This window comes from Grampus griseus, assembly GCF_964374135.1.
Source record: "Grampus griseus genome assembly, chromosome: 19".
Classification (NCBI taxonomy): Eukaryota; Metazoa; Chordata; class Mammalia; order Artiodactyla; family Delphinidae; genus Grampus; species Grampus griseus.
Window position 1 is genome coordinate 21,924,289 of NC_139013.1, and position 121,896 is coordinate 22,046,184.

The 121,896-nt window shown below is 42.0% G+C and overlaps 1 protein-coding gene across 3 annotated transcripts; it reads right to left on the bottom strand.

Moving 5' to 3' along the window:
• Positions 1-84,496: 84,496 nt before the first annotated feature.
• On the bottom strand, positions 84,497-121,051 carry SHCBP1 (SHC binding and spindle associated 1; the record flags this gene model as incomplete). Of its 3 annotated transcripts, none has more annotated exons than XM_082676359.1 (13): positions 84,497-84,822; positions 86,382-86,523; positions 86,891-86,977; positions 100,946-101,064; positions 101,740-101,871; positions 106,556-106,676; positions 107,019-107,187; positions 107,279-107,512; positions 111,182-111,274; positions 115,829-116,037; positions 117,447-117,562; positions 117,852-117,905; positions 120,943-121,051. In XM_082676359.1, the coding sequence occupies 13 exons, from the start codon at positions 121,049-121,051 to the stop codon at positions 84,497-84,499; spliced, it is 1,911 nt and encodes a 636-aa protein (XP_082532485.1). The 3 variants fall into 3 exon arrangements, with proteins under 3 accessions (XP_082532485.1, XP_082532484.1, XP_082532486.1); XM_082676358.1 differs by having other exon boundaries at positions 117,738-117,905; XM_082676360.1 differs by lacking the exon at positions 107,279-107,512 and having other exon boundaries at positions 117,738-117,905.
• Between the last annotated feature and the right edge of the window lie 845 nt (positions 121,052-121,896).

Sequence of the window (121,896 nt, forward strand, 5' to 3'; positions counted from 1 at the left end):
TGAGACTAGATGTGGACTCCCTGACCTTTGACCTTACACTTCTCTCACTTCCTGCAGCCCATTTTCCCCTTTCCTATCACGTGTGCTATGTCTGCCTCTGTACTGGCACCCACTCTATTTTATTTCTTTTTTTTTTGCAGTCCAGATGATTTTATTTTTATTTTTTTAATTTATTTTATTGATGCATAGTTGATTTACAATGTTGTGTTAATCTATGGTGTACAGCACAGTGATTCAGTTATACATATATATACATTCTTTTTCATATTCTTTTCCATTATAGTTTATCACAAGATATTGAACATAGTTCCCAGTGTCAGTTACCCCATATTATACATGACCAGTAACTCTTCTTTCAGTGCCACCTGCAACATGGCCATTTATTTCCAGTTAAAGTTGTATCTGTGCAGTTTCCTTAATTCATGCTTTCCTCAAATTTTCACCTTGTCTTTAATGTCTATCAAATATGAAGTTCATCTCTGCATCTAAGCTCTTTATTATTTTGTGCTCTGTCTATCCAGGCAATAGACACTTTCATTTTGTTTCATCTCAGGTTAACATCTATTCCATGAAATGGTCCTTACCTACTCCAAAGTAATTGCTCTTCATCAGTAACCCAGAGAAGCAACATACTTGAGAATAAGGAACAGACCTAAAGAACTGTGATGGGGTCCCTACTTTGTCTCTTGCTGTGTGACCTTGTGCAGAGCAGCCAACCTTTCTGAGCCTCCATTTGTTCATCTATAAAGTGCAAAGAGAGTGTGAAGTTACCTCCTCAAACTTGCCTTACAACAGGATTTCCCAACCATGACACTATTGCTATTTGGAGCCAAGTAATTCTTCTCTGTGTGGGGCTGTCTTGTGCACTTGTTGTTTAGCAGAATCGTCAGCGTCTACCTTCTGGATGCCAGGAGCATCCCTTAAGTTGTAACAACCCAAAATGTCACCAGGTACTGCTAAATGTCCCCTACGGACAAAATCACCCCTAACTGAGAACAACTATCTTAAAGGCACCTTGTGAGCTGGGTGGCATAGAGGGGGAAACAATGTCTAGGTTTTGTAGGACAGACATTTGAAGATCAGGGAGGAATGATCTGGAAGTGGTGACATCCTGCTCCAGAGGGCAAAGCAGAGGGTCCCTTTCTAATAAAAGCAGGTCCAGGAAAAGGAGAATGTGGGAGATAAGTGTTTTGAAAAGTGTTAAGATTCTCCTTAGGAGAGAAGACAAAAGTTAATTTCTGAAATACCTCAGGGAAAACCTTCGCTATCATGAATATTAACCTTCTTCCAAACACTGTAGTCTAGTCTCACCAGAGAAACAGAAATTCCTTCTGTTAACCAGACTTTGGCCCTGCTTATTGCAAAACAACAACTGTAGCACAAAAAAGAAAAAGAGGGTCTTGCCTCAGATCATATGCCTGTTAGGTATAAACTATTGAGGAATCAGTATTTCTATGTAATACCATATTGTTGTGTTAAAACATAATTTTTAAAAAGATAAAATCTTGACTCTCATACAAACGTAAAATAAACATGTGTCAAAGATTTTATTCAACTCGTTAATCAAGAGAACGCCAGTAAGGGCTTCCCTTGTGGCACAGTGGTTAAGAATCCGCCTGCCAATGCAGGGGACACCGGTTCGAGCCCTGGTCCAGGAAGATCCCACATGCCGCGGAGCAACAAAGCCCTTGTGCCACAACTACCGAGCCTGTGCTCGAGAGCCCGTGAGCCACAACTACTGAGCCCGCGTGCCACAACTACTGAAGCCCACGCGCCTAGGGCCTGTGCTCCACAACAAGAGAAGCCACTGCAATGAGAAGCCTGCGCACCACAACGAAGAGTAGCCCCCGCTCGCCACAACTAGAGAAAGCTGCACAGCAACAAATACCCAATGCAGCCAAAAATAAATAATAAATTAATTTTTAAAAGGAAGAAAAAGCCAGTAAGACCTTAAAGCCATATCAAATGAGAAATTGATGGCAAGGGTATTTTAGGCAACTTTATAAAAGAGCACTAGGATATTAAGGGTTCTGCACCCAATTACAATGTGTGGGGCTTTTCACCCATCTCCAACACCAGCTGGGTGTCCTATAATTCAACTCAATCCTGACACCACCTATCTGGAGACAGCGTTAGAGCCCACAGGTTAAGGGCTTGCTGGGGCTCAGGGTGGACTGCCCCCAAAATATGCCAAAATGGCACATTTGTTAGCTTAAATTAAAGTTACATAAGATATAGCAGGTGCAAGAAGGACGCTGTGACCCTCCTCCGTCCTCCTAAAAGCAGGAAATAAATCTCCCATGTGAAAGGTGCCCTTCCTGTACCAGGAGGTAGAGGCAACATCCTTGTCACCAGAGAGGGGATTCAGGGCTGAGAAGGCTGTGCAAACAAATCTTGTTACTTCTTTACTAATTTACTACCCCTAGCCTAAACTTCTTTGTCTTGGTCAGTTCTTAATAAATTTATTGCTTCTTTGTCTACAAAGTATAAAAGCTGCCTGCTTTGATCATTTCTTTAGGTCCTATATCTTTGAGATCTCCATACATACAATTCAGTTTGATTTTCTCCTGTTAATCTGTCTTGTGCCAATTTAATTAGAGCAGCCAAAAGAACCCAAAAGGGTAGGGGGAGATTTTCCCCTCCCAGACAGGCTCAGTGTCACAAGACTATCCCCCATCCCCACACTTCAGATGCCAATCACAAGGCCAGGTTCAGACAAGACCTCTGCTTCTGACAGGTTATAGATTGGAGGTTCCAACGACCGCTCCTTGGGTTCAATTAGTTTGCTAGAGCTGATCACAGAACTCAAAGAAACATTTGACTTACTAGATCACTGGTTTATTATAAAAGGATATAACTCAGGAACAGCCAGGTGAAAGAGGCGTGTGGGGCAAGGTACGGAGAAGGGCAAGGAGCTTCCACACTCTCTGAGCACGCCAATCTCCCCAAATCTGCACGTGTTCACCAACCCAGAAGCTCTCAGTACCCCATCATTTATGTTTTTATGGAGGCTTCATCACACAGGCATGCTGGATTAAATCATTGGCCACTGGTGATTTTTTTTAATTTATTTTTCATTTAAGTATATTTGAATTACAATGTTGTGTTAATTACTGCTGTACAGCAAAGTGACTCAGTTATACATACATATATATTCTTTTTCATATTCTTTTTCATTATGCTATACAGTAGGACCTTCTTGTTTATCCATTCTATATACACCAGTTTGCATCTGCTAATCCCAAACTACCACTCCTACCCTCTCCTACCCCCTTCCCCCTTGGCAACCACCAGTCTGTTCTCTATGTCCCTGATACTGTTTCTGTTTCATAAATAGGTTCATTTGTGTCATATTTTAGATTCCACATATAAGTGATATCATATGCTATTTGTATTTTTCTTTCTGACTTACTTCACTTAGTATGGTAATCTCTAGTTGCATCCATGTTGCTGCAAATGGCATTATTTTGTTCTTTTTATGGCTGAGTAGTATTCCATTGTATATATTACCACATCTTCTTTATCCACTCATCTGTCAATGGACATATAGGTTGTTTCCATGTCTTGGTTATTGTAAATAGTCCTGCTATGAACATAGGAGTGCATGTATCTTATTTTTTTTGAATTTTATTTATTTTTTTATACAGCAAGTTCTTTTTACTTATCTGTTTTATACATATTAGTGTATATATGTCAATCCCAATCTCCCAGTTCATCCCACCACCACCCCTCCACCCCCGCGTTCCCCCCTTGGTGTCCATACATTTGTTCTCTACTTCTGTGTCTCTATTTCTGCCTTGCAAACCAGTTCATCTGTACCATTTTCCTAGATTCCACATACATATGTTAATATACAATATTTGTTTTTCTCTTTCTGACTTACCTCACTCTGTATGACAGTCTCTAGGTTCATCCAGGTCTCTACAAATGACCCAATTTCGTTCCTTTTCATGCCTGAGTAATATTCCATTGTAAATATGTACCACATCTTCTTTATCCATTCATCTGTCAATGGGTATCTGTCAATCAGTCATCTGCTTCCATGACCTGGCTATTGTAAATAGTGCTGCAATGGACATGGGGGTGCATGTGTCTTTTTGAATTATGGTTTTCTCTGGGTATATGTTCAGTAGTGGGATTGCTGAGTCATATGGTAATTCTATTTTTGGTTTTTTAAGGAACCTCCATACTGTTCTCCATAGTGGTTGTATCAATTGATATTCCCACCAACAGTGCAAGAGGGTTCCCTTTTCTCCACACCCTCTCCAGCATTTGTTATTTGTAGATTTTCTGACAATGCCCATTCTAACTGGTGTGAGGTGATACCTCATTGTAGTTTTGATTTGTTTGTTTGTTTGTTTTTTCGGTACGTGGGCCTCTCACTGTTGTGGCCTCTCCTGTTGCGGAGCACAGGCTCCGGACACGCAGGCTCAGCGGCCACAGCTCACGGGCACAGCCACTCCGCGGCACGCAGGATCCTCCTGGACCAGGGCACGAGCCCATGTCCCCTGCATTGGCAGGCGGACTCTCAACCACTGCACCACCAGGGAAGCCCTGTAGTTTTGATTTGCATTTCTCTAATAATTAGTGATGTTGAGCAGCTTTTCACGTGCCTCTTGGCCATCTATATGTCTTCTTTGGAGAAATGTCTATTTAGGTCTTCTGCCCATTTTTTAATTGGGCTCTTTGTTTTTTAATATTGAGCTGCATGAGCTGTTTATATATTTTTGAGATTAATCCTTTGTCCATTGATTCATTTGCAAATATTCTCTCCCATTCTGAGGGTTGTCTTTTCATCTTGTTTGTAGTTTCCTTTGCTGTGCAAAAGCTTTTAAGTTTCATTAGGTCCCATTTGTTTATTTTTGTTTTTATTTCCATTACTGTAGGAGGTGGATCAAAAAGATCTTGCTGTGATTTATGTCAAAGAGTGTTCTTTCTATGTTTTCCTCTAAGAGTTTTATAGTGTCCAGTCCTACATTTAGGTCTTTAATCCATTTTGAGTTTATTTTTCTGTATGGGGTTAGAGAATGTTCTAATTTCATTCTTTTACATGTACCTGTCCAGTTTTCCCAGTGAGGGGTACATGTATCTTTTTGAATTATAGTTTTATCTGGATATATGTCCAGGAGTGTGGGATTACTAGATCATATGGTAATTCTATTTTTAGTTTTCTGAGGAACCTCCATACTGTTTTCCACAGTGGCTGCACCAACTTACATTCCCACCAACAGTATAGGAGGATTCCCTTTTCTCCACACCCTCTCCAGCATTTGTTATCTGTAGACTTTTAAATAATGGCCATTCTGACTGGCATAAGGTGGTACCTCATTGTAATTTTGATTTGCATTTTTCTAATAATAAGCGATGTTGAGCATCTCTTCATGTGCTTTTTGGCCATCTGTATTTCTTCTTTGGAGAAATGTCTCTTTAGGTCTTCTGCCCATTTTTTGGTTGGGTTGTTTGTTTTTTTGCTGCTGAGTTGTATGAGCTGTTTGTATGTTTTGGAAATTGAGCCCTTGTCAGTCTCGTTTGCAAATATTTTCTCCCATTCTGTAGGTTGTCTTTTCATTTTGTTTATGGTTTCCTTTGCTGTGCAGAAGCTTGTAAGTTTGATTAGATCCCATTTGTTTATTTTCATTTTTATTTCTGTTGCCTTGGGAGACTGACCCAGAAAATATTGGTACTATTTATGTCAGAGAATGTTTTGCCTATGTTCTCTTCTAGGAGTTTTATGGTGTCATGTTTTTTGTTTAAGTAAGTCTTTAAGCCTTTTTGAGTTTTTTTTGTGTATGGTGAGAGGGCATGTTCTAAATTCATTGATTTACATGCAGCTGTCCAACTTTCCCAGAACCACTTGCTGAAGAGACTTTTTCCCATTTTGTATTCTTGCCTCCCTTGTCAAAGATGAATTGACCATAGGACTGTGTGTTTATTTCTGGGCTCTCTATTCTGTTCCATTGATCCATGTGTCTGTTTTTGTGCTAATATCATGCAGTTTGTTTGTTTTTTTAAATAAATAAATAAATTTATTTATTTGTTTGTTTACTTATGGCTGCATTGGATCTTCGTTGCTGTGTGCAGGCTTTCTCTAGTTGTGGCGAGTGAGGGTTACTCTTCATTGTGGTGTGCAGGCTTCTCATTTTGATGGCTTCTCTTTGTTGTGGAGCATGGCCTCTAGGCACATGGGCTTCAGTAGTTGTGGCTTGCGGGCTCTAGAGTGCAGACTCAGTAGTTGTGGCACACGGGCTTAGTTGCTCCACAGCATGTGGGATCTTCCCAGACCAGGGCTTGAACCCGTGGCCCCTGCATTGGCAGGCAGATTCTTAACCACTGTGCCACTAGGGAAGTCCCTACCATGCAGTTTTGATTACTGTAGCTTTGCAGTATTGTCTGAAGTCTGAGATGGTTATGCCTCTTGCTTTGTTCTTTCTCTTTAGGATTGCTTTGGCAATTCTGGGTCTTTTATGGTTCCATATAAATTTTAGGATACTTTCTTATAGTTCTCTGAAAAAGGTCATGGGTAATTTGATAGGGATCACACTGAATCTGTAGATTGCTTTGGGTAGTATTTCCATTGGTTATTGAACTCAGCTGCCAGCCCCTCTCCCCTCTCTGGGGCGTGGGGGTGATGGTTTAAAGTTCCAGCCCTCTCATCACAAGATTGGCTCCACTGGCAACCAGCCTCCATCTTTAGGAGCTTTCCAATTCACTGAATTAACATAACAAAAGAGACCTTTATTACTCTGATTGCTTAGGAAATTCCAAGGGTTTGAGGAGCTCTGTGCCAGAAATGGGGACTAAGACCAAAGATACATTTATTATAAATCACAATATCATAGATATTATTGCTAAGTTAGATACAAAACAAGTTGCTGCCCTCAGGAGCAAAAACCATAACCTTTGGAGTTATCCTTTCCACTAATTAGAAATTATTTGCACCTCAGTCAGACCAAAATCTACAAGTTCACCTCAGATCAATGGGAACTGTAAAATAGCCCCTTCAGGAGATAGTCAAAGGTGCCAGCCCAGCACTGCACTGAAAGAGCACTCAAAAATTTCTTGGACCTATTTCTAAGGCTTATTTTTCTAAGAGCTGAATGAATGAATGCTGCCCTCCTAGGCCCTGGGCTGCAGCAATGAACCACCTCTGCCACTGCCTTCAAGGATTAAAGTCTAGGAAGGCAGCAGACACACAAAAGTTAATCACAATCAGGTTACAGGAGAAATAAATGTAAACTATCCCATCTGGAATTTTTACACATTGGTGGTGGGGGTCTACACTGGCACAACTCTTTTAGAGAACAAGGTGTGACACTTAATAGAGGGCAGGGCCCTGACCCTCACCTTATAGTGTGGAGTCAAACACAAGTCTGTCAAAATTGGTGCATCAAGAAATATAGAGATTTACTTATATAAAGGTATTCAAATATAAGAGCTAAACATAATAATATAAATATCAAACATTGAAAGGAGGAGAAAAGTATTTAAAATGTCATTTTTTCACATTGGGGTAGCGATAGTTGTCTAAAATGAAATAATCATGAAATCGAGTATACTATCTTATATTTTGGTGATGACCATCAGTAATCAAAATAGAAACGGCTAAACGAGGCTGTTTCCAGGGTGAGCTTTAAGAAAAGGGGAAGGTGACCTGTGACACCGTGACAGTAGGGAGCACAAGAAGAGCACTCACAGCTGCCTGCACGCGTCTGGGAAGGCTCCAGGGAGCAAGCTGCATTTGAGATAAGGCTCAGTGACAAGTGGGGGATTGCTAATTTGTCAACTGGACAGTTGGGGAAAAGCATTCAAGATAGAAGGAACAGGATGGCAGCTGCTCAGAAGTAAGAAAGAGCGGGGTGCATTTATTGGAGCAGGATGTTCAAGGCTGGGATACAAGGCCAGGCAGGCATGGGCTGGACGAGACAGCCCTGTGAGACAGACAACAACGTTTAAATTTAACGTGTAGACACTGAGGACCCAATACAAAGCAGTTATTGCTGTCGTTTGTCTCAATCTGCAGGAATGGACATGACGTCAGAACAATGAGACCCAGTGTCATGGAGGAGACAGAGCATAAACATCTTATGAATGCATTCCTTTTCCTCAGTACTTATCACACCCTATGCTAGACTGGGATCAAAAGCTGAATAAAATATAGTCCTTGCTTTTCAGAGACTCACATTCTAGTAAAAAATAATTTTTAATGATAGATTTAATAGCAGTTCTGGACGATGAGATAAAGACCTCCACAAGGCAACTCACAATGAGGAGCAGAGACACATGGCAGGTGCCCAAGCCATTGGACCTAAGACTCAGGGTAGGAGTGACACAGGGTGCCTGGATGCAGGGAAGGCTTCCTGGAAGAAGGAAGCCTTACAAGATGGTCAAACGTGGCTGAGTGCAGACAGCACCGGGTCTTCCTGGCAAAAGCCATGGCAGAAGCGAGGCACAGGTGCACAGGACAAGAATTCTGTCCTCCCTCCCCACTTCTCCTTCCACCTTTTGGATGTGGCTTTTATAACGAGGCACAATGGGGCCAAGTGCTGAGATTTAACCAAGGCTTCTTCCACCCCAGCCCCCAGCTTCCTTGAACATTCTCTCTGAATCATTTCTACCCTGAGGACTGTACAAAGAATCTGTTCCTAGTTTCTGAGCTTCTAGAACACCTTTTGTGTCTCAATGGCATAGGGAAAATCTTTGAGAGAAAGGTTTCTTGAGACTCCAGAAGTAAGGTATTAGGGAATTCCCTGGCAGTCCAGTGGTTAGGACTCTGTGCTTTCACTGCCAAGGACACGGTTTTGATCTCTGGTCAGGGAACTAAGATCCCGCGAGCTGCATGGCCAAAAAAAAAGAAGTAAGGTATAAGAGCAACAATGGATTTGGAAGAATGTATGCCTTGCCAAATTCTCCTGCCACAGAGAGAGGAGATTAAAAATACATACATACATATGTACATACATACATACATATCTTCCTGAAGGCTGAAGAAGGGATTTTACCCAGAGTTAAAATAGAAGAGCTTTAGGATGAGTTGTCAGCCTGGGTCCCTGAGAATGAGCCAGATCTCTTCTCCTTCCTGAGATCAAAACTCTGGGTAGACTTGATCTTAAAAAGGAGCAAGCATGGAGACCTCAGAGAAGTTTAGGGGACCTGAGAGCATAACAGACCTGAGCCACTTCTAGGGTAACAGGTACCAGTGAGAGCAAGGCCCTCCCACCCTTGCAGAGGCTTGTCTGTGAAGTTGGCTGGGCAGGGGCGGGGGGATGTCTAGGCAGGTGTACCTGAGGGCCCCCCAGCTGAAGCTTGCTCCCTCCAGCAGGCCCCAGGAGGGACACAGAAGAGTGGCAAGCAGGTCAGGGCACCCAGAAAGAGGACACAGGGCCGGTGGACCCAACAAACCGAGGCCATCACCAGAGATGTTGCCCATGAGTACCAGAAGACCAGTCACCCCTCAGAGGTGCACAGTGCCACACAGTCCCTCCCCACCTCACCCCCTCTACATCCCCAACCTGTGCCATGGTGATTCCCTGAAGGGAGGCATAGAGTTCCAAAAGGAGGAAAGTTTAAACTTCAAGATTCCCTGAGTTCACCTTGAATGTGTACAATTAAATCTTAAGTGGAAATGTAAGGAGGGAAAGCTAATTTTAGTTATAGAGAAAAAGTTACATTTTTTGCACACCCAAATTCTAAGCCCATAGAATCCTCACCAGTTAGGCAAGAAGACATCTTAAATTGTGCCTTCACAGCTCAGCCTTGAGCCCAGGGGCAGCAATCAGCTGCACATTCGGATCTCCTGGGTGCTTTTAAAAGATGGACCGATGCTAGGGCGACTCCAGACCAATTATGTCAGAATTTCTGGGAACATGGCTCAGGGAATCTGTACTTTTTTCTTAAAGCCCCCAAGTTGATTATAATGCACAACCAAAACTGAGAACCAATCTCCCACCCAAATCCAAAACCAAAACTCAGCGAAGTCCATAAACCAAGCAGGCCACTCTGGAGGCCAATGGCCTGGCGCCCTCCATTTGTGGGATTTATGGCTCCATCCTCAAGAAAACTTTGGGGCATAAGGTGGCCCTGGAGTTGCCGCTTTTCCACTTTATTTCCATCATTTCCCAGCTCGCTTCCCAGGTGTGCTGATAATTACAGCAGGGCCCTCCAAGCAGGCATCTTCCTGCACACCAATGGCTCTCTTGTGGAACTTTTCAAATTCGTGTACCTTCCTGACCCCCAATTTTACTGTCTATTGATTGCATAGGATTCATTACTTTCTATTGACTGCTCGTACTGCTGGTATTATATAGAAATGCTAATTCCTCAGTAATTTATACCATATGTGGATCAGCCAAGGCAAAAAAAAAGCTCTTTCTCCCTTTTATAGATTTTGTTCATTTCCTTTTGGGGAACATCATGATCCACGTGAAATCCCGAAAATGAATGTGTCAAATTACTTTGATTTGCAGCCAGGCTTACAGCGCGGCCTTGCCTCCCCTCCTTGAGGCTGCTTTCAGATGGTAACTATGGAGGGGAAATGGGGCCTTAGGGAGGTGAGGCAAGACATGGGGGTGCTGCCCCGGGTAGGGGGGTGTCAGGCAGGTTTTAGATAGCCCTCCACAGCTCCTCAAGGTCTGGCCTGAGTCTCCCACAGAGACCCCGGCCCTCTAGGCAGTCTTGCATTCTAGCCCCGCCAGCCCAGTTTTCTCTCTGCCAGAAATTAAAAGAGGAGTGAATCCAGAGAATGTTCCCCTGCCCTAAGAAAAGATCTCCCTGCCTGTGCTCTCCTGCTTGGAATCCCATTCCATCGACTAAGCCTCAAGAACATATTTCTTTTTAAATACAGAATTGAGGTTAGAGTGCAGGCTCTTAAAAAAGGCCTAGGGTATAGAGCAGAAACTAACACACCATTGTAAAGCAATTATACCCCAATAAAGATGTTTAAAAAAAGAGAAAAAAAGGCCTAGGGCTTCCCTGGTGGTGCAGTGGTTGGGAATCTGCCTGCCAATGCAGGGGACTCAGGTTCGGGCCCTGGTCCAGGAGGATCCCACATGCCACAGAGCAACTAAGCCCATGCTCCACAACTACCAAGCCCGCATGCCACAACTACTGAAGCCTGCACGCTTAGAGCCTGTGCTCTGCAACAAGAGAAGCCACTGCAATGAGAAGCCCACGCACCGCAACGAAGAGTGGCCCACGCTCACCGCTACTGGAGAAAGCCTGTGTGCAGTAACGAAGACCCAATGCAGCTAAAAATAAAATTAAATAAATTTATTTTAAAAATTTTTTTTAAATAATTTTTTAAAAAAGCCCTAAAAAAAAGTCAGCCTGGGTTCAAATCCTGGCTCCTACGTGACAAGTTACTTGATCTTTCTGCCTCAGTGCCCCCAACTACCAATCAGGGATGATATACATGCAGAAAATGTTCTGCTGAGCACAGCTTGCCTAGGGGACGGCCAAACTGAACTCTTTTCCTGCCACTTCAGTTGTTTAAGAATGAAGCACCTGAGGACGCATCACCCCAAACTATGCCATGTTGGTATATTGATTATTTTGAGCTGAAGGCACTTGACAAACAGCATTCGCAGGGAGGAGTTTTTCTGAACTCCCTTTATCTGCCTAAAGACAGACCCTCCGAAAAGAACTCAATGGTCTTCAATCTCCTTTCCCCAAGTTTCATCAACCAGGGAGGTTGACTCATCTCTGCAGAGACTAGAAGTTGACACCACACCCAAACAAACTTTGTCACAAACTGTCATTTCTCCCACCCATTCTTCTAAGGACCCATTCATCTTTCCTAAAAATTATTTCCTTTCCTCTTAATAGCCTTTATTTCACCCTGCCCCTTCTCCGATTAAGATGGTATGTAAGCTCTCTAATCTGGCTGAGTTTTTTAGGTACTCTTTTTTTCCCTGTGGTGCTGCACTGCACATAATACTAAAAATTAATTTTCTCCTGTTAATCTGCTTATTATCATTTTATTTCATAGACCCAGTTACCAAACCTTGGAGGGTAGAGGGAAAATCTTTCCTCCCCTACAAGGACCATGAACTTTGAGTGTTCAATAGAGCCAGACCTTGTACTGGACCTATCTGAAGTTTCCTTCCTGCATAATAAACATGGGTTTTGTTTAAACTAATCATGCTCAGACATATGGGCTTATTCCATCCTATCCAGAGCACTGGTTTTCAGTCCTTAATCAACATAACCAGTACAAACCATGTGCCCTCTTCTCCAGGCATTTCAAAACCCCTGGCTTTGGTGAATTTTTTCGTTGGTGTGCATTCCCTTCCTAACCCCCAGAGTTCATAAATCAGCTTTATTTTTAAATTTCTGATGGTTTTTGTTTTCGTCTTTGACATTAAGTAGCAGTATTTTTGCACAGAGTGCTGAAAGGATTAAATAAAATAATGTGTATGAAGCTCTTAGCGCAGTGCCTCAAACAAGGTAGGTCTTCATAAATGTTAGCAATGAGCCTGGCACAGAGTAGGATCTCAAAAAATATTTATTGAATAAATGAAAGCACTCTTTTATGAATTTCACATACACTACCTCATTGAGTCTCCCTCCAAAAATTAATAATATAAACAGGTTTAATAAATAATAAAACTGAGGTTCAAAGAGCAAAGTGGCTTGCCCATGATTGCACATCTATTAGGCGCTAATCCAGGATTCAAACATGCATCTCCAGGCTCCAGTTAATTTTAGAGGTGATCCCAAGAATCACAGTGGAGGAATGGGGAAGTGAGATGGGGAAGGGGGAAAACTACTGAGTGTGTGACAGTGAGTGGTTACCACTGTGGTGAAAGGGACTCAGTCCTGCCCAAGGACCCTCTGAAGGGTTCCAAAGAACAAACCTCAGAATTATCCTACTAAGGGTCAAGGAATCTGGGGAATTCATCCTCCCCTTTCCTATCCCTGGATTACTGAAAGTTGCTCTGTTAACGTCTCAGCCCTCTTGGCTTCCCTATCCACGGGCTGAGTCCCATGGCCTGAGAAAGTGCGCAGAGAGAGTTAAGTGTTCCCAAAAGGAAGCTCTCTGTATGTATGGAAATTGCCCACCAACCTTGCAGATGCCTCTTTTGTGGGCCAAGGGGATATGGGTGGGGCACTGGCAGCATCTGGTAAAATGTGAGCTCCTGAGGGCAGGTCCTATATCCACTCCAGCATCAGCACAGGTGTATCACCAAGTACTGTGTGGATGTTTGGATGGATGGATAGAAGGAGTGTAGTAGAAACCTGGATGAGCAGCAGGTGTCTGGAGTGGAGGAAGTTCAAAATGGAGACTCAGCCCCAAACAGACAAATTTCACTTTCTTTATAGTTCTGAGACAATTTTGCTACACACACACACACACACACACACACACACACACACACACACACACACACACATACATGTATATATACCTCCTTAGGTGAAGGGAAAACTAAGCCTCAAACAGATGCCAAAAGCCCCATTGCCAACTCCCAAGGCCATATTTTGGTCAGAACATTTTGTGGAATTGCTTGAATAAATTGTATTAAATATATTCTTTGCTCAATGGCAGGTGTACGCCAGGGCAGCCAGCTGTGCCAAGACAGCTGCTAAATTAGAATGGTCTTAAATCAGCCTCAGATGTCTATAGGTTTATAGCCCTGCAATCCTCCAGCAACACCTTCCCTTCCTCTTCCACCAGCCTGATCTTTATCCTGCTTTTCAAACCAGCTTTGGGGCATAGGGACTTTTTGGAATTCAGAGCACAGAGACAGAGGGCAGACGTGTGTATATAGGGTGGCCGCATGTCCAAAATGAGTCAGGCCCCAGCCTGAGAAGGTGACAGGAAAATGAGCGAAAGGGTTCTTCTCACGGAGTAGACTCATGGAGTGTCACAGCAGCAGGGGCCCCGGGGGTCCATCCAGACCTTCAGTTTTCCAGTTTCTTCTCACCTCAGGGCCCTGAGCTCAAACACAACTTAGGCAGAACAGAAACAAATACACCACCATGATAAAATGAAAAAGGTTGTGTTTGTTCTCAAAAGAAGCTGGCAGCCAGCTCTTCTCAGGCTAGGATGAGAGAACCATCTTTCTGTTTCTGAGAAGAGTCACTTGGGTGGGAAGATGAGGCCCCTGGGGAGAGGGGTGACAGGACATTTGGTGGTACATCGCCTTCAGGTGAAGGGGGCTGGGGAGGGGGAGGGTAAATCTGCAAAGGGACCACAGAGAAGAAAAGCAGGAAGACTGACCCTCCATACAGAGCTGGGACAGGCTGAGGACACCCGGGGTGAGGGGCGTGGTGGTTAAAATGGCCCTAACTGAGCCTGTGGGTGAGAAAAGGCCCTCAGGACCCCAGACAGGAATGTCCCACGAGGTCAGCTGAGTCCAGATTGGTGGCTGGGGAAAGAGGAGAAGGAGGCCAGGGTCAGCTCTGAGGCAGCGGGTAGTGAAGGGCCACCCAGCTCAGGTCTGCTCTGGGGGCAGGAGGCAGTGACCGCTGTCTCCCTAGCCCTTGAACTCCTGAGCCCTGGGCTCTACCTGAGTTAGAATGTAATCAAGCAGAAGGGGGCGAAAGGGCTGCACCTGTACCTCGGGCTGGTGGGTGAGCTGATTAAACTGGTACAAGGCCGGGGGCTCCAGAAGCAGCAGACTTGCCCAGGTTAGAGTTAGTGGTGGACTCCCTGGATCTAAAGCTCAGTCAGTGTCCGCTCACTGGCACTGTTAGATCCCCCAAAAGTACAGACATTTTGTAGGAAAAGGCTCTCCCTCTGGATGCCCTCCCCTACGCCCGTGGGGACTGTTCAATGGCTCATACTTTTCTTCCTTGCCGTGTCTATCTCTGCACTTGGGCAGAAGGTAATTCCCAACCTGGACTCTCGGCCCTGTGACCTGTTTTAGCCAATGAGTTGTTGGCAAACATGAACCACAGGAAAAGCACTTGCCAGACAGGGATTCTCAGTCCTGGGCTTCTACCACCCACTGGGCCAGCCAGGGAGGAAGGAGAGACATGAGGAGGAAACTGTCCAGCCTGAGCACAGACTGGCAGCTAGAGCTACAGTAACAAATGGCTGTTGGTTTAAGCTACTGACTTTTGGGGTGCTTCATTATGTAGTATTTTCCTAGCAATAGCTGATACAAAAATTCAAGAAAGAATCAGTCAGCACTCCACAGAGAGCCTGCCACCTCTCTCAGGCTGAAATAATGGACCATCTTTCCAGCAGCTGACAACACAGGAACTAGGTTGAAGGTGCAACCGCTTCCTCAGGGACATCAGAGCAGGGAAAAAATGCAAAAGATCCTGCTCAAGAGTGTGATTCCCTTGATTGTGGGTGTGTTAGTAGTTTTCCTGAAGGCAGAGCTGAGGCAAGGACTGGGTACGGTGGGTTTCTTTAGGATTCAATCTCAGGAAGCTGGAGTGAGGGAGCAGAGAGTGAGACAGGGAGAACAGCCACTTGTAGGGGTGTCAGGGTGGTTACCACTTTGGGCAGCTGGGGCTGGATCCTGCTGGGGACTGTCTGGGGAGCTGTAGAGCGTGCACCTCAGAGTCACCCTCCAAAGGTTGGGGGCTGGGATTTATCCACACACCCCATCCCCACAGAGGGCAGGTGTCCCTGGTGCATTAACTCCCTCCCCCCACCCATTTCCACCCTGCAGGGCCCTCAAGGGATGAGTGAGCCACAGTTCAGAGAAAGCCCTGAGGCAGAACAGCTGAGACATTAGATGAGGTAAGAAGCTTGCAACCTGCAGCAGAAGGCAGAGGCAGGGAAGGACACACAGGCTGGGCACCAACTGCATCTGCTATGCCAAGGCCCTATGAACCAGGTGGATCCTCACAGCAAACCTGAGAGGGGGCAGTGGTCATGAACCCTGGCTTACAGCCAAGCCAAGAAGCAAGTGGCAACTTCAGGATTCAAACTCCAGTTGGCCATATTCTGAACCCATTGATCTTACTCTGGTTCCAGACCAACTTTCCCATTAACTAGTTAATTCATTCAACAAGTATTTATTATATTCCAGGCACAGTGGTAGGTGATGGAAAGCATCGTCAAGTATAGTTGCACAGTTTGCGCACTGTGCAAGAACACCATATCTAAGGGGACGCCAGTCACATCATAAATAGCATAGACTAGTATATTTACTATGATAGTTTTCCAGCAGATGGTAACAGTGTGCCTTGTCCTAACAAAATCAGTGCACTAAAACAATTTTCCAGTAGATACATCAAGCATCCTGAATAAAGGGTCCACTTTGCACCATCTGGGCTCCTGGCAGCCCTGGGCTCGGGGGAGTACAGTGAGGAGCAAAACAGACATAGTTTCTGCTCTCCTGGAACTTACAGATAACCAGAGAGTTGGTGTTAAACAAATAAAGACACTATAGTTTGTAGCAATATTTATGCGTATATTTGTAAAAGCTGTGAATGAAAAGAGTATACTGGCTGGCCTTGCTCAGAAAGGCTTTTCCAGAAGTCCGTCTCTGGATAGAAGGAGAATGAGAAGGAACAACTGGGGCAAAAAGTGGGGGAAGAGTGTTCCTGGCAGAGGGAACAGCAAGGGCTCAGGCAGGACGGAACTCAGCAGGTCTAAGGAGTTTGGGAAGCAGCCAAGAGGGTAGCAAGTGTGAAAGGGGTTGACAAGAGGGGTGGAGGAGAAGTCAACAGAGGCGGCCGCCAGGAGCAGATCACCAAGGCTGGTGGACCAAGGGAAGTGAATTGGGTTTTATTCTAAGGGCCTGGAAAGCTGCTGGAGGATTACAAGCAGGCACGTGGCACTGGCATCAGTGCTTGCTTATTTTAAGCAGCTTGATGTGCTAATTCGCAGAACTGGGGGAGGCTGGAAAAGGCAAATTAATGAATAGGAAGAGGTCCCCGCCTTCCCTTGGGTGAGATAAGGCCCTGCCTCCGAGTTCCATGCCTTCCACCAGCTCTGCAGACAGTTGGCAGTGCTGGACAAAGTGGCAGTGGTCACAGATAAGCAGTCTGGGAGAAGTTTGGAATGAAGGCATGGGTGGGCTTGGCTAACGTGTACGGGAGAAGAGACAGAGGAAGCTAACTAGGTGGTGGGAGAACTTGCCAACTGCAATTTCAGCAATTCCAGAGCACCCTGAAGGCTGCAAAGTCACTGAATCATGACCACTCAACGAAGGGGACCCCAGGGCAGAACTCACACCCTCAGGTACTAAATCTACTTCCAGCCCTGGATTTTTTAGATTTTGAGAACCACCGTATGCAGAGCTGAGTCTGGAAAGCTCACCTTGCAATGCTGAGATGCGCTGCACACCTACGTAACAATAGCAGCCACTCAACCTTGCTCAATCATTATGGCCAATGCCTCGGCACCTCACCCCATACAAGTTCAGAACCGAGGAGAGAACAGAGGCTTTGGGAGGTTGGGTAGTTTCTGTGCACCTCGTAAGCTCACGCAGGTAAGCTCTCAGGTAAGCACTGAATTGCCTCCTGCCTCCCCCCAAGTTCAGGAACCGTCGTACCCCAGGCTCCCATCTCTGTGTTCTCTCTGTTGTAGCCTAAGTCCTTTCTAATGTCACCTATGATGGCTTTTTCATCTCATCACATGCACATAAAAATAGCCTCCCCCTCTTCTCGAGCAATTTTTTGTGTTTTTTTCTTTTTTGTTTTTTTTTGCAGTACGCGGGCCTCTCACTGTTGTGGCCTCTCCCGTTGCGGAGCACAGGCTCCGGACGCGCAGGCTCAGTGGCCATGGCTCACGGGCCCAGCCGCTCCGTGGCATGTAGGATCTTCCTGGACCAGGGCACGAACCCATGTCCCCTGCATCGGCAGGCGGACTTTCAACCACTGCGCCACCAGGGAAGCCCGCAATTTGTTTGTTTGTTTGTTTTTTTGGCTGCGTCAGGTCTTAGTTGCAGCACGCAGGCTCTTCGTTGTGGCATGCGGGCTTCTCTCTAGTTGTGGCGCGCAGGCTCCAGGGCATGTAGGCTCCGTAGTTGTGGTGCGCGGGGTCCAGAGTGCATGGGCTCTGTAGTTTGCGGCAGGTGGGTTCTCTCGTTGAGGCACGTGAGCTCAGTAGTTGTGGCGCACAGGCTTAGTTGCCTGCGGCCATGTGGGACCTTAGTTCCCTGACCAGGGATCAAACCCTCATCCCCTGCATTGGAAGGCGGAATCTTTACCACCAGACCACCAGGGAAGTCCCGAGGTTTCCCAGGTTAACAAGAGTAAAGACGCTGGAGCTAGATTGCCTGTGTTTGAACCCTGCTCCACCACAGATGAGCTGTGTGACCTTCAGGAATCACTCAACCTCTCTGTGCCTCAGTTTCCTCATCTCTTAAAATGGGAATAATAATTGTGCCTGCCTCATGGTCTTTATGAGAATTAAATAAGGTAATAAAATTACTTAAATAGTCATGAACATAGAAAATGTTCTGTACATGCTTCATGTGCCAATGCATTTCATTTCATTCTTACATCAGCCTATGAGGTTGATATTCTTATTATTAGTCTCTCAGTTTCCTCATCTCCAGAATAGGAATAAGAAGGACTTTACAAGTGGTAGAGCTGGGATTTGAACCTAGGTCACATCACACCTGTCCCTAGAGCCAATGTTTGCTGGGCCTTATTGAATTGATAGATTTTTGGCTTGCTTTCCTAAAGTTGACCCTTCACCATCACAGTGTGTGTGTGTGTGTGTGTGTGTGTGTGTGTGTGTGTGCGCGCGCGTGTGCGCGCGCACAGGCTATTCACTTCACTTCCTTCAACAAGCGTTTGCTGAACACCTACTATTTAACACTGTTCTAGGTGCTTGGGTTATACCAGTGAACAAAATAAACAAAGAATCCTGTCTTCGTGGTGTTTACACTATAGCAGGGGAAACATCAATAAGTATAATAAATTAGTAAGTTAGAAAAGTATAGCGTTGGGGAATTGGCAATGAGACTCCCCTTCACAAGTTGCCACCTCTCAAGATCAAAATGACCCCCAACAGTGTGTGCTGGACCTGGGGAGTTGTTTTAAGTCTGTCCATGACAGGGTGGGGAATGTCAACTGAGCCGGCCGAGGGTGACAGCAGATGGTGTATGGGGAGGCAGCTTGGTGGTGTGGCAGAAAATCCTCCTTCCCATTCCCTCCCTGCCCTCATTTCTAAAATCAATGCCATTCTGATGCTCCATGAGGCTTTCATCGGGGAAGTACACGTTACTCTTCCAGAAGAATAACGGCTTCTATCTAAGTGCGTTCTGTGCGCAGATGCCTAGCTGAATGCTGTGTGGTGGTGCACAACGCTCTCACCTTAGACCCTAACCCAGTGTAGAAGATGCAATCCCACTGTCTTGTTTGATCTTGACACCAAGAAACAAGTCTATCTTCAGAAATTAACATTCAGGGCCTTATTATTTAAACTGAATGGGGTAAATAAACCCCACAAGGGTAAACACCCATCTCCCGGCCCCCTTCGAGCCACCTGACGCCTCACAAAGGGGAGTGGCCACATCTTGGCTTTCCCGGGTTCCTTCAGCACAGCCAGCACAGGAAGCACCCCACAGTGCTGCGCTCACCAAGCCCCACCTGCTCTACTGGGTGGGGTTTTAAGGGGTTTTGCAAGGCCAGCTTTAACAACAGGCATCATGCCATTGTTTGCACTTCACACCGGATCAGGGTCCGCAAACACCCTCCTGTGCACCCAGGGCGTGGCCCAGTGGTCGATCTGGAGAGCACAGCTCTGACCAGACATGTCGTGCAGGAGGACACCACTCCCCAGGCTGCGCCCTCACATGCACGTAGGCACACGTGCATGCACACAACTTCCTCGAGAGAAACTGTTCTCAGCAGATCCCTACCACCTCCGGCCCTCACAACGAAGCGTTAAGGAAACCCAGCACGATGTGGGGCGGGTGGCGGGAAAGTGTAGGAATTTAATATTATTGTGGCATGTAATTTAGAATGATCTTATGACTCATTAAGCCTTCAAAACTTAGAGTTGTTTATTTTAAACCCCATCTAAAAATCAAGTAGGTAACACACCCGTCAACCACCCTTCCTCATGGGCTGGATGGCACAGCTAATCAGTGCACTTAGCCCTCACCTCTGGGGTGAATTAAATCTGTCATCAGTCATAACAAACCTAAGCTTAATGGCTTCGATCTAGTCATTGCAGGGAGGGACCTCTGGGGCTGGCTTCGAGCCCTCAGGCGGCCTTGATCTGCACTGGACAGCCACTCTTCCCGGCACCCAGGACGAGAAAGTGCAGAAAAGCACGGAAATCAAAGACTCAGTCAAAATGAAACTCAAAAATTTCGGATTCTGAATGTGAAGAATTTTGAGAAATATTTTAATCAACTTATTTTGCTTGTATTTTTCTATTTATGTGTGTGAAAAATAATACAGGATGAAAAATAACTATGTCTAAATAAGTCTCTTTTCAATAATGTAAGAACTCTTCCAAATGCGTGCACAAGAAAACTTCCAAGTGATAGCAAAGCACGTGTCACGGCTTAAATGTCTGCTTTCTTACACAAAATAATGGTGTCCTACAGTCTCTGGAGCCATTTGAGGAGAGCTTTAGGTTCCAACGCTCCTAAGCTGCTCTGAGGGGAACCGCAGTGAGCACTGGCGGTCCTCTTCTTCCCATCCCCCACTGCTTCTGGAGACAAAGGAAGCCCCTGAAGTATTTCCTGGAATAAAGCAATGTCATTTAATTCCTCTGGGGAGAGGAAGAGGGGAGTTTGAAAGTGATACCTTTGCCAGAGTTTTTCCTTGGGTCTTCCTCCAGGGACAGACTGAGACCGTCTCAGTCTCAGAGAAGAAAAAAGTAGAAAATGCACCTGACCCTCTGCTACAGAGAGATCACTGGTGGAGGAGGGCCCGTCTGCCCCCAGCCTGACAGCCCATTGCTGGGGATGAGCTGGACTCGGCCTGCCGTGGAGGCCCGTGCCGCAGACGTGTTCAGATGTGTCTCTGGTAACTAGTGTCACAAGCAGGCAGGGATGTGAGCACCTCTGAGGAGGGGAGACTCTGGCGTGATCACACTTTTGTGCCACATGGAGGAGCAGCTGGACTCCAGCTCCAGCGAAATGAACCCAGTGCTCGCGTGTGGGAGGCACCATGGGCCAGTTAGACTCGAGGCTCTTCCAGCTGGAGAATGTCACCGATTCTGTACCCTAACTTCAGACAAGTAAGGTGCAGGGGGAGGCTTGCTGAGGGTCCTGCAGGGGCAGGGCCAAGAGTAGTACTCAAGCCTCCCCTGCCCTTTAAATAGCACTTCACCCCAGGCCTTCACCCCACAGTGTTAGAAAAGCCCAGTGTTGGAAAAGGGGGCCCAGAGGAGACAGCATCCTGGAGCTGGAGCCCCACGTTCATGGGAGGCCACGGGCACACCTCAGGTAACTGTACCACACCCCCCTCCAGGGAACACAGTTAACTCCAGGGCCAGATAAACAGAAACCAGTGTCATTAGAGAGGTACAAGGGGGAAGAAACACCCACTTTCACTTGGGGTGGTCAGGGAAGGCTTCAAGGAGGAATTTCAACATGCAGAGAACAGGATGAAGAGAGAGGATCTTCCCCGTGGAGTACTGGGCACAGCCAAAGTCCCCCAGTAGACTTGTTCCCAGCAGTTCCCACCACCCCTGTGCCATCTGGGGGATGTCTACAGGTGAACTAGGTCTTTGGGGAAATGGCAAGATGGGTGACCAAATGGAGACCACTTGCTGGGCAGCTAAAGCCCATCCCAAAGCCTCTGCTGGGACACTTCCCATGACACTCATCAGCCTGCCAGGAAGTTCTCCCTCATGTCCATCAGCAAAAGTATTAAGCTTTGCCCTCAGAGCTTGTCAGGGATGTACAGCCAACTTCCTGTAATAAAAATTGAATACAAAACATAGTGGTATATTTGTTTATTTTATTTTAATCCTTTATATGAAGTGTTTTCAAAGACACGTAAATATCAAATGGTAAAATGAACCCGTGTACCTGTGACTTGGCTTCAAGAATTATCAACATTCTGCCAACCTTATTTCACTCAGTCTTCCCACTGCACTACCTTGAGGTATATTTAAAATACTTACAGCCAACAAAGAGATTTTTTAAGACCAAAAACGGTAATATGGCCGGTGCTCACAAGCTAATTACAAAATGTGTTAAAATGTGTACTAATTCACGGTCCGCCAGAGGCAGTACAACCTGAGAATGGGACACAGATTTGAATTGCTGGATAAACATCACACACACACCAGAGTGTGTGGAGCCACAGCTGGAGGGACGTTCCCAGTCTGCACGGGAAGCGCTTCAGGGATGTGGCCCTCCTGGGGCTCGGGACGGCAGCCAGGGCAGCCCCCCAGGCCTGGGAAAGGGCAGCCAGAGCGGGGCCAGGGCCTCAAGCACAGCCAGGACAACGCGGGGCAGGAAGGGCAGTAATGTGCCCCGATGGCAATGGCAGCAGCAGGGGCTGGAGGAGCAGCGCTTGTCACAACAGGGTGGCGCCTCCTGCACCTGCACTGCAGAGCCTCTCCCCGGTGCTCACTGTCCCCAGCCGCACCTCGTCCCTTAGAAGGTACAGCTTGGCTATGAGAATGATTCTTGCAATATATCAGTGGAGCCCTTTCATCCCAGGCCTGCGGACACTGGTGTGGCAACAAAAGGAAGGACTGTAACAACCTCAGTAGATTTGTCTTCCTTCTGTTTTGAAGGGAACTTTTTTCTAGCACTGCTTATTACCACCTTAGTGAAATAGCTTCTTTAATCGTAAGATCTGAAAAGCTCCTGCAGGTGGGTATTTTCAACATTCTCTGTCTTTGGCTGGCTGGTTTCTTACCTTGTAAATCTTGGCTGTCACCCTGTGATATTGTGATTTATAATAAGAAATATATATATGGTCTTTGTCCCTGTTTCTGGTACAGAGTTCCTAAAACCTTTGGAATTTCCTAAGTGGTGAAAGCCACAAAAATCTTTTGTATGTTACTTTTTGTATGAGGTGATTTTTGGAAAGTGCCTAAGGATAGGGGCAGGTTGTCAGGGGACCCAAGATGAGATTAGAGGATTGGAACTTTCAGTCCCAACCCCTGACCTCTGGGTAGGGGAGAGAGGCTGGAGGTTGAATCATTGCCAATGGCCAATGATGTAATCACTCGTGCCTACGTGACGAAGCCTCCATAAAAACCGAAAAGGATGGGTTCAGAGAACTTCTGGGCTGGTGAACACATAGAGACTTGGGGAGTGACATGCTCAGAGAGCCTGGAAGCCCCACACTCTTTTCCCACACCTTGCCCTGTGCATCTCTTTTATCTGGCTGTTCCTGGGTTATATCCTCCTGTAATCAACTGGTAATCTAATAAGTAAAATGTTTCTCTGAGTTCTGTGAGCCATTCTAGCAAATTAATCAAATCCAAAGAGGGGTCCTGGGCACCTCCAAACTGTAGCCAGTCAGTCAGAAGCACAGTGACGTCCTGGACTTGTGACTGGCATCTGAAATGAGGGGAGGGGGCAGTCTTGTGGGACTGAGCCCTTAACATGTGGGGTCTGATGCTGTCCCCAGGCAGGTAGTGTCAGAACTGAGTTAGACTGAAGGACATCCAGCTGGTATCAGAGAACTGCTGGGATGTGAGGACCCTCCCAACACACACGCACACACACGTCAGAACTGGGTCCAGAGCATACAGTCCCTCGAGTAGGCCTCCTGCCACATAACCCAGATCACCTCCCTCTTCCGTCCTGTCTCCCCCATGTTTTCTTCACAGCACTCACCCCCATCTGTGTTTCACCTGTCTGTTCACACCTGTTCTGTGTGTCTCCCCTGCTAGAAATGGAAGCTCCATGAGAGAAGGGACCCTACCAATCTCATGGTCTGAGCTCCAGCACCTAACTGAGTGCCTGTCCAGAGAAGGCACTCGATGAATGTGTGTTGACTGACTGAGTGAACGAGAAGGACTAACAGGCAACCACATCCTGCCCGCTGTTGTGGCCAGCACCTCCCAGGCGCCCCGATTCCTCTTGTTTCTCTCAATACACTGTCCCTTTCGTTGTATCAGCAACCCCTCCAGCTCTAGCTTTAAAAGTCATGCGGTGTGACTACATTTGTCCCTCCAGAGCTGCCACCCTGGGCCAGGCCCCTGGATGAAATTACGTCTCATCGATTACGTTGATGAGAGACGTAATTTCAACAGAGCCCGACTTGTCTCAGTACAGCAATTACAGGGCAGCTTCTGGCACACAGAGGAGGTCAGGTCACTCCCTGCTCTCAACCACAGGCTTCCTTTCTCACTTACAAGGAAATCCAAACTCCTTAGCAAGGCCCAAAGGCCCTTTGTGAGCTGTCCCCTGCCTGCCGCTTGGACTCACTTCCTCCTTGGCTCCCTGGCTCTGCTCTAGCCACGCTAGGGGCCCCCTGCTCCCTAGTGTGCAGCACCTGCCCTTCCTTCTGCCCCTCACAGCCTTTTCCAAGATAGCTACACACCTCGATTCCTTCCTTCCAGCTTCTGCTGCCTTATGTAAAAAGCAACGTCCCAAGCACTGATCCTCAGTCAACTCATTCTGCCTCATCTTACACCATCTGACATATTCTACACTTACTTGTTTATTTGTAGCACCACCCCCAATAGAATGTGAGCTCTGTGAGAGCAGAGACTCTGTCTTGGTCACTGCTGAATCCCCAGTGCCTAGACCAGTACACAGTAGGCACTCAATAAACATGTGTTGATGACAAAGCCTATTTGCTTTGTATACCTTAATCGACTACAACCTCCACAAGGCCATCAGCCAACACCATCACAGCACACCTCCAGGCTGCCTAAGGGAAGACCCCACCCAGAGGAGCATATCCTCTCCAGTAACATAGCAATTCTGTTCCCACCTATCCCCATAGGGGTCAGCAGGAGGGAAGTCTTCTGGGGTAGTCTTTCTGGAGTCTGATCTATCTTTCTGATCCCCCCACCCCCAATTTATAACACTGTCATTAATTCTGGACATGATCAATTACTCCAGGCTTCCCAGCACTCACCATAATTTATGCCCAACACTGTGCCTTAAAGATCTCAAAGTTCTCCAATTTTACATATCAGGTAGGAAAGACAGAGCTTTGAGGCAGAGACATAAACCGGCCATAAGCTGCTATCAATAAGAAAATGCAAGATGAGTAGAGCAAGGATTTTCAAGCTGCGCTCCGCTCTGTGATAGAGTTCCATGGTCAGGCAAGACTGGGAAGGACTGATACAACAGGCAGATGTCCCTAACACAGGGGTGCTCTGGTACAGGACATGCATACCAGAAACCCACCCAACGTGTGTTCATCTCACATCAGTGTCTCTCATGGGCAGGTGGCAGCGCGGTGGGAATGGTGTTAACGTGCCCTCCTATTAGGCCACGGTCTCTTGTTCTGCCATTATTTCATGATCTGATGAACAGATTTGACCCATAAGGGTTATCAAAAGGCAAGCAGCTCATGGTTGCAAAAGTTGTCAAATACAAGTCTTATAGGCCTTTGGGGGCTTTCAGGAAATGACCAGTTTAACAGGATAACAGTCAGCAAGGACTAGGGACCTGCCAGCCCTTTCATTTCATGGAAGTTCTCAAAATGACACTGCATAGCATGATAGGACGGTCAGCGCAGAGACTATGGCCAGATCATGTCTACCCTTCAGGGAATTTGGAAAGGAATTTTAAAAGGGAACAGAGCATGAGCCAAGCTCATCTCTTGAGGGACTGAACTACAATGACCCTTGTAGTGGTTGATTCTTTAGAGTTCATCTTTCAGTGAATCCCTCACCATCTCTATCACCATCACCACCACTAACAGGGGCTCCCCTCACATCCCAACTTGCAGATCCACCAAATCCAACCCTCTATCAGTTTCATAAATACAGTTGTACTGGACACAGCCATACACACTCCTTTATGTACTGTCCATGGCTGGTTTCACACTACAACAGCAGAGTTGAGTAGCTGCAACAGAGACCATATGCTCCGCAAAGCCTAAAATATTTACTGTATGGCCCTTTATAGAAAAAATGTGCCAACTCCTATTCTAAAGCAATTAGCTGAGTCAGCAGAGGGATTCAGAATACCACTGTAAAAACACACAAGACCAAGCAGGGTTCTCATCCTGTCAGGGCCTCCATAGTTGGCATATTGAGAAGAGGGAGAACAAAGGAGTCCCCTGTGGGTGTTGTCGCGGATTTGATGACACCTTAAGGCATCCCCTGGGTACCACCTCTAGATTCTAGAGCTGCGTCTTGCAAATACCATGAACTCTCTACCTGAGGGATTTTTCACGCCAAATTAGGCAAGCTGAGCACTGCCTTCCAAGACAGATCTCAATCTTAGATGGGGAGTTGATGGATAAGCACCCCAGTTCCTTGAACTCTCATTTGGGCTAACTTGTAGGTACTTCCCCCAAAATCCTCCCTTTTTGTTTAAACTAACTCAAGTTGGGTTCTATTTCTTGCAATTAAGAATCCCAGCTGGGACTTCCCTGGTGGTGCAGTGGTTAAGAATCCGCCTGCCAATGCAAGGGACACGGATTCAAGCCCTGGTCCAGGAAGATCCCACATGCCGCGGAGCAACTAAACCCATGTGCCACAACTACTGAGCCTGCACTCTGGAGCCCGGAGGCCCCAACTACTGAAGCCCACTCTCCTAGAGCCCGTGCTCCGCAACAAGAGAAGCCACCGCAATGAGAAGCCCGTGCACCGCAATGAAGAGCAGCCCCCACTCGCCGCAACCAGAGAAAGCCCACGCGCAGCAACAAAGACCCAAAGCAGCCAAAAATAAATTAATTAATTAAAAATAAAATAAAAAATAAATTTTTTAAAAAGCATCTTAAAAAAAAAAAGAATCCCAACTAATCCCAGTGAGCTGCTCCAAGGCATCCTCTCCAGGTAGGGACATAGGGACCACGATGGGCGGGTGTCCAACAGACTCTCATGGGGGGCTCAAGGGCTCTGCTGGGCAGAGACCCCTGGAGGCCCTTTGAGCACTCGGCAGTCAATATGCCATGGCTCAAGAGAAAGCAACACTGGCTTCCCCACTTCCACCACTCAACCAGAAGACTCACACCTGACCACATGTCTCCATGCCCTCTGGGAGCCACCTCATAAATGACTTCTCATGTCCCTCAGGGCCCCACATGAGGCCTCAGCCTCTCTTCAAGCTCGTCTCTTCCCCATCCTCCCACCTTATAACTATCCGGCCACACTGTCCTTTGTGCATCTCCTTGACCAGCCAAGCTTTCTCTTCTAGGGACCTCTGCAGTTGCTCTTCCCTCCTCCTGCAATGTTTCCCTGAGAGTTTTGCATGAGTGGCAGCTTCTGGTTTTTCAGCACTTAGCAAAAATGTTCCTTCCCCAGGAAGTTCTTCTCTGACTACTCCATCTAAAATGGGTCTCTCACTGCCACCCCTTCACATTTGATCACATCATCCTGTTTTATTTCTCACTTTACTTGCTACTATGCAATTATCTGCTTGTATATTTATTTATGTTATCAGTCTCTCTCTTTAACGGAGCTTATGCTCCAGAAGAGAAGGAACTTATCTATTATTTACTATTGTTTCCCCAACATCAAGAAAGCACACTGTAGTTGCTAAATAAATATTTGTTGGATAGATGAATGAATGGATAAATGAATACAAGGATGGAAGGAAGAAAGGGAAGGAAGGAGGAAGGAAATGAAGGAAGGAAGGAAATGGGGGTTTAATTCCTCTCTAGAATTGCCAAGCTCTTGCAGCTTGAGGATGGGTCACCACTTGAGCCAGATATGTTTTCCCATAGAATAGGTATCTGTTAGAAATATGTTAGGCTACAAAGCCCACTATAATAGCTAAAAGAGAGGAGATTGTTTTTCTTAATAATGAGAAACCTAAAAATAAGCAGTTGCTAGCACTAGTGACGGCATCAGAGACCCCAGCTCCTTTCCACTTCATCACTTTTAGCATGGTGGCTCTTTCTTATGTGTGTCTTGCCTCATGGTCACAGGATGGCTGCTGTAGCACAAACATCACATTCACATCAAGGCAGGAAGGGAGAGAAGGAGTGATGCCACCTTACTGTCTTATTCCTTTCAGGTAAAGCTAAAGCTTTTGTGAAACCTCCCCCCAACCACCCCCAGGATTTTCAATTATATCTCATTAGACAGAACCATATCACATGACCTAGCTGCTAGGGAGTCTGGGGAAATGACTATATATCCCTCCAGCCTCTGTAGCAGAGAAGCAGATGAGAAGAGATGGGGACAAATTCTAGTTTGGTCACTGAACAGATCCCTAGTAACCATAACAACCGAAGGAGGGGGGCAGGATGCATCCAGTAGACCAAGAGTTGTTAACAAGGCCACCAGAGAGAAAAGTTTCCTTCACCTGTTCCAGCCAAATTAACAATTCCCAATGCAATGAGAGTTTGCTTAATAACAGTAATTTGGGAAAACACATCCCAGGAGTACTGAAAGCAAGCTATTCTTATTTTAATAATTTGTGGGCTTTACACTTGAATTAAATGAGATGGAATGAGAATGGTGTGAAAATGTCACTTTAAAAAAAAAGGTTAACTCAGTACATTTAGTCATGAAGTTGTTACAAGTTGTTAAATTATTTTCAGACTTGGTAAAGGAAACAAGCCTGGGAGATTTGTCTGTTGTGTTAACATGTATTATTTACCCCAACGTGACATTTTAATAGCAGGGGAAACGTGAACAGCCTCCCAGCCCTTGCACGTGTTTTGCCACATGCTGTGCTAAATGCATAAATCCCCGCTTTGTCAGCAGTAATGAGACCCAGAGAGCAGGCAACTGCTGGGATCCTTAAACTTTTCCTGATAAAAATATACATAATTAAGGCATTGTGAGCACTCACCTCTGATTTATTATTAAAACAACACACCTTGGGCCACATTTGCACCCTCACTCACTAGAGTGAAACAGACAAGTGATTTAATACCAGCTTTGCAGGGAGTTTCCCAACACGCTCTCCCCAGCTTTCCACATTCAGCCCACCTGTTCTCAGAGAAAAAAAGGAGAAATTGAGTAACACGCCAGTGCAGACAGGGAGTGGATGCCCTGAGGCTGGGAGCCCTTTCAGCCTTCCACTGTGCCTGCTTTTAAGAGTGAAAAGCTCATGGTTAATAGCTCTGCCCTGTGGTTGGCCAGACCTGGATTCAAATGTCATTTCTAGTGTCTGGTAGCTGTGTGCTCTTCTACTCTCTGAGCCTCAGTTTCCTCACCTATAAAATGGTGGTTTCAGTGAGGATTAGGTATAACCCTGGGCACAGTTTCCAGCACACAGTAATTGCTCATGGTCACAGGATAGCTACCACAACTCAAATATCACATCCACATTCATGGCAGAAAGGGCAGGAAGAGGTGATGCCAGCCACGTCTGTCCTATTGAAACCTTTCCCCAACAGCAATGGAAACTATGATTGGCTTTTCTATATGCCCTGACATGCAGGTGGTTTCTTCTGCATAGTTTCTTCTGTATCCTGCCCTTTGAGGATTCTGTTCCTCAGCCTGCCGCTTTTGCAGGAAACCTTTCCCGACCAATGAGAACTCAGTACCACATCAACTTCAATGGGAGCCAGTAGAGAGCCTCTTCACGTTGCCATCTCTGTGGACAGAGAGTAGCTAGAAATGGTGAGCAGCACGTTATCCCCATGTGGTCTCTTCCTTACATTTTTAAAAGGAAACTTGTTGAGATGATGCATTTTAGACTTGAAAAGACACTAGAGGAACAGTGTGAAAGCAAGCATATGAATCAGGTGGAGAAGGTCATCAAGGAGGCTGCTCTCCAACAGGGAAGGAGGAGGCCCTATTCCTCCCCTGGGGTTGCAGCCAGCCTGCTCCTCTGCATGTGGGGCTGGAAACTGGGGGGCTGGAGAGCTTGGCCAACCATCAGGAAGGCTCTAGACTAGAGCACAGCTTCTGATGGGAACAGCTCCCAGGATACATATCGAGGTAAGGATTCTTGGTCAAGGGCTTCTTGGTCACCTACTAGGTGCTCAGGGTTGGTAAAGGACAAAGAAGAGCTCTGAGGGCTGGGGAAGCTAGGGAGTGCTGTTGGGAACAGGAGGGCCTTGAAGGGACAGCAAGATTCCAAAAGGCAAAGGGGAGGGTTCATCACACTCTAATTCCTCAATTCTAAGACAACATTAATTTTTGGATGAGCTTTCTAAACTCATCCATATGTACATTAAGTGTACACAGCTGTAAAGCACATCCTAATCTCAGAAATGCCATGATGTGGGGGAATGTGGGGCATAGAATCATGAGCTGCCACCTTGCTTCAGGTACCTCTTGTCCCATCACTGTGTGGATGTGCCCTCACTCTGTTTTCACAGCCACCCTATGAAGAGGACACCAGTTCTGTTTTACAGATGAGGAGGCTGGAGATCAGAGGCTGGCTGGGGTTCCTGGGGGGTCCAGGTGGGTAAAGAAGGAGGGGAGTCACCTGGCCCAGGCTCCCATCATCGCCCACCTGTCTCTCCATCCTCTGCTCAGCAACCAGAGTAGTCTGCCTTCTGTTTGCCCTGGAATGAAATCTAAACTCCTTGCATGACCAACAAGGCCTTACCCCATGTGATCTGGGCCACCCCTCCTGCCTCTGCGCCCCCTCCTGCCTCTGCTCCTCCCTCCCCCCTCCCTATCCCCCAGCCACACTAGCCTTGGAACACTCCTTGTTCCTTGGAACACTGAAACATCTAGCTCATCCTTGCCTGGGGCCTCATCCCCTGCTCTTTCTACCTGAAAAGGCTCTTCCTTCCCAGTTAGCCACATGACTCAGCCCCTCCGGAAGGCCTCCCTCTCACCTTCCAGTCATGGTGGCACCAATCTGGTTTATTTCCTTCATGGACTCTGAGATTGTCTCATTTCATTTTTGTCTGCCTGTCGTCTCCCTATTAGAAAATGAGCTCCTCTATAGCAGGACATTAGTCTGTTTTGCTTGCTGTTGCATCACTTGTGTTTTTTTGGGTAAATGAATGAATTCAGAGGCATGCCCTGCCTCTGAGAAAGTTGACCAAAGCAGGGGTCCCAGTGGGACCTAAATGGGAAGCAAACAGAGGGCTGAGTAGTGTCTCGGGGCTCTTCCCAGCCTGGGCGGGTTGCCCACCTCTAAGCTCCTCTTCCATCCAGAAATGAGACGCTGCTTCTAAGTTCTCCTCCCATCCTTAGCTGCACTATCCTGGGCTTTCTCCTGTGATCCTGGGCTTCTCTGCTCTGGTCCTCTCTGTTCTTCAACTTCAGACCTTATCATAGCTAATGCTTTTCTCATTCTTGTCTTATTAAACGTGAAGTTCAGGTGTGTCTCCATGTCCCTGTTTGTCTCACCTCTGAAGGCAGCTTCTGAACATGCTCAGCCTTCCAGGCACTATTTCTAACAGCAACACTTCCAGAAGCTATTTTTCAGTGGAAAGTCATCGGAAGGACTAGACGCCTTTCAAGTCATCAATTAACATGCACTTGGAGAGGCCTGGCCCTGGCTCACGGTAGGGGATACAAGAGAAGACGTGGTCCTGCCCTCAGAGAACACACAATCTCCTTTAGAAAACCAAGACTCATGCTTATGGAACCACCAGGGATTCATTCAGGGTCATGTCACCTTCAGGGCTAAATTGTGAAATTTAAACAGCAAGTTGCTAAAGAGGGCAGAGGTCACTGTGGACTGGAATGTCAAGGAGGGCTTCCTAGGAGACTCAGCCCTCACAGGCACAGTGGGATGAAAATGTAGGAGGGCAGGCTCTTCACAGAGCATAGCTGCAATCTTACTGATGTTGAGCTTTTCCAGCCTGCCCAAGGATTTTTTTTTTTTTGCAACTTTTACACATGGACAGTATAACGATAAGAACTTACATTTCCCAAATAATGCCGCTAAAACATGTACCTTTGACAGTGCTATCATGCTTCTATAAACATGTCCCAGCTTTAGAGGGTTGGGAGAGATTGGCAGGAAGATACCTCACTTCCACGCCTCACCAGCCCCTAAAGATGGAAGGATTTGTAAACCAACACTCTGGAGTAAGGAGGAGAAAGCAGTCCTTTCCAGGAGAAGGAAGTAAGATCCCATAGATGGAAATGCATTAGGAATTTACAAGAATCCTAGAGAAAATGCATGGAAGCAGCAATTCATATCCATTAAGAAACTGGTCAGAGGTGTCAGACAATGGACCCCCACCAGTACAGCTGTATCATTGTACAGCTCCTTTCCTGCTTCTTCTGCACGCTCAGAAATTCCTCACTAAGACTATTACTCAGCTAGTGTGATTATAGACAAAAACTCTAATATGCATATGATACTTGATACCCTGTATTTCACCAGATCTTCATAACAGCCCCACTCTAAGCTGAAGAAACTGAGGCTTAGAGAAATTAAATCAAATGGTTTGCCTGAGATCACACAGCCAGTGAAAGAAGCAGACTCCCCTGGCATTCTTATCTCCCACGCATCTTGCTTCTTTCCCTGTGGAGGTCTCATCCATCATTCCGACTTTAGTTGTAATGAGTGTACACACTGAATTCAAGTATCAGACTGATAAAATCATCCTCTTATGTAGTGTTTTCCCATTATGGAATGATATTACCTTGCCTTTTCATATTCTATTTTCCCCCAAAGTTGTATCATTAACTAAAGAATATGTTCTGACTTATCCAATAAAGTGTTTAACCTTTTTAATGTTTTATTGATTCTCAAAGCTTTGGTTCCACCAGAAGATCTTGATTGCTACATTAACAACCTCACTGATATTCTTTTAACAGACCCTCTGCAATGTGAAGTGCAGTGTGGGAAAGATGGGGCTCCCAGCAATCCATTAATCAATGAGCTAATCTTTCGTCCACCTTATGCACGTTGCAGGAAGATGGGTAATGAGAAACAAGGTCCACAGGCAGGACCCACTGGGGGCAGGGACATCCAAGCCCAGACAGCTGGGCTGCAGGGTGTGGAGCAAGGAGAATGTCAGTAGAAGAAGGAAAGATTTTTCTCCAGGCTGCTTCCTCCAACCCGTTGAGGCCAGCATGATCCTTGTCAAGCCAAATTGGACTCTTAAGGGCAGCAGTGCACCACTGGACAGCTTCAAGTGGAATTGAGACAGACAGTCCAATTCTTGAGTGAGGCATGGGGGCCTTCCTGGTCTGGCCTCTTTTCTGCATGCCAGGCTTATCCCTCACCACCTGCTCCTCTCAAAAATCAGTGCTCTAGCCTTGCCCAACTACCAGGACTAGGGTAAGTCAAGTGAGGCACTCGCCTCATGGGAAAAATTGAAAGGGGCAGCAAAAATCTCAGTAAATAATATTCTAATGCAGCACGTATAAAAATTAATGCAAAAAATCCACGATAAACAGAGTATCAAAAGTTTAAATAAAGACAGATCTGCCCTATACTTGCATTACCCTGCCTTACTCACCACCCCCTAATCCCAGACTCACCTTCTTCTTCTAGTTTTCCAAACACATTGTGCTCTTTCTGGCTTCCTGGCCTTTGCCTGTGTTATTTTCTCTACCCAGGAGACTCTTCCCTGTAAATCATCCTTCAGGTATCAGCTTTGATGTCACCTTTTCCAGGCAAGTCTTCTGTGACCTTTGCAATGACTGCACTACCCACTCACGCACACAAGCCTGGGACTGATGCCCTTGCTCTGCGCCCCAGGCATACCTCCCGTGGTATTTAGCATACTCTACCATAATTGCCCATCTGTCCCCTGAGAAGTTCATAAGCTCCATGAAGGTAGAGGCAGGCTCACCACTGTCCCCTTGGCTGGTGGCTGTGGTTGGGTCTGTGGCTGTGATTATTGCTCCTGTTTAGGCTGCCTGGAGCTGTGTACCACGTCAAGCTGAGTCCATGTGAAGACACGTGCTAGGAAATCCTGATGAGGCAGGAACTAACCCAGGTTGCTGGTTCCCTCTCTTGAAACCCCATCTGCAGATGCTGTGAGGTGGAGGTCAGTGATCAGAAACACTGAAGGAGACATTGTGAGAAACACCCAGGAAAAGCAGGAGGAATTTGGGTCCCGATTTGAGAGGAAACAGCAGCCCAAAGGGGCAAGCATTATCTTCAGAGGACAGTTTGAAGAAACCTCTATTTCCTCCCCAGCAGTTCCCTGGACAGTCAATGCCTGCCCCTTTGATCTTGCTGGGATGTTTGTCTTGCAGTAGTAGTGACAAGGCAGTGACATCACTGGATCCTGGCTGGGTAGCTGGAGATAAAACCAGATGCAGGTAGACCCCCAGACCTGCACATTCCCCACTTCCCCAGCCCCCTCCCACTCCTCAGGTTTCAGTGATTACAAACAAGGAAGACACTTCTAGGCACAGAGCAGGGCTCAGGGGAAAAGTACAGGGACTTTTCTCTGGGAAATGGGGTGAGGTTGGGGTCCGAGAGAGAAAGGGGCAGATGAGCTTGGTCTGTTACACCAGAACCTCATCCCCACAGCACTGCCCCTTCCCCCCACAAATCCCCTTCTCCTGGTCCCTTCCTTCCATCACCACCCCCTTTCCTAAATTTCCCAGAAGGGACATGAGCTAGGGCTTGGGCTTTATATACTTCATGGTATATATTTAGCAGCCAAAGTAGCTGCTCACCCCAAGAGAAGATGAGCTCTGAGTGGAAAAGTGATGAGACATTTGAGGAGGTGCCACTCTGTAAAAGAACGTCACACCCAACAACCTATACTCTACAGAAGGAGAATTTATAGCAAGCAGAATAACTAAACTCAAAGATATATGAGGGCTTCCCTGGTGGTGCAGTGGTTGAGAGTCCGCCTGCCGATGCAGGGGACACGGGTTCGTGCCCCGGTCCAGGAAGATCCCACATGCCAAGGAGCGGCTGGGCCCGTGAACCATGGCCGCTGAGCCTGCGCATCCGGAGCCTGTGCTCCACAATGGGAGAGGCCACAACAGTGAGAGGCCTGCGTACCAAAAAAAAAAAAAAAAAAAAAAGATATATGAAAGGGTATTGACTAGGCAATTATAAAATCTAATTGAGACAGGAAGGAAGGGGGCAGGACACACTGTTAAAAGAATGACACAGTTGTTGAGAAAAACAGGAATCGACAAAAACTGGTTAGAACCAACTAGGCCCAAGACCGTGGGAGATTCGACTTCCAGTGGACCTTGAGCCTCATTATTTGCTCACTGTAACACGTCAGCACGTGCTAAACACACACACACAGGCGCCACGACAGTTCTGAGGCAGACCATAAAAAGCCAAAAGTGGGTGATGGCCCAACTTCTGGAAATCCCCTCTCCGTCCACAAAATAATTAGAACGTTCCTCCCACTAATTAGCATATGATATTATCCAGCCCATAAAAACTAACCACCCCCACATGCCCGGGCCGCTCTCACTTTCTGAGATGGACCGCATTCTGCCTAGGGAATGTGTGTAAATAAACTCACTTTCCCGTTACTATGGCTTGCTCTTGAATTCTTTCTTGTGAGAAGCCAAGGACCCTCCCTTGGCAGCCCGTCTCAGGGACTCGCCTGAGACCTGGGCTGTGACCATTCTCTCACTTCCCCCTTCTCCTGCAACATAATGAAAAATACTGGGAGTGAAAATTATAATAATGGAAACATGAACTAGAGGTCAGACGTCTCAACAGCAACACGCAAATGCAATTCCAGTGTTTTCACGCATCCCAAGTAGTGAAGGACAACATTTTGAACTCGGGCCTCAAGAGGGTTTACCACACAAAGACCATCTTTGAAACACTCTGTGTCAGTCCCTGGTGGTTGGAAGCATGGCCTGCAGGGAAAGCCTGGGAGAGGCGGGAGGGGCTGGAGGAGCAGCACAGTGGGGCTGCTGTTACTGACTTTATGGCAATGTTTCATATTTTGTTCATCATGGATTTTTTCCCATTAATTTTGATGTTTTTAATCACACATTAAAATATTATTTGTCTTTGCTGAGTTTTTTGACACCTCTCTAAATTTCACCCCAGGCTGGCCTCACTCACCTCACCTCACCTGCCCCACCCTACTTACTGCCAGCCCAGCTGCCCCAAACTCCAGGCCTCTAGAGGTGGGGTATTTGCAAAACTGCTCATCCATGCTTCCAGCCCAGAGACGATCCAGGGTCGTGGTGCTTCTCTGTGTGAAAATAAAAAACCAGGCCTCCAACCACTCTGCAGCCCATCCCCAGCCGGCCAGCAGAGCACCAGAATGTGGGCTCACATACTAACCACTCTGAAGATTGACATTCAACTTGAAAACTTTGTGGTTGGAGATGGCTCCTGCTGCGAGAAGGGAATATGACAGATGGCATAAGATATTACAGTAATTTTACTGACAAAGCACTAAGCGTATCACAGAAGTTCAAAATCAATTCATCAGCTTCCCAGCAGAAGTGAGTCTAACAGGCAGTGAAGCATAATCTTGATAATGTAGTTATTCCGATAGAAGAAGGAATTAACCGGGCTCCCGTAAATGTGTCTGTATGACATTCTTTTTTGTTTCTGTTGCCCTGATAAGGACTTAAAATCCCATTTGTATGGAAATAAACCAAGCTCCGAAGTTATCTTCTGTTCTGGCGTTACCTCAGGAGGTCTGCAGCAAACTCCTCTCCAGCTAAATGGGATCTTAGGCTCAGGCCCTGCAGAGTTGCAGCTTTCGTTGTTAAAGAATAAAACACACTATTATTCCAACCACCACAACGTGGTTGCTTTTTAGGGGCTGCATCCATTAAGGTTCTTTGATGGCAAACAAAGAAAACTGACTGAACAACTCAGTATCCTTCCAATACGTTCTTTTTCTATTTAAATTAACAGAAGAATCAACTGAGCAGGAGAACCAGGTTTAATTAGAATGGGGAGCACGCAGTGCATTGGATGGACAGGGAAGGGCTGGTACAGGTGGCAGGCAATAGCTGACAACTTTGTCGGAACTCATTCATTCCAACAACAGGCCCTTAACTGATGTTTTGCACGCTAGCATTATTTTCCTGAAGATTCACAGTCCCAGGAAAACAAGTCCAATTGCCCATGTTTGGGTCATGTGCCCACACTAGTTTGACAATCCCAAGAATGGCTTCAATGAGCCAGGAAAGGCTCCCCACAGAGACATGAAGGTGCTGTGACCAAGAGAATGGGGAGTGGGTGCGGGGTGGGCAATCAGAGGAGCCAAGACTCAGAAGCCAAGGCCACACTTATAATCACACTGAAGTTCCGTTTTCCCTAGCACATTCCAACAAATATGAAAGGTTTGGAAAATGTACTTCACACAGTGCCTGATACATAATAGGCAAATCATTATCATTGCCTACATCATCATCGATAGCATCAACTAATGTTGACTATTGGAATATCTGACCAAGCCTTCGTAAGCAAGGCTTGTGGTTCTGTTTTAAGCCACTGAGTTTGGGGGTATAGCAGGGACTCATAAAGACCATAGACGTTTGAAAGAGACACATACTCAAAGAGGCCAAAATGTGAAGATGTGGCAGTACAAAGAAGAAAGGATTTCTCCTCAAAAGGGGGACCATGGGCTTCCCTGGTGGCGCAGTGGTTGAGAGTCCGCCTGCCAATGCAGGGGACGCGGGTTCGTGCCCCGGTCCGGGAAGATCCCACATGCCGCAGAGTGGCTGGGCCCGTGAGCCATGGCTGCTGAGCCTGCGTGTCCGGAGCCTGTGCTCCGCAACGGGAGAGGCCACAACACTGAAAGGCCCGCGTAGCGCAAAAAAAAAAGGTGGGGGGGCCAGAAGGATTCCTAAAATGGGTGGCATTGAGAATAGTAGAGTCAAGTTCCTGCCAGGGAGGGTGGTGTCTAAAGGGCATCCCACCCCCAGGAGCACAGCAGCGGAAGCCTAAGCCCCAAAAGTCACCCAAGAGTCTCAGACACAGGGACAAGTCAGGTTGCCTCCCAGCCACCTGTACCAAGAAGACTCAGGAAGGCATCAAGCTGGTCAGGACAAGCAGCGCCACACCTCCACATGCGTGGCCTTGGGGACAGATTGCTGGATACCAAGCCACAACCCAAAATGCCCAGCCAGGGGCCAGCTCCCTCCACCTCCCTGCCCCCCTGCACGCCCTACATGCCTCTCCTCCCCCTATACTCCGTCAGCATTCCTTACAGCTCCTGTCTAGAGCCATTCAGCTCCAAACTTGGAGAAATGTTCAAAGCCATGTTCAATATCAAAATGAGACAGGAGAAACCATGTTTACTTCAACAAGGAAGCAACTGGCTTTGGAGATGAGGTGCAGTAGGCAAGAAGACAGGGCTGCCTGTCCACAGCAGTGACTGCGATGAGCAGCTCTGAGCACAGGGTGCTGCCCACTTAGGCTGGGGGGAGAAGGCAACAACCCAACATCAGACAGGCAACTGCAGAGGGGCCAGGCATGATCTCCAAGCTGGCTTGGGTCAAAAAAGTACACATGCTCATAGTTTAGGAGTCAAGTGATTTTACAAGGCTTGCTACGAAAACAGCAGCCCTCTGCCCCACCCACCCCCAAATCCCAGAGGCAACCACTTTCAACTCATTTTGTTAATACAAATTTCTTCCAAATTTGTTAATACTTTGATATCTTTGAAATATCAAGAAAGGGGAGTTATAAGTGTACTGTTAGGAATTATCTATTTTCTTCCATAGTCAGAACAATCCTCTTTCAGAACATCCCCACCACCACCCTACCACACTTCCCTGCCTGCCATTTTCCAAGTAGCTCTTCTTGAAGAAATCTCTCCCATGGCCTTTTGACTTACTCCAGGCTGGAGCCCTCATATCCAGTACACAGTTGTCACCGCCAAGATTTCCTTTCACCCTCAACCTTAGATATCCCTTCATAGCTCTCTTGAGTCAGAACACTTGTTTCTTATATCCTACGATTTACTCTCTCTCTCTCTCTCTCTCTTTAAAACCTAGCTTTGGTGGAGCACATCTTCCAATTTGTGACAAGGAGCCCATGGGACTTAAATGTCTCAAAATGTTGTTATTCAGCCCTTACACTTACCTGATAGTTTGGCTGGATATAGAAATCTAAACTGGGAATCATGTTCCTCCTAATCTTGAAAGATACTGATCCATCATTGGCTCCTATCTTCCAGTATTGCTATTGAAAAGTTCAAAGCCACTCTGCTTCCTGATATGGTACTTTTTTTTTCTTTCTGGAAGCTTCTAGGATCTTCTTTTTGTCCCCAGTGTAATAAAATTTTGTTTTTAAAAAAAGAAAGCTGCAAAAAAGAATATTCTGAGAACAAGAAAGTGTTCTTGAAAATTAAAAGTTGGAGAACGGGCTTCCCTGGTGGCGCAGTAGTTGAGAATCTGCCTGCTAATGCAGGGGACATGGGTTCGAGCCCTGGTATGGGAAGATCCCACATGCCGTGGAGCAACTAGGCCCGTGAGCCACAACTACTGAGCCTGTGCGTCTGAAGCCTGTGCTCCGCAACAAGAGAGGCCACGATAGTGAGAGGCCCGCACATCGTCATGAACAGTGGCCCCCACTTGCCACAACTAGAGAAAAGCCCTCGCACAGAAATGAAGACCCAACACAGCCATAAATAAATAAATAAATAAATAAGCCAAGCATTTGGGAAAAAAAAAAAAAAAGTTGGAGAACATGAACAAACATTCCTATAGAAATGTTAGAAGACAAACATGAAAGAAATCTGCTATAAAATAGAACAATGAGAGGATATTTCTGGTTTTATTTACCTCTTTCATACTAGAGGCACTCCTCACATGTCTGTGGGTCCCCAAGCTGTCAGCTCTATTTAAGTTCAGGACACTCACACGCTGATTGGCAGATTAATCACATGGATGGACTTAACCGTGGGCTTTACTGGAAGACACTCATGGAGCCATTCCATTAAAGAATCGCCAGTGTCATTATCTGTGGAAAACTGGACAGGCTGACTGCCAGAAGAAAGCTAGTATAGAAACAGTCAAAACAACACATTTTCAGTGCATCACCCCTACTGGCTGCTGTGCCTATTATCCCCCAGGTCAGAGATCCTGTTGTATCTTCTCTGAGAAGAAACCTTCTCCCTCCTGCCCTGGGTGGGAAAGCCAATGACAACCAGCATGGAGCAGAAGAGAATTGGGGGTTCTAACTGCTTCTAAAACAGATTTTCTGCTTTCTCAAGCCTTGCCTTTACCTCTACCTCCAGAGGTACCTGAAAGTGGCACTTCCTGAGCCTTTCAGTGGCTCTTCAGTGTAAATCAATCTGCTTCTCGGCAGAGCAGAGAGAGGTGACTCCTAAGCCATCAGTGACGAAAACCAAATCAGTTATCACTTGTCCATGAGCTTTTCAACTTCCAAATTTTGAGTGTTTTTGTTTTATTTCCCTTTCTCTTTGTTTTCCTGAATTTATATCTTTTTAAAGTCTTGTTACTTTTCTTTGGGAGGGGGGGAGATAAACTAAGAGTTTGGGATTAACTTATACACACTACTGTATATAAAGCAGATAAGCAACAAGAACCTACTATATACCACAGGGAACTACATTCAATATGTTGTAATAACCTATAATAACTGAATCACTTTGCTGGACACCTGAAACTAACACAACATTGTAAATTAACTATAGGGACTTCCCTGGTGGCTCAGTGGTTAAGAATCCGCCTGCCAGGTGTGTTTTATCCCAGCATGTTTGTCTCCATTACCAAACAACAACAACAACAACAACAAAACTGTCGTGTGTCCATTTTGAGACTAATTCAATCTTTCTCAAAAAAAGATATGATCAAGGAATGGCAATTAATTAACTATAATTCACTTAAAAGAATGGTTCAAAAAAATCTTGTTACTTTTTGTTTACTCTCAAAATTCCACTAACATGCCAGTTAGTGTACATGTTCAGCCATCTCTACTGAGAACCTCAGCTGACTTTCAACCACTGAAGAAATCTCAGCCCTAAGTTAACAAGAAGCACAGAATACCCTACTCCCCTTTTAGTCTCCTTACACTGACCTAATATCCTCCCTATGGAACTATGAAAGAGAGGAAAGTTCCCAGCCTCCCAATCCCTGCTGCAGTGAGTCATGTTAGCCATTGTTTGGGCCCATCCTCTTTTGTGGGTGGACATACCACCCAGGCCTAACCCGGCACAGTATCACCCAGGGCAGTGATTGGCCCAGGAGTGCACATGTAATTCAACCAGGACCAATCAGAGTCCTTCTCTGGGGTTAATAAAAAGTGCTGGGAAGAGAAACTGCAGTAGAAAGACAACTTCTAAGATGGAAGGATGTTGACTTGGAGCTGCCAGGGGCTATCTTTTCTACCACATAGAAAACACCTGTCTGTAATAATCATAATAATAATAAAATAAAGCCAAGCAGAGATGTTTGGGAGAGAGGAAGAATGAACACAAGAGAGGTACTGAAAATGCTGATAGCATGCAAAGAGAGCAGAAGGAGAAAGAGAAGAGAATTTCTGGAATAAGATGGAAAGAACTGTGTAACATAGACATGTAGACTCATAACCAATGTTCATAGGTGGGAAGCAGAGACATGCCAAGTGAGCTGAAGACAGTAGAGCCCCAGAGCCCCAAATACTTGTCTCACCAGGGTGCCAGCAGCCACAAGGGAAGGAGAAACAGGAGGTCCAAGAAGGGGTGGAGTTTTCAGAGGAGCCACAGAACCAAAGAAGAAAATTGAAAAGAAAACTCTGAGCCCCACAGTAGGTGTGTTTTATCCAGCATGTTTGTCTCCATTACCAAACAACAACAACAACAAAACTGTCATGTGTCCATTTTGAGACTAATTCAATCTTTCTCAAAAAAAGATATGATCAAGGAATGGCAAATACCTGTACTGGGCTCGACTTTTCTCATGTGTTCCCCTGAATAATGGTGACAGTCTCACCTCTTGACTTCTCTGACATTGTGTGGTCTATAAACTATCCCCTACATGCAGCACCACCCTTCACACACACACGACACACACGCATACATGTGCATGCACACACATACACAGAAATGAAATTTACCACGGAATAATACACTAATATTCAAAATTGCCAGCTTTGCCTGTTGCCATGGTAACCAGCAGCATTAAGTCCTGCTGCTAAAATTTCAAGAGCAGATGACATGAAGTATTTATGTGTAATTGCATTGTATAAGGAGAAAGAGCTTTTCTTTCATACAAAACATAAGTGTGTCTCGGATGAGATGGTTGTTTATATCAGGTGAATGTAGTAAGTCTCTCTATCCCGCTCACTCTCCAGACCAGTGCATGTTACTTCCAGAAGAAACTGGAAAGCAAGGTGGCAAACGGGGGCTGGGGTCATTCCAAAGACCTTCAGGGGCTCAACTCTCTTTACTTCCCAAATTGAGCAGCGGGGGGCGTTACTTTTTATTTCTACTCTTTCAAGCTCATGCACATTAGTCATCATAGTGTGTCAGCATGGAGGGGACCACAGATGGGGTCAGAAATCTTCACTTCACAGGTAGAGACTGAGAAGGGTCATAATTGGATGTTTCAGGAGGAGAAGGGGTGTGGTCAGTGGAGGCTAAGCCACCCTTCATTCCCCTCAAAATCCTGAGCTAGGTCAGGATTGGGCCACGCTGATTTTTCCTTCCCTGGGTGGGGGGGAGGCGTGGGGGGCTTTCTGCAGAGAGTCTAACGTCATTTTCACAGACCATCATCCTTCCAGAGCCAAGGCTGTGCAGTTCCATACCTGACAGTGACCCCAGCCTTCAAACACCAATTGCTTCTAACCACTATAGCACAGGGCACCAAGAGTCTTCAAAGAGCTTAGTGAACTCTTAAAAAAAAAAACCTTCAGTTATTTGGCATTCAAATCTCACATTCAGGACCAGGAGAAAGAACCTTATTCCACAAATAAGAAAAGTTTCAGGATTATTTCTTTAATCACATCTTTAACAAGCTTTCTGAGGAAGGTAAAGGTTTTAAATGAGAGTGTACTCATGTAAATAATTCTGAGCTCCTTGTGGGAAGAAATGAATTCAGAATGTGGGGTAATGTTTTATTCAAGAGGTGGTCCCCATGCTGGGCACAGAGCCGCCTTGAAAGCAGCCCTCCTCCAGTGCTTGTGGGATGTGAGGAAAATTGGCAGTGGCTGGATGAAATCTTCCACCAGTAAAAACTACAGTGAATGAATGAATGAACGAAATAATGGTTTTAGAAAGGAAAGGACTGAGGGATAATCAGAGCTGGAAAGATCCTGAAGGAAACGGGCAGGCTTTGGTAGAGAGGTCTCAGGGTGCAGGGAAAAACCCAGATGGAGCCGGCCTGCCATCTGCGCCCCCGCCCCGCCTCAGCACGCCCTGCAGGAAATCCCTCCTGGGCCGCCCCACACCGCACAGTCTCTTCCTCCCTCCGCTGAGGGGCCTTGATTCAGCCGTGTCCGCTGTTAGAATGCCAGAAAGGACAAAGACAAATGGGAAATAACATCACGTTACTTCCGCTGCTTTGCAGTCTGTGAGCCTGAGCAAGGAAGTTACAGTCGCAGCTCGGTGACAACGCCCTTCCCTGTGCACCTGTGGGGCCCACCTGCCAGGCCGCGCCCACTACGGGGCGTGGCCTCCACGCGGAGCCCCCCTGCCTCTCCCGGCTCAGACGCCTTCCAGCCCAGACCCCAGCCGTCCTTGCTGTAACCGCATCCTGTGGTTTGCGTGACATCTGGCCCTCAAACGCTCCCAGGCCCTCTCCCTTCTCCCGCGCACCAGTGTCTTCACGCTGGGTTTCTCTGAAGCTGCTCTCCATCCTGGTGACTAAATCATTTCTTACTTCCGCTGATAAGCAAGGCCACAGGGCTTGCTTTAAAAGGGGGCAGAGCTGCTGCCTTCCCTTGATTAAAATGTTTGCCAGCTGTTTCCCATTCTGGTCTCAAGCTGGCTTGAATCTTCAGCAAAGTCAGACACTTGACTCACTGGGTAATTATTTCTCCTTATTAAAAATCTTTTTTCCCATGTGATCAATATGCAGTTCTCCATCGTGCTGTGGAGCCAATCCCACCTCCTCCGTCCATCTCCACTTCCATTTTGGTTTTAAGATCTGATCCCCCAAGCTGAGATGGAGCAACTAGCCCTCAGCCTTTGGAGCTTGAGCCCGACAGGCCTGCCCTGCAGGGCTCCCCCAGTGGCTGCGTGCTCTGGGGAAGGCAAGGTGGGCCTGTCTCAGGGCTCTCCCTCACCCCTTGTGAAGGTCCCTGTCCATGACAGCGGGCTGTGACAGCACTCACAGTACAAAACCCTAGGTCTCGACGCTTGAAGGGCATCCTCGCAGCCAACAGTTCGCTCTTGGAGTCTCCTCTTCAGAGATGAAGATCTTGCCATGACAATGCCTCGCTCCCCTTCGCTGCTGTGCCCTCAGGTGTCTCCCGGGCGCAGCTGCCCAGATCCATCCAAAGCCGCGCTTGCAGCTTCCCTGACCTCCCCTCCCCACCCTCTGCCTGGCCTACACAGGTTTTCTGAGATGCTGGGCTTGAGAGAAGATGCAGCAAGAAGGTCTCAGAAAGTCACACCCAGAGGGCAGAGCCCAGACATAAAATATTTAGAAGGAGAGGAAAATATCCATGATCTTGGACATTCCTTCCCACTCCTATTTTGGAAAAGGACAAGTCCACTCATCCATGTTAGCTTTCCCCAATATATACTCTGCCTTGCTTCAGCCTAGGACATAGAAAGAAAGTCAACAAAGGCCAAAGATACATTTGAAGGGATGGGGTTTTATTCACTCTTTCAACAATTTATTGGTTGATAACTCTGTATCAGGCAAGGTTCTAGGTGCTGGGACTACAACCTCTATCTAACCTGAATTTATGTTTTCAATGGACAAGAGCAGAACTTCTGCTGACCGGGAAGCTCTGAGAAGACAAGTCAGAAGTGTGGCCCAGAGTGACTGGGCAGAAGAGGTGATGGAGGCTCGTCCAGTTTGGGTACAGGCGAGGCTCTCCAGGAGGCTCCTCTCACCTGCCGGGTCTAGCTGCCTCCACCCCATCTCCCCTTGAATAACACTTCCAAGATCAGAAAGGCTGGTTGTGAACCTTGACACCACTGCCAAAATCTAAGTAAAACCTCTAGTAAAGAGTTTAACACCCAATAAAGCAGATCCTCATTGCTAGCAAGCAAAGGAAAACTTGTTTTGGTTAAATATCCAACTTTAAGTTGTTTTTATTGCTATGGTTGTGTTTTGTTGGTTTCTGTTGTGCCAGATAAAGGAGAGGAAGGCTGAAGTCTCTTGAAGGACATATGAGCAGGAGTTTCCTGGACGACAAGCTCCTGGCATCTTCCTCTGAGGTCATCAGCCACACTGACTCACATACATCTGCTGGGGGGTGGGGTGGGGGGTTGTCAAATAGTTGTCCAGGTAATGTGATATGTATCCAAAGGCTTCAAAACATAACTTTACTTTGCATATGTCCTTAATTGTTTGCTTAAAATAAATTCCTAAAAATGGAATTTAACCTCAGTGAGGTTCATCATGGCCCCGTTTGCAAAAGTGAGAAGCTGGCAACAACCCAACTGCCCAGTGATGGGAGCCAGGACACACCCACACTAGGGGCTGAGCACTGTCCCACGAGGGGCAGCATGACTTACAAGAAATCCAGGCAGGGGCTTCCATGGTGGCACTGTGGTTAAGAATCCACCTGCCAATGCAAGAGACACAGGTTTGAGCGCTGGTCCAGGAAGATCCCACATGCCACGCCACAACTACTGAGCCTGTGCTCTAGAGCCCGTGAGCCACAACTACTGAGCCCGCATGCCACAACTACTGAAGTTCGCATGCCTAGAGCCCATGCTCTGCAACAAGAGAAGCCACTGCAACAAGAAGCCCGTGCACCACAACAAAGAGTGACCCCTGCTCACAGCAACTAGAGAAAGCCCACGCACAGCAACGAAGACCCGACACAGCCAAAACTAAATTAATTAATTAAATAAATAAATTTTTTTAAAAAAAAAAGAAATCCAGGCAGAACAACATGGACCACTCTGCACCACTGTTACTGATTTCTGACTGTTTCTATAAGCACAAAGAAGTCAGACAAATAGACCCAAAAATGTTCAGGGTGATTATCTTTGCAGGAGTGAGAGTGTGGGTAATTTTTATTTTCTTAGTAGTCTATTGTTATTTTTTAAACAACACATATTTTTAGAAACAAGACAAAATAGTTGCCCAAAATAACCTCTTTTACATGCACCTCCCACTCCAAAGTGGTAGGTGGGTGGATGGTAACTGGCTCACCTGGCACTCAGTAGGCTATTCACACCACGTCTTGTCCTGCTTGTTGTCCTTTATTCAAGGGTCAGAGATCACCTGGGGGTTAACTTGAGTCCTCATATCGCACTAAGGTCCTTGGAAGGAGGAGGAGCCATTTCTGGGTGCAGGCACATGCAACCATACGGTCACCATTGCTGGACTCAGGAAACTGGTCGTTCCATTCTGCTCCCCCTTAGTTAGGGCCCATCTGCACCCAAAGTGTTTGAGACCTCACCCTCTGTCCATTCATCAGGAGCACCCTGACCACCCAGACAGCAGACTGTCCATAGCCTACGAGTGGGGGAGGGGTGCTCTCGAGGTCTGCTGGGCCTGCTCCCATCCACACCCCATCCTTGGTGTGGGGGCTCCTCCCCGCCATCCCACTCCGCCGTCCTCCACTCCCCATAGGAAGGATCCTGGTCCCTCCATCCTTCCTCTGTCGGTGAATCACCCCTTCATGTCTTCCTAAGACTTGGCCTAGGGAAGGGGAAGGAAAATTGTTTTTGCTCAAGACTAGCCTAGATGGTCAATAGGCACATGAAAAGCTGCTCAACATCACGAATTATTAGAGAAATGCAAATCAAAACTATAATGAGGTATCACCTCACACCAGTTAGAATGGGCATCATCAGAAAATCTACAAACAACAAATGCTGGAGAGGGTGTGGAGAAAAGGGAACCCTCTTGCACTGTTGGTGGGAATGTAAATTGATACAGCCACTATGGAGAACAGTATGGAGGTTCCTTAAAAAGCTAAAAATAGAATTACCATATGACCCAGCAATCCCACTATTGGGCATATACCCAGAGAAAACCATAATTCAAAAAGACACATGCACCCCAGTGTTCATTGCAGCACTATTTACAATAGCCAGATCACGAAAGCAACCTAAATGCCCATCGGCAGACAAATGGATAAAGAAGATGTGGTACATATATACAATGGAATATTACTCGGCCATAAAAAGGAATGAAATTGGGTCATTTGTAGAGATGTGGATGGACCTAGAGTCTGTCATACAGAGTGAAGTAAGTCAGAAAGAGAAAAACAAATATCGTATATTAACGCATATATGTGGAATCTAGAAAAATGGTACAGATGAACCATTCTGTTCTACAGGCAGAAATAGAGACACAGATGTAGAGAACAATGTATGGACACCAAGGGGGGAAAGTGGGGGCGGGGGTGGTGGTGGGATGAATTGGGAGATTGGGATTGACGTATATACACTAATATGTATAAAATAGATAACTAATAAGAACCTGCTGTATTAAAAAAACATAAAATAAAATAAAACAAAAAGAATTTAGTCTCAAAAAAAAGAGAAAAGAAAAGACTAGCCTTTCCCAATTTTGCCAATAGTGTACTTCTGAACAGAAAAACAAGCTTTACAAAATTCAGTATTTATGGGCTTCCCTGGTGGCGCAGTGGTTGAGAGTCTGCCTGCCGATGCAGGGGACACAGGTTTGTGCCCCGGTCCAGGAAGATCCCACATGCCGCAGAGCGGCTGGGCCCATGAGCCATGGCCGCTGAGCCTGCGCATCCGGAGCCTGTGCTCCACAATGGGAGAGGCCACAACAATGAGAGGCCCGCATACCGCGCAAAAAAAAAAAAAATTCAGTATTTACCTACATATTTCCTGTGTGCTTCCCTCTCTCCCTGCCTCATGTCAGTGGTCCCTTGAGTCAACCACATTCACCCCATAGCTTTCATCAGAATCCCTATTTCTCCCTCAAAAATGCACACAATTTTATGGGTCAGGTAATATCTTAAAGGGGTCCGTAACACATAAAGGTTTGGAATCACTAGCTTAGGGCATGCCTGTAAGGATGGACAAAAGGACCTGAACTCTTCTGACTTAGAGAAAAAAAAAAAACTGAAAGAAATAAAACTTTCACTAAGTTCAACTTCTGTCCCCATTTTTGGAATCAAGTGCAACCACGATTCAGTTCCCAATGATGAGGTCGCCCAAATGGACGTGTTGTGGGGTCCAGGAAGGGTGTTCCTGAGTTTTGTGAGCTTGGCATCAGGACAGACACAATACTGTCCCTGAACACACCGACAGGGGCTGGGCTCTGTCCCAGTGGCTTAATCAAATCTCTATGAAGCCTTTCATCATTGGCAAACGTTATCTGTATTTAAGCTCTGATCTTATATTGTGTGTGTCCCTTCCCCTGGCTCTGGACTCCTTGAGAGCAAGGCCTATGTTTCTTCATCTCTATCCCCAGGGCCTGCTTCCAAAAAGTGGACACTCCACTGTCTGTACTGGGTGTCTTGGCCCTCAGCATCCCTGGCACGCCACCTTGCACCAGCATCAGCAGCCCAGCTCCCCCCTCAACACTTGCATCTGCCATGGCATCCTGTGGCCCCGGGGCCCTGCACCTAGCAAGCCAGCTTGTGTGGCCCCATCCCCACCCATCTCCCACCATGCTATGGCTCTGAAGCCACCCCAGCCCTTCTTCCCAGTGCAGATTTTGGGGATCCAGGTTGCCATATCTTTCCTGGTATCCAGATGCCCTCCATCCTTCCCTGTAGCCATTTGATCATTTTTCCTGCTGCCTTTGCACCTCACAGGCCAGCCCCGTGACTCAGGCCGCAATCTTCTCGCTATGCCAATGTGGGCATCAGAACCACAGAGCTCCGTGGCTTTCAGCATTCCATCCACAAATGGTGCTGCTGTACACAGCCACATCCCCTGCCAGAAGTATGTGGGAGGGCCCCTTTCTGTAATTCTTTTTCATCTCTAATTCTTTCAGAAGTTTCATTCTTGCCCATGAGAACTTTCTTCTCATCCATGGACATCAAAAGCTGTTAGAAAGTTCCACTCAGTGCTGCCTGCATGTTAATGTTTCTAAACAGTCTCATCCTCATTCCTGTTGTTGTGAGACAAATGCCGGCTGTCCCCTGCCCACGTTAACTGCTGTAATCTGCCTGGCTGTGCCTCAACCTCCCCAGACGCCAAGCGCCTGTCCTACACAATAATTAAAGTGTACTGCATTCTCAGCTTTGTCATCTGGACCATTCTATATGATAAGGAGCACACAACTCGGAATTGTTTTCCTTCTAAATTGCTGTAAAGTTGTGAATTATGGCAATTGTGGTCAAACTTCAATTATTCTGAGGCACTAGGGGAACATGACAACTTTGAATGAGTGAAAAGACTCTACAAAAAGGCAGCCTGTGTACAAGGAAAGTGGCTAAATTTCAGAGCATCCCATTTCTGTCACAGGACAATCAACCTTACACTGCCACAGACAACAAGTAGCCCACCTTGTAGAAAATCAGAAGCATGTTTATGGAGCAAGGTGGCAACACTCTGCAGGGTGATGGCCTCTCTGTCTCTGTCTCTCACAGTTACTGCCCATGTGATCTACTGAGTAGAAATCCCATCTGTCAGAGCAATGATTGTCCAGTAAGCAAATTTAAATTCATGCTATCATCTCTCATGTGAAAAAAACAAACTAAAAGTTAACTTTCACTTACCAAAAACTTGCCATATCTTGACCAGAGAATCCACCCTCTTTCTTGCTCAAATCTCACCTACATTCTAGTCAAGGGTGATTTTAAAAGCTTGGCTAGAGACAGGAAGTGTTAGCATGCACCACGAGCCAACACAAGCCCAAAAATTATATCCTTTTCAACGTCTGTTTTCAGAATGTTTACAAGCCAGGTCCTCTAATTAGAATAAGTGATTCTGTGGTGCAAGTATGATGGATTGTGGCTACCAAGAGCCACAGAGCAGAGAGGAAACCAAACGCCAGGTGACGTGTGACAGGTTACAAGTGAGCAGAGGCCAAGCCAATCCCATCTCTTTTAGTTCTTTAGGTGTCTATCACCTGCAAAAGCTGCTGCTGGCTGCCTCCACTCTCAGTGGTCTCCCTATTATCCCTAAAATAATCGTGACAAATTGGGAACGGCACAGAGGACAGGCAAATGTGAAGTCAAGTGTTGAAGATGGCAACAGGAGGTGGCAGCCAGCAGCCCGCAGGCACCAAGAGGAGCCGGGGTGTCCTTGGGGGCCTCCTCCCCCAGGAGGCGAAGCCAGCCACCTGCATTCATCCCTACCAGGAAGGGGGTGAGCCAAGGAGGGCTGCAGGAGCTAACCCAAGCTAAACAGCTGGACAGATCAGCCTCGCCTCATTTCTGCTTGAGGAAGAACAAAGGCAAAAGCCTGGGATCACAGTGAAAGGATTTCAGGTTAGACTGTGGCAGGGGCTTCACGGGGACAGTCAAGGAGAGGCGCCTTCCACGCCCGGCACAGCATGCTCACTGGTGGAGGTGCCTCTAGCATAAGCACCCACAGCCCAGCCTTCCAACGCTGGCCACCAGCCCCCTGACATGGGGCTGCAGATTCCTTCTGGCACCCAAATTCCAGAATCCTCTTTCACCTAATGAGTTCATAGGTTAAGGCAGAGTCTGGTTTATAATCCTGCACGAAATTATCCCCCAAAGTAAAGAAGACAGGCACACCAAGCACGTGGAACTCCCTGCAGCTCCAGCTTCGCAGGTCCTGAATACTTCATACATGCTTTTGTGATTTTATTCATTATTCTCTGAGTTTGCAGTGTTACTAATTCCAGTGTTACTAGAATTCCCCTCCCTATAACTCTTCACCCACATAATTCCTTCTCATCCTCCATTTCTTCACAGACCACCCTGCACACCGCCCTCCACCCCCAATACAGCCAATGCCCACCGCCCTCCTCCCCCAATACAGCCAATGCCCCACTGTGCACTCTATTTTACCTTCATGACATTTATTCCTTCTTTCAACAAATATTTATTGAGCATCTACTAGGAACAGGCACAAAGCTAGACACTGAGGCTTCAGCCAGGAACAAGAAAAAAACAGTCCATGCCTTCCTGGAGTTTGTCATCTAGAGCGAGAGATAGCATTAATTTTATATAACAAATATTTTCTTACAGTATTTGATATTTAAATGCTATGAAGGACGAGTACATTGAGCTATGAAGAAACAATATGCAAAGAACCTGAGGTGAAGCAGCTGGAATTACAGCACTACAAATAATTACACAAATGCTTGTTTCCCCAGCCCCACCTCCTCCTGACAGTAGACACGCTCATGAGTCAGGGACCCTGCACACACCCCGCAGTGCGGGGCACAAGGCCGTGGTGGTGGACCAGCAAGTGGAGGGTGCAGCTGCCCACCATCCTTAACCGAGAAGGGGACTCTGAACCCTGCCTTTCTCTTCCCTTCCCCCAACCTGGTCCCACAATTCGTTTCTCATCATTAATCCATTTGACAAGTGAGAAAACTATTTTCAAAGTAAACAAAATCAATCAAAATGGGCCTTACTTCTCTCACTAATGTCCTCCATCAATCACGGATGACTCGAGCTTTTAAACAGAAAGATTCGGGAACAGAGCAAAAAGCTTTAAACTTAATTGCTCTCCCATGTCTGTAACATTAAGGTGTTGGAATTGATTTGTCATTAAAAAGGGAGCTACAAGTACTTTACATGCCTAGAAGGAGGGAAAAAGAATCAGTGTTAAACTACATAATTGGGAGAGAGGTGAGACAGTAGAAGGGGATAAATTCCTTACTGATTCAGACAAAAAAAAAATGTAGTAAAAAAGAGTCAAACCTTTATTTAATGCCTCACTTAATGCAGTAGGGCAGGGTGACGACACAGGAAATGTGTACATGGTGGGAGTATTAATTCATCAGATCCTGGGTAAGTGTGGGCAGGGGCCTGCAAGTGACTTCTCACCAGCCGCTAAGGCAGCAGCTGAATTGTTTGCTGCAAACCCAAAACTCACAAAGAGAAAGCGGGAAATGGAGGAAATAGACAATAGCAAGTGAAGGTTCTCAGGGAAACAAATAAGGCAAAGCAGTCAGAACTTTCCAAATTCGGAGTCAGGTGCTTGCCTCCATATTATCTGTGAATAAAGTTTTACTATTAAGAGCAAATTAAAAGTGGGCTTCCTAGATTGATATAATAATAAAGACAGACAATAACAGGTGTTGGCAAAGATGTGGAGAAATTGGAACCCTCACACATTACAGGCGGGAATGTAAAATGCTGCAACCACTTTGGAAAACAGTTTGACATTTCCTCAAAAAGCTAAAGAAAGGTTATAACCCAGTATATCCACTCCTAGGTATATATCCAAGGGATTGAAAATAATGTTTATTTAAAAACTTGCACATGAATGTTCACAGGAACATTATTCATAAAAGCCTTAAAGTGAAAACAACTTAAATATCCATCAACTGATGAATAAATAAAATGTAGTATATCCATATAATGAAATATTATTCAGCCATAAGAATCACTGAAGTACTGACACATGCTGCAACATGGACGACCCTTGAAAACATAAGTGAAAGAAAGCAGATGCAAAAGACCACATATTGTATGATTCCATTTATATGAAAAGTCCAGAACAGGCAAATCCATAGACCCAGAAAGATTAGTCATTGCCAGGGCTTGGGGAGGGGTTATGGAGAGTGACTGCTAGGGGTACAGGTTTCTTTTGGGGATGATGAACATGGTCTGCAATTAAATAGTGCTGATGATTGCACAACTCTGAGAATAATAAAGATCACTGAACTATACACTTTAAAAGAGTGAATTTTATAATACGTGAATTTTATGTCAATAAAGAGAAAAAAAGGCAGAATATATATGGTGGGGGGGTTAACCTACCCCTTGGATTTATTTTCTCATCATCTCAAATATAAACAATGCACTAATCGCAAATAAGATATCTATTTAATAAAGCAAGCCCAATTTAGCAACACTTTGAAGTAGACAGGTTAAAGTTAACAAAATGGACTTGAAAGTGATAAAGATGTATTACTTTGGGAACATTTCGTAGTACCAACCTTTTACAAATTCTATCTGGCTTCCAATAACTGTCCACATTAGGAAGGCTGTGGGATGAATTGTCTTCCCCTGAATTTCTTATATTGAAGTCTTAACCCCCAGTACCTCGGAATGTGACTGTATTGGGAGATAGGGCCTTTAATAAAGAGGTAATTAAGATAAAATGAGGTCATATGTGTGGGCCCTAATCCAATGCAACTGGTATCCTTGCAAGAAGAGGAGATTAGGACACAGATAGGCAGAGAGGAAAGATCATGTGAAAACACAGAGAGAAGACGGCCATCTGCAAGCCAAAGAGAGAGGCCTCAGAAGAAATTAAGCCTGCCAACACTTTGATCTTGGACTTCTAGCCTGCAGAAATGTGAGAAACTAAATTGTCTAAGCCACCCATTCTGTGGTACTTTACTATGGCAGCCCTAGCAAACTAATACAGAAGTTGTTAACGTATTAAATTCAGTATGTGACTCTCTCTAAATTATAATTATCAACAACCTGATTAAAAAGTTAGCAGAAAATCTGAATAGACATCTCCCCAAAGAAGACAGACAGATGGCCAAAAGACACATGAAAATATGTTCAATATCACTAATCATCTGGGAAATGCAAATGGAACCCACCATGACATATCATCTCACACCTGTCAGAATGGTTATCATCATAAAGACAACAAATACCAAGTGTTGGTGAGGATGCAGAGAAAAGGGAGCCCTTGTGTACTGTTAGTGGGAATGTAAATTGGTACAGCCACTATGGAGAACAGTATGGCAATTCCTCAAAAAATTAAAAATAGAACCAGCAATTTCACTTCTGAATGTTTTTCTGAAGAAAACAAAAACACTTATCAGAAAAGATGTATGCAACCCTATATTTATTGCAGCATTTTGACAATAACCAAGATATGGACTCTACCTAAATGTCCATCAATAGATGAATGGATAGAGAAGATGTGAGATATATATACATATACATACATATATACACACACATACTCACACACACACAATGGAATATTACTCAGCCATAAAAAATAAAATCAAGCCTTGCCATCTGCAACAACACGGATGGATCTAGAGGGTATTATGCTAAGTGAAATAAGTCAAACAGAGAAAGAAAAATCTGTATGATCTCACTCATATGTGGGATCTAGAAAACAAAACAAACAAAACAAAACAAAAACAGGCTCATAGTTACAGAGAACAAACTGGTGGTTGCCAGAGGAGAAGAGTGTTGGGGGTTGGGCAAAATGAAGGAGATTAAGAGGAACAAACTTCCAGTTATAAAATAAAAAAGCCATGGGGATATAATATACAGCATATGGCATATGGTCAATAATATTTTAATAACTTTGGATGGGGACATATGGTTACTAGATTTATCATGCTAATCATTTCATAATGTGTGTAAATGTCAAATCACTATATAGTATACCTGAAACTAACATAATATTGTACATCAACTATATTTCAATTTTAAAAATTATAATTATCACATGCTGAAGCATATGACAGTGGACTAGCAAAGAAAGAGTGAACTCACCACTACAAGGTGTTTATCCTATTTTCCTAAATCCTTAACACAGCATTTAACTCTAATAGGGATTTTTCCTCTGCAGCGGTAAAACTGAAATTCTTTTTTTAAAAAATAAAATATTTTTTAAAAAGCATCTTGCAAATTCCACGGATGCATAAAGGGTAAATATTGGAAAGATGGCTGCCCAAAATTCTGCAAATGTGATGGCCACAGGCTATTCTGTGTGGCAACTTTGAGGAAATGAACTTTGTGTAACTTCAAACACTGTGATAATTCACGGGAGGATCATCTGCCTCATGAGAGATGTTTAAAAGCCAAGAGGTACATAATCAATAGCTAATAACAAATCAAACTCAGAATACGTGCCCCCATGCAATCCTGGAGAATAAACCCCTTGGGGACAGGGGCCATGCGGGGCGGGGTGGGGGGTGTAAATTAGTAGACAACTCTATGCTTCTTTTGAAAATCCCACCAGCCACCGCACTTAGCACAGGACCAAACAGAAAGTACCCAGCACATATTTCCAGGTTCACTGATTGATGACAAACATCGAGATGGCTGCTATTGTCCACATCAAGGAATCTGATTCTCCTTGAACATATTTGTTGGCGACTGGTACAAATAACATTATAACATCAAAGAAATTTAAAATGTCTCAACGTTGTTTTTAATCTTTGTCAATCTGATAGGTGGAAATTTTAAAAACTTATACTCCTTATAGGAGCATGATTCATAATAGACAAAAGATGAAAGCAAACCAAATGTTCATCAACAGATAAATGGATAAACAAATTGTGATATATAAACACAATGTAATACTATTCAGCCATAAAAAGAAATAAAGTACTGAAACACACTACAACTTGGAAGAACCTCAAAAACATTATGCTAAATGAAGAAACTTGGACACAAAAGGTCACATATTACATGATTTCATTGATATGCTTTATCCAGAATAGGCAAGTCCAGAGACAGAAAGCAGATGGGGATTGGGGGGGGGGGGGCGGGGAATAGGGAGTGATTACTTAATGGGTATAGAGTGTTTTTCTGGGGCTAATGAAAAAGTCTGAAACTAGAGAAAACTGGGGTTTGCACCCTGTTGTGAATATACTAAATGTCACTGAATTTAAAATGATAATTGTATGTTGTGTGGATTTCACCTCAACTTAAAAAAAATTATACTTCCACCAGTGTAGGAGGATACCTACACCAAGAGGTATAATTTCCCACAGCCCTTAATTTGGGATGCATAAGCAAAACCTTAGAGCTGTTCATCCCCTTTGATCCAGAATTTCTAGTTATCGGAATTTATTCTAAGGCAGTGGTTGGTTCTCAACCAAAGGCAGTTTTCCCCAGGAACATCTGGCAACGTCTGGAGATATTTTGGGTTGTCACACTGGGGAGATGCTACCGGCATCTAGTGGGAAGCTGCTAAGCATTCTACCATGCACAGGACAGCCCCCATAAGAAGGAATTGTCCAGGCCAGAGTGTCAGTAGTACCAATGTTGAGAAACCCTGTCTTAAGGAAATAATCAGGCAAGTACACTGTGATAGTGAAAATTTGTAAACAGCCCAAAATGTCCATCAAAAAGTAGCTAAATAAACTAGGATTCATCCATCTACTGGAATACTAAGCAACCGTAAAAACAATGATGTAGATCCATGCAGTAAGCCCTTTAACACACAGGCTCCTACCTGTTGTTAATAAATATAATTGGTGACCAGTCAAAATAACAGTACTCACCTGTCAGTAGGGGCAAAGTTGACCTGCTTTCTGTCCCAGCTTTGTCCACACATCTGAGTTCCCAGAGTCATGCTTGGCACACAGTAGGTGCTCAATAAGTTTTGGATGGATGAATATCTATGAACATCCATTAAATTTCAAATGTTTTAAAATGTATTTATGTTGGCAGCACCAGGTCTTCGTTGTGGCACACGGGATCTTCGCTGTGGCACGTAGGATCTTTTTTTTTAGTTGCAGCATGCGGACTCATAGTTGCAGCATGTGGACTTCTTAGTTGCAGCGTGTGGACTTCTTAGTTGTGGCATGCAGACTTCTTAGTTGTGGCATGCAGACTTCTTAGTTGTGGCATGCGGGCTTTTTGTTGCAGCATGCGAACTCTTAGTTGAGGCATGTGGGATCTAGTTCCCTGACCAGGGATCGAACCTGGGCCCACTGCATTGGGAGCGTGCAGTCTTACCCACTGGACCACTAGGGAGGTCCCAAATTTCAAGTTTTTATGAGAAAGTTCTGTACGATGAGACTACTTTCATTTTGAAATTTTTTTCATTATGTTCCTTATAATTCAATTCTGAAGAAGGCTAATTGGACATGTTAGATGCTTTCACTGAACAACTTTAGTTGTTCTAAAGGTCTAAATTCACTTAGCTCTTTGACATAAAGGACTTATTCAAAGATATCCAAACCTAGTTAGGAAACTCAAACATTAGGGATGTTCAACCACAACCACAGTATCCCTGAGCCACCACTGACCCAGTGATTGAGGGTCTGTCTGCATCTGGGCACAATAAACAAGGCTTTCCAGTATCTAACCAGTAATTCTCCTGCTACTGACATTAACTGGCTAAAGGCCCCGCGTGTGCATCATTAGGGGAAGAAACAACCCAGTCTGTCACTGATGACACGGTTAATGGAAGAACAATCCGCTAGCTTGCTATTCCCAAACTGCTGCTAAGCTGCTATTCTCTTAAAGGGCTCTTAAAAACAATAATAACAACAAAAATCATTTTCTTTGAGTCTCGCCTTGGGAACAAAAGAGTAAACCCAAACACAATTTTCCATTTCACACGAAAAGAATATCTTGTATGTTGTTTTAATTTCTCTGTGGCACTTCTGTTCTCCATGTCTCCTGCCTTGGGAATAATTAAACGAGGAATTTCCACCAGAGTTTAGTCCTGATGGGCCACACTTAAAATCTTCCCATCGGGACTCAGATGAGCAGGGAAGCTGTGAAGTGCAGTCTCAGCTCCAGTTCCTACAGGTAGCACGTCTCACACCTGACCACCTCCTCATCCTGGAGACAGCGGGGTGAGAGGAACCCACACCAGACCGAGGGACCCCTGCCTCTCAGCTCCCAACATGCCAGACTGGGGCCCAGATGCCATGTCCTCCAGGTTTTTAGAAGAAAAGGGAAATTCTGATTTTTATGTAAACTCCTATGACCTTTTTTCTCTTGGTCCTCAATTGGATTTTTTTAAAAACACTGCAGATCAAACAAAGCCCGTCTGTGGGCTACCAGTTTGCAGTCTCTGAGCGTCTTACCTTGAGTTTGATGCTGACTTCAATTCTTTCCACTCCAGGGAAGTCACCTGAACAGAAGAACAAATTGCTCTCCTAGGACCCTCTGGGCTAGAATTTGTTTTTATCTTTATCTCATGAGTTTCTTAATACAATTCTGGGGGAGAGACCCTTCTTAAGACTAAATAGTTGCCTTCTCTCCAGATCACTTGCTTTTGGAAGTCACATTAATTAAACCCCTGAAATCAATTTTCCCCTCTAGTCAACTGGATAATAGAATTACAGGCCCTATTTCTAGAAAGGGCGCTAAGAAAAATATTAGTAGATTATTTTGATCTGGATTCCCTTGCCCCACGTTACCCTAGATTCCAACAGAGGCAGGGCAGCCAGGGCAGATTTGAAACTAGGCTGGCCAGATCGGGAAATGAATGGCTTCCCCTCAGCAGCCCAAGAGCCTAGCAAAGAGGAATGATGTGCTGCTCTAACATCTACCAGCCAACTGGTGGATGCTGGCTGTTACCCCACAGCAACTCTAGCATCCCTACCCTAAACACCCACCCACCCCTCAGCCCGCAGCCCCTTCCTTTCCCTGCATTCCTCTCTACCCACAAGCTTCCTGTGAAAAACACATAGAGAACATCTCCAGACTCCTTCTCCATCCAGGAGAGGCTTCCAGGGCACTAAGGAGAAAACACAAACCTCCTTTCAAGCAGAATGGATCTGATATGATGGATACACAAAGCACAGAAGACAGTGGAGCAAGGTGAACAAAAGACCCTCAACATCTGTCACAAAGAGACTGTTTCTACTTTCTAACTTGAGACATCCAACAATGAAGCTGAATGCTTTGTGAGATGGTGAGCTCCCCACCATATAAAGTATTCAAGCGTTAACTGTCAGAAGTCCTGACTGAATGCGTGGGTGGGAGGTTGGACCTCATGGCCACCCAACCATTACTTTCAACAACAAAGCCTTACACCTGTACAGTGTTTGATGAGACTAAAGGGTACACATGCCACCCTTCTTGTAATGCTCACAAAAACTCTGAGACAGAAGCTTTACGCCATTTTTTTTTTTTTTTTTCTTTTTTGCGGTACGCGGGCCTCTCACTGTCGTGGCCTCTCCCGTTGCGGAGCACAGGCTCCGGATGCACAGGCTCAGTGGCCATGGCTCACGGGCCCAGCTGCTCTGCGACATGTGGGATCTTCCCAGACCGGGGCACGAACCCGCGTCCCCTGCATCGGCAGGTGGACTCTCAATCACTGCGCCACCAGGGAAGCCCAGCTTTATGCCCTTTTTACAGAGGAGGAGATGGAGGCTTAGAGAGGTTAATTTAATAGGAAAGAGAGAAGCCTTCTTAGAGAAGGTCAAGTTCCAGCCGAATCCAAAGTCCAGTATCAGGGCAGGAATGTGAAGGGCACATTGGGAGAACAGTAAACTGACCCAAACCTACATATTCCAAAGCACTCCCATTATTTGATCCCACCAAGTCCCCAGCACTCCAGCTGCATGGGTATACTGTAAGAGGCTTTGGGAACCTTCATCCTTATATGGCACCTGAAGACTAGAGCAGGACACAAGGCATGATGAGCGGACCTGGACAGCCCTATGGCTAAAGACTGGAGACAGCAGACTGAAAACTGGAAACAGCCCACAAAACCCTGTCTAAAGATAGCCAGTCAGCACTCCCGTTCCCAACAAGCCCTTTTACTTCACACACATACATGACCTGCCTGGCCCCTGAAGGCTTTTGAGCTTGTATGACTTTGCCTAGCAGTGCAGGGACCAGTTAGCGGAGGGAAGCAACAGGCAAGAGATAAAGGAAGTCTGAACCAAGGCAACAGCAGTGGGCCTGGATGGGAGGCCTGCACGAGATAGTTCAGGACAGAATGGATGGGATTAGGACAGAGGGAGCCAGGAGATGGGTGGCTAGGACAGGAAAGTAGGCTCTCAGGGCAGTGGGAATTTGGTTCTTTTGCTAATAGCATCACATCCCTGCAGAGCTATTCTTCCTGCTGTGCTAGGAGAAAGTTCAGAGCTGGAGACACGGCTCCAAGCTTTCTGCATAAAGATTATATTTGAAGTTGTGTGCATAGATGTAACCAGCAAGAAAGGGTATCAAGAGAAAGTGCGCCAGTGACTACATGCAGCAGAAACAGGTTCCGAGTCTTTGGACCTCCTACCACATAGCCTTCCAGGAAACTCCTTTCTGTTGGCTAAGACAGAGCTGTCTGAGGGACAGAACCAGAGCAGCCCCAGAGATCCAGGAGCAGGGACCAGGAATAAGCACCACCCTTGGAATGAGCAAATTCCCACCATTTTCATTCTTCAGCCACTCTGCTCAGGAACGAAGTTCTTGGGAGTTTGGCTGGGTGTGTGTAGCAATCTCTAGGAAGGGCTTCCCAAACTCACAGGAAAGAGGCCAATGATATTCCCATTTTATAGAAAAAAGTTAAGTGGTTGGGCCCAGACAACTTGGCAGGACCAGGAATAACTCAAGGTCCCCTACCTCAGAAGCAGGTCGAGAAGCAATGCCGCCTTCCTGGCCTGACTCTGGGGACATTTCCACAGACCAACAATGGACTCTGTTTTATAGGGCTGAGCCCTCCACAGAGGAAGCACTATGACTCTTTTCTGCATATGTGCCTTTTCACACAGTAAAACACTCATTACTTTGCATCTTCATTTCTTTTGTTGCAATTTAATTTTTTGTTTCCGATGTCCTTGTATACGTCAATCTCAGACCACATCTGGTCCTAGAAGTCCAGACACTTTGAATTATGCCCACAACCCATGATCTCATCCAAATTAACAAAGTAAAATCCTTCACATGATTTGGAATGTAGCTACACATTTTGGAATATAGCTTATCTTTAACATGATAATAACAATGTTTGAAAAACTGTCAGAAAAAAAGTCCTGAGCTTGCATCACCAGTCTACCTCTTAGCCAGAAAAGAACAGGAAACCAACAATGACCATCCAAGGCAGCATCCAATGTGAGAGGGAGGGATACTTCCCCTTAGCAAAATCAGGGCATTTTACCATGTGATCTTAACACACATGTGGAGACAACCATGCTGATTCTGGGGGAGGGTACTGCACAGGATCTCCTGCGTGACCACTCATTCAAGAAAGCAGTCTCAGCAGGTGACGACACAGAGCGCAGACTGTCTTCTCCTTCCCATCTTCTTCTCAAATCCACGCAGAGACAATGGGGAGATCAAATGTAGAGAAAACACTTAGAAGATGGGTTTGGAGCCATGCTCAAGGTTCAGTGCAATGTTCAAGCAACTCATTAGTGATGGCCAAGTAAACAAGCAAACAACCAACCTTGAACTCAAAAACACTCCTGGAGAATTTAAAAATACATCCCTTGGGAATGAGGGATTTCAAAAACTCTCTGGAGTCAGAACCCCGCCAGACCCGTGGCACCATAGCCACGGCCCACAGTAATAAAGAATGACCACCACCTCGAGATGGGCTGCCTAATGGGGCCTGGGAGAGTGGCTTTCCAGTCAAGGAGACCAAGACAGGGAGACTTAGTGAGTTAATGTTTTCAAAAGCTTTCTGAGCACTTTGATGGGAGCAGATGTACCACTACAAAACAGCCTTTCATCTTCCCAAATAGTCTCTCTCTTCCTACCCACTCCACCCTGCTAGTGCTAACCAACCCACCAAGACAAGACCACTGCCTCCAAGAGGAGAGGACCTATGAGCCTCCCAAGGTCTCAGGTCCTTTCTTCCTTTGCCTAATGTACCTTGGCTAATTTTGCCCAAACAGCATCCTCAGCAGCACATGCAGCCCTCCTCTCATGCTCTGTGCCATCTGAGGAAGCAGAGAAGCATTTTCCTTCTGCTGGAAAATGAATGCAAATAGATTCTAATCAACAGGAAGAGCTCAATTAGAGCCAAGTTCAGCACTCTTCAAAGGTGTTGTTATTTTCCCCCTGGCTTACCCCAAACAGCCCTTGTGAAGTGGGTCTCTGACCTTGGGTGGGGCTTGGCAACAAGAACTCTTCTAGGGAACTCCGTAGCTAGACCAGCAAACTTCCCAACCATCTTGGATGTCTTCTGCAAGCCAGAAAAGGGCTCCTTGTTACTAAAGATGGTTGAATTTACAGCCATATTGATACTGACCAGGGTTCTTGGCCTTCCCAATCAATAGAAATTGATTAGAGGCCAGATAACAGATTCAGGCAAGGCTTTATTGAGGCCCCTGCTGCAGCAGCGGGGAGCCAAAACAAATAACAGGTTTCTTTGCTTGCTCCTCGACAGGATGCGAGCTGGTTCCTTATATGGGGTGAGGATAGGAGCGTGTCCAGGGGTCAGGCCCAAGGGGTGGCTTAGGTGTTTTGCCCACCCCTTTGCTTGTGCTGTGTGCAGGGGGCATGAGCAGTACCCTGCTTTTGCTCCTGACACCCAGTTTTTGCTCCCGGCTCTTCAGAAGTGGCAGTGGGATTGGATTTTTTTGTTTTTTTTGGGGGGGTGGGGTTTGGTATTTTTGTATCTTGTCCAAAATTTGCCCCAACTGTGCATGCATGCAGTTATTTTTAGTCCTTTATACTTTCTTTGTATTTTTTTGCTCAAGGAGACATTTGTCCAGGTGCAAGCACTGCAGCTGCAGCAAAGGGTCCCAGATCCCAGCCTGTCTCAACATTTCCCCTCTTGCCAACCCACAGCAACACCATCAGGGCTAGAGTAGAACAGGGCTCAGGCTCAGTGAAGACTTGTGTGTGGCTACTGGTCCCAAGGGCCCTCGGCTATAACATCCCCCCAGGGAATAATGACCACATGCAGAAAGTTAGCTGCTCTGTCAGGCTGTAAGGAAGGGACTCTTGCCCAAGTGACCTCAGGAAATGAGGGTTTAGAGTCTGATAGCTGGGGACGTATGGCACAGCCAAATGCCAGGCACTATTTTCTGAGTTCAGATCTTGGGACATCATCAGCTGTGTAATCTTGGAGAAATTTCTTAACAGTCCTGCAGGTAGGTACCATTGTTACCTCTGGTTTGTAAGGAAACAATCCTCACATTATCTCAAAGGCTTAGTGAGAAAAGAGAGGAAAATGCTTAGCACGGTACCAGGCACATAGTAAGTGTTCAGTAAATGCTGGCCAGTGATTTCATGCTTTCTGCTGCTGTTAGTGACACTGATGTGCTGGAACGTGTTGACAGGAATTCTGAAAAAGAGCTAGTGGAAACGCTGCATACATCCTTCTCTGGGAGTTTTACAAGCACTTTTCTGTGGGACCTCTCAGAGTCATTAACATCTGAAAGGCGTGTTCAAATTTACTTACCTATTTTTTGCTACAAAGAATACCTGTACAGTATGGAGGTTCCTTAAAAAACTACAAATAGAACTACCATATGACCCAGCAATCCCACTACTGGGCATATACCCTGAGAAAACCATAATTCAAAAAGAGTCATGTACCAAAATGTTCATTGCAGCTCTATTTACAATAGCCCTGAGATGGAAACAACCTAAGTGTCCATCATCGGATGAATGGATAAAGAAGATGTGGCACATATATACAATGGAATATTACTCAGCCATAAAAGGAAACGAAATTGAGCTATTTGTAATGAGGAGGATAGACCTAGAGTCTGTCATACAGACTCTTTCTCATACAGACTCTCTCATACAGACTCTCATACAGACTCTCATACAGAGTCTCTCATACAGACTCTTTCTCTTTCTGTAAGCCAGAAAGAGAAAGACAAATACCATATGCTAACACATATATATGGAATTTAAGAAAAAAAAAATGTCATGAAGAACATAGCAGTAAGACAGGAATAAAGACACAGACCTACTAGAGAATGGACTTGAGGATATGGGGAGGGGGAAGGGTAAGCTGTGACAAAGTGAAAGAGTGGCATGGACATATATACACTACCAAATGTAAGGTAGATAGCTAGTGGGAAGCAGCCACATAGCACAGGGAGATCAGCTCGGTGCTTTGTGACCGCCTGGAGGGGTGGGATAGGGAGGGTGGGAGGGAGGGAGACGCAAGAAGGAAGAGATATGGGAACATATGTATATGTATAACTGATTCACTTTGTTATAAAGCAGAAACTAACACACCATTGTAAAGCAATTATACTCCAATAAAGATGTAAAAAATAAATAAATAAATAAAAGGATCATAAATCATGATCAAGTGATATTTATTCCAGGGATGCAAAGATGGTTCAACATCTGAGAAAGAAAAAAAAAAAAAAAGAACACCTGTAAACAGCAAGATAGTGGAATATTATGAAGATCAAACTGAGAAATGCTGAACTAGCACATTCTCAGCTCCTCCTCCTCTCCCCCCATATAAAATACTACCTCACACATCCCCCCAGAAACAAGAGACCTCACACAGCAGGTGGCAGGAGGGGTGAGCCCAGCTCACAACTTGGACACTGACCTCTGTGGCTCACTTCTCCCTCCATCTAGGTGGGATCATTCCAGCCTGGAGGTCATTGCTCATTTATCTTCTATTTTGATTTTGGACTTAGTAAATATAGGGCTTCAGTTTTGTTTTGTTTTTTAATATCTAACCACATTTCTCCTCTCTCGCTTTTTAATAAAAAACAAAAACTTGGAAATTGGATGAGACAATTGGGCTGTTCATTCCATCAATTTCATCTTTGCAACCTTTTTAAGAAATAAATTGGGTCAGTCTGTTCACTCTCCTAATATCTGCAGCCCCAACTGAGAGATTTCCTTATTATTACAAAATCTAAATTAGGACGCAAGAGGGAGGGGATATGGGGATATATATATATACATATAGATGATTCACTTTGTTATACAACAGAAACTAACAAAACAATGTAAAGCAATTATATTCCAATAAAGATGTTTAAAAAAATCTAAATTAGGAAAGTGCTTCTCCCCAAGAAGGAATTTTTTAATATATGGGAGCAAGACAGAGTTACCCCAATACAAGGCCCTAACTGGCAGAGGTAAGCTCCAGGTCCCCTCTGGACTATCTCTTGTACTGTTTCTTGGGCAAAAAGAAGCCTTAGAGCTGCCAGCTGGACTCAGCAACTTCCAATTCATTGTTCCATTTCTGTCCTTCTAAACCTCCATGCCAGGTGCAGAGTCCTGCTCCACCTCCCCAGGGATTGCAGGGTTTTCCAATGGTTTCAAAAACAGACCCCTAGAAACTTTTCCTGAAAGTGAAAAGCAGCAAAGCAGCTTTTTCAGTCCACTATGCCTTGGTCTTCTGAGCTTTCACCCTTAGCAGAAAACTCAGACTTAGGCCCGCCCCCATGTGACTTTCCTAAGAATAAGCTGGTGACATGACTTGGAACAGAGAATGGTGTGATAAACAGGAGTCCCAATTGCATAAATAGTAGCAATATTTTTGGGGGATCTGTCTCCTAAGGCAAAGGACACAAAAGTAAAAATGAACAAATGGGACCTAATTAAACTTAAAAGCTTTTGCACAGCAAAGGAAACCAATAACAAGACAAAAAGACAACCTACTGAGTGGTAGAAAATATTTGCAAATGATGTGACTGATAAGGGATTAATATCTAAAATACATAAACAGCTCAAAAACAAACAACCGGACTAAAAAATTGGCAGAAGACCTGAATAGACATTTTACCAAAGAAGACATACAGATAGCCAACGGGCATGTGAAAAGATGCTCAACATCACTAATCATCCGAGAAATGCAAATCAAAATCACAATGAGATGTCACCTCACACCTATCAGACTGGCCATCATCAAAAAGACCACAAATAACAAATGTTGGCGAGGATGTGGAGAAAAGGGAACCCTCTTACACTGTTGGTGGGAATGTAAGTTGGTGCAGCCACTGTGGAAAATAGTATGGAGCGTCCTCAAAAAACTAAAAATAGAACTACCATATGATCCAGCAATCTCACGCCAGGGTATATATCTGAAGAAAATGAAAACATTAATTCAAAAAGATATATGTAGCCCAATGTCCATAGCAGCACTATTTACAATACCCAAGGTATTGGGACAATGTAAGTGTCCATCAACAAATGAATGGATAAAGAAGATGTAGGATACATATATATATATATATATATATATATATATATATATATATATATATATATAAAATGGAATACTACTCAGCCATAAAAAAGAATGAAACCTTGCCATTTGCAACAACATGGATGGACTTGGAGGATATTATGCTAAGTGAAATAAGTCAGACAGAGAAAGACAAATACTGTATGATATCACTTATATGTGGAATCTAAAAAAGAAAAGAAATTAGTGAGTATAACAAAAAGATACAGACTCACAGATATGGAGAACAAATTAGTGGTTACCACTGGGGAGAGGGAAGGGGGAGGGGCAATTTAGGGGTAAGTAATTAGGAGGTTCAAACTATTATGTTTAAATAAAGCTATAAGAATATATTGTACAACACAGAGAATATAGCCAATACTTTATAATAATTATAAATGGAGCATAACCTTTAAAAATTGTGAATCACTATGTTGTACACCTGAAACTTATATAATGTGGTAAATCAATTATTCCATAATTTTTTTAAAAAGGAAAAAAATAGAAAAAAAAAAAGAGGAGTCCCAATTGGCTTGTCCACTTGGCCCCTAGGTGGGGTATGGGGTCATTGCTTTAGCTCCTTCTCATACCCTAAGTTGCCTTCATACAGTCACATCTGGCACAATAAAGCCAATAACAGGGTCAAAAGTTCAGTCTCTGGGGTCAGCCTGCTCTGGGCTTGACTTTCACTTGTGTGACCCATAACATCCCCGAGATTCACTGGCCCAGACTCACAGACGAAGAAACTAACAATTGTCCCACAAGCCAACATGGTAGTTCTTCCCTCAGCTCCTAGAACATAATTAATGCCAGCCAACATTTATTGAGGACTGGATACCATCATCATTAGTAACTAACTTACAGGCACTTAACTGCCCAAAGGAAAAGAGGGAGAAAGAAAAGGTTTAGAATCAATCAAGAGGTTAACTGTAACATGGAAAAGGAGAGAGCCCTGGCACAGATGTTGCCTCATCTTATTCTAGTGAATGTGTAAAAGAGGCAGGACAGGAACCATTAATCCCATTTCACAGGTGGGAGAAACTGGGAAATGCGAAAAGATTTGCCCAAGGCCACATGGCCAGGAAGCAGAAAATCCAGGTCTGAGGTCTAGAACTTCTGCCCCCAAATCCTCCATTCCTCCCACCAGGCTAAATTTTTTCCCACTACAAACCATGAGTTCTATTCTTCATAACCTTCCCAGGGGGCCAACTTTGTAACCCAGCAGCTCGGAAGGTGAGTTTGCTAATTAAGAGTCACCTCAGGAAAAGCCACAGGAACCCTGCACAGGTGTCCCTCATCCTGGCCCCCAAACGCCCTTGCTCTTCAGTGTGGGCAATAAGGCAAGATTTGCCCCAAATCCTCCTGACACCTTTTCTATCTGCTCTACTACATTTAAAACCACCATCCCTGCCCAGGGGATGGGAGCTCTGCAACAAGCTCATGGGTCCATTTCGTAAGAAAACTGGTGACTTTGAGAATAGGTTAAATGGTAATGAAAACAGTCAAGCCTCAAAATAAAAAATCACCAACGTAGTAACTTAAGATATAACAGGACCCGCGTGACTTTTGAAATTAAAAGTGAAACATTTCTTAGAAAGTGATTATTGACTTGATATCTTAGACTCTCCAGCTCAAATGCTATAAATTATGCCCTCACTATGATATAGTCTTCAGCTTGGGGCCTTTTTGACTCACCCCAAGACCACAGTGAAGTTTCCTAATTAAAGCCCTACCTCTCCCCTCCAAGTCATTGTGTCCATAAGTCTCAGAGTACTTTCAACGTCAGTGTCCTGTGTTCATCATCTTTTGCCTCGTGTTCAAAGCCCTCAATAGCCCAACCCCAAATTAACTGTTGGCTTTCTTACTGCTTCTCTGCACAGCCTAGCACTGCAGCCAGAAAACTGTCCCAGGAAGGGCCCTTGCTTAAATGGCAGAAGGAAGGGTTTCCAAAGCTCCTGTAACATTCTTCTCCTCCCCTCCCCAAAATATCTGTGATCAAGTAAGTTTGAGAAATTTTGCCTACTCTATCCCCTTCCCTTACTTCTACCGTTTGGGAATTCACAGTGCACACTGGCATACTAATCCTGCAGTAGAGGGATACACGGAACCCCTTTAAACACCCTCCAAACTTACTTCACCACAAACTCCTTTTGCAGACAACACCTGCAGAACTGATATTTCTTGAAACACCCTTTAAGAAATATTTTCTTAGTGGTTAAGAGAAATCCCCTTACCATTTCTGGGCCAAATGCTTAAAGTGGCCAGTACTCACACCAGGCAGGATTCCTGTGAGGATTATAATGCTTAACACACTGCAGGGCACATAGGCAGTGCTCAATAAATTGTACTACTAAAAAAATCTTTTTCGGAGTTGGTTCAAGATGGCGTAGTAGAAGGACGTTCATTCGCTCCCTTTTGCGAGAGCACCAGAATCACAACTAACTGCTGAACAATCATGGACAGGAAGGCACTAGAACTCACCAAAAAAGATACCCCACATCCAGAGACGAAGGAGAAGCTGCACTGAGATGGTAGGAGGGACACAATCACAGTAAAATCAAATCCCATAACCGCTGGGTGGGTGACTCACAAACTGGAGAACAATTATACCACAGAAGTCCACCCATTGGAGTGAAGGTTCTGAGCCCCATGTCAGGCTTCCCAACCTGGGGGTCCAGCAACAGGAGGAGGAATCTCCAGAGAATCAGACTTTGAAGGCTCAAGGGATTTGATTGCAGGACTTCAACAGGACTGGGAGAAACAGAGACTCCACTCTTGGAGGGCACACACAAAGTCATATGCACATCAGAACTCAGGGGGAAGGAGCAGTGACCCCAGAGGGGATTGAACCAGACCTACCTGCTAGTGTTGGAGGGTCTCCTGCAGAGGCAGGGGGCAGCTGTGGCTCACGGTGGGGACAAGGACACTGGCAGCAGAAGTTCTAGGAAGTACTCCTTGGCGTGAGCCCTCCCGGAGTCTGCCATTAGCCCCACCAAGGAGACTGTGGGCTCTGCGCTGGGTCACCGCAGGACAAACAACCAACAGGGAAGGAACTCAGCCCCACCCATCAGCAGACAAGCAGATTAAAGTTTTACTGAGCTCTGCCCACCACCAGTCCCTCCCATCAGGAAGCTTGCACAAGCATCTTAGATAGCCTCATCCACCAGAGGGCAGACAGCAGAAGCAAGAACTACAGTTCTGCAGCCTGTGGAACAAAAACCACATTCACAGAAAAATAGACAAGAAGAAAAGACAGAGAGCTATGTACCAGATGAAGGAACAAGATAAAACCCCAGAAAAACAACTAAATGAACTGGAGATAGGCAACCTTACAGAGAAAGAATTCAGAATAATGAGAGTAAAGATGACCCAGGACCTCAGAAAAAGAATGGAGGCAAAGGTCGAGAAGATGCAAGAAATGTTTGACAAAGACCTAGAAGAATTAAAGAAAAAACACCCAGAAAAATTAAAGAACAAACAAACAGATGAACAATACAATAACGCAAATGAAAAATACACTGAAAGGAATCAATAGCAGAATAACTGAGGCAGAACAATGGATAAGTGACCTGGAAGACAGAATGGTGGAATTCATGCTGCAAGAGAGAATAAAGAAAAAAGAATGAAAAGAAATGAAGACAGCTTAAGAGACTTCTGGGACAACAGTAAACACACCAACATTCACATTATAGGGGTCGTAGAAGGAGAAGAGAGAGAGAAAGGACCCGAGAAAATATTTGAAGAGATTATAGTTGAAAACTTCCCTAACATGGGAAAGGAAATAGCCACCCAAGTCCAGGAAGCACAGAGAGTCCCAGGCAGGATAAACCCAAGGAGAAACACACCAAGACACATAGTAATCAAATTGTCAAAAAGTAAAGACAAAGAAAAATTATTAAAAGCAACAAGGGAAAAACAACAAATAACATACAAGGGAACTCCCATAAGGTTAACAGCTGATTTCTCAGAAGAAACTCTACAAGCCAGAAGAGAGTGGCATGATATATTTAAAGTGATGAAAGGGAAGAACCTACAACCAAGATTACTCCACCCAGCAAAGATCTCATTCAGATTTGATGGAGAAATCAAAAGCTTTAAAGACAAACAAAAGCTAAGAGAATTCAGCACCACCGAACCAGCTCTACAACAAATGCTAAAGGAACTTCTCTAAGTGGGAAACACAAGAGAAGAAAAAGACCTACAAAAACAAACCCGAAACAATTAAGAAAATGGTAATAGGAACATACATATCAATAATTACCTTAAATGTAAATGGATTAAATACTGCAACCAAAAAGACACAGGCTCGCTGAATGGATACAAAAACAAGACCCATATATATGCTGTCTAAAAGAGACCCACTTCAGACCTAGAGACACATACAGAGTGAAAGTGAGGGGATGGAAAAAGATATTCCATGCAAATGGAAATCAAAAGAAAACTGGAGAAGCAATACTCATATCAGATAAAATAGACTTTAAAATAATGACTATTACAAAAGACAAAGAAGGACACTATATAATGATCAAGGGACCAATCCAAGAAGAAGATATAACATTTATAAATATACATGTACCCAACATAGGAGCACCACAATACATAAAGCAAATGCTAACACCTAAAAAAGAGGAAATCTGGGGCTTCCCTGGTGGCGCGGTGGTTGAGAGTCTGTCTACCAATGCAGGGGACGCGGGTTCGTGCTCCGGTCCGGGAAGATCCCACATGCCATGGAGCGGCTGGGCACGTAAGCCATGGCCGCTGAGCCTGCGCGTCCGGAGCCTGTGCTCCACAATTGGAGAGGCCACAACAGTGAGAGGCCTGCGTACCGCAAAAAAAAAAAAAAAAAAAAGAGGAAATCGACAGTAGCACAACAATAGTGGGGGACTTTAACACCTGACTTACACCAGTGGACAGATCAACTAGGCAGAAAATTAATAAGGAAACACAAGCTTTAAATGACACAATAGACCAGATAGATTTAATTGCTATTTATAGGACATTCCATCCGAAAACAGCAGATTACACTTTCTTCTCAAGTGCACATGGAACATTCTCCAGGAAAGATCACATCCTGGGTCATAAATCAAGCCTCAGTAAATTTAAGAAAATTGAAATCATATCAAGCGTCTTTTCCAACCACAACACTATGAGATTAGAAATCAATTACAGGGAAAAAAATGTAAAAAAAAAAACATGGAGGCTAAACAATACATTACTAAATAACCTAGAAACCATGGGAGAAATCAAAGAGGAAATCAAAAAATACCTAGAGACAAATGACAAAGAAAACATGACTATCCAAAACCTATGGGACACGGCAAAAGCAGTTCTAGGAGTGAAGGTTATAGCAATACAATCCTACCTCAAGAAACAAGAAAAATCTCAAATATACAATTTAACCTTACACCTAAAGGAGCTAGAGAAAGAAGAACAAACAAAACCCAAAGTTAGTAGAAGGAAAGAAATCATAAAGATCAGAGCAGAAATAAATGAAATAGAAACAAAGAAAACAATAGCAAAGATCAATAAAACTAAAAGCTGGTTCTTTGAGAAGATGAGTCTTCTCATCTTAGCCAGACTCATCAAGAAAAAGAGGGAGAGGACTCAAATCAATAAAATTAGAAATGAAAAAGAAGTTACAACGGACACCCCAGAAATACAAAGCATCATAAGAGACTACTACAAGCAACTCTATGCCAATAAAATGGACAACCTGGAAGAAATGGACAAATTCTTAGAAACTTCTAAGACTGAACCAGGAAGAAATAGAATATATGAACAGACCAATCACAAGTAATGAAATTGAAACTGTGGTTAAAAAACTCCCAACAAACAAAAGTCCAGAACCAGATGGCTTCACAGGTGAATTCTATCAAACATTTAGAGAAGAATTAACATCTATCCTTCTCAAATTCATCCAAAAAATTGCAGAGGAATGAACACTCCCAAGCTCATTCTATGAGGCCACCATCACCCTGATACCAAAACCAGACAAAGATACTACAAAAATAGAAAATTACAGACCAATATCACTGATGAATATAGATGCAAAAATACTCAACAAAATGCTAGTAAACAGAATCCAGTAACACATTAAAAGGATCATACACCACAATCAAGTGGGATTTATCCCAGGGATGCAAGGATTCTTCAATATACATAAATCAATCAGCGTGAAACACCATATTAACAAATTGAAGAATAAAAACCATACGATCATCTCAATAGATACAGAAAAAGCTTTCAACAAAATTTAACACCCATTTATGATAAAAACCCTCTGAAAGTGGGCATAGAGGGAACCTACCTCAACATAATAAAGGCCATATATGACAAACCCACAGCAAACATCATTCTCAATGGTGAAAAAGTGAAAGCATTTCCTCTAAAATCAAGGATGTCCACTCTCACCACTGTTATACAACATAGTTTTGGAAGTCCTAGCCATGGCAATCAGAGAAGAAAAAGAAATAAAAGGAATACAAATTGGAAAAGAAGAAGCAAAACTGTCACTGTTTGCAGATGACATAATACTATACATAGATAATCCTAAAGATGCCACCAGAAAAGTACTATAGCTAATCAATGAATGTGGTAAAGTTTCAGGATACAAAATTAATGCACAGAAATCACTTACATCCCTATACACTAACAACGAAAGATCAGAAAGAGAAATTAAGGAAACAATCCCATTCACCATTGCAACAAAAAGAATAAAATACCTAGGAATAAACCTACCTAAGGAGTTAAAAGACCTGTACTCAGAAAACTATAAGACACTGATGAAAGAAAGCAAAGATGACACAAACAGATGGAAAGATATATCATATTCTTGAATTGGAAGAATCAATATTGTGAAAATGACTATACTACCCAAAGCAATCTACAGATTCAATGCAATCCCTATCAAATTACCAATGGCATTTTTTACAGAGCTAGAATAAAAAATCTTAAAATTTTGTATGGAGACACAAAAGACCTTGAATAGCCAAAGCAATCTTGATGGAAAAAAACGGAGCTGCAGGAATCAGACTCCTTGACTTCAGATTATACTACAGAGCTATAGTAATCAAGAAAATATGGTACTGGCACAAAAACAGAAATATAGATCAATGGAACAGGATAGAGTGCCCAGAGATAAACCCACACACCTATGGTCAACTAATCTATGACAAAGGAGGCAAGGATATACAATGGAGAAATGACAGTCCCTTCAATAAGTGGTGCTGGGAAAGCTAGACAACTACATGTAAAAGAATGAAATTAGAACACTTCCTAACACCATACACAAAAATAAACTCAAAATGGATTAAAGACCTAAATGTAAGACCCGACACTATGAAACTCTTAGAGGAAAACCTAAGAACACTTTAAAAAAAAAATAAATTTATTTACTTTTAGTTTGGGTTGTGTTGGGTCTTCGTTGCTGTGTGCGGGCTTTCTCTAGTTGCGGCGAGCGGGGTCTACTCTTCGTTGTGGTGTGCGGGCTTCTCATTGTGGTGGCTTCTCTTGTTGCAAAGCATGGGCACTAGGTGCGCAGGCTTCAGTAGTTGTTGCATGTGGGTTCAGTAGTTGTGGCTCACAGGCTCTAGAGCACAGGCTCAGTAGTTGTGGTGCACTGGCTTCATTGCTCTGCGGCATGTGGGATCTTCCCGGACCTGAACCCATGTCCCCTGCATTGGCAGGCAGATTCTTAACCACTGTACCACCAGGGAAGCCCCTAGGAAGAACACTCTTTGACATAAATCACAGCAAGATCTTTTTTGACCCACCTCCTAGAGAAATGGAAATAAAAACAAAACTAAACAAATGGGACCTAATGAAACTTAAAAGCGTTGGCACAGCAAAGAAAACTATAAACAAGACGAAAAGACAACCCTCAGAATGGGAGAAAATATTTGCAAACGAATCAAAGGACAAAGGATTAACTTCCAAAATATATAAACAGCTCATGCAGCTCAATATTAAAAAAAAAAAAAAACAATTAAAAAATGGGCAGGAGACCTAAACAGACATTTTTCCAAAGAAGACATACAGATGGCCAAAAGGCAAATGAAAAGCTGCTCAACATCACGAATTACTAGAGAAATGCAAATCAAAACTACAACGAGGTATCACCTCACACCAGTTAGAATGGGCATCATCAGAAAATCTACAAACAACAAATGCTGGAGAGGATGTGGAGAAAAGGGAACCCTCTTGCACTGTTGGTGGGAATGTAAATTGATACAGCCACTATGGAGAACAGTGTGGAGCTTCCTTAAAAAACTAAATATAGAATTACCATATGACCCAGAAATCCCACTATTGGGCATATACCCAGAGAAAACCATAATTCAAAAAGACGCATACACCCCAATGTTCATTGAATCACTATTTACAATAGCCAGGTCAAGGCAGCAACCTAAATGCCCATCAACAGACAAATGGATAAAGAAGATGTGGTGCATATATACAACGGAATATTACTCAGCCACAAAAAGGAATGAAATTGGGTTATTTGTAGAGATGTGGATGGACATAAAGACTGTCATACAGAGTGAAGTAAGTCAGAAAGAGAAAAACAAATATCATATACTAATGCATATATGTGGAATCTAGAAAAATGGTACAGATGAACCGGTTTGCAAGGCACAATTAGAGACACAGATGTAGAGAACAAACGTATGGACACCAGAGGAGGAAATGGGGGGGCAGTGATGGCGGTGGAATAATTGGGAGTTTGGGATTGACATATATACACTAATATGTATAAAACAGATAACTAATAAGAAACTGCTGTATAAAAAAATGAATAAATTTTTTAAAAAAGAAAAAAATTTTTTGAGAAACCATGTTTAGTAAAGTGCACAAATCCTAGATGAAGTTTGAATGAATACACACACACACACACACACACACACACACACACAAACACACACACATATATCCAATGTAACCACTAACCAGATCAAGAGAAGGAATCTCTCCAGCATACCAGTTCTCCCTCAAATTCCCTTCTAAATAGCCCCTACTAAAGGTAATCAGTTGCTCTTTCTTCTATCATATAAAATAGGTTTGCCTTTTTTTAAGCTTCCTATAAATAGAATCATATAAATTCTGCTATTTTATATGTCTGGCTTCTTTCACCCAACATTATATCTGAGAAATTCACCCGTGTTGTATGTACTAGTCTGGGTTGTGAAAATACCACAATTACCTATCCATTCTCCTGTTGGTAGACATTTGGGTTGTCTGCAATTTGGGGCTTAGTATGAGCCATGCTGCTGACACAGGCTGGGACCTGGGACCCTTTGCTGCAGTGCTTGCACGTGGACAAACATCTCCTTGAGCAACAGAATACAAAGAAATTATAAGGGACTAAAAGTAACTGCCTGCATGCCCAGTAGGGGCAAATTATGGGACAATAAGATACAAAAAGACCAAAAATCCCAACCGCCACTTCTGAAAAGCCAGGAGCAAAAGCAGGGTGTTGGGAGCAAAAGCAGGGTGTTGGGAGCAAAAGCAGGTTTTAGCATGCCCCTGCACACAACACCACCAAAGGGGTGGGCAAACCACCTAAGCCATCCTTCTGGCCCGACCCTGGACCTGCCCCTACCCTCGACCCCATATAAGAAATGAGCTTGCCCCACCTCAGGAGTGAGCAAGGAAACATGTTACTTGTTTTCACTATCCCCTGCTGCAGCAGGGACCCCAGTAAACCCTTGTCTGGTCCCTTATCAATTTCTGTTGATTAAGGAAGCCCAAGAACCCTGGTTGGTAACACTGCTATGAACCCATTTCTTGTGGTTCTATATAGCTGGGAAAAAATTGCTGGGTTGTAACAGGGGTGTATGTTGAAAATTAGTAGAGAGGCAATTATTATTTTTACCACCACCTAAAATGCCCCTCCAAGACACACTCCAATCACTGCTAAGCCTTAAACACTGTAGGATGACAGCAGGCTTTCCGAGGACATGGAACTTTCAGTTCTAGAACCAGGAAAGTCGCTGTTAAACCGGATGAGTTGGTCACCCTACCACCCAGTCTACAGCGCTCTCTCCTCTATATACCTTGATTGATCATTTGCCACAGTGTGAGATTCTATGGGACTTCTTTCTAGGTGTTTCCCCACCTACCCAAGTTCCTTGAGTGCAGGAGCTGGATCTTACACATCCTTCACTCTCCCACAATGCCCAGCAGGATGCCTTACATACAGCACTCTCCATATAAGTCACTGGATGAATACTCAGACATTATCATATTAATACTTAGCTAAGAGACTTGGACATTAAGGAACGCTTCTGAAATTAACTTAAAGCACGTCGGCAAAGCTGTATTATTCCTATTTCTCAAGTCAGAAAACGTTCAGGTGGGTTATTCAGATGTTCAAGGTCACATGGGTAGTTGGTGGCAGAAGTCAAGTAAAAGGAATTTTCACACGACTCTAGACATTTAGAATTCTGGGCTTTCTTGCATACATGACCACCAGGCAGTAATGTAACAGATGTTTTCTTTTAAATTACCTATGCTGGAACTGATTTAGACCAGTTACTTCAGAATCTTGAGAGGGTGGGGGTGCCTATGCATAAGGTGTTTTTTTTAATTAATTTATTTATATTATTTTTGGCTGTGTTGGGTCTTCATTGCTGTACATGGGTTTTCTCTAGTTGTGGCGAGCAGGGTCTACTCTCTGATGCAGTGAGAGGACTTCTCATTGCAGTGGCTTCTCTTGTTGTGGAGCACGGGCTCTAGGCGCATGGGCTTCAGTGGTTGTGGCAGGCGGGCTCAGTAGTTGTGGCTCACGGGCTTAGATGCACCGTGGCATGTGGGATCTTCCTGGACCAGGGATCGAACCCGTGTCCCCTGCATTGGCAGGCAGATTCTTAACCACTGTGCCACCAGGGAAGTCCCCCATAAGGTTTGTTTTTTTTTTAAGTGCACCAAGTGACTCTAATGTGCAGCTAAGTGCTGAGAATCATCCTCTAGTACTCTAGCCTTGTTATCTTACAGAGCCAGCATGGAAAAAAAAAACATAAAGGGGCTGAAATAATGACCCTACATGCTTGGTCTCTAGAAATGGCTGGGCAATACCGGAAGACTCAGACTCACATGCATTCACAACCAACACCATGAGTGCTGAACTTGAAATAATTTCACCTCCATGTCCTGTGGAAATTACCCTTAGACTCTCTAGAAGCAAAAGTGCTGGATAAACATGAGATATTCATACATTTCCATGATCTCTAAAATAGTATCTTCTGAAAGCCTCCTATACTCCTGCCATTTCCTACATCCTTAACATCTTCAAAAATTGGATGCGGAAAAGACCCAATCTCTCTCAAGTACCTAGATGACCTAACACATGTTACAGAAAAATACCTGTAGACCAACATTTCTGTCTTGGAAAAAATGACTTGGCTTTACTATTGTCAATATTTGCTTTAATATTTTCAGATCTTTCCATGTGACATTATGCAGTTGATTTCATAGTGTAAGCACTTATCTAACATTACTAGTGCATATCAGCCTCCCCTCCAGAAAAGCTTTTAGGTGGCAGCTCTGCAGAGCACATTTGCTCTCTCCCCTCATCCCAGCATAATGCCATCAGCAAATTAGGTATTACATTCCACAGAGCCAGAACCCTCCCTTATCAATTGCTGAATAGTCAATTACAGCCTAGACAAATGCGTTTTTCACTGATTAAAAAGAGAATTACAGCCATTGATTCTGCTTTTCAAATTAAGGGACAACATCTACGTAATACGGAATTACAGAGACTTGGCTTAACAAAATGGTTATTTAAAAGAACAGAAAATTGGGTTTAGAGGAAAACTCTGTGACCAAGACAATGTGACTTTCCAAAACCAAGGAGTATGAAATCTGTTAGCCTTTCTAAACCCATAAAATTGAAAGCCTCCAGGGAACTGTAAACTCTAACCTAATCGATAACTATGTTGAAAAGCCAAAATGTTAATTTCCTCTAGCACTGGAGAGGATTTGTCTCACTAGCAAATTTTAGATATAAACACCAAGTCAAAAATAATTCTCCAATGTCTCTGAGAATTTTACCAATGACAACAGATTTGAAATGCATTTTGGAAGCAATGAAAGGGAATTAAATAGATTTCTAGTGCTATAAAGCTTAATATTACTTTAGAAAGTGTTAAACTGTCTGCGCATCTTCCTTACAGCTCATTTGGTACCTTGTAAGCACTGACGAAAAGCTAAGTGCAGGAGCATTTTATTAATGTACCAAAAGCCACATTAATGTTAATATGACTAACACCTTCAGAAAGTTTTTGAGCAATCTAAAATAAAACAGTATGTGAATTCCTAAAAGTCTTGATAGAAAATATCACCAGCTATCACCTAGGAAAGCTGCCTCTAGCTCAAGGACCAACTATAAATTAGGGATACTTGATTTTGCAAGAACATTCACAAGTAACTGCAATGCATTATGCTTCACATGAAAATAATGCAAAGATTCTAATTAGTTTTTAATTGCTTGCTAAATTGGACCAATTTTATTCAAAATGGCCTTTAAAGAGCTGTACACCAAGATTATTTCAGTGAGAAAGTTGTCAGCCCACCTGGCCTGAAGGCAGTAAAAGCTGAACTCCAAAAGCATGCATGCATGGTAAGCTCACACATGCTTCTTAATAAGACAGGATTTTATTTACCAATCAGCCTTGACCTCACCCACACAAATAAGTCTGAATGCAGAAAACTCCTAATTTTGGATGTGAGCAAACCAAATTAGGGTTGGCTAAGATTCTAGAATGTGAATGTGTTCAACCGAAAAAGTTAATGGCCTGTGACACCACCCCACCCACACTCCCCTTTATTTAAATGTGACAAAAATGTTTTTATGGTCAAATACCAACCAGTCTAGTAAAGATTTCAACAGAAATAAGCTAGAGAAACTCAGAAATTTGACCTGGTTACCAACTGGTTCTAACATAACCTTTGGAAATGGTTCCAACCTGGAGGATTCAAGAAGAATTTCACTTCTAGTCAAGATTGACTAACAAGTTTCAGATTTACCCTCCTGCCTTAAATAACTAGAAAACTGGACAAAACACATGAGACAATGCTTTTCCTGACATCAGACAACAGGTAACACAGTACTGTGATACCTGAGAAGGGAAACAAAATTATAGCAGCTTACTGCCTGGAAGCAGTTTCCAGGCTTCAGTACAGGGAGGGGGAACAGAGCACAGTTGATTCACTAAGGTAAGGAAACAGAAATTTGAGTTTAGAGGCCAAGGCACCCAGAATTTGCAATGCAGAGTACTAGAGAAGGGAGATGCACAGAAAGAGAGCTTCAGAAACCTGCAGTGGGTCTCCTTGAGTACTGGTTGAGTACCAACCTGCATATGTGTGAGAAGAAACTGTGCAAGGCTGTGGAAAGGGTTACCAGAAAAGAACGAGCAGGAAAAACTTCACTCCTACCAGCCAGAGTGAAAAGACCTCAAAATACATGGGGCACCAGATAGATTTCTAGAAAGGGGAAGGGAGGTATAAATTAGCCCTAGACTATAGGCTGCTCAAACTGAGCTTAAGAGCAAACATTGAAAGGATTCAACTGATTCCAAGTAACTGCGTTCCAGGAAAAAAAAAAACCCAACATTTTAAAGGACTGAAACAAATTACAGCAATAACATAAAATTCATGATGACTAGCATCCAATCAGAAATAAGCAGCCAGGGCTTCCCTGGTGGCGCAGTGGTTGAGAGTCTGCCTGCCGATGCAGGGGACACGGGTTCGTTCCCCGGTCTGTGAAGATCCCACATGCTGCGGAGCGGCTAGGCCCGTGAGCCATGGCCGCTGAGCCTGCGCGTCCAGAGCCTGTGCTCTGCAACGGGAGAGACTACAACAGTGAGAGGCCCGCGTACCACAAAAAACAAACAAACAAACAAACAAAAAGAAATAAGCAGCCAGCAAAGAAACAGGAAAATATGACGCATAACCAAGAGAAAAATCAATCAAAACAGACACAGAAGCAACAGAGGTGATAAAGCTATCAAATAAGGATATTACGATAAGTATTATAAATATGTCCTATATGATCAAGGAAGTAGAAGTAAATACAATCATGTTGAAGAGAGAAAGGAAAGATGTTATAAAGAGTCCCCCCAAAAAACCATCTTGGGATTTAAAAAATATAATATCTGAAATGAACAATTCATTGGGTGAGATTAACAGCAGTTTAAACTGTGCGGAAGAAAATTTTAGTAAACTTGAAGACATAGCAATAGAAACTATCCAAACTGAAACACATAAACAAAAAAATGAAAAATGAATAATGCATCAGTGACCTTAGCGACAAAAAAACCCCAGAGTAACATGCATGTAATTAGAGTCAAGGAAAGAGATGAGAGAGAGTAGAACAGAGAAATCATCTGAAAAAATAAACTCACACAATGAAGAAGTACAATGAACTCCATGCAGAATAAACAAAGAAATCCATACAAATATACAGGATAATGAAATTGCTGATAACCAGAGATAAAATCTTAAAAACTGGCTGCTTGCCAGAAACTATGTAAGCAAAATGACAGTGGAACAACATCTTTAAATACTGAGATACACGGTAAATTTAGAATTCTCTAAGCAGCAAAAAGTCATCTTTCAAAATTGAAGACAAAATAAAGGCATTTTCAGACTAACGATATCTAGAAGAATTCATTGTCAGCAGACCTATACCAAAAGAAATGATAAAGAAAGTTATTCAGGTGGAATATGATACCAAATAGAAATTTGGATCTATACAATGAAGAATGAAGAGTACCAGAAATGGTCCATACGTTAATAAATATAAAAGATACATTTAAAATCTTTCTGAAGGCTAATAGTTTAAGGCAAAAATGACGTAAAATATTGAGGGGCTTATAACATATGTTAGAGTAACATGTTTGACAACAATAGTACAAAAAATAGAAGGGAAAATGGACCTTACATATAAGGTGATAAAATATTTGAAGGTAGTTTATGTCTATTGTAAACTCTAGAGCAGGGGTCAGCAAATTCAGGCCATAGGCCAAATCCATCTTGCTACTTATTTTTGTACAGTTCAGAAGCTAAGAATTTTTTTACATTTTGGAACGGGGTGGGTAGAAGGAAATATGAGACCATGTGTGTCATAAAAAGCGTAAAATATTTACTCTCTGATTCTTTACAGAAAAAGTTGCCAAGCCCTGACGTGGAGCAGGAGCCAATCTTGGCACAATTGACATTTTTGGCCAAAATGTCATTCCAGATGTGAGGGTAGTCCTGTGCATTGTAAGATGTTTAGTGGCATCCCTGGCCTCTACCTAATACCATTAGCACCTCACTCCCAGTTGTGACAACCAAAAATGTCTCTAGACTTTGGCAAATGTCCTTTTGGGATGGGGATAGGGGACCAAACTTGCTTCTGGTTGAGAACTACTGCCCTGAAGCAAAACTATAAAATATATAATATATATAATATATATTCTATATATATATTCTATATATATATATGTATATATAGTAAGTCAAGGGTAGAGGTAAAATGGATCCATTTAAAATAAATTAAAACACTCAATCCAAAAGAAGGTAGGAAAAGAGAAAACAAGATTTTCAGATAAGACATAAAAAGCACAAGCCATAAAAAAAAATTGATAAACTGGACTTGATCAAAATTTAAACTTCTGCTGCTTAAATGGTACTGTTAAGAAATTAAAACCCAAGCCACAGGCAGAAAGGAAATATTTGCAAAACATATATTTGATTAAAAACTCTCATCCAGAATTTAAAAAAAAATACACACAAACCTTACAACTCAATACAACAACCTGATTTGGGGGGACTAAAATAGGCTAAAGATTTGAATAGACACTTCACCAAAGATATAGAAATGGCAAACAAGCACATGAAAAGATGCTAAACATCATTAATCATACGGGAAATGCAAATTAAAAACACAGTGAGCTATCACTGCACATCCATTAGAATACTTAAAATTTAAAAGAATGACAATATCAAGTGTTACCAAGGATGTAGAGCAACTAGAATTCTCATACACTGCTGGTAGGAAAGCAAAATGGGATAGCCACTTTGGAAGACAATTTGGAACTTTCTAATAAAGTAAAATGTGAACTTACTATACAGCTCAGCAATCCCACTCACAGGTATTTACCACCAGAGAAATAAAAACAGTATGTTCAGACAAAAACCTTTACCCAAATATTCTTAGCAACTTTATTCATAATAATCAAATACTACAAACAACCCATGTGGCCCATCAATGGGTGAATGAATACACAATACTCAATATCCACACAATGGAAAACTACTCAGCAATAAAAACAAACTACTGACACAGGAAACACATAGATGTATTTTAAGAGCATTATACTAAGCTTAAGAAGATGGACACAAAAGACTATATAATGAGTCATTCTTTTTATATGTAATTCTAGAAAAGGCAAAACTATGGTGACTGAAAGCAGATCAGAGGTTGCCAGGGTCCAAGGTTGGGGAGGGGGGGATTGACCGCAAAGAAAAATGAGAACTCTTAAAGATGACAGAAATTTTCAATATTGTGTTTGTGGTAGTAGTTACACAACTATATATATTTGTCAAGACTCAGAATTGTAGACTTAAAATTGATGATTTTTTATTATATCAAAAAAGCTGATAAATGGTAATAATAAAAAAAAAAGCAGCTCAATAGCCAAGAAGGTTTTGAAAAATAAGAATGGAATGGAAGTGAGGCTACATTTTCCTCAAGTCACTAGGAGGAAAAACAACTTACTACAATGCAGGATGGCTAGAAAACATTTTTTCTAGTCAAATGTGATTGAGTGCTAGTGAGCTGGAGCCTAGTAACAGAATATACATTTAGCTGGAGATTATCAGACAGGAGTTTTTAAGCCAGAGGGTCAACTGTAGGCAAACACGGGAATTCAGCACGATTCCAATTAAGTGGGGAAAAAATGAACTATTCAATAGACAATATCAAGAGAACTTGCTAACCATTTAGAAAAAAAGAGTTCTACACCATATCACACATAAAACCAAATTACAGATGGATTAGAAATGTGAATTTAAACAAGCCTACTTGTACTAGGAGATAATATAAAATATTTTTATAATCTTGTAATAGACAAGCCCTATGTAAACAAGTCACAAGACCCAGAAGAGCAGATTTTACTATACGTTAATACTTAAACCTCAAATAAATATTTTTTCCATGTCAGTGTTTTCACCTCAACTGTCAAATCCACATCCCTCCAGGGCTCTCTCTATACTCCATGGACTAAGTCATCTGAGATGCTCAACTCTCCCCAATAAGCAAAAGTACTCTATGTGACTTAAATAAGAATACACTAGGCCTATTCACTAATAGTTTATAATTTGAATAAAAATTAATGTAAGATTAGATTTAAACTAAGATAGAAATGAAATCTGAAAAACCATCATCCTATAATAAGGAACAATAAATAACTTACCTAGTTACTTGTCATTCTCTTGATACTCTAGCAAGTTACAAGAGAATATACAAAGTCTAAAATCTAAGATAAAAAGGAAATTTAATTGGAACACCAATTTGATTTTTTAAAGTTGAATAAATGGTTTTTAAATAAGTATTTGGCTCAAGTTGATGCAGAATTAATTAGCATTACTTTTGCAACAGGATTTCAAGAGTAAAAGAAAAATGCCTTTCAATGGTCAAACAAAAAAATCTAACATAAATCCTTCTACATTTAGTAGCATCTGAAAAATAAAATTATAATTTATTCAAATTTAAGAAATGACTTGACTGGGGAAAAATTTTAATACTCTGAAACACTAAAAAGATATCAAAATATTGTATGTATTTCAAAGGATAACACATGCTACACAGGCACTATGGCCCATAATGCAGTTGGAAAAATATACCAAGATTCAATTTATTATTTCATCATTATAATTTTAATCAGTAGGAATTTTAATGTCACATATACTTTTTAAAAACATAAATACTTTTAAAAGCTGTATTTTACAATATGATATCAAGAACACGGAGCTGATACAGGTTGTATAGGTAATCATTTTGACTATGTAAGAAATTTGATCAGAATACTGCTGGTGAAAGAAAATCACCTTTTTTTTAATCACTCATTCAGCAGTAGTGAAAATGCTCTATGTATGCATTGGCTCTGAATAACACGTTTCATTTCTGTTTCAAACCTGCTATGCTATTACTGTTTTGATGATTACATAGTTCAACATAAAAAGGCATTCCCACTCAGATTCTCAATAATAAGCCTGATAAGGGAGATAACCTCCCAATCATAAAAGCTTTTAAGACAAGTATTATGCAAATAAAGCATGGATATCAGACTCACTATAACTGGGATTAAAAAGACAACTATAAGAATACTGCACATTGATGCCTATTGCGTTTTTGTGCGCTCATCTTGCATTCCCTGCCTTTGTTCCTCCTCTTTGAAGTGCTAAAGTGTATTTATACTAGAAAGTTATTAATAGACTTAATATGAGAACTATGTGTTTGAAAAAGCAAGACTTTCTAGATAAGAAATCTCCAAATATTTTCTATTTTATGTTTTTTTGACCTTCTTTATAAAGAGAGTGTTTTATGTGCAACACCTGCAGACAGAAATAAATCTGTTTCACTCAAACCCAATCGAATATATCAGATACAAAATATAGACATGAAGCAAAGTATGATAGCAGCAGTGATTCTTGGGTGCAGCATGTGCAAAATCCAATATTTTGCTATCTATTTACATCACAGTGGTCAGAAGAGAAATGTGCCAAAACTCCCCTTCCCATTCCACTTGAACTGGTTCCCCACAATTGAAACAAACATCTCCTGTGACATTAAGTTGTCATCAGCTTGTGTGATCCCCAGTTCACTCAACCTTTTCTTCTTCAACTGGCCTTTTTGTGTGGAGGCAGCAACTAGTTCATTTACAATTTCACAATTGCCTTCGACTTGCTCAGAAACGTCAGCTCTCGCGTAAAGCTCCATTTTACCAGTTGCACATTCAATCAGCTCTTCTAGATCCACTCTTTCAGCTACATCTGCCTCTCCACTTGTCTGAACTTTAAATGTTTCATTTCCTGAAGAAACAAACAAATTATAACAAATAGAGTTAAATATACAAACTAACCCAACTAAAACATGTATTTCTACAGTCTATCAGAGCTTTCAAGTTTTTTCTGTTAAGGATTCCAGCTGTCATCTGACTGGACTTCACAAACTCTCTGCCATAAGTATCTCAACAAGCAGGTGTCTTAGTCTTCAAGGTCTCCTGACCCTAATACAAGATTACCAATTTTGAATTTTCTCTTTTTATCCTAGATCTCATCTACTCAACAGGCCCTTCCTGGATGTTTACTAAGCCCTGTATTAGAAGCTAGATGCAAAGATAAATAAAACTGCTATTTTCCCTAAAGGAACTCCCAATCTAGCAGCTTTATAAGTGACTGCCTGTGATGGCAGAATTCTAGATGGCCCCGTGATGCAGGGCCATCTGCCACTTGGTGTTACTTTCATAACTGTTAAATGGCAAAAGGACCTTGCAGATGTAATTAAGGTTACTAATCAGTTGATAACTCAGGTATACATAATCTAATCATATGAACCCTTTAATAGCAATGTTTTCCCTGGCTGGATGAAGAAGAGAAAAGCATAAAGAGATTCAGAGCATGAAAAAGATTTGAAGCAGGAGAGATCTGCTTTGAGGGAGGTCTTCTATTACTGAAATGGAGGGGGTTATGGGGCAAGGACCCAAGAGTGGTCCCTACAAGCTGAAAGCAATCCTCAGCCAACAGCCAACAAAAAAAGTAGAGACCTCTGTCTTATGACCTCAAGGAAATTGATTCTGCCGACAACATAAAGGAATTTGGAAGCAGATTCTCGCCCCAGAGCTTTCAGATAAGGGCCCCGCCCAGCTGATACCTCTTTCACCCTGTGAGACCCTAAGCAGATAACCCAGCCAAGCTCACCATAACTTCTGACCTACAGAACTGTGAGGAGAAAAAGAACTACCAGATAGCTGGAGTGGATCCTGAAGGATGACAAGGACTACTCATTATCCTTTAAACTTTCCTCACCTATGCCAATGCACAATCCTTCTCCATGACTGAGATTTCATAGTAATCTGGGTCATGGCTTGAAATTCATAAAATTCCCACTGTGTTAGATCAGCTTTGCTGCCAAGAAAGACAGCTGACAGGGAGGTATTTACTTTTACAAATAAAAACTAGAGGTGAACTCCATTATCCCCTCCAGTAAAATGCAGCCTTCAACCTGGCACATTCATCTTTCTGCCTCCATCCTTAACAAATGCCAGCAGGAACCACCATTGCTATCATATGCTCATCCTTATTCTATAAATTTACAGAAAGCCAAGCATGGTAAGAAGGGAACTGCAGGACCACAGAAACCACACATCAAAGGCTTTGACCAGCTGACTAGTTGACCTTGAAAGTTTCTTTCACTCCAAGATTCCATAATGTTATAGCTTTATCGAGTTTCTCTATCTCCATGCCTAAACATATGCTAGTTATCTTTTTTAAAGAGGAGAAGAAGATTAAGATCTTTAATCAGAGTTTAATGCTGAAATACAATAAATTAGGTCTGGTTTTTATTTTGAAAATTACTAAATATACCATACCTTCAGTTTCATCTTGGGCATTTTCTTGCAGGTCAGAGAAAATTGTAGGTTTCACCAAGACAACACCATAACCTTCATTATTATGTATGACATTATTCACCATGGTTATTTTGGGAATGTCATAATGTTCATCTAAGAAGTCCTGTGACATTGAAAACAAATATTTTAAGGAACTGTCACATTCAACACTGCCTGCTTTAGAAATCTCACTTTTTTCAGGCTATTCTAAAAATAAAATAGAAAGCTATGCTTATTAATACATGGTAGCACAATCTGAGCTCTGAGTGACACAGCATTCCTTTGTCATTTCTGCAGATCTATAGATAACAAAGTATTCTCACAAGAGACTTTCAACCACCAACTATTGATATTATTAAAATTTACATACTGTTTATGCTTTTCAAAACCAGAAAACAACAGGAACAACGTGGGAATTTAATAAAACATAATTATTTCTTAGGTAAAACCATTCTGACCTTTGGAAAGAGGGTGTCTCAGCAGGTGCTCACCTTAATGAGGATCCCTTCCTTGCAGTGATGGATCCCATTGTCACTCAGGGTGCACTTACTCCCGGGATATATTTCTATACCTGCACCCTACAAGTTACATTTTAAGGTAATGACAATCAGTTTAAAATAGGCAAGACTATAAAAGAAGGTTTGTCACTTCTTAGACTTTAATGCAGTGCAAATACAAAGTATTTTATAGAAAGTTTTATTAGGTATTTATAATCAACATTTCCATTTGCTTCATTTCCAGCAAGTTGTCTATCATTTATTACTTTCAAATACCACACGCACACACACACACACACACACAAAAACAATGGCTAAGAGTTTCAACACTTGATTACTATTTCACTCTCTTTCATCTGTGACAAATCAGTTTTCTGATTCTGCCAAAAAAAAGTCAGTTAACGATTATGTTGAAAGATACACTTATTAAAAATGACCATTCTCTCAGAAATACTCAGTTAGTTGGAGAACAGTGTTCAAATCTAGTAAAATATAGTAAAGCTGTAGATAGAAATAAGGCCCTATATTTTTAAAAGCACACCAGTTTAAAAATATCCCAACCTAACTTGAAAATCACTTCCATGAATTAAAATAATTAATGGTCCCCACTACTACATACATGTTAAATTAGTAACCAATTCAAGTGTCCTGTTTATACCTACAGAGTAACCAGAACAATCCATGCATTGCCCAATGCTCTCACATTGTCCCTTGGTACCACATGGTACCAACAAAAAAATTAACAATAATAGGAATGATTTCCTGATGCCATGCTAGGCACTTTAGTAAGTAAAAATGGTTCGGCTCAAACCTCTATGATTATTTAAAAATTCATTTTTGGAATAATTTCATACACAATATCCTAGATGCTATTAACCATTTATGACACATCTATTGCATGTATGTTAAGCTGTTTTCCTAGGAATAGGAGTGTGCCATGAGAAAACATTTATTATTACTTTCCCCTTTAGGGATTACGTTTTAGTAGTGGGATGGGTTTATGTAGTGGGATGGTCACTACACACAAACCTAACTCTCTGTAGAGTGGTCAAAAGATCTGGGAAATGGGCCTTTGGCTAAGATTTTCAGTTTATAGCTATATACAAAAAAAGATTTAGGGGCAATAACATTAAAAATACATACACAACGAAATAGTTAAAATTAAATATCAAATTATCAGGAATCATGTAAAAAAGAGAAGAATAATTTAAGCCACAGCCACTTAGTAAATGGGACAATCATGTTCGAAGTATGCTATGAAGCTGAACAGATATTCAGTAACTAAAAAGAAACTAAAGAGGCTGCCACTTCTAAGATAATGGTACAAGTAAAAACCATGGACATCATATATACAACAAACATAAGATGATTGATAAAGGCAGACCAGCTAGACACCTCAACACCTGAGGAATGACACCAACACATTGGTGCATTTCCTGGGTATTCTTTTTGCCTTATATTCCCAGACATGAAGCTAAAGAAGCTGGCAATCCATAAGTGCCAAACAGACCAGAAATGCCTCCCTAAAAGCCTGCTCTCTTTAGCCAAAGGACCAGGCAAGCCCAGAAAACTTTGAAACAGTAACAACTCTATTCTATCCAAACACCACAGGAAAAAAACTGGCCAACCCCCACCCATGCTGGCAAGTGCCAAGGGGAGCCTAGACTTCCACCCTCTTGAGGCTATGACTAGGCACCCCCACACCCACACTGGGATTTTCAGTTAAGGCCAAGGATTTTCATCCTCACAAGCTAGTAACAAGGTCCTCCCACTTGTGGAGACTACATATGGGACCTGCACTTGTATCTCCAACTGATAATAACAAGGTGCCACACCCCTTCCCTACTGGAGTGGTGTCAGAGCAGGCCCAGTGGAGGGTGTAACACTTTCACCATTGCCGGTAGTAACAAGACCACTGCCATGTGCCAGAGCATCAGTGGAGTCAGTAAGAAGCTGGAATTCTCACCCCCACCCAGGAGTAAGAAGGAGCTTCCCCACTCAACTTGGATGTCAATGGAGGCCAAATGGGGAACTTGGACTTCTACCTCCACCTGGCAGTAACAAGGGTAAGAGAAACCCAGCTAAAACAGAAGATGCAGATTCTCATAGTATAATATAAAACGTCCAGGTTTCAGTGGAAAATCACTTCTCATGCCAAGTGCCAAGAAGATGTCAAACTCAGTAAGATAATCAGTAAAAACCAAAACCAAGATGTCAGAGATGATGGAATTAGCTAACAAGGATTTTAAGGCAGCCAATTGCTTTAATGAGCAATTATGAATATACTTAAATGAAAAATATCAATAGCAGGCTGAACAAGAAAATAGAAAGTCTCATCAAAGAAATAGAAGATAAAAGAACCAAATGGAAATTTCAGAACTGAGAAATACCATAACTGAAATAAAAAGCTCAGTGGATGGGCACAACAGCAGAAAGGTAAGAACAGAGGAAAGAATTAGTGAAACAGAAGACAGAACAATAGAAATTATCCAGTCTGAACAACAGAGAGAAAACAGTCTGAAAAAGAAAAGTGAACCGAACCTCAGGGACCTATGGGACAATAACAAAAGATCCAAAATGTGTGTCATCAGAGTCCTAGAAGAAGAGAGGATGTGTGAAGCTAAAAAAAAATTCAAAGAAGAAATAGCTAAAAATTCCCAAATTTGGCAAGAGACAGTAAGCCTACAGACTCAAGAAGCTGAGAAAACCCCAAATGGGATAAGCTCAAAGAAATCCATTTCAAGATACATCATAATTAAACATAACACTGTCTAATGTGGTCTAATGTGTCTAGAAGTTTGAAAAGGAAATGTTGAAGATAATTATATTACAGACAGGGGATGGTAAAGAGACATTAGCAGTTCACTCAAACTGGTGAGATAACATCAGTAAACTGTGGTAAGTTATACATATAATGCAATACCTAGAGCAACCACTTAAAAAACTATACAAAGAGATACACTCAAAAACAAATGGAATTCTAAAAATGTTCAGGTAACCTACAGGATGGCAAAAAAATTAAAATGAAAAACAGAATAGAAAACAAAAAATAAAATGGCAGAATAAAGACTTAACAACAATAATTACACTAAATGTAAGTGGTCTAAATACAACAATTAAATGACAAAGACTGGGAAAGTGGATTAAAAAAACAAGATCCAGCTATGTGCTGTCTACAATTCATTTCAAACAGAACAATAAAGACAGGATGAAAATAAAAGTATGGAAAAAGATATACCATGCAGGGACTTTCCTGCTGGTCCAGTGGGTAAGACTTCACCTTCCAATGCAGGGGGTGTGGGTTCGATCCCTGGTCAGGGAGCTAAGATTCCACATGCCTCGCGGCCAAAAAACCAAAACATAAAATAGAAGCAATATTGTAACAAATTCGATAAGGACTTAAAAAATGATCCACATCAAAAAAATCTTGAAAAAAAATAGATATACCGTGCAAACTTTAATCAAAAGAAAGCAAGTGTGGCTCTATTAATATCAGATAAAGTAGAATTCAAAGCAAAAAAAATTACCAAAGATAGACAGTAACATTATATAATGATAAATAAGTTGGTTCACCAAAAAAAAAAAAGCAATACCAAATGGATATGCACCAAATAACAGAACTACAAAATATGTGTAGCAAAAACTAATAGGACTGAAAGGAGAAAGACAAATCCTAAATTATAGTAAGAGACTTTAACAATCCATCTCTCAAAAATTGAAACAACTAGACAGAAAATCAGAAAGAATATAGAAGAACTCAAAAACATTATCAACCAACCCGATCTAGTTGACATTTATACTCAATAACAGCAAAATACACATTTCCTTTCAAGGGCCTATGGAACATATACCAAGACAGACCATATCCTGTGCCATCAAAACAAACCTCAACAAAATTTTAAAAACTGAAGTCATACAGTGTGTTTTTTGACCACAATGGAATCAAACTAGAAATCAACAACAAAAGATAATAGTAAAACTCCAAATACTTGGAAGCAAAATAGCACACTTCTAAATACTGCATGGGTCAAAAATGAAAATACAACCTATCAAAATTTGCTAAATCAGTGCCAAGAGGGAAATTTATAGCATTTAAAGCATACATTCGAAAAGAGAAAAGTCTCAAATCAACAATCTAAGCTCTCACCCAAAGAACCTAGAGAAAGAGCAAAATAAACCCAGTGTAAACAGAAGGAAGGAAATAATAAAGACAAGAGCAAAAATAAATAAAATTGAAAACAGAATAGTGAAAATCAATGAAACAGAGTTGGCACTTTGAAAACACTTCAATGAAACTGACAAACCTTCAGCAAGATTCGCAAAGAAAAAAGGAAAAAAAGAGAGAGAGAGACTACACAAACTACTAATATCAAGAATGAAACAGGGGATATCACCACAGGCCCTGCAAACATCTAAAGAATCAGGGAACACCACAAACAGCTCTATACATTTGACAACTCAGAAGAAGAAATGGTCCACCTGAATCCCCAGGCTGGTGTGAGGCCTAAGAGGATGGGGGGCGGGGTGTGCAAGCAACATCCCTGCATGCAACATGGTGCATGTAGCAGGTGTGCCAGGAGCCCGCTGCCATCACTGTCAAATAGGAAAGCCCTTCACCACTGACTGGGTCCTGGTCACAAGGGCTCTATACCCTATGAGTGCATCCATTAATTCACCCAACATGAAATAGGTCATTGAATAGCCCTATAATTATTAAGGAAATTTAATCCATAACTTTTAAACTCCCAAAAAAGAAATCTCCAGGCCCAGATGATTTCACTGGAGAAATCTACCAAACGCTTAAAGAAGAATTAACACCAATTCTATACAATCACTTCCAGAAAACAGAAGAGGGAATACTTTCAAATTCATTTCATGAAGCTAGCATTACTCTGATAACAAAACCAGACAAAGACAGTACAAATAAGGAAAACTTCAGACCAATATCTCTCATGAATATAGACATATAAATTCCTAAGAAAATATTAGCAAATACAATTCAGCAATATATAAAGAATTATATACTATGACCAAGTGAGGCTTATTCCAGGGATGCAAGGATGGTTCAAAATTTGAAAATCAATCACTTGTAATCCACCAAAAATTGATGCAGGAAAAAAGCATCTGACAAAAGCCAAAACAAATTTATTATAAAAATTCTCAGAAAACAGAAATAAAGGAGAACTTCCTTAGTTTGATAAAGAATATTTACAAAAAACCTACAGTTAACCTTATACCGGTGGCAAATATGGCAAAGTAGGAAGACCCTGAGAACCTCCCCCAACAGGCACACCAAAATTAAACTATTTACCAGAGTGACTATCAATGAGAACAACCTGATGACTGGCAGAAAATATTTCCCACAATTAAAGTTATAAAGAAGGAACTGCAATGAGACAGATACAGGAGGGGCAGAGACCCAGTACAGTCAAGACCTATATCCCCAGGGTAGGCAACCCACAAAGAGGAATTAGGCAAAATGAGGTGACAGAGGATCATGTTCCAAGAGAAGGAACAAGATAAAAATCCCACAAGAACTAAGTGAAGTGGCGATAGACAATCCACCTGATAAAGAGTTCAAGGTAATGCTCAAAAGATGATCAAAGAACTCTGGAGAAACCTGGATGAGCATAAAGAGAAGTTTAACAAAGACTTAGAAAATATAAAGAAGAACCAAACAGAGATGAAATACAATAACTGAAATGAAAAATACACTAGAAGAAATCAATAGTAGATTAAATGATACAGAGTAACAAATCAGCTAGCTGAAAGACAGAGAGGTAGAAATCACTGAAGCTGAACACAGAAAAAGAATAAAAAGAAATGAGGACAGTTTAAGTGGCCTGTGGGACAACATTCACGTTATAAGAATCCCAGAAGGAGAACAAAGAGAGAAAGGCGTAGAGAACATACTTGAAGACATAAAAGCTGAAAATTTCCCTAACCTGGGAAACAGAAATCCAGGTCCAGGAAGCAGAGAGAGTCCCAAATAGGATCAAACCAAAGAGGGACCATATCAAGACACATTATAATTAAAATGGCAAAAATTAAATATAAAGAGAATATTAAAAACAGCAAGGGAAAAGCATCAACTTATGTACAAGGGAACTTCCATAAGGCTATCAGCTGACTTTTCAGCAGAAACTCTGAAAGCCAAAGGGTACAATATATTTAAAGTGATAAAAGGGAAAAACCTAAAATCAAGAATACTCCACCTGTGCAAAATAATCTGAAAAAATATACAGATATAAAAATGAATCATTTTGCTGTATAGCTGAAACTAACAAGATATCATATATCAACTATACTTCAATAATCAAAAAAGAAGAAATCCTGATATCAGACACCAGCTAATGAAAGGCTAGCATACTTCATGGTCCACCCAAAAGAAGAGAAAGGCAACAGGGATGGCCAGGGACAGATCAAGACACTCCTGGACTGGAACGTGGTGGGAAGGAAGACACCCTGTAGGGACAGTGAGGATAGAGAGGGTCAAGGAGAAAGCTGGAGCCCAAAGGATGCTTCCCACCATCCTGGTTACATCATTCCCTTCTTACTGAGATACAACTCACATACCATGCAATTCACCCACTTAAGTTTAATGTACCATTCAATGGTTTTTAGTATATTCAGAGTTGTGTAACCATTACCACAGTCAATGTTAAAACATTTTCATCACCTTACAAAGAGACCCTGTATCCTTCAGTTATTACCCCAATCCCCTCTTCCCCACCTTACTCCCAGCCCTAGGCAATCACTACTCTACTTTCTATCCATATAGATGTGGCTGTCCTGGACATTTCACATAAAATGAATTATACAATATGTTGGAAAAAAAAAAAAGAATACTTTATCTGGCAAGGCTTTCATTCAGATTTGATGGAGAGATCAAAAAGTTTATAGACAGCAAAAGCTAAAAGCATTCAGCACCACCAAGCCAGTTTTGCAAGAAATGTCAAAGGGAATTCTCTAAGCAAAAAAGAAAAGGCCACAACTAGAAACATGAAAATTATGAAAAGAAGAAGCTCATTGATAAAGACAATTATACAGTAAAGGTAGTAAATCAACCATGTACAAAGCTAGTAGGAAGATTAAAAGAAAAAAACAGTAAAATCATCTATATCTGCAATAAGTAGTTAAGGGATATACAAAACAAAAAGATGTAAAATATGATGTCAAAAAAACAGTAACTGTAGGGGGAGGGGAGTAAAACTGCAGGGTTGTTAAAATGTGTTTGAAATTCGGAGACCAGCAACTTAAAATAATCACATATACATAAAGATTGCTATATGTAAATCTCATGATAACCACAAATCAAAAATCTATAATAGATACACACAAAAAAAAGAGAAAGGAATCCAAACATAACACTAAAGATAGTCATCAAATCACAAGGGAAGAGACCAAAAGAAAAGAAAGGAACCATAAAGAACTGCAAAAACAACCCCCAAACAACTAACAAAATCACAATAAGTACATATCTATCAATAACTACTTTAAATGTAAATGGACTAAACATTCCAATTAAAAGACATAGAGTGGTTGAATGGATACAAAAGCAAGACCCGTATATATACTGCCTATAAGAAACTCACTTCAGATCTAAAGACACACAGACTGAAAGTGAGGGAATGAAAAAAGGTACTCCATGCAAATGTAAATGAAAAGAAAGCTGGGATAGCAATACTTATATCAGACAAAATAGACTTTAAAACAAAAACTGTAACAAGAGACAACAAAGGACATTATATAAAGATAAAGGGATAGATTCAACAAGGAGATATTTCAATTGTAAGCACTGACACATTTGGAGAATTTAAAGTAAGAAATTGACAGTAACACAATAATAGTAGGGTACTTAACACCCCATCAATGGATACATCATCCAGACAGAAAATCAATAAGGAAACACTGGTCAGATGAACTTAATAAATACATAGAGAACATTCCATCCAAAAGCAGCAGAAAACACATTCTTTTCAACTGCACATGGACAATTCTACAGGCCACAAAACAAATCTCAAAAATTTAGAAGACTGAAATCCTTTCAAGCATCTTCTCTGATCACAATGGTATGAGACTAGAAATCAACTACAAGAAAAAAAATGCAAAAAACACAAACATGTAGAGGCTAAACAATATGCTACTAAACAATGAGTCACTGAAGAAATCAAAGAAATAAAAAAATACCTGGAGACAGATGAAAATAGAAACACAATGATCCAAAATCTATGGGATGCAGCAAAAACAATTCCAAGAGGGAAGTTTATAGTGATACAAACCTACCTCAGAAAACAAGAAAAAATCTGAAATAAACAATAACCTTAAACCTAAAGGAACTAGAAAAAAAAACAAAATTCAAAGTTAGGACAAGGAAATAAATAATAAAGATCAGAGCACAAATAAATGAAATAGAGACTAAAATGCAATAGAAAAGATCAATGTAATTAAGAGCTAGTTCGTTGAAAAGATAAACAAAATTGATGAACCTTTAGCCAGACTCACAAAGAAAAAAGAAAGCCCAAATAAAATCAGAAATGAAAGAGGACAAGTTACAACTGACACCACAGAAATACAAAGGACCACATAAGACTACAAGGAACAATTATATGGCAATAAGATAGACAACCTAGAAAAAATGGATAAATCCCTAGAAATGTACAGTCTCCCAAGACCAAAACAGGAATAAATAGAAAATACGAATAGATCAATTACCAGTAATGAAATTAAATCAGTAATAAAAGAGCTCCCAACAAACGAAAGTCCAGGACCAGACAGCTTCACAGGTGAATTCTACCAAACATTTAAAGAAGAGTTAACACCTATCCTTCCTAAACTATCCCAAAAAATTGAAGAGGCACACTCAGAAACTCATTCTATGAGGCCAGCATCACCTTGATATCAGAATCAGAAAAAGATACCACAAAAAAACAAAAAAAATTACAGGCCAATATTCTTGACAGTCATAGATGCAAAAATCCTCAAAAAAATATTAGCAAACAGAATCCAATGATACATTAAAAGGATCATACACCATGATTAAGTGGGATTAATCTCAGGGATACAAGGATGGCTCAATATCCACAAATTAATCAACATGATACAACACATTAACAAATGAAAGAATAAAAAATCATTTGATCATCTCAGTTGATGCAGAGAAAACTGTGGACAAAATTCAATATCCATTTATGATAAAAACTCTCAACAAAGTATCCATTGGTGGAATATACCTTAATATAATGAATGACATATATGGCAAGCCCACAGCTAACACCATACTCAGTGGTGAAAAGCTGAAAGCATTTTCTCTAAGATCAGGAAAACATGACTAGGATGCCCACTCTTGCCATTTTTATTCATCGTAGTATTGAAAGTCTTAGCCCAAGCAATCAAACAAGAAATAAAAGAAATCCAAATTGGAAAAGAAGAAGTAAAACCATCACTGTTTTCAGATGACATGATACTATCCATAGAAAACCCTAAAGATGCCACCGAAAAACTACTAGAACTCATCAATGAATTTGGTAAAATTGCAGGATACAAAATTAACATACAGAAATCTGTTACATTTCCATACATTAACAACTATCAGAAAGAGAAATTAAGAAAACTATCCCATTTACAATCACATCAAAAAGAACACCTAGGAATAAATCTAACTAAGGAGGTAAAAGACCTATATTTATGGGACTTCCCTGGTGGTCCAGTGGTCAAGACTCTACGCTTCCACTGCAGGGGGCATGGATTCAATCCCTGGTCAGGGAACTAAGATCCTGCATGATGCATAGTGCAGCCAAAAAAAAAACAAAACAAAAGACCTATACTTAGAAAACTTAAAAAACTGATAAAAGAAATTGAAGATGACACAAACAGATGGAAAGATATACTGTGCTCATGGATTGGAAGAATACTTTTTAAATGATCATACTACTCAAGGCACTTTACAGATTCAAAGCAATTCCTATCAAAATACCAATGGCGTTTTCCACAGAACTAGAATAATTCTAAAATTTGTATGGAAAAACAAAGGACCCCAAATAGCCAAAACAATCTTGAGAAAGAACAACAAAACAAGCTCCCTGACCTCAAACTATACTACAAAGCTACAGTAATCAAAACAGTATGGTACTGGCACAACAGACACATAGATCAATGGTACAAATAGAGAGACCATAAATGAACCCCACCATCTGAACAATTAATCTACAGTAAAAGAGGCAAGAATATACAATGGAGAAAAGATAGCCTCTTTAACAGATGGTGTTGGGAAAACTGGACAGCTACACACAAAAGAATCAAACTAGACTACTTCTGGAAGAAAACAATGCCAGTGCCCTCTTTTACATTGGTCTGAGCAATATTTTTTAGATATGTCTCCTAAGGCAAGGGAAACAAAAGCAAAAATAAAGAAATGGGACTACATCAAACTAAAAAGCTTTTGCATAGCAAAGGAAATTATCAAGAAAACAAAAAGGCTGCCTACTGAATGGGAGAAGATATTTGCTAACAATATATCAGATAAGGGGTTAATATCCAAAATATACAAAGAACTCATACAGCTCAACATAAAAACAAAACAAAACAACTAGATTAAAAAATGGATCCTAATAAGACATTTTACCAAAGAAGACATAGAGATGGTCAACATGCACATGAAAAGGTGCTCAGCATAACTAATCAACAGGGAAATGCAAATCAAAATCACAATGAGATATCACCTCACACCTGTCAGAATGGCTATTAACAAAAAGACAATAAGCAGTAAGTGTTGCAAGGATGTGGAGAAAAGGAAATTGTAGCACACTGTTGGTAGGAATGTAAGTTGGTGCAGCCACTATGGAAAACAGTAAGGAGAGTCCTCTATAAATTAAAAACAGAACTACCATACAATCCAGCAATTCCACACCTGGGTATTTATATGAGAATACGAAAACACTAATTCAAAACAATATACGTACCTCAAAAAATGTATGTTCGTTGCAGCATTATTTACAATAGCCAAGATATGGAAGCAACCTAAGTGCCTAACAACAGATGAATGGATTAAAGAAGATGTAGTGTCACACACACACACAAATGGAATATTACTTGGCCATAAAAAAGAATGAAATCTTGCCATTTGCGACGACTAAGATGGACCTAGACAGTATTATACGAAGTGAAATAAGTTAGACAGAGAAAGACAAATAGTGTATGATTTCACTTATATGTGGAATCTAAAAAACAAAACAAACGAACAAACAAAACAGAAACAAAGTCATATATGCAGAGAACAAACAGGTGGTTGCCAGAGGGAAGAGCGGATGGGGAATTAAAAAAAAAGGTAATGATGTGAGGTAATGAATGCTTGACTGTGATGATCATTTCATAATGTATATTTATATGAAATCATCACATTGGACACCTTAAATATATAAAAGTTCTGTCAATTACACCTCAATAAAGCTGAAAAAGGATTTTTTTTAATTCTTAAAAAAGCAAAAAACACCTTATACTTAACAATACAATACTGAATACAGTCCCCCAATATCAAGACCAAGGTAAGGATATCTACTCTCACCACTCTTATTCAACACAAACGCTGGAAGTTCTAGTCAGTGCCATAAGGCAAGAAAAGGAAACCAAAGGTAAACAGACTGGAAAGGAAGAAATAAACTGTCTCTATTTGTAGATGACATGACTGTCTACATAGAAAAATTCCATGAAATCTATAAAAACACTCCTAGAACTAATAAGAAGGTTCAGCAAGGTCACAGGATATAAACAAACATACAAAAATCAATTGTATCTCAATATACTAGCAATAAGCACAATAAATTAAAAATATAATATCACTTACAATGAAATGTTTAGGTACAAATCTATAAAAACATATACAAGACTTGTACGTTGAAACTACACAATGCTGATGAAAAAAATCAAAGGTCTAAATAAATGGAGAGACATACCATGTTCACAGATTGGAAGACTCAACGTAAAAAAAGACGTCCATTCTCCCCACATTGATATATAGGTTTATTGAAAGTCCTATTAAAATCTTAGCAAGACTTTTTGTAGATACGAACAAGATATTTCTAGAATTTATATTGAAAGGCAAAGGAACTAGAATAGCTGCAACAATTTAAAAAAAAGACAAGTGAGAGTGGGAGGAATTATTCTACCAGAGAACCCAGAAATTGGCCCACAAAAACATACCCAAATTATTTTTGATAAAAATACAAAACCAGGGCTTCCCTGGTGGCACAGTGGGTGAGAGTCCGCCTGCCGATGCAGGGGACACGGGTTCGTGCCCCGGTCCGGGAGGATCCCACATGCCGCGGAGCGGCTCGTCCCGTCAGTCATGGCCACTGGGCCTGTGCATCCGGGGCCTGTGCTCCGCAGCAGGAGAGGCCACAGCAGTGAGAGGCCCGCATACCGCAAAAAAAAAAAAAAAACTATAAAAATACAAAACCAATTTATTTAAGGATAGACTTTTCAAGAAATGGTGCAGTTACCACTGGACATCCATAAGCAAATAAATGAACTTTGACCTAAAACTCACCTTATACCAAAATTAACTCAAAAATGGTTCATGACCTTAAATGTAAAATGTAAACTATAAAACTGAAAAAAAGAAAAAAAGGAGAAAATCTTTGCACCCTAGGGCTAGACAAAGAGTTCTTACACATAAAAGGAAAAATTGATAAATTGGGCTTCATCAAATTTTAAAACTTTGCTCTGCAAAAGCCCATGTGAAAATGATGAAAAAATAAGCTACAAACTAGCATAAGATATCTGTAAATGACATACCCAATTAGGGATTCATATCTAGAATTTATAAAGAACTCTTAAAACTCTATAGTAAAAAAGAACGAACAATCCAATTAGAAAATGGACAAAAGTCATGAATACACATTTCACTGAAGATAAGGATGGCAAATAAGCATATGAAAAATGTTCAACATCATTAACCACTAGGGAAATGCAAATTAAAACCACACACCTATCAGAATGGCTAAAATTAAAAAGTAGTGAAAATACCAAGTGCTGCTTAGGATATGGAGAAACTGGATCACTCAAACATTGCTAGTGGGAATGTAAACTGGTGCAATTACTCTGGAAAAGTTTGGCAGTTTCTTAAAGAAAGTAAGCATGCAACTAACCACGTGCCCTGCAACTGCATTCCTAGGCATTTACCCCAGAGAAATGAAAACGATGTTTGCACAAAAACCTGTACACCAATGTTTATAGCAGCTTTATTTACAAAAGCCAAAAACTGGAAACAATCCAGATGTCCTTCAACAAGTGAACAGTTAAACTGTGGAACAACCATACAAGGAATACTACTTAGCAATAAAAAAGAACAACCTATTGGTACATGCAACAACCTGGGTGAAGCTCCAGAGAACTGTGCTGAGTGAGAAAAGCCAATTCCAAAAGGTTGTATATTGTATGATTCTATTTATATAACATTCTTGAAATGATGAAATAACAGAAATGGAGAACAGATTAGCGTCTGCCTGTGATTAATGAAGTCAGAAGGAGAGGCACCTAGATATGGCTTTAAAGGGCAACATGGAGGATCCTTGTAGTGATGGAAATATTCAACTTGACTGAATCAATCTTATCCTGGTTGTGATACTGTACTATAGTTTTGGAAGATGTTACAATTAGATGAAACTGGTAAAGGATACACATACAGACTACCTCTGTATTACTTCTTACAACAGAATGTGAATCTACAATCTCAAAATAAAAATTTAATTTAAAAAAATCAACCCAGCCTCAGTTGCTACAACATCATTTACATAGTTACAACTTAAAGGGTCTAACCTCTTTTAAAGGTATGACAGAGAAACTGTGAGATTTATTATTTTCTTCCTAATCTCTGTTTTGAAAATGCTAAATAAGAAGAACCTTATACAGTTGAGTCTGGCTGACTTAGTACACGGAAGGATCTGAACTTCTTTGAAGAAAGGGAACAGGAGTATGCATTTACATCTTGTCCCAGGACATTTTATTTACTTATTTAGAACTTAAACTACTTCCCATAAGAGATTATCATACCTTGGCACCATATAAATCTGAGCTCTTCATTAAAAATTCTGCTGATGTTCGTACTGTGACTCCTGTAGTTTCACACTGCAAAACACAGTTTTCCAATGTAGTCTTGCCACGGTGAATAACTATGATGAAAACATGCAATCAAATACTTTAAGTAATGTGTCTTTTCCAATATTAGAAATGGCCTAGAGCTGATATTAGATACAGTCTAAATATTTCTCATTTAAACTCTGTTACTGGAATTATGAATTCATAATTTATAAAACAATGACTATTTTGAGTTATTTTCTATTGATAAAATCTAAAAGCAGCATTCTTAAAAAAGAATGACTTGCCCTCAGAAATGCAAAATCAAGTTAAAAAGCACTTCTCATTACAAAAAAAAATATCAGAAAGTAACTTTCATGACTACCTTAGAAGAGAGAAGAAAAGGAGGCCCAATTCAAAATAAGGGATACAAATCCCAGGAAATAAATACTATCACAATGTGAAGATAGCTGGTTTGAGTCCAGGGCTAAGTCAAATACAAAGAACACAGACCACAATACTGGAATGTTTTAAAAGAAAAAAAATGATCACACAGAAACAAATATTAAACTAACAAATTTTCAAGAATACATTGAACTATTTTTCACTTTAGAGTAAGCTTCCTCAGTCGTCAAGCTATGTACATAAATAATTAATCCGCCTTGCATACTACTCAAGAGTGGCATTTTATTAAATTCTATCTTTCAGGGAAAGTACAGTTTTCCTTCAAAGTCTGGAACAAATAATACATGAAATATTCAGATATTTACTTAAGATTCCTTCCACAGCATCATGCTGAACAAATTTTATGCTTGAGATTTTAATATCCACACCCGTACAATCCACAAAAGTGTCTCCTTTGCCTCTCTTTTCTATCACAATATCATCTGGTAGACCATATCCTAAGGAAGAGAGCAAGAACATTTAAGATAGGTGAGGGTAAATGTCTAAACACAAAATTTCTATGACAGATTCCTCTATTTCAAATGACTCCAAATGATATCTGAGACCAGTTAATCCAGTTACATTTAAATAAAATCTAATTATCTCTCCACATATCTTGCTTAATTTTTACCAAGGTATACAATTTTTAATAACAACTCCTCAAATTGCCAGCATATCAGGAAGACTACCCCCTATCAACCATCTCATACTAGTTTCAGCACTAAAGTCACTTACAAAACTGCTATTAAAAAAAATAGTAACAGAATGGCCATCATCAAAAAATCTACAAACAATAAATGCTGGAGAGGGTGTGGAGAAAAGGGAAACCTCTTGCACTGCTGGTGGGAACGTAAATTGATACAGCCACTATGGAGAACAGTATGGAAGTTCCTTAAAAAACTAAAAATAGAACTACCATATGACCTAGCAATCCCATTACTGGGCATATACCCTGAGAAAACCATAATTCAAAAAGAGTCATGTACCACAATGTTCATTGCAGCACTATTTACAATAGCCAGGACATGGAAGCAAACTAAGTGTCCATTGACAGATGAATGGATAAAGAAGATGTGGCACATATATATAACGGACTATTACTCAGCCATAAAAAGAAACGAAATTGAGTCATTTGTAGTGAAGTGTATGGACCTAGAGTCTGTCATACAGAGTGAAGTAAGTCAGAAAGAGAAAAACAAATATGGATGCTAACACATATATATGGAACCTAAAAAAAAAAAAAAAAAGCTTCTGAAGAACCCAGGGGCAGGACAGAAATAAAGATGCAGACATAGAGGATGGACTTGAGGACATGCGGAGGGGGAAGGGTAAGCTGGGACCAAGTGAGAGAGTGGCGTGGACATATATACACTAACAAATGTAAAATCGATAGTTAGTGGGAAGCAGCTGCATAGCACAGGGAGATCAGCTCGGTGCTTTGTGACCACCTAGAGGGGTGGGACAGGGAGGGTGGGAGGGAGATGCAAGAGGGAGGAGATATGGGGATATATGTATACATATAGCTGATTCACTTTGTTATAAAGCAGAAACTAACACACCATTGGAGAGCAATTATACTCCAATAAAGATGTTAAAAAATAAAAATAAATAAATAAGTTAAAAAAAATAGTAATAATCTAAGTACTCACAGCTGGGTCAGAGGGCTCTGAAGCTTTTAGCCCTACAAGTTTTTTATTTCCCAACTCTAAGATTCTATTATTCTATCATAATTAGGTTTGAAAAAGCCTAGGCATTTCTCAAGATTTTCTAAATTTTATATTCTCTTAAACAGATTGACAAAATCTGACAAACTGACTTAGAACAGTTTTAGCTATTGGAAAGATAGGTCTACCTTGTTAACCAATAAAAAACTTTGTTCTCTACAAATCTTTTTTTTTTTTTTTAACATCTTTATTGGGGTATAATTGCTTTACAATGGTGTGTTAGTTTCTGCTTTATAACAAAGTGAATCAGTTATACATATACATATGTTCCCATATCTCTTCCCTCTTGCATCTCCCTCCCTCCCACCCTCCCTATCCCACCCCTCCAGGCAGTCACAAAGCACCGAGCCAATATCCCTGTGCTATGCGGCTGCTTCCCACTAGCTACCTACCTTACGTTTGTTAGTGTATATATGTCCATGCCTCTCTCTCACCCTGTCATAGCTCACCCTTCCCCCTCCCCATATCCTCAAGTCCGTTCTCCAGTAGGTCTGTGTCTTTATTCCTGTCTTACCCCTAGGTTCTTCATGACATTTTTTTTTCTTAAATTCCATATATATGTGTTAGCATACGGTATTTGTCTTTTTCTTTCTGACTTACTTCACTCTGTATGACAGACTCTAGGTCTATCCAGCTCATTACAAATAGCTCAATTTCGTTTCTTTTTATGGCTGAGTAATATTCCGTTGTATATATGTGCCGCATCTTCTTTATCCATTCATCCGATGATGGGCACTTAGGTTGTTTCCATGTCCTGGCTATTATAAATAGAGCTGCAATGAACATTTTGGTACATGACTCTTCTTGAATTATGGTTTTCTCAGGGTATATGCCCAGTAGTAGGATCTACAAATCTTAATCAAACTAATAATACAGGTCAGACCTCTGAATGGGTTTATGAAAAACTGGAGTATCAGAAAACTAGAAAACCCTGCCTGACTTTTATCATAAAACAGAATCACACAGACAAAGCTTTAAGAAATAACTCTCACTGTCTAAAGCTGAGTCTTTGCTTGAGTAAATGAAAGCAGTGACAACATTAAACAGGCAAAGTCACTAAAGTTTTCTACACTTGAAGAGTACAGACAAGCCTTTGGGGACACTAGAGAATGCAAGAGGACTCCACACACAGGAATGCTACCAGTGGTGAATTCTGGATGATTAGATTGTGAGTAAATTTCTTTCCCGATTCTTTTTTTTTTTTTATATTTATTTTTGGCTGCGTTGGGTCTTCATTGCTGCGCATGGGCTTTCTCTAGTTGCGGCAAGCGGGGTCTACTCTTCGTTGTGGTGCACGGGCTTCTCACTGCGGTGGCCTCTCTTGTTGAAGAGCATGGGCTGTAGGTGCATGGATTTCAGTAGTTGCGGCACAGGGGCTCAGTAGCTGTGGCTTGCAGGCCCTAGAGCACAGGCTCAGTAGTTGTTGTGCGTGGTCTTAGTTGCTCCATGGCATGTGGGATCTTCCCGGACTAGGGACTGAACCCATGTCCCCTGCATTGGCAGGCGGATTCTTAACCACTGCACCACCAGGAAAGTCCTTCCCTGATTCTTTTTATGTGTCTACCTGTACTTTGCACATTTTTATAATAGCTATGGCTTTCTATCATGTGAAAAATTAAAAATATAAAAAGAATGGCCATATTACATTATATAAACAAGTTATTACATAAACAAATTACATAATCTTAGCAGTTTAAAACACAAAGCCCTCGCCAAACTGAATGGATTTTCTAAACAAGAAAGAAAAATCCTATTATAAGTACTGTTAATACCCTGCAAATAGCAGGTACTCGATATATATCTCTTGTTGTAAGTGTCAGCTATAGATCAGAAAAGCTATCAGATAAGCTTTAATCTTACTCGTGAACAAGTACTCCATATATTCAGACTAGAGATATCACCTGATTCCCCAAATTCTCAGAAATGCCCTCTGTTCATAAATTTACAGTCATTCTTACACTTAACTATCAGAATTCTATATGTTTATTTATGACATGTTGGCAATCACATTATAATTTCCTCAACAATCTAGGAAGAATGCTTATCCACCATACAATCTGTAATAGCAATGCTGTTTGCACTATGCCAAAAAATGAAGTGTTTTTATTGTAGTGCTTTATCCTGCAGATGTTTATAAACACACATCTATTATATATCAAATATTGGAGTGGAAAAAGAACAAAAATTACACACATAAAACAAAAAAGGGGATGAGGTGGTGTACTAGTGAACAGCAGGAAATTAAATTCCCAGCCTTGCTTCCATTAAGAACTCTCGAAAAGATAAAATTAAAGAACATAGCTTAAGCAGTTTGTGAACAGCTGCTCCAGTCCCAAAATGATATATGATTTTTTGCATGACAAGCTTTATTGCTAACTTGAAGCTCTTCTGGTAAATAGTTGAACAGGTGCATCTAAATTTGACACGCTATGCAAATACAAAGGACCAAGGTGAACTACTGTAAAGTAACCTAAATTTAGGAATCACTCTAAATGTACAATAAGATTTCAACTCCTAAAAAGTTATTTTTAGGACTTCCCTGGTGGTGCAGTGGTTAAGAATCCGCCTGCCAATGCAGGGGACATGGGTTTGATCCCTGGTCCGGGAAGATCCCACATGCCACGGAGCAATTAAGCCCGAGTGCCACAACTACTGAGGCTGCGCTTTGGAGTTCGCGAGCCACAACTACTGAGCACACCTACCACAACTGTTGAAGCCCATGCGCCTAGAGTCCGTGCTGCACAAGAGAAGCCACTGCAATGAGAAGCCCTTGCACGGCAACGAAGAGTAGCCCCCGCTCACCACAACTAGAGAAAGCCCGCGCACAGCAACGAAGACCCAACGCAGCCAAAAATTAAATAAATAAATAAAGTTATTTTTAAAAGACTCTTTCAACATTAATGTTCTCAAAAGTACACTTTAGAACTTGTGACATTCAACAAGCTTTTAAAGAATTAAGATAAAGATTTTGCAGCTAATTTCAAGTTGGACCTATACCTTTCACAAAAGTAAGCTAAATTAAAAAAAAAAAAAGCACCAATATGTCCACAACATATATGAAATAAGAGGAAGCAACAAATTAAAAAATATTGCTTGGAATGTTTTTTTTAATTCTAATAATGAATTTCCTTTTCACCAACCACCTATAATCTGGAATTATACTTCTTCCTAATGGTCTTTTTTTCTCTATGTTTTTGTTTTCCCAACATTTATAATGCCACAAAGAGTCACACCTCATGTTGCTCAAACACTGAGTCAATAACCTGTACACTCCAAAAACCCTTAATGTTTCAAGGCAACTCATTTGAAATCAAATGGGTCGAAATCAAATTCTTGGAGCTTCAACAAGATCAGTGATTTACTGTTATCTTAAGCGTATCATGCACGAGAGTTTGGTTGTATGATCTTCCATACTCACCTTCTAACTCAATGGAGTCAGCGATGGAGAACGTACCATGTACCACGTAACGGCCAGGACAAACAATAACAGTGTCGCCCTCATAGCAGGCATTTATAGCAGACAACGGATCACTATGGAACTAGAAAACAACAACAACATATTGCAAATATATACCCCTCAAATGCAACCTGAGTATTACTCCAGGTGCCTTCATGTCTCATTTTCAAAAGGGAGCCAAAACTACGTATGTAGGTATCTCCCTTACTACTGCACTGAGCTCAGTGCCTCCTTTGCTACTGCACTGAGCTCAGTGCATGGTTGATAACTGACTAATACTGCAGAAAGGTGGTGCTCTCACTGCTTTCCATTTCACAGAAAACCAGCTCTGGGAAACTCCTAAAAACTTTTTGTAGAATTCAGGAAAGCCTGGAGTGAATCTGAAGAAAAAAAAGCCACCTGGAGCAAGAAACTCTCCTTTTACCTGAATTTCTATTTCTTCCTTACAAGGCTCTGGACAAAGCTTATCCCTGACCAGGGACTGCAGCAGACTAGTCGTCATGGTGGAGGAGACCACATGGGTGACCTTCTGGCCACTGGGACGGATGCCTTTTGCTTGTATATTAGAATTCTTCTGATAACCAAACACATATCTTAAAGAAACCAAACAGACCTGTCAGTTCTCAGTAACATAGCTGGTTAGAAAAGATGCCAACTAGTTGGGAAGAACAAAGATACACATACCTCAACAAAGGATTCTCAATGAGTTTTAGCTTTTGTTTCAACTGTTCAATCTCTGAATACAATTTTAACCCTTCCACCATGGAGATGTTTTCCTGCTCAGAATCAGAGTTACAATTTGACAAACTGCTTCTCAGATTTAAAAATTTCCTGTAACTCTCCTCACATTGAGTCAACAGATCTTGATAGTCAACAATAAGTCCTGAAGGAACTCGGTCTTCAAGAATGTCATAATGCCTGAAAGTTTAAAAGCAAATTGAAACCCACTGCCTTTCAGACACATTTTCCCATCATTAAGACACCCATTCAGTCCTCAAAGACCCCGTAAGAAAAGTGTTTCATAGTATGCAACTCAGGAACATGTTAAGTCTTACTGAGTAGGTGAAAGCTATTGAAAGCTTTAAGGACCACTTCATTAAGGTCACTAACTTTTCTCTTTTGAGGAGTTGCTATTTTTTTTTTCCTTAGATCCAAGCATTTGTGTTTTTGAAACACTGAGAGTTCATGTTGCACAATTTGTAATCATTACTTAACAAGAAATTATTTTCTCATATATTAGATTCAAAATCTTAATAAGTGGGTGGCAGAGGGCAACCTGGAGGTAGGGGTGGTGAGGATAGTATCCCAAGTAGTTTCATAACAATGTTTAAGATTACCACATTTATAGGATCAAAAATTTTAAATGATTCAAATCATCTAGTCCTTCCCTATACTTACTTATTTTTATAATTTAGTTTAGTTTTTTTTTTTTAATTTATTTGGCTGCATCAGGTCTTAGTTGAGGCACACGGGATCTTCGTTGCGGTATGTGGGATCTTTTGTTGCAGTGCATGGGCCTTTCGTTGCAGTGCGCAGGCTTCTCTAGTTGTGGCGCAGGGGCTCTAGAGTGCGCGGGCTCAATAGTTGCAGCACACGGGCTCTCTAGTTGTGGAGCACGGGCTCCAGAGCGCGAGGGCTCAGTAGTTGTGGCACGTGGGCTCTCTAGCTGTGGCACATGGGCATGGTAGTTGTGGCACACTGGCTTAGTTGCCCCACGGTATGTGGGATCTTAGTTCCCTGACTAAGGGGATTGAAATCACGTCCCCTGCATTGAAAGGCAGATTCTTAACCACTAGACTACCAGGGAAGTCCCCCTCCCCTGCATTTAAAGCACTATGGAGGGGACTTCCCTGGTGGTTCAGTGGTTAAGACTCCACACTCCCAATGCAGGGGGCCCGGGTTTGATCCCTGGTCAGGGAACTAGACCCCACATGCCGCAACTAAGAGTTCGCATGCTGCAACTAAAGTTCTAACGTGCCGCAATTAAGACCCAGTGCAGCCAAATAAATAAATAAAATATTAAATAAATAAATAAAGCACTATGGAGCAGAATTTGCTGAATATTCCCTCAGGAAGATTATTAGAGTATTTCAAAAACATAAGCCTTTGAGATTCTGAGAAAAAAATAAAGCTGTTATTACTAAACCAGAGTGATTAAAACAAAATAACTTTGTATTGGACAACTGTGTTGGCACTTAAAGTTTATTATTAATTTATAAACCTTCTCAAATATATAGACAGAACAAAAAGTACTTCTAGATACAATAATTTATGAGTGTACAATCAAGTTAATGGATATGAAATTAATGGATTTGAAAGTAAACTGCAATATTATTGTCATTACTTGTCGTTTTAAAATAATTGCTTTATTTCTCAGTTAAAAGCATACTGACTTAGGCCAGAGCTTCTTAACCTTGGCTGCTTATTAGAATCACTGGGGAACTTTTAAAAATACAGATGATCAGGTCCCCATCCAGACCAATTAAATTAGTCTCTAAAAGTAGAGGGGTATCTTTTAAAGTTCCCTGGGAATTCTAATGTGCAGCCAAGGTTGAGTACGATTGCCTTAGATAATGTCTTCTTAACTTCGTCACGCTCTAAATAAGACCTAAACAAATTTACATCAAGTTACAGTGAACATTTAAATAGTATTTAAGATGAATAGAAAATATTTTTCCCACTTTTCAAGTAAATGAATTAGGTGAAGCTTGAAAAGCAAGGACTTTGTCTGCTTTGGTTAATCCATACTCATTTAAAGATATTCTAGAAATCCAATTTGCAAACAAGAAATTGGGGGCCCAACCACTGACTGCTTGATCAGATCTACTAAGTTACAAAGATTAAGACTCAAATTTTAAAATTAGTTTCTTAACATTTCCAATATCCATGCCAATCAGCTTATTTCTTCTCATTATAGTGATACTTCATAGTCTGAAAGTAATGAACCAACATCTGTGTCTCAGACCCATAAGCTCTGAAGCAGAGTGTTTTGAATTAGAAAGGAAAAATATTTACTTCACAGTGCAAAATCAAGACAATATGGTTTGATTCCCTTTAACTCTTGCCTGTGAATAGCTCTACTCCTGTCTTAGCCTAGGGACCTTTTAAAGAGTCCGCCTATATTTGATAACATTCCAGTTTCCCCATCAAGTACCATAGTTTCTTCTCCATAACTGAAAACAATTCCTCCCTTATGCTTTCCCATCTGCCAGTGATGTATAAGATATGTATGTAAATCATTTCTTGTTGTTTGAACATGTAAGACTGTCAAATCGGAATACAGTTATTTTCCAAGTAAAGATCAAATTTGCCAGATACATGATATTCATCTACCATTACATTTCCCTTCAATCAAAACCAATCATTGCTCTTTAAAAGCAAGTATATCAAAACTAGAAAATATGCAAGCTTATTGAAATTCTGGCATTTTACTAAATACACCATGAGAAAACAGGAAATGCATAATGGAAAAATTGGAAAGGCTAAATAGAAATCACAGCCAATTTATGAAAAGCTGAAATCAGACATACATAATTCTAAACCAGGTAGAACCAACCTTAATCAGACTTCTCACGTATTTTTTACTTATGATTCACTGTTTAAATGAAGAGAAACTTACTAAATCAAATTGGTTATACAGAAATGTAAAGGGTTACTGCCTTATCTTATGTAACCAAATCATCTTTCACACAGGGAAAAAAATTACCTTCTACAATTTTTTTTTCTTTTTTTGGCCTGCAAGGTCTAATTTTATTCTTATTGCAGCACTGCGTATTAAATTACTATGCACAAGTACCAAAAAGTTACCTGGTCTTATAGCACCATCTAGTGGAAGCCACATTTAACAAAGTCAGTGCAGGACAACTATTTGGGTTGCATGGTTAATTTGGGGTATTTTTATAATGGAAGGGTTTTTCCCTACCAAAATATGATAAGTCAGTAGAATGTATTTAGGTATTTTGGAAATTTTTATTCACCATCAATATTAACTATTTAGTATTTTCATCTATTTATCAAATAAGATTTAAGGAAAAGAACTTGACAAAACATCCTGAGGTAAGTCTGTTTAGCCTACTATGTTTTACTGTAAGAACTTAAGAGTAAAGCCATGTCTTTAAAAGTACTCAAGAAAAAAAAAGTCTTCTATAGTTCAATTAATTTCACTGTTCTTCAATTGTTTTTATTGAGTTTAGTAACGGGTTGTTTCTTTTTAACATATTAGCTCAATTAAGTTTTATTCAAATTTACAAGAGTGAGCTGTTAATTTACATGTTCTTGAATTCTCTGCTTTTATATTATAGTGATACTATAATATAGTAAAACACTACAAGTAGGTTTATAAACACTAAAACACTACAAGTAGGTAGTGTTTCTAAAAACACTACAAGTAGGTTTATAAACACTAAAAGTAGGTTTCTCTGCACCTGTACAATTTTTATTTAATAACTTGTCAGTGGGTTATACTATTTTATATCAGTCTGTTTCTATCTGTAGGAGTATATATACAGTATATACAAAACACAGGTGAAATTAAATCACAAATAGCTATTTTTTCCAACATGTACAAGGCCACTAAAAAATACTTACAATCTCAATCGAGGTTCAACACATCTAACAAAATAATCATACTCATCCTCTTCTTCTTCATCCCAACTCCTCCAAATGTTCTGATAGAAAAACCTGGAAAGGAAATTAGTATCACTCAAATTCAATCACTGGCTTAAAATGTTAGGGTTTGGGAGGAATAAGAGTAAATCAAAACAAGTCTATCAAGTATGGTAGAGAAGATTGAATATTTGCTAGATTTGATAGTCATGAGTCACACATGAACTTCTTTGGATTGGCTAAAGAAGTTTTCTATAACATTGATTCTATTAGGACCTTCTATTTATCAGAAGAACTATTTATTGACCATCTGTAACTTGGTGGAAAGTAGTGCCATTTGTTAAGATAGAAAAGACTGGGAGAGAAACAAGTTTAGGGTTGAAAATAAAGAGTTCTGTTTTCACCATGTTCAGGTTGAGATGCCTATTTGAACTCCAAATGGATGATGTCAAGAGTGCAGATAAATATACAAGACCAGAGCTCAAGGAAAAGGTCAGGGCTAGAGACATAAATCTGGAAGTTGTCAGCATATTGATGGCATTAGAGCAATAGATGAGATCATCCAGGGACATAAAATAAAGCAGTAGTTCTCAACCCTGACTGCCCATTAGAGTCCCCTGAGAAGCTTTTAAAAGTTGATTTTCAACCCTATTCCAGACCAATAAACTAGAATCTCTTGGGTGGGGGATGGGGGAGGGAGGGTGCAGGATCCATATTTTTTTAAAGCTCCCCAAAGTGATTTAACAAATTTTTCATCATGGAAAATTTCAAACATATACAAGAGCAAACATGAAAACATGAATACCATGTATCCATCACCAGCTTCAACAATTATCAACTCACAGGCAATCTTATTTCACCTCTACTCCACCCACTTACTTCTCTGCTCTCCTACCTCCACCATCCTGACACTGGATCATTTTAAAGCAAATTTCTGACATATCATATCACTCATAAATTTTCAGTATGTGCCTCTAAAATAAATCTTTATACAAAAAAAGTTTTAATTCCTTAATAACCAAGTATCCAGTCAGTGTTCAGTTTTCCCTAATTATCTCTTTTGTTGTTGCTGTTGTTTTACAGTTGGCTTGCTCATCAGGGTCCAAACAAGGGTCAGCCATTGAATTTAATTAAATCACTTTTACTCTATAGATTATCCATCCCTCTTTTTCACCTTGCAATTTATTTAATAGTTTCCCACACTCTGAATTTTACTGATTGCTTCCCCATGGGGTCAGTTAACATGTCCTTCTGTTTCCTTTATTTCTAGTAAACTGATAGTAAGGACTAGGGACTTGATCGTCTTTAGGAAAGACTTTTTGGCAAGAATACTTCAAGGGAGGTATAATGTAGCTTCATCACCAAGCACATGATACCTGGTCATCTCTTTTGATGATGAGCTTAAGAATGATCAATGGATTCAGATACTGTCAGCCTGATTTATCTGCCACAAAGTTCCCTATCAGGTTTTCACCAATGGCTGTAGCAGCCATTGATGATCATTGCCTGAAACCTCTACTTTATTATGGGTTGCAAAATACTGATATTCTCATCTTATCATTCTTTCTTCATGTAGTAGTTGGAATACTCCTATAAAGAAAATTTCCAGGAGATTCTAATGTGCTTTCAAAGCTGATTAGAGAGAGAGAAGTGTAGATAGCCTAGGCCTGAGCCCTGGGTAACTTCAACATTCTAAAGTTTGAGCATAAGAGGAAAGAGCTGGCCAAGATTATTAAGAAAGCAAGCCCATGACACACTATCATAAAGTGGTGTCCCAGAAACTGGAAAGAGAGTAGAGTATGTTAAGAAGATGGGAACGATCAAATAATTAGAATGTGACCAAGAGGTCAAGGTAAGATGAGATCAGAGGAGTGACGACTGGATATGAGAATATGAGTGACCTTAAGCACAATTTCAATGGTACTGTAGGAGTAGAAGCATTAGTGGAACGCCAGGAAGTACAGACGATATAACTGTCAAAAAGTTGAAAAGGAAGGAGCAGTGAAAATGAAGCCATCTCTTAATTCTTATAGATTAGACTGTCATTCTCTTCACCCTCTAGAGTCCATCTCTCAAAAACAAACCAAAAAAAAACCAAACCTGAGCATGCCCTTACTCAACCAAAAGACTCTGCTGGCTCCTTGCTGTCCTCAGAACAAAATCCAAATTCCTGAGCTTGGTGATATTACATGGACTCACAGTCCACCTCTAGAGCACCTCTCTTGCCTCAGAGACCCTGTGTGCAAACTACCAATTTCACAAGCTCTTTCAAAGCCGCTGTGACATGCTGGTCAGACTGCCTTCCACCTTTTCCACCTGGTAAGCTTATATTTACACTTCATGACCCAGCTCAAATATCCTCACCAGTTCAGTACCAGGCAATCACATTTCATTCACATCTGCACCTCCTCCAGTGTTTATTCTCTCAAGACAGAAACTTGGGAGTCAGCCTTGACTTCTTCCATATCCACTCTACCACCAAGTCTTAGCCATCCTACTTTCTCAATAAGCCTAATCTGTACTCTCCATATCTCTACCCTAGTCCACTCTGCCTCTTAACTGATCTCTCTACCCCTTCCCCCTCCATTTACTTTCTACACAGCAGCCAGAACAAACCTTTTAAAACACAAAGCTGATCATATCATAAAACACAAAGCTGATTGAAAACCCTTCAGCGGTTTCCCACTGCTCTTAAAGACAAAAATTGTCCACTGGCTGACAAATCCCTGCATCTTCGGACCCCTGACAACCTCTAAGCTGGTTTCCTAAGTCTCTTCCATTACTGCCTATGTTCTAACCACGTTGGCCCTCCGGCTCCTTAAACTCACTGAGTTCCTGAACCTGTTCCCTCCCCTAAACTGCCACAACCACTTTCACCTAGCCAACCCTTCAGACCCAAGTTCAAATACCATTTCCTCAGGAAATAACCGTATTACAGCAACCTGACCTAGTCTTAGAACACTCTGTAATCCCTCACAGCACTCACTGCAGTTTCCAATCATACACATTATCTTTATGTGATTATTTCATCAAGGTTCATCTCCCACCTTTAGACTGACGTCTCCCTGGTGATGGTGATTGTGTCTGTTTTGTGCACCAGTCACATCTCACCCTCAACTCAGGACCTGGCACTGAAATACTTACTGAATAAAATGAACAAATGAAAACCCTCATAATTTGACCTTTTCTGGACACTGACCAGAATCTGAGCCCTCACCTCAAAATAAAGAATAATTTAGCCAGGCTCGCCTTCAAATAATACTATTACTAATTCCAGATACTTGTCTTTCTATCAACTTCTATACCCATAAGAGATTAGCTCCCTGATTCCTAATTTCCTAAACTCGTCAATTATCCCTTTACCTTCATATGCCTCAACTGACAGATTTTTTAAGTGAGAGAAACATAAGAGAGTTATTTTGGTTCTAGACATAAGCCAGTTCTTTAGATTTATGTTGTTTGACCTAATATTGAATACCTACAGTCCTTGCATTGTATGCAAGTCCAATGTCCTTGCATACAATTAGAAATTTTCTATGAAATGTCAGAAGCAGGGCCCAAGACACTCTGCTTCTTTGTAGAGTATCAAATTAAGCTCAGCAAAACCAGGTTCACTCACTAACGGCATAGAAACTGGAAAGTACTTTTTGAACTACAAAACATCAAGCAACATTATTAACATGACCTTTATATTATCCAATCTTCCAGTTCATGAAGGAATATAAGTCCTTTTTTTTTTGGCGGTACGCGGGCCTCTCACTGTTGTGGCCTCTCCCGTTGTGGAGCACAGGCTCCGGACGCGCAGGCTCAGCGGCCACGGCTCACGGGCCTAGCCGCTCCGCAGCATGTGGGATCCTCCCGGACCGGGGCACGAACCCGTGTCCCCTGCATCGGCAGGCGGACTCTCAACCACTGCGCCACCAGGGAAGCCCCTAAGTCCATATTTAATTAGCCAAAAATAAGCCTTCCTTAGTAAATATACTTATAAAAAGAATATTCAAAAGAACTATCTGTATTAGGAACTATCTGACAAAAAAGTTATCTGAAAAACTAAAAAAGGCATACCTATTAATGCAAGTGGAAACCGACTAAGCCAAAAAAGGTTGAAAGGCAGGCACATACCCCCTAAGGATCCTGGAAGTGGCCTGACAAAACATTCTTTGGCCAGACATATCCTTGAAAACACTGTATGTCAGGCTTATCAGTGCACAAGTGATGGTATACCACCTTCTTTACCTTCTTTCCTTTCCTCTTATGTTCAAGTACATCAACTATAGCCTTAGCATCCAGAACTTTTAAGACAGTTTCTAAATATATACAAACCAAATTTTAAAATCCCCTATCTTTTGTTAACATTTGGGGACACTGAGAGAAGGCTATACAGGAATCCCTAGTACTACTTTTCTCAAATTTTCTGTAAGTCTGAAATTACCTCAAATTGAAAATTTTAAACATTGAAAACATTTTTTTAATTTTAAAAAGTTTCCACTGTCTTTGAATATTTTTAAATATTGCAGTGACCAAGTTTACAGTTTGAGTTTTAAATCTAGGTATAATACAGACCAGAATTACTGCATTTCATCCAAAGTTTTTGGCCACAAGGTTACTTTTATCAACCTTTTTTCCTACCTGATATGCTCAATTGCAAGTGCTGTCTGGTCAAACACTCCAGAATCATCAAATACCACCCACAGCTCCTGCAGGGGCAACCGGTGTTCCTTCAAATCAAGGAGCTCTTTCATACACTCCAAAGTAAAAGTGCTGACTTGAGATTCACAGAGGTACGGGTCAGCAAGCCTCACCACTGCCTTCAAGGCTGCAAAGTCCACATCTGTGATCTGAAATTTAAAATAATGTGACTTAACATATGCAAATCAAAATTAAGATACATCTAAAACACTACTTACAGCCTGATTTTTTTAAAGCATGAAATGAGAGTGGGGAGCCTTCTTCCATAACATAAAGGATAAACAAGACAGGCTTGGCTTGTACCCACATGGAGCTGACATCGTAATTGAGAGGACAAATAAACAAACAAGATGGCAACAAGTATGTGACAGAGAATAAGTAGCAGGGGTGATGGTCTGGTTTTACTGGGAGGGTAGGGGAAGTCACTTCTGAACTGCGATAAAAGGGATGAAAAGGAAGCAGCCGTGTGAAGAGCAGGAAAGATGCAAAAGGCCCTGGGGCAGAGACAAGCTTGGCAGCTGGCAGAGAAACAGTGTTTCTTGCTGGAACCACAGGAAGGAAATGAGGTACGGGCAGCAGGAGGTGAGGTGAGAGAGAGGCAAGATCAGGACAGGAAGGGCATTGGAAGGAGCTTGGCTTTTACATGTTATCTAGCACAATGAGAAGCCATAAAGCCAGCACAGGCCTTTGGTAAATGCAATGCATTAGAGGTTTTTAAGCAGAGGAATGGCTGGCGCATTTCTCTTTTAAAACAATGACTTGGACTGCTTTTAGAGAATTGAGATGTGTTGGGGGAAGGGAGCTACTATCATAATCAAATTAATAGGCCTGAACTGCAACCAAAGACATTAGCATAACCCAAAATTTAAAAATCCACAAGGAACAGCTGCTTGCAAACCATTGCCTCATATATAGTCACTGCAGCATGTGATGTCATTTTCTAAAGGGTCTGCAGCCACAACTTGTATTCATTCACACTCCCTGGTTTACCATTTTAGTTTAACGGAGCGGGGGGTCCTGTTAACACACACTGAGAAAAATTCACAGCTGTAATTAGAGTGCAAATTTAATGTAAAAGGTCCAGTCAGTTGAAAAATAAGATTGTTTTTACTTTCTGCAATGGAACATCAAGAGGTTAACCACATACCTACAACTTTGTCAGGCAAAAAATAGGCTAGTTTTAAAATGCCCGCTTGGTTTGAGCTACTTTAATGGGCTACAACTAAGAAGGTAAAAAATCAATTCAAACCCCACTGACTTTATAATTAGGCCTCTTTGTTTTTTAAACGGTCTCAAATACCTCCCTCACTTCATAGGTTTCTAATCCATTTCCCCTTTTTAAAGGACACTGAAGCTTAAACCACCTCAATTCCCTGGTAGCTCCTCCTCAGTTGCCTTTAAAATTTGTGGAACACTTCATACACCGTGGCAGTTAGATGTAAAAAACATGCTATTTTCAATCAGCTCATAAACCTTAATTAAAAATAAGCACTGTGGCTACAACAGTCTGAGGGAAAGTGTTTTTAGCTAAATGTCTTAACAACAGAATTAAATTTACCTCAACCAGCACCTTGAACACATTAGTGTGCCAGACTGCCCGCCATCCAGATGGTTCAAGGACCTTCTCTAAGAACTCAGCTGTGAATTCTTTTACCTCAGAGGCCTTACAGTCAGCTACAAAAAAATTAAACACAATAAGAATTGGGGCTGCATAAAGGAGAGAGAAGTTAATAAATCCACTCAAATCTACTTTCTCAGAACCAACAAACAGCAGTCTGAGGAACTGAGACCATCTACTGAATACATATAAATTAAAAGACAAAAGAAGCAAAAAAGAGGACCTACTCACCTAAAATGTAATCTTGATAAGCTCTGAATCGCTCATAGAACAAAAGATGACTTGTCTGGAACATTTCTGGGAAATGAGTTTTTCCTTCTGGCACAAAACTTTGTAAACTAGTACCTGGTTTATCATGATTGCTACAATCACTGCATGAATCTTCATCTTCAAACAAACCTAAGAGAACAAAAATAGGCAGGCTCAACTATCCCAGACACTTCCAGTGCTTATAAACTGCTTCTATTTTCATATACTTGCTTAGAAATTCCAAACAAATAAAAACAAGGATTTGGGTATAATGCTTTACTTACCTCTATCATTGTCAGAAAAAAAGTTTTCTAAATTTAAAAATATCTCAAAATCCAAGTTCTACTTCAAAACAATAAGGACTTAAAATCCTTCATGGGTTAGGTTTTTGCTGCTGTTCTGTGAGGAAGAGGGTTGTTTTTAATTAAGTGGGAATCACCCAAGGTCTCCTTCAGAGGACACGGCTATGATTATTACTAGAGCTAGCAAGTTATAATGGTCACATAGCTTACAGTCATTTTTTTCCAAAACAATTCCATAAAGCTGCATTAAATACAGAGCTGATTTCCTATACTCCATCTCAAACAAACTGAAACCTCCCTCTAATTTCTACAATATCAGCTTGTCAATGCCTCTCAATAAACAGGGATGAGAGATTGTTAATAATGCATAAGGTTTACTTCACAAAAGTTTCTAGGTTCCATCTGACTAATTTCAATGCCTGTGTCTAAGGAAAGGATTAGAAAATGCTAATTGCATTAGGTTTGGGCTGTATGTAATTATGTTTCACAAGGCGTGATTGGGCCAGTGACATATCTAATTCTGTGCAATACGATGTTTTTAATAGACAAAACGACTACTAAATAAATACTGAGGGTAGCATTTAGACTGGCAAACTTCTTTCCTGTGGTCTCAGGAAGGGTATCTGAGACAATTACTAGCAGCAGTCTTTCTCTTCCCTTACCTCTTATATTTCTCCTTCTTTTCTCCCTCCTTCCACTTCTCTGCCCCTGTTCAGGCCACCAGAATTATGTGACCCCACAGACTGTAATAGGGAAGAACAAATCTGACTCCATATTGGATCTGTTTCTTGTACTTTACCCTTTGTATCCTATTGCTTTTGATACAAGAATGTTGCCTGTAGCCTGAAATACACAGGATAGCCCCTTCTCAAAGCTCTGACCTTTAAAGGTATAACACTTTTCCACTCATATAGAGATAAAAAGTTGCTAAACAGAGAATAACATTTGTCTTGTTGTAGGTTTACAGGAACATCCTGACCTGACCTACCTGGATAGATGCAAGAACAAAGGATTCTGACACCAAGAAGTTTGCAACAACCAGTCACAACCTCTCCCCTTTTAGTATAAAGGAAGCCTGAATTCTAACTTTGGCAAGATGGTTCTTTGGGACTCTATTCCACCATCTTCTCAGTCAGCTGGCTTTCCAAATAAAGTCTCTATTCCTTGCCCCAACAACTCGTCTCTCAATTCATTGGCCTGTCGTACAGCGAGCAGTACAAGTTTGGACATGGCAACAAGATGACCAAGGTGTAGTGAAGGGCTTCCTGCTTACAGATTATCAATGCATCTGAGCCTCAGAAGGACATCAATACCTCACCTGCTGTGTAACAATCTCTCTGTACCTAAAGGAAGATGAAAACAGTATGCCAACTTCAATAAAATTAAGAGAATAAACTATATGTTAATCACTTACAACAGTACCCACCACATAACATAGATATAAATGTTTGTTAAAGAAATAATACCATCATCTCACACACATTAGGTGACTATTATCCAAAAATCAATAAGAAAAACTATCAAGAAAACAAGTGTTGGGCTTCCCTGGTGGCGCAGTGGGTGAGAGTCCGCCTGCCGATGCAGGGGACACGGCTTCGTGCCCTAGTCCGGGAAGATCCCACATGCCGCGGAGCGGCTGGGCCCGTGAGCCATGGCCACTGAGCCTGCGCGTCCGGAGCCTGTGCTCCGCAACAGGAGAGGCCACAATAGTGAGAGGCCCGCGTACGGCAAAAAAAAAAAGGAAGGAAATTACAAGTGTTGGATGAACATTATACTGCGTGAAATAAGCCAGTCACATAAAGACAAATACTGTGCAATTCCACTGATATGAGGTACTTAGTCAAAATCATATCATAAAGACAAAGTATAATGGTGGTTGCCAGGAGCTGGGGGGAGGGGTGATTGGGGGTTTATTATTCAATAGGTATAGAGTTTCAGTTTACAAGATGAAAAGAACCATGGTAACAGAGGGTGGTGATGGCTACACAACAATGTGAATGTGTTTAATACCACTGAACTGTACACTTAAAAATGGTTAAGATGGTAAATTTTGTTATGTGTGTCTTACAATTAAAAGGAACGCCTTACTTCAGCACAATTTTTTAGATCCTATTTGAAAGTATTTCTTTTCACACATTATTTCACTTCATCTTCACCACTCCGTAGCACCACTACCTGTTTTCCAGATGGGCAAACTGAAGCCAAGTGACTGTTGCCAGTTCACAAGAGTGGTTGGTAGAGGAGTTAAGTCACTCCTATGTTCTCTCACTTCTCCAGGACTCTTTCCACTACACAATACAACTGAAAATGTTAAAGTAAAACCACCTTAAAATATCAGGGGGAAAAAACGGAGTCTCCATGAAGAGGTAGAAAGGACTGAGAATTAGACCTGGGTTCTACTTTTAGACTCTGTCCCAAATTGGCTCCCCTACCCTTGGGCATGTCACCTGCCCTCAATGCTCAGTGCAGGCTTAGATGCAGCCAACTAGGCCAAGCGTTCAAGTTTCTTCTCTTTCGGTAAAGGGAAGTGTGGTACGTGATCTCCTTTGAGATGCAAATTTAAAAAATGCGCCCACTCTGGACTCACAAACGCGTGAGTCACAAAGCCCGGGGGGCCCACCCAGACAACAAAAGTGGGAATTCCCGGCCCGGCCCAGTTCCCTCCAGGCTCGAGGAAGCTGAGGCCAGATTGGGCGGGGTGAGTTGCCCTAGGTACCTCCTGACTTCGACGTCGGGGTGTAGCCCAGCCACCGCCGCCACCCTGGCCAGCAAGGTCCGGAAGGCCTGCGCCCCAAGCGCCCTCGGAGAGTCCCGACGCCCCCCGCGCTGCCGACACGGTCTGTCGCAGGCGGCGGCTCCGCCGGCCCGTCACGACGGGTGCTCACCTTTCCCGAGGGGCGCCGGCTCCTCTTCCGCAGCCCAGCCGGTGCGCTCATGGTCCCGCGCCATCGCCTCCGACCCCAACCCACCACCAGCCAGCAGCCCGTCAGCCATTTCAAATTTCCGCGGGCGGCCGCCCGGCCCAGTAATGCGAAGAAGCAGCCGCTTCTGATTGGATAGTGGGCCGAGGCTCTTTGACCAATTAAAGGAAAGTTTGCGTGGCCCCCGTTTCCGCACGAGCCCCGCCCCTTCAGCCTCCACCCACCCCGGTTGCAGTGCCTGCGCGCCATCTACTGGCCGGAAGGACTGCTCTTCTCGTCCAAGCTCTTGCTCTTTTTGTTTACTGGGACGAACTTGGACAGAGTTGAATTAGGACATAATTTGGGATGAGTTCCGAAAAACTAACAAGCCATACCTGGAAGTGAGGTAGAGCGGAAAAGACACTGGCTTGAGATTCAAAAAACATAGTATTTAGACTTGTTTCTTCCATTACTACTGGTATTACCTTGGGCAAGTCACTTCACCTCTCAGAAGAGCATCTTCAGTTCTAATAGTATATTGGCCTAGATGGCTCCAAACTTTTCACCACCAAAAATCAGTTGCTCTCTCGCTTTTTCTCTCTCTCCCCCTCTTTAATTCACTACCTACACACAGAGGATATTTTCAAAGAATGTCAAATAATATTTAGAATGTATAAGTATGTTTTACCTACATTTATTAATCAACAACTATAACCTCCAATGATAATAGCTAACATTTGTTGAGTACTGTGTGCAAGACACCCCTGCATATTTTATCTGCAGTATCTTATTCAATCTTCAAAAACCATCCTATGAGACAGGAAATATTATTGTTATTCCCATTTTACAGGTGACGACATGGAGCCACCAAGAAATTAAGAAATGCCCAATTTAACCCAGCAGTGCCAGTATTAAAAACCAGCCAAATTCCTGAATCCA